The sequence below is a fragment of the Diuraphis noxia genome, unplaced genomic scaffold (assembly GCF_037042655.1).
Source record: "Diuraphis noxia isolate RWA-SAM2 unplaced genomic scaffold, SU_Dnox_SAM2 contig0004, whole genome shotgun sequence".
NCBI classification, from domain to species: domain Eukaryota; kingdom Metazoa; phylum Arthropoda; class Insecta; order Hemiptera; family Aphididae; genus Diuraphis; species Diuraphis noxia.
In genome coordinates, this window is record NW_028301714.1 from 55,493,786 (window position 1) to 55,637,964 (window position 144,179).

The following is a 144,179-nucleotide window of genomic DNA, read 5'->3' on the forward strand; positions in this document are numbered from 1 at the left end:
TATGGGTAAATTGAAGAAAACTGTTGTACTAAAATATAATAATATACCAAAAACATTTGCCAAAAATGTTCATCTCCATTTTTTCCTTTAATAATGAGTTTATTTTAATTTCGATTTCTTAAATATACTTAAAGGTCATATTACTATCAAATACTTAGATTAGTTTTGTATCATTTAAAGAGTTTCCCGTGGGTTGTGGGCTTGTGGCGATGGCTTTTTTTCTGTTGCGGTTGTGAATATTGTATATATTTTAGTAATTAGTTTTAATTTTTCAAATTTTTTTATAATTTATGACAATTATTCAATTATAATAAATATTAAATCTAAAAATATTACATATTATAATTTGTACTGTTACGAAACCATTCTGAAGGCCTTATTTCCTTTATTAATACCTATATTTTAAGAACTGTGAAAATATTAAATAATAGTTAATATTAATAATAATTTTGATTTGGATACATCAACATTTTCAAAAAATTCAATTGTTTAATCATTTACTAATCATTCTCCTCGTTTGAAAAAAAAGTTTGTATCGTCATAAGACATTTTTCAGTAGAAAAAATAAATAATTCAAAATTCAAAATAAAGTTCTTAAGTATTTATACTTGAAAATTCCAATGATTGGAAAATATACAAATTAATAATTGAATATAAAAAATGGGGATGAGCACTGACTATTATAAAATGTTGTTTATAATATTGATAATGCATTAACTGAAATCGCAATAATAACAAACAACTCGTCATAAATCTCGTTTTAAATAATAGGTAATTCATTGTAATATTTTTTGTAATATTATTATATTCGTTGCGAGAAATGGTTTGGTAATCATAACGTTTAGTCTATACGTACATTTATCATATAATACACAAGAGGTGACGAGAATACAACAATTATGTCTTACAAAGACTTATTACTATTTTTGGTAAACTATAGTAGGTATAGTGAAGAACTGAAGACTTAAGATTTTTATAACTATTTACGATAGTATTTGTAAGAAAAAGCTGAAATTTAATTTATTATAATCAAAATGTATTTGTTTTAAAACATGAGTTTCAAATACAAAAAGTAATATAACAATAACTAGGTTATTAGTTAGTTTTAACAACTTTAGCTGAAAAACGCTTCCCGAACTGTATAATCAATAACTGCAGATATCTGACGACTGTATTGGTATAAGATTACTAGATTAATATTATAATATTTTCTCCCTCTATCTCCTCTCACTATATAAATAATTTAGTTTTAAAATTACACTCCGAGAAGCAAGCACGAACCTATAGAAATTGAAGATAAACACAAACTAAGGTTTCAGAACCTTTTTTAAACTTAGGTCATACATTTATAAATTAATTATTTCATATTAATTTAAAACAAAAAAATTGGGAAAGTGGATGTCACTCCGCTGTACAGTAGGTGTACAAGTGGGTTACTGTAATGGATGGAATTAAATTTGAATCCAATGATATTATATCATTGTATACGAAAAACGATTCTGAACGGAAACGGGTTATCTGTGTAGGTTATTAATACTTACTAAAATATTTGACTTTCCGGTGAACATTTTTCTTGAATTAAATTTTCAAATCTTAGATTTAAAAATCCAGCGCGCAAGATTTGATCACAGACGGACGTGAAAGCGAACTTAAGAAAAGTGTTAAAAAGGTATAATTTGAACATTGCCACAATTTTTAAGTATTAAGTCAAAATTTGAACTTTAAATGCTTATAAAAAAAAAAATCGTGACTATTTATTTTTAATATTTTTCAACTACTATTGAAACAATATGTTGGAAGCATTATATTAAAGTTTGAAGCTTTTTAACCCAACCGCTTAAATTTTATTGACATTAATAGAAAAAAAAATTAAAATAGTTGAAAAATTAAAATGTCTTATTAAAGGTTATAACACAAAGTTGGAATTGTTATACACACATTTGTCATCTCGTACATTTGTAAGAGTGATGGAGACAACACACACGTGACTGTGGTTAAGGCGTCGTCTTAAAAAATATCAAATTTTGTGTGGTAAAACAATCATGCCGAATGTGCTTGTATAATATTAAAATAATATGTACCATGAGGGTATAATGTGGCTGACAAGGCTAGACACGTAATATTATTATTATTATACAGTGGATAGAAGTTAAACATTATTTAGTTCAAAGTCATTTGTATTTCATAACTTTCATCCAAGCTACAGCCGATACCAAAGTGCTATTATTTATTTATAATGATAACAATTTAATAATCCATTAAAGTTTCATAATTTCATTTATTCCATTGAGGTCTGTGGTATTTAGATGTATATTTTTCTATATTGGCTATATTATTAAAGGTTTCAACCGAACAATACTTCTATATTATTTTGAAAGTCTATTCTTATCATAATTTTACGAATTACGGCACGATGATGAAATTTTAATAAATAAAATAATAATGAATTGTGCATACAGTGAAACGACATATTAAATGTATATGTGGTATAAGTATACATAATATAATATACAGAGTGATTCACCGAACATTATTACCCCCATTTTTTGGTTAAATAATGAATTTTTTTTAATTCAGATTTTTGGAATTTTTAAACATCTTCAAACATAACCATATTTTAAAATTATTGATATTTTTAGTTTTTTGAACTACTTATAAAAATACCACAACTATCCAAACTTTTATTCGTCAAATAAGAACCTCCTTTTTTTAGTGCAAATTATTTGATGGGCAATTTTATTTTAAAGTATGTAAGTACTTAATTCAAAATTTGTACGGATAGTTTTTCAGTAATAAAAATATTTATACCAAAACGGTTTTACGAAAATATGAAATAAAATATCATGGACCATTTTTACAGAGATTATAAGTATCAATTATTAAAATTACTGTTGCCCCATAATAATTAACATGTTATTTTAGTACCAACACAAAAAAGTAACTAATTTAAATTTAGATTTTAATGCGTTAACATTTTCAGAAAAATGATCGGCTGAATAATTTACAGTAAAAATTGTGGTTTTTAAAAGTTTGTGTTTCCACAGGACACTTTTAACCAGTATAAGAAATCTTAAGAATTTGAAACCTTTTTTTAAAGAAATATAACCACGTATTAAGTGTACCACCTAAATTCCTACATCATAACATGCATGCCTTTAAATTTTTTAATTTTTTATTATTGATAATGGAAAATTATTATACTTATTACTAATATATTTTCCTTCGCACTTTATAAATTATAACGATTAAAATCTGATATCCTAGATTTACCGGCTTAAAAATTTTGTTTTCGCTATTTAATTTATCATATAATAGTAGATCTTCCTTATAACAATAATAGCCATTATTCGCAATATTTTAACAATTTAATTACACTCATAATCACTTTTAAAATTAAGTCATTAAAATAATTTCAAGTGCATATTTATTATTTATTTGTATACTTATTTGTCGAGATTTAATTTTGTCCAACACGATACAGATACTTGGCGAGCACCGAGTACAGTAATCCCGATTATAATGTGACTGACAAAGTGACAACTGAGTGGATACCACGATTGAAAATATTTGTTATGCTTTAAAGTTTAAGAGTGGGACCCACCCAATACGCTCTATACACCCAAAACTGTACTTACAAGCTGTAAGTCCATCGTTCAAAATTTTGTGCGCAAATGAGTTGTCGTAAGTTTAAAAAATATATTGATATAGGCGCCAAACCAGTCTCCACCTTTTTAAGTAAATTTAAAATAACAATATTATCAGACTTTGAGTATCTGCATTCTTGAAGAAAAAAAATGAGTTGAGCAAATGTAGTGAATCACTGTGTATACTAGGCTTTTAAACTCGTTCAACTCGTTTAAACTATCTTCCTAATGACTAAATTGTTATATTATGTGTAGACGATATCATTTAGTTAGGTGTCTTACACGCGTGAACAATAATGCCATATTAACTATTATAAAGGTAGTATATTATTAATATACTATTAGTACATTCGTTAATCGTACATTCGTGTACATTTGACCTGAGTTGTTTCGAATCTATAGGTCCTACATAATAGCTGCACTGTAGCAGTGAAAATTGAAAATTTAAATCGAATTAAACGACTATTTTCCCAGCAGGCTTGTGAGTATATTTACGCACATAACACGTCTGCAATGTCGGAAACAACGACATTTTAAGCATAATATAAGTATGTTTGTGTGTAAATGTGTACACATCGAGTCGATAATGTACTCGCGAGTGGCCGACGAAAAGAAAATTAATTAAATCAATTCCGCACGCGCGCACGTCGGCTGCAAGTGCATGCGATAGCACCACACCCGCGTCTTCCGCAAACGACCTTGCGCACAGTCATCGTGGTGAAACACTTTGTATCATATCGATTGTTGTCGTTGGACAGTGTAATATAATTATTATTAACTTATTATTTTTGTTTCTGTATTATGATTATCGTCACCGTATCAATTGAACTAATGCTTTTCTCGTCGACGGCGATAATACCCGACCGCCAACGATTTCTAGGTGCCAGTTATAGCTGACCGAAGCTGTTATTTCAAGTATATGTTATAAAATATACAAAAAAAAAAAAAACATTGGCCCACTAATTGGTTGTAAATACTTCCTTGTATTTGATTAAGTTAAAAGTATTATTTTTCTTAGAATTATGACTATTTTAATATTTTAATGCGTATACAAATTACGTACCTATAAAATATGTTGACCTTGGCCACGGCGGAGAGGTTTTGGAGAAATATAAATTCGTGAATTCAACTTGTCCAATCTTTTGGCGTTCTGTTTTTCAGTTTTACGTAACTAATTCCGATTAATTATATTTAATAATACATCAAGCTACGGTAGTATGGTGTCCACGAAACCGATCATATAATATGATGTCTGACGCTCGTGTATCATGCATATTATTATGATGATATATTGTTTTTGCTTCGGTCACATTGTAACAGGTATAGTTGTATATTATAATATTATAGTGATAATGATGATGATAATAATAATACGTCTCCTCAGGACAAATGCGTTTGGGTTCCAAAACCTACAACGGCTACAACAACAACAATAATAATAATAAACGTAACGATGACTGAGATGTATATTATAATATTTGTATATTACTGTATTATGCATAATAATATACTCGTATTATAGTTGTATATATATACCATGAGGCATGAGTAAAAAAATAGAGCGATCGACGAAATCTGAGACGTTTTTCACATGTTATAATATAACATTATTACGTCAAACAACAGTCACGCGTTTCAGCACCATATAGTCGGATACAATTTATAATAATAATAATATGTAATATATGTGTAGGTAGGTATTATAAGTAAAGTTATATAGTGTTACCTGTATGCCACGCGTCCGATGACAATAATAATAGTAAAACATAACGCATTATAAACTCAATTTGTGTTACTATAGTATTCAGATCTAAACTTGAATATAGTTCAGTTATTTGGTATTCATAGTCCATACTTAATTATTCACAAGCTCAATTCATAGAGAATATTCGAAATCGTTCTCTTCGTTTCATGTAACGTTATTCGGCGTGTATCTTCTTATCAATCATTACCGGATACATACATATTTTAATATTCAGAGATTATCAAATAGAAAGAAAATAATTTATCTAACATATTTATTTAAACATCTAAAATCTAAATGATTTGTTATATGTCCAGAACTGTTAGGTTTTTAAATCAATTCTTTATAAACAGATTCCTATTAACATTACAATGTGCAATTGCTAATGATGTTCCAATTGATTTTTTTAAATTTACTTCTTTTGAATCTTTATAAAAATTTGGTGTTTATTATTTTTAATTTTCATTATTTTAAATATTTCATTTACTTATTTCCTATAACTAACATTTTATTTTAAAAATACCTAATAAAAGTTATAACTACTACCCAATATACCGCAGTAGTCAGTTGTATTAAACACCAAAAATTGTTCACCACCATTACGTATTACAATTGTATAATTTTCTGAGGCACAAGACGAAAAATTAAATTTTTCATTGTCAATTCTAACAAAAAAGTAAATTAATTTTGTTATAAGTTAACATTATTACGTATAATTTTGTCATTGTGCAGAAAAAAATTATGTGAAAACTAGAGACAAATATATATGATAGAGTGATGATATAACAAAAACCTAAAATCTTTAATAATATATAAATATAGCGTTTACATTGCATAAATGTACACAAAAATATTTTTATTCCCCTCGCTCGTGAGAAAGTTCTGTATCTGTATTTGGTGTAAACCATCACACGGATGTCGGTCCACGGATAATATATAGAAATAATTTGTTTCACACCTCAAAGTAGCAGGTACGTAGTGATTTCGAAATTTTCTGCGAAGACAACTTACTATATACACAGTCATAATAGTTATAATTTTATAAACAGCCATTGTATTCTAAATTGTAATATAAACATGTGGGTTAAGTGCCCCGATGCGAAATTACGAACTAGGTACCAACTTTTATTATTATACAGGTAATCTATATGCCTGCGGTGTATGGCCGTTCTTATATAATATTATAATACTATTTTATAATATTATATTATGCGAAGTGTATTTCATTATACGCAATCGTCACGCGAGCATATAGGTTATTATATTATTATAATATTATCGTGTGTGTATGTGTTTATGTATATACATACATTGCATTTGGGGTGAATTGGGTGATATTGTATTCACCTGTTATACGAATTTTCTGTTAGTTTTCAACTATTGTTTTTATACAGTTAGAACTTTAAGTTCAGTATCATTTATGATAAAATGTTAATTGTTACAAAAAAAATGTCCACTACTTGTTCTTTAACGTAAAATAGTTTTTTTCTGATAATCTACTTTTTTGATTTAACTAAAATTTAACTAACTTAATACTTTTTAAAATTATTGATGTATTTAATATTTGTATCAGGTTTTGAATAAATAGTTTTTTTTTGGTTAATGTGCGTTAATATTGTCATGTGATTTTTACTATGCCTGTGAACGGCATTATATTTTTATATTATAAAGTTTATAATATAAACCTGCAACGAGTTTAAACCCAATGTGCTAAGATTTATACAGTATTATAAGTAAGAAATCATGATGTCAAAATTAGTGCGTCCAAATCAAATATTCCGTATAATTAGTATCAATAAAAATTTCAGCCTGGTCTGCAATTAAGGGGTGATTGGGGACAGGTAGTACGCACGATATGAATGATATGATATTATTGTACGTCATTAATATAATATAATATATGTATATGAGGACATTGAGGACAAACAAAATATAATATCATCAAGAGGGATAGAATATTATATTGTTATTGACAGGGAAAAGAAATATGATTATTTTTTCGGGGACCTCTTCTATCACTCCTCAAACTGCAACTTCGTGGATTTCATTTATGCTTATAATTGAAGTAAGTATTATAGTCAACAACATTTACCTATAATTTGGATACAACGCCGAATGACTAAGACCAGTGGATCATCAAAACTCCAAAAGGCACTACATCAACGTCATCAACACACTGAATGTCACCATTCGTAATCCTCGTGTCAACTCTGAGTACTTATTCTTTCATACAAAGCATAATTTTGCCATATCTCAACAACCATAATGTGTTTTGTGTCAACCACTTCCTCGCCTAGCCCCACTTAAGTCATGGAGATGATTGAGATGTGATTGTAAGAGTCAACCCCTCCCCCCCTTTCAATTGATTAAAAAACAAAAGAGTTTGTACTCCACAAGATTTGAAATGATGGTTTCGTATATTTTTTAATTCCAAAAATCTGATTTCAAATAACTGCATTTTCAAGAATAAAAAAGGGGGGCCAGACTGCTTGGTAAATTCGAGTACAATTTGAACGCATTGGAAATGCCACGTAAAAGCATCCCGATGAGAAACCACCGAAAATTTTTCACGTAAAAATACCGAAATTTAAAAAAAACGCAACACATATATATTAAACTCCGAATTGGAATAGGTAATAGTGGCTATGTTGCTGCTTGATTGACCGTCGCAGCGGATTGCATGACTCGCGGGAATTTGGTGATAGTGTGCGTACGACGCGTTCACCGGTTGACCAGTGATCGGATATGGCGGCGGTTGGTTACTTTTGGGTGGGTAAGGGTGCGGGTAGGTAGGAACCGGGTATTTTATAATATACTCTGTTAATGATTATTTGTGCATTGTGGCGGCAACGGCGACGGCGTGTCAGAGAACGAACGAACCCCGAAAAACTTCCTTCTAAATATATTAATACCTATAAGTATTTAATTTTTTTTTTTTTTTTGTAAGGGGAACTCGCGGCAACATAGGTCATTGGGTATGGGGTGGTACGGTAGGGGTTATTTTTGTATATTTGTTTGTAAGTTTTTAAGTGGGTAGGGTTGTAACACGTGTTTGTGTATGTGCGGCAAGGATATGTTGCTAAAAATCCCGGGTAGTCACCCATCCGGGAGCTAGCAACTGTGGCCAGTAAGTACCTACGCTCAGTGCGTTTCTGCAGATTGAGCGTACGACCGCGTCTCACCAAGCCACCGTATTAGTATTATTATGTACCTATTAATAATCCACATATTTAAAGTACAATACACGCATCTATATCGCTGTTCATAATTAAGATATAATTATTATTGTTCATAAATCATAATTAATAATTTTTATTGTGAAACGTTTTTACGTCGTCATGGACGATTCATGACGCGATACACTGGTGCCGTTGAACTTAGTGCAGCAGATCCTGTACCTAGTTTTCAAAGAGGCTCAAAACTGATAAATTTTTAAATTTTTATTTAGATCAGTTGATATTAACCTGCACCTAATAAGATAACTATAATTCAAATTTAACTTTATACAACTACACACATAATATTAATGTCATAATAATTGTTTCAAATTACGAATTTTTGTCGGTTAAAAATTAACCAATTTATAATAGCCTGCATGGTAGGAACGACATTTATCTTATATGGGTATACATGCCATTCGATTGCGAGAAATCAAAACTTTTTTAAAGACAACCAAAAGCATTTATTGTTCCAATAATCGATGCCGATTTTAAAACATCCATCATACAATTTGGACATAATATTTGGATTATTATGGTGCTACATAGTGATGGTAGCAGTCAGCTTAATTTTTTAGACACACGTCGTTTACTTTGAAATGTACCCTTCACAAAACTAATGATTACACGTCCGTATTGAAACACCCTAATTTAGGTAGGTACATTCAGTAACAGAAGAATCTAGGCTAACTTATTATTTCTATATTATCTAAACTCATTATAGTGGTAAGGTGAATTCTCCGGACCCATTATCAAAGGTCAATTTTAAGGTTCCTAGTACTAATTTGCGTAAGTTCACTTTATTCCATGTTTCAGTGTGAGCTACTAATTACCTATATTTTGTACAACAATCCCAGTCTAGCGTTTGACGAAATATGCCAATGAGGACAATCATAAATAAACTCATATTTATAATCATATATTTTTTTTAAACTGTTAATTTGAATATTATTTTGTTTATCTTTAAATATTATGTTGATCCGTTTTTATAATGTATAAAAGAGGCTAATTGTCCCACGAGTCACAATAAATTATAAAATATTATACCGTTTTTACTACACGTAGGTACTTTGCCATCGTAAAAAGGACGATATTTTTATGATACGATGACCAAATCCGGTCCGCGTTCACTTATAACAGTTCGTAAATCACTCGACCATGGGTACAACCACAAAATAAATAGAAGACTCATTATGTTTTAGTTATTCTTATGATCATGGATTGTAAAATTAACGAGTTCGTCCTCGTTCCACGCCATTTAATTTTCATATTTTATAATTATATATTATTTTGTACTGAACCACATGCGTTTTTATTAAAATAAATCAAAACTATAATAATTGCACAAATCATAAGTGGTGATATGGTGATTGTTATCCTGGATGCTTATATCACACATAAGCCCTCCCTAAGCTACGCTTAAATGCGCTTTACACATTTTTAATTAAATTTACAAGACAGCTGAGATTGTCTTATAATCAAATAACCTAGAATGCCCATGCGGTTCCAAAATTATTAAAAAAAATTTAAACAACACACGGATATAATATGGCCAACATGGATTCATATGATAATAACAGTGACTTAAGTATACTAGAAATAAACCTTTAAATGGTTGTGTAGCGGTGTGTTTCGTTTTCGTTTCTATAATAATTATACAAGTCCTATAGGTATAATGTTAGTTTCCGATGCTTACACGCGGCTCTCTTCGCAAACTCTCGAGACGCACAATTCGACTACGTCTGCGATATAATATTTATGTAATAGAATAAAAATTAACTACTAAACTATGCTATAAAATATAACTTTAAATATGCATTTTATAAACATTTAATTTATAATCTTCTTAGGGGTAGTTAATAAATGATAATTTTTTTTTTTTATTTAACTTTAAATCTTAAACTAATTTCTGTTTTTGTGACTCATCTAAAATACACATTTTTTTTTTTTGTCTTACAGATTGTATTTATCTTGCTGTCATTTGCAATTCTTTCAATATTTGTTGAAAATAATGTGAGGCCAATTATTTCATAACTTTGCAGGTATTTTATTAAATTAAATTGAATCCTTCTTTTAAAGAATCTTAAATTTTTTATGTAATAAAATGTATTTGTTGAGCGCACGTCAATATTTCTAAAAGTACATATTATGTTTAAAAGTGTAAAACATAATTTCTAATTAGCTGGTCTCCAAATTAGTTGGATTCCCATAATGTGAGTCAAAAGACCTCATTTGGAGTATGAGAATCATGATCGTTATAGTTTCTTTTCACGTTACTTCGGTGATAATACATGCCAAAATCCGAAACAATACGGGTATCCCTTTTTAGTAGGACTTTGATTATATCATAGCTTACTCGTAAAATACACTTAGCTACAAATATAATACTTTTATTCTGCTGCGCAATCCGAAAAAGCTCAAATACGTCCTTACTTTATTATTATATGTTAATTAAATTGTATAAACCTTGGCATAATAGCTACCTACAGAGCATCGGATTCGCCAACCACCACCTAAATCACTAAACAAATTAACAGAGCTGATGCAGTGCACTCGAATGGAGAACGTTTGCGCGTTATCCGCAGATAACCTTCCTGCATCCGTATAGCTTCTGACAAAATCTTAAAAATTGTGAAAACCTGTAGAAATATGTTAGTTTCCAGTATTTTATATTGCGAACAATTTGCAGCAGTCACCTCATACTCCCGCCCATTCACGCAACCACTCGCAGACGACCTCCACCAGATAGGTCGTTGCTTCAAACCTGAAGCAGGTAAGTAACAAACAATTTATTTACATTTCTATAATATGTAATTATCTTGTTGAAAGTGCGAGTGCGGAGACACAGACTTCAGTGACCGACGACGGTGACCGGTTTTTTTCTATTTTTCTGGTTGACGTTAAATTATGCAGGTGCCGGAAACGGATTCCCGTTTAATAATTTATTTCGATCGGTCACCTCCAATAACATACCGATATCGATTAATAATGTTATGTAACTATATTATTTCATACATTCACCTTTTTGAGCATTTATAATTTTGCACTCGAACTACGATAACGAATTATACCTATAAAACTGCATAAGCTCAACTACAGTGTTGTTTTTGGGTTACTATTGATAAATCGTTGTTGCAGCAGTTACAAGACTCTACAAGTACCCGTATAACATCATACACGATGCAAAACATTTAAATTATATGTATGAACTATTTAAATTACTACAACCTTAACAGCAGGATATTATATAACAGCCGCAGTAGATTGGTGTTCAAATAAAACGTAACATCCGACAAAAATATTTTAGAAAATTAAATGAAAAAAAGTGTGGTCGGTGGATGTTCGTGGTTCAACAATAGTTGCGCCCAAGTGGCACAATTATTAAGGGAGGGAATTGGGGACTAATACTGCCAATTTTTGCTCTTCGCGCGATTTCTAAGTGATTTCAAAAATAGCTTAATAGCATTCTTTATTTATTTTTGCTATACTAATAAATCATAATAACCCTATTGCTCTAAATAATTATGATATTTTGATTAATGCATTTTTATTATTTTTATTTTAATTTTAAATTCTCTGAAAATATTTTGGAAAAATCATTAGTATTAGTTAAAAGTATGAAATCTGATTTATAATTATATATGAATGTAGGTACACTGTACGGGGAAATTATTTTTTCGAAGAATCCTAATTATTTTGTAAAAGTATTAACTTTATTTAAAACTACAGTCATTTATTTTATAATTTGTTCACCTTTATAGTATATTATGAGAACTATTAATCATAAATTCTGTATGTTGTGCATTTGGAAGTCGGTGACAACGTGCCATGGGAGTGAAACTGAAAATATTTTAATTTGATTTCCTACGCAAATTGATCATTTCATACCTCATAAAACAATCATAATTGATAATGAAAAAAAAAACAAACAAACAACTTTTTGATTTTCATTCAAATACATAGTAATATAATATCATGCAATAATATTGTAGATACCTACTGGGTAGGGGTACAACTATATGGGTCGCACTCAGTGCTTGAATGAGGGAGTGCGCAGGAGGATGGAGCTCCCCTACTATTTTTCTTTTTTTTGCGTACCCCTACCATTTTTTTTTTACTTAGACGTGGGATGGTACAAACTAATGTCTGAAATAATTTTTATTAAAATATGGATTTTTAATTAATATTGATATCTGTTTTGTATATTGAATAAACGTGTAGATTATTATAATTTTTTTGCTATCTTAACATGCAAGGTGTAAATATTGCTATGAAAAAAAATTATATTTGGAATTCAAATATGTGTAGCTGAAAAGTGGTAGTTATTTAAAATGTACGCAAGGAGGGAGCGTGGGGGGAGGGCGAAGTTCCCCATGGCTATGTGTTGATTAATTGTGCGCTTGGAACGCAGTTTTTAAATCGTTGGATTGAGCTCTACTACTTATTTTTTCCCAATTCGAGCACTATTCGCATTTAAATATGCAATTATTTTACAAACATTATTAATTTTGCAAAGGTATATAATAATCATGCGTGCATACTTTGGAAGTTGGAATTCCTGAATCGTAAAAAACTTTATTTCACGTTAATATTTACGATCGATGCATTGCATGTAACTCGATTACGGAAGTTTTATCGTTTTCGTCATACTTTTGCAGAAAATTTTAAGTTTCAACATACTAAAGAAATTATATTATATTTTTAAACATAAGAAAAAGACATAATTGCGGAATACGGATGCATTTTAATGTCACATAACATTTACAACTATTATACTATTATATGTTTTAAAAATAAACTTAATTTAATTCAATATAAGGCAATAAAATCATAATATACATTACGCATTGTTAATAACAAAATTATGATAACTTATTATTTTATTCGAGCCAGCGAGATCTTCAGCAAAGAAACAATTAACTACTGAAACTGTCCCCCCCCCCCCCCCGTATGAGAATTCGAAGGGTGACCTAAGGGAATAATAAACTCAAGGAAATCCAACTCAATATCGAATACACTTATACACCGGCCTAAATTCCAATCGTTTATTCGTACAGGTGAAGTCATTATCGACATACTGCGAAAAGGGCGCACCAAGATGTATCACGGCCATCTTATGAGAAGAGAGGAACCATTTCTGTGCCAGATATGTCATATGTGGTGACCCTATGACAGTAAAACACCTTGACGACTAGGTACTACCGTGACTAAAACAATCCCAAGAATTTCGGACAATCATTGTTATATATAAAGCTTTGGAAAAGACAATCTTGAGAAAATTCTTCCTTTTTAAAAACAATTAATCTGCAGGTACAACTCAATTTGACACAATACTGAGTAATATTATATTATTTATATAAGAAAATATGAAAAAATGTTATGTGCACACAACAAACAGAACAAATCACAAAAAAAAAAAATTATAAAAATTACCATGAATATTAAGAACGGAAATTCGAGAAAAAATTATAATTTATGCAAATAATTACAAAAACAAAATTCACAAGATATACGGTAAAGCGAATAAGAAAGATCAGCAATGACTTTCGTGGAGAATCACCTAAACTTGGCTCACGCTTGAGTAAATATATTTTAGTGACTCGAAAAATACAAAATGTAGCCATGCATTACGTATATTCAATATTTAGTATTATTATAATGTAATCTCAATTTCAGAATTCAGTACCTACGCAATAATTTGAAAATGTCTGCAATTGAGTCGTAATAATCGAGCGCTCTTAATAATTATTCGTAAACTTAAAAAATAATAATTCGTATGTGTAGCAGCTATGAATTTCACTTATAATTGGTAAATTATTTATCAGCTTTCGTATCATCTCAGTACATCGATCCAGTTAGTCAGAATAGTTGAAAATTAATTTGAAGCATCTAAATTTGTATTATATACTTTATATGATCAACTTTAATAATCAACTGAATATTTCATAAAACCCGTATGCGTGATAATTTTACTCCTATAAAAAACAATATTTTTGTTTCACTGCAAAACAAACTTAATGAGAACAGAATATGTTTAATTACAAATTATTATTCTATATAGGTAGGTCCGCGGCAGCCAGTTGCATACCAATTTTAGATTAACTGGATTGAAACCGCCATAATATGTTCTATAAAGGGTTAAATAAATAAAAAATGATGTGGATATTTTTTTAAACACCGCTGGGATATTACTGAATTGATTTTTTTTTATTGTGTACATACAGATTTTTTTAGATTCTGGACGGAGAAAAAAATAGGTAGGTATATTGATTATATATATATATTATATGTATTATTGAATTTTCAGTGATTTCAGAGTTTGTTTTAGATAAATTTTCAAACAGAAAAAAATCATCCTTTTATAAGCTTCGAGGGAGATTTCTATTAATAAATCAGATGTAGTTGGTACTCTTATAAGGCCAAATTTAAAATTTTTCTGTGAGTACTTAGTACTTTTTACTTTTACAATCACGGGAAAAGCAAAAAATAAACAAATACGAATATTCTTTGAAATCTTAATATTCTTATTAAAATAATAATTGTTTTGGTTGTCTTAAACCGTTGGAAATAAAATACAGTATAAAGTACCAATAAAATATTTATTCCAACTATTTCAATTATTTTATTCAAAACTCAATAGACTGTACTAATTTTCCGTTTACCCTACTGGACATAATAATACATGATACATATTATTATTATGCACCTTTATCACGGTGGAATTTCGGGTCGAAGAAAAAAACGGCAGTTTGTCACGATTTTTTGTCAGTGGCTCCGCGGTCGTCGTCATTCCAAAGCGGATCTCGCGAATTATTGTTATATTTTATCGTTTTAATCGCCCATGACAAACGCACGTTTTTATCGACGCAAAGAATCGCAATGCACTAACGCATGCGCAGTACGCAATACGAATGTGCTATACCGTATTTAATTTTTTTTTAAACAGTTTGCGAAGACCTACGACGGCAGTAGCGCGTGATCGATATAACAATAATTTGTCCCAAAGAAAACATTATTTCTGTGGTGTGGTCGCGCGTTCCAAATGTAAAATATCCTGTGTCTGCAGATTCTCACTCTGGATCTAAGGCCTGCAGGAGTATCTAATAATTATACTATATTTTATTGAAATATATGACCGTAAATGTGAATTCACCATGTGAATATAACAATAACATGTACCGGCCCATTAATATATATATATATATATATATACCTAATATATGTGTTATCATTTACACACACACATTTTTTAAGCCACGACGGTATATAGCCCGAAGACAATAATAATATTATATAAATACTTGCATTCGTGCTCTGTTGACATATTATTACAAACGATTTTTGTTTCACTTCGTCCACAGCACAATATAATAAAATATAGTTTACTTTGCGTTAGCTATATATAACTCGGTGCAGAACGATGCGCGTGGGCGAGACTGTTCCTTATTAGAATACATGTGCAGTAAATATTATATATAATCGAGAGTTAATTAAACGCATATATTATATTATGCTAGCTATTTGAAGAGTTGTAATTTCAATAAAAAAAAACTAAGGGTGCTTAAGCTATGAATTTTCTCATTTTTGTTTTTTTTTTTTTTTGTAAGGAAAAGTTTTTGATACATAATCACGAATATTATTTGAGGGCACTAATTTTAAAATTGGGGCTGTTAATATCCTCAGCCCCACTCTATTCGCGCCTATGGTTATTTCCCTTGACTTCGTTCGTAGGTATATCAGTATTATTTGTTGTGACGAGAAATGATTACGAGTAAAGAAGATATAGTTTTAGCTAAGCGCGTGTCGGTGTCATTTCTATTTACTTGTGTCGACCATCTCATTATCCATTAATGCTGGCAAGTTTCAAGTAAATATGATCATACAAAAATATTATTAAATTTAGGTTTATAATAATAGCATCATATTGACATATTATATGCTACGGGGGTCATCGCCATATTTTGAATCTTTAAATTCCCACGACTTAAACCTAAAATATTTGTGGAAGATGAAAAAAACCAAAATGATGTTAAAAGATAACAGGGGCGGCCAAAGGGTCGATCGGGGACAATAATTTCAAAGTCGATCATTTTAGAATTTATCTTTAGGAACACGCGCACGAATTTGAGAGACGATTTAAAGATATTCAAAAATTAGAGCCGATTATTACATTTATGTCTTTTCCTTTCTACGAAACAAACAACATTAAAAATATTTCTACACAAATAAGCAATTTGTTTGATATGGATTCTACAAAATTTGAATCTGAAATCATAAAAATTAAATCAAATATATTCCTCAAAGCTCGAGGTTCTGAAAAAAATTTTTGGAATTTACTGAATGAAGAAAAATATCCGGGTTTGAGGAATGTAGCTTTGCAGTTATATACTTATTTTGGATCTACATATTTATGCGAAATAGGTAGCATTTTCTCACATGAAAATGATATAAACAGAATTCCGATCTACGTTATCTGATGACCATTTGTGGAGCAGTGTCTTCGATTAGCAGTTAGCATATTCGCCAGATTACGACCAATTGGTCAACGACATGCAATGTCACACTTCAACAATGCCCAGATCAACAAAATAATATGTTAAACTTGTCTTATTAAATTTTAGAAATTATTATTTATTATTAAATTATTTTTAGTAATTAGTAATTAGTTTATAATACTTATTGTATGTTTATATATTCACTTTATGCAAGTATGTTTCTTAATAATTATAGTTATTCAATAATAAAAAAAAAATTTTATAAAAGTCGATCCTCAGAGGTGATGTATATTTTTAGTAGATTGTGACCAAAAAAAGTTTGGTCGCCCCTGATATACAATGACGAGAGTGACGAGACATAATAACATATATTAGGTAAGTATCTTCTACCAAGTAACAGATATTTACATTATAACATCTGACTCGAGTTATAATTGTTAGTTGTAATCGTAACTATACTAAGAAGACGCTACACAGTATTTGTTGTCTCCATCTTATAAGTGCGTAACATACCTATCAAATTTATGATCAATAAATTAAGTTTATATTCGTTGTTTTGAAAATTAGAATGAATCAACCTATTATGAAACAAGATGATAAGAAATGATAAGAACATTTACCTGAGCATTATACGATGACTCAGCTTCTAATTTAATAACAATTAGATTTCTTTTTAGATTCTGAGCGGAGCGAGGAATGTGTTGATTTTACCATGATGTGTTTTTTATTTTGTCTGTCATCACGTTTTGGGGCAGTAAAAAAGCTTCGATTTTCAACTTCAGCACCTTGTTCGATCATAATGTGAATCTAGTTGGTACTTGGGGGGTCCAAAGTAAAAAGTTCTCAATAATTTTCTAAATAATTGGGATAAACAAACTAAAAATTAAAGGAAAAACGGGAAATTTTATGCACAATCAATTTTCGACAATATCGATTTTGGTTTTTGATGTAACTTTAAAACAAATGGACATAGATACATGAAATTTTCACCGAGTGATAATATAAGTATATTCTATCCACCATGAAAGTTTCAAAAATGTTGACTAAAGTTCAACTATTCATAAACATATGCAATTCTGGATAGTTATTAGTTTTTTTTTTAAATTAATATTAATACAAATTTATTTGTTGGGTAGAAAATCTTGAAAATTTAATACAAGGCTCCTTACACATTGTCACAGAATCACAGTAGCAGTTGAAAAATAAAATAAATTCACAGTCATAATTTTTTCATAAGCATTCAAAGTTTGAATTTTGACAAAATACGTAAAAATCACAAAAATTCGCAAATTATTTTAAGCTAGAAATTCATAAAAAATTTTCTTTTTAAATCTAAAATTTGAAAATCTTTAATAATCTATAATATATCCCGGAGTCCTAGACTGTCACCGCTCAGAATCATTTTTCGAATACAGTGATATAATATCATTGGATTCAAATTTAATTCCATCCATTGCAGTAACCCACATGTAACCTACTGTACAGCAGTGCGACATCCACGATTTACCCACTTTTTTTTTATTACAATTACAGCACACATGTTTTTGCAAATTTTTTTTAACTCAAAATTTGATAATCATTCAGTTTCTGTTTATCAATTCAACTTTCATTATCAATCGTTTGTCTTGATTTGAATTTAAGTGTGCTTCTTGATTTTTAATACATTTTATATATTTAGATAATTAGATTTCTTGTTCAAATATTAAAAATTTATTTCGCTCAAATATGATTCTCAAACAATTTATAGTTCGTTCCGAAGTAGATGAAAAATTCTACCCACATCGTTAGTGGAAAATCATAGCCATAGGATCTCAACATTATTACTCAAAAGTATGCGTTCAATTAAATATATATATATATATCCGAGTACTACAAGTCTATAAGGGACCTACAGTAAGAGTCTACCAGGTTAAGACTTAACTTAATGTCCGAATGGAATGCAATATCATACAACAGGTAATATTATTATTTATTACAATACGATGATAATCTTTCGGACACAATATATTATATGATTTGACCGCGTTTCGATTCAACTCTATCCTCTCTCGACGATCGATCGTAAAATTAAAAAACTAACGTCCACCTTGAAATCTAGAGCTATATGTATTGTATAGTGCGTATGCTATATGTACCTATAATTAATAATAGTAAATAATACGTATACATAAACATATATATTTATAATAGTGTACAATAAAATATTGTATATGTACCTACACAGTATACACACATTAATTATTACTACACGTTGTCCACGACAATTTAACATTATAACATTATAATATTTATATTATACGATTGTGTGAGCGTGTGCATGTGTGTGACCTTTGACGTATATAATAACAATCGACAACTAATACAACGATATAATTAATAATAGTAATAATGATTTTTATTTGATACCAACGTGATATTGTATTGTTATTTGTTACAATACAACGACAACTTACACTGCAACAGCTCTTAAAATTAAAATTAAAATATAATTGATATTTACCGACATGTGTATTTGGTAATTTATGACGATAACATTAAGTGTTTTATCTCGCTTTCTCTCTCTACTAGGCTCAGAAACATGCGACATGAAACCTATACACGCTACACGTACATTGTTTTATTTTTTTCTTCTATTATTAATACCGGATGATCCATTTAACATAAAGCACTCATAAACTACCAACGTTTTTGGAAATAATTTTTTACATAATTTTAAGTAGTCAAACAACAATTTTTAAAGTAATTTTTATCGTTAACTATTTTTTTGATATAGGCACTTTTTTAATGATAACACGCATTTTTAATTCTCCTTACTTAAAAGCGTACTATTTAATGTATTTAACAGATCAAATTTTGAATGAGTAATTAATGAGCTATACGGAGACTTTAAAATTTAAATGTATGAAGTGGAGTGGTTAACATGGGTATAGGCACTTTGCAAAATATTAAGTAATCAATCTAACATTCAAATAATTATAACTATTATAATTTACTGAATACCTAGTCATCTGAAGTTTTACTTTAATAGATCGAAATACTCCAAATAATATTCTGTTTCAGAATACGACATCATTATAAATGTATGTTGTCATTCAAAAGAATAAGAATCTTAAAAAATATATTTTTTTTTCAATTTTTCATGATTTAAAATTATGTAAGAAAAAATATTTTCAAAAACGTCGGTCTTATCTAAAATATAAATATTCCTAATATAGTGTACCTATACTTTATAACATCGAAGTCAAAATCGATGTAGGTAAATACTTATATTAGGTACGTAATTTCCACGCAATATCGGCTACACTTCTATAATATCTTATACATTTAATTAATTGCCAAATTAGGTAGAGCCTATTGCCATATTATATACTTGGATTATAGGTAGGTACATATTTATATCTTATAATACTGCAACGATATATCTGTTTGTATATTGTTATTAATACAAAGTATATCAAAGTATATTATATACTGTTAAGTGTGTGTATACCCAGTGATTAAACTGTAGGGGATTGTAGGGAGGACGGAGTACCCCTATTTTTTAAAAATATTTTAGCGTACTCCTTTTAATTATATCAAAATCAATAAGAAATTTAATCATTCGGGCACTTGAGAAAATTTGTTTTATACTCTTGCATTTTTCCTCTTATTTTTTCCCCCCAATTTAAGCACTGGAGCACGGCGATATTTTTACCCCAGGGGCCAGGGAGAGCAGTCAGAAGATGCCGCTGAGTTTGATCGATGTGGTTTATACGAAGGGAAATTACATCTATACCTATATTCAATGTTTGCCTTTTGTATAAATGATTGCACAGCTGATTTCATAATTGATTGTATGTACCCATGTAGTATTATCCTGTATACGCCTTATTGTAAAATTTTATGTAGTAATCACCCAATAAAACAGAAGTAGAGAATGATTCCGAAAATTTGCGGAATCCTAAAGATATTAATAATTATTTAATATTTATAAATACCTATCTACCTATGTATATGACGATTCCGCGTGGTTTTTTTATGCATCATTGGCATTCCGCTTGTTTGCTCTCGTTATGTAACACGAATGCCCATATATTTTTAATTTATATTTAGTATAAATTTATATTATAATCAATCATAATTCAAAAGTTAAAAGAACTATAAAATTCAAGAATACACCTGTTTCGAGTATATTTGTTATATTATGATATTAAATTAAATTAAAATGATAATTCGAAAAAAAGATAAATATTTTTCATTCAAATTAATGCGTAGGTATCTATAATAGTAATGGAAATTTTTATATTTTTCACAACCATTGTTATGAAATAATAGTAAGTGTGATACCTAATATAAATTAAATATAAATGGGGTTTTGTTTTTTTATTAATGGCACTATATAGATTATAAAATAAAATAAATGAACATTATTGACAATTGATAATGATATAGTAACATACGATAAAAACACGATGTGTCTGATTCTCAAATTAAAGAATATAAAATGTCGTAGAATCTGTGATAATTTCAAAATATATATCTATGATTATAAAAAAGTATAAATTGTAGTAAGTGCCTACTAATTCAGAATATCAAACATGACAAGTCAAACAATTCGTTAAATGCAAACTGAAATAAATTTTGCGAAAAGGCAGAAGCGTCTATTGCATAAAACGACATATTATAGTGGTCATACCCACCAGCTACGTTTCAATAATATTGTATTATGTAATTTATTAATAAAATATGTATTTTGAAATGGCAACGTTGTATCTAAGACCACGCGAATTCGTATGTGTAAAAATTAAATCTAAGGAATCGTGATGCAGCCAAAACAACGATACAAGCACATGAAGTTTGCCTCGCGATTAATGACATGATACAAGTGACCCTAATCGCCCCTCCCCATCCATTCACGGCGCTAATAAGTGCACCTAACGCTAGGTCATTTTACTAATGACTTCGACAAAGCAGCATAATGTCGTTGTCCGGTTTTTGCTCGGTAAATTTAAAAAGATATGGTCGCTGTGACGCTGTTCGTTGAAAATAAAAAAACGTAAGGTTTTTGTAAAAAAAACATGTAAGCGTATAATGACGATAATCATAATAATTACAATGGATTTAAATGTTTAAATAATAACGTTATACCAAACACTGCACGCACCGAATTATAGAAATAATTATTAGATACATACTTATAGCCTATGTTTTCTACCAATACAAAATATCACCTTGTAGACGCGCTTGTATATTATTATATTGTTATTATGTTACTACAGCGTTGAACAAATTAAATCCGTGAGCACGGTAACGCGCCGCGGCTGAAGGTGAATCGAATTTTTAACGCTCTTTAACACGTCGTCTGTTGCAACAATATAATAGTAAAACGTGTCGTTATTTATAACTACTTTGATCGATCCAATTTATATAGGTATAGTGGCCACCAATAATCGAAGACACGCGTCTAAGACACCGTAGCTAGACGGTATAATCGATTTCAGACATTTATTGACGAATTGAACTCATCGTGGGTACGGCTTACACTGTATGATATAAAAAATCTATAGGACAACGCAACTGCAGCTGATACAATATTGTTAACCGCAACGACGAATTTGCATATACTATATAATTATCTTGTTCGATATTTTTTAAATCATATAGAAAATATGTACCATTTAAATGTTGAGGTTTATTTATCACTCGTACCTAAGCTTTCGCACGACTGATAATAACCATAGTTTCTCTCACGTCATTGATGTTAACCTAAAATCAGTGGTGTATGTTTAGTGAAGATAGAAATGCCGTATTCGACATCCATTATATTATATATATAATATCAATTATCGTCATAATATAATTTACGAAGGTTAGTGAATACGTTACCTAATGAAAATAATTAACTCAAGTTTCAATCTCGAAGTTAACAAAAATAATTAATTTAACTCGTTTAAGTGTTTTTGTTCACATTTACCCTATTTTTTAAAGGAACGTAATCGAAAATATATTATAATTAACACCAACAAGTTCAAAAACAATTCATTTAATTTTAAATTGATGGTTTATTTTTAAATTAAACTTAAATCAATAGTAAATAAATAAATTAGAGATTCGATCAAGCTTGTGTTTTATAACGAAACAGATCTGTCTGAATTATGAGAACTATACCTTAGTAATCGTATAAAACTAGTGAAAACTCAATCGAATTTGTCATAATATTAAATTTTCTTAAAAATGACGAAACTTTTCACTTTTTAAGAATTCAACTCCCACCAAACCACTGAAATTATATTTTTAAAATTTTAAAATGTCCTAAATTTTGTAAAGATGAAATAATTTAAAAAAATATAAGCAAGTATTGTTTGAATGTGAAATTCAAGACGGTTAAATCACATTTCTAGAAGTATTTTATGGCCTACACCTTTGATCCTAACATCCCTACCTACACATCTATCATATTATGTATTATTTGATTAGAAAGATTTAATATTCACAATATAAGATTCGAATTGTAAGCGTATAATAATATGTCCTTCTCGTAGTTGTTATATGTACCTACATCATTGTTGTTCGACGAAAACGAATATCAAGATACGATAAACGTGTCGTCGGCAGCACCTGTTCCACGCGACAGCCGAGTCGTCAATGCCGTTCGTTTGTAGTTTGTATACATAATATTATAATACCTATCGCCGTATCGTCGCCGGTCTGCCACTCCCCCTCCACAAACGCCGGAAGTTCACTCGTTATTCAACATTGACGTGTCGTAATTCGACGATGAATATAATATGTACACAATACACATTGATACTCGCCATCAGCTTTATACAAAATGTGATCACCTCTACTGAGCGACGACAATATTTTTACGGATTGATATTATTTCTCCGGTATCATCACACACCATACATATTAGGTATTTATAGGTGTTACCTAAAATATATTTATATTACAATATCGCATAATAATTGTCTACACGAAATAGTATTAAATGAACGTAATAAGACATTTTTTCAAAATTCTATATTTTGCAAAATAACAATTTTTTTTGATTTACAATTTTTTTTTTTAGTTTCATTTAAAATAAATACACTTATATATCAAAAAGTTGAAAAGATATTCAAACATAAAATCTTTCTTTGTATTTATTAATAACCATACAAAAAGAAAAAACAAAAATTAAAAAAGAAAATATTTATATATACATATAAAAGTATTAGTATATATATAATATGACTAAAATTGTAAAAAAAAACACGCTGATTCAGAAAAGTACGATGGCCTCACGTTCTTACAATCTACATACATATATATCGTTGACACTATATATAAGGTTACACTTAGAGAGTTCTACATTTATATTTTTTCGTTGCCGCATGTGTTACATTGTACACAACAATATATATGGGAAACAAAGAAAAAATTTTTATTAAACATAATTATTAAACATAATCTATACGAAAGGTAACACAATTCCAAAATAACTCTACTTAATTAGTGCATTTATTTTCGTTTGTACTGTTCCTTCGTTATATCCTATTCGTTTTGAAAATATTTATACAGTATAATATTATGTAGTTCATTGATTCGTACTCATTATACTTCGAGTGAAAACAAAAGACAGAATTCCACCGGGATGGGTATATATAATTCGAACGTTAAGAATATAATTTATATCATTACGAAGTGTATGAGTTAATAATAAAAAAAAAATGTTATTCGATGCATTTACATACACAATATACTATTATACCCATCCCCCGAAATTTACCTACTGATATAATAATATATAAGTACTTCAAGCATTGCACACGTTTTCACACCAATTCGCGAATAATACTGGGTTCCAATAAAGAAAAAAACCATTTATTATAAATTCGTATAAAAAAAATTTAAAAAATGCGCTACATTAAAATTTAAAATCTAAATGGGTTTTGAATCTAATGAATCAAATATTATAATATACAATATTGTACGCAATATGCATATAATAATAAATACAATACATATTATTGTTTTAGTTTAGTTATGTTTGTTTATACGTATTTGATTTGTAGTTACATGTACACCTCAGACTAACAGCGTCAAAGTCTAATTTTTACTGCTGCATTTACACATTTTTTGTTTTTTTTTTGTTTTTTACTTTTTTTTGTTTAAATATTTTTTAGTTAATTATATGGACATTTTTTTTCTTCAAATAATTCATTTTTATATAATTATATATTGTGTTTTTTTATTATTATTATTATTATTATTATTTTTGAGTGTGCTTTTTATTATTGGTGATTGTGTCATATTATATCCGCCAGCTGTTCTCCTCCATTCGGTTAGGAACGTTTAATCGTATTGGACCATCACTATTTGGTTTTGGCGTCTTCAGTCGTTTTGAAACCGTTGACGATGCCGTTTGAATAGTACACTACGTTGTCGTGTTCGTTGGAGGAACACTTGCTGTAACTCGCTCCTTCCACCGGCTGTAAAACAACAACAATTATACATGAATAAAAAGCCATACAGGTACATACACAACTGCAGCTAGTTAATACTTAAATGTATACATACTTATTAACGCCACATCAAGGCTGGGCGTTAACGAGCTTGACGATTATAATAACTTATCATTAATAAATAAACCTGCAAGTCAGTATGGTACTAAGTAGGTAATCATTATTTTTTGTCCCTTAAATTTAACTGTCCTACAACCAATACGTACGAGCTAATTATGTAGTTACTATAATTACATTATTTGTCACGTGCTATAGCGTAGTTTTTTTCCGACACGATCAAGTACCTTTAGTTGGTATACTTTTCTTACAGAATTATTTAAAATACTTACAGATTTTATTTCAGAACAGATATATTTTCTATATATTTATTGAGGGAGAGAGAGAGTAATACATTTTTTAAGACTAATGATGAGAATGCTTATATTTTCAGATATGTGAAATTGTTAACATTTTATACATAAGGGAAACGCTGCAGATTAGAGTAATCCACGAAAGTGTACTCCATTAATCACCAACATGTCTAAACATTAAATGTTTGAAGTAAAAAAAATTTTTGTTCAATATTTGATACATTTTATTCACCAAAAATGTTGATAAGTATGAAGTATAAAAATAAAGATATACATTGATTATAATTGCAGCGATTCTCGGAAGTAGATTTTAATGAATTTAAATTTCATAATATTCTTATTTTCTGGGGAAATTTTTAGTAGAAACTAAATTTTTCTTTTGAGAATTTGTTGTCAACGGGTTTTATTATTATATGCATAACCATAAAGGAATTTAAATTTGTTTCGTTTCAAAAACATTTTCAATATTACATATATATATATATATAATAGAAAGCTTCTTTAGCTATCACGCCCCAGTTTCGTGTGAATACACCACAAAAGCCACAGAAAAGTGAAATTACGAACATCCCCTCGCACACCAATCTATATTATACATTCGTATTTATTGAGAAAACTGCAGTTACACGCGCATATACAATGCCTAAATATTATGATTTATAATATATATATATATATATATATATTTATTAATAATACATATAATAAATAATAGCAAGTGAGTTGTTTTTATGTCCCCAATCGTAAAATCTATAAATCTTAGAGTTCAGGCTTTTAAGAAGTCTAAAGTATATAAGCGGACGACTACACATACACCGAAATCCTTTAAGAGTTTAGGTGCGGTGGTAGGTATATATTATAATATACTATGTATAGTAGGTATGCATGTGGATTAAGTGAGGACGACCACTGAGAAAATATATTTATATATGTAATTTATATTCAAAAACAAAAGTCAATGTTGGCATAACGCATGTTTACGCAATATACTGAATAAGTTATAATGCTCGACAAGTCTATATAAAATATACTGCACTGGCTTTTCGAATATTCGGTTAGACTCACATTTGAATATGTTCTATAAACTACACATATAAAGTTTAAAGTTAAGATATATATATATCTTATAGGTATTAGAAAACAATACACCGCTAAATTGTCTGCATTAATAAAAAGACACTTAGGAAGGTTAATTATTTTTGTTTTGCTCTCGCCAATTTTAGCTTATGCGTATATTTTAAAATGATAGAGAAATAGGGAAATCATTAAGGAATTGTAAAAAAAATATTGTGATTTTTAATTTTATATTTTTATTTTCATTATACCTAATAACCCAAATATTTATTTTATTGAATTCCCTTCAAAAAATATAAATATGGTTGTTTGTAATTAAAATTACAATAGAACTGAGGTTTAAGTTTAAGCCGGTGTTCGTTAATTGCACTGATTTTTCTAGACTACCTGAGATCTATACATCTTTTGTATTATATTTTGTGTTTTGGCTTTATTATGGTCCTTGCTAAAGAAAAGGGAAAACAATGATATGAAAACGCCATAAGTTTGTATGGGAAAATGAAAATAAATAATATTAAATGTTATTGATTTCAACTAATAATTAAACCTACCTATACATTTCCATCACGAATATTGTATGACTAAAATATCCAGTTTTCCCTTTCTTCTGGGCAATTATAATCAAATATGTAATTGCATAAAGGTATACAATAACAATCGATATAAGGATAAGGCTGAAATACAGTATATACTTAACATAAGAACTCAGGCGAGTCAATTAAGTATAATTTTTCCGTGACATTTAGTGAAACGTACATGGCACGAGTGCGCGACAGGCAGTCCTTGGGGATAAATAAAAAGTGACTGAGAGATCGATACAAAAATTTTCAACGTCATAAAAACGACATACATTAAGGTCAATAGAACACAGAAACAGTTGAAATTACAAGGGCTCTTTGTAATTCGTCACAATCCGTTCGCATCCAATTTACAAAGCCTATAGTACTATTACATATAATTATTACTAGTTTTAGTAATTAAAAAACATACCATACAAGCTCCGTCGTTTGCAGGTCTCCGTTTACCATCACTGGTGTATTTGGATTTGTAGAAGTCTGAAAATAGGAACAAGAACATGACGCCGTGCAAGCCTATCCAAACCATGAAACTCTTCGGGTAGTTGCATTCACGGAACAACAGTTGGAACTGGTGGACGAAAATGCACACGAACTGTAGCTGTAAATATATATTAACAGGAAAAACAAACTTCGATTATCAACCACCGTAATAAATAATAATTTTTTTAATTTGTATTAGATGTATAACCCAAAAGCCATACCATCTGGAATGAGGTGAGGTACTTCTTCCACCAAATGTATTTTTGGTATTTAGGTCCCATAGCCGACACCATGTAGTAGAAGTACATAACGATGTGCACGAACGTGTTGAGCAACGCAAAGAAAGTACTGTGGCCACCTTTATGATAAAAAAAAAAAAAAAAAATTATTAGTAAAATAACTGTTCACATATATTATAATATATACACAGATAAGATCTAGGGATTTTGAGGGGTCTTTCTCAAAATGTTATTCCGCTTAATCTAACCTACGGAGTGACCTATTTAAAAAGTCAAAAATAATTGTTTAAGAATTTTTTTTAAATATACTTTGAATTATTTATGACGTTAGATTATTGCAAAAATATTATTTTTACAATTTTTAATACCATAACCAGAAGCGGAATATTTTTCAAAAAAATGATGATGTTTATGAATATCCACTATTTAATAAATAAATGTTTATATTTTCAAACCATTTCAAGTTTAGGTGATCGAAGGAATATAGTACACCCAGAATGAGTGACCCACTTGATGTTTTAAGTTTATTTTGAATACTTTGGTCGAATTATAAAATCATAATACTAACTCCGAAAATTAATATATCCGTTTAAACGGACTACTTTTTAGTATGGGTAAACAGTATACAGGCGAGAACGAAAAAAATTGTTTGGTAATATTTTAGCTATGATTAGGAAGAGTAATTTTACTTAGTTAAAATTACCAATAAATATATATTTATACGATTGATTGTTTGTACCTAATGATTTATTTGAAAATATTAGGAATTTAATAGTTAACACTTTAAAAGTTTGAAATTGTATTAATTAATAAAAACAAGTACCGATAAAAATTAATTGAATCATAAAAGTAACCGGGATTTTTTTTTTATATTATTTTAAAATTACATAGTATTATATATTTTAATAAAATAAAGTATAATGGACATATTATATGATTTAATGATTATATTATAAAGTTAATTAATATCTACAGATGTCATAAATAATTAAGGGTTAATTACAATGTATATATCATAGCGGAAAATGTTTAAAATACAGAGTATAATATCAGTGTAATGTATATTATGGTACTATCTACAGATATCATCAATACAGGATGGGACAGGGTTAACGCGATTCATAAATTGATCAGATACTTTTTGCTATATATTATTTTTAAATTTTATTCGTACATTTATTATTTTTTTTGGCTATTCAGTGCATGTATATTGAATACACTTACAATATAGACTATTGAAAATTAATTAAAATAAGGGAAATTTAACATACATAACTTAATTTTACTGTCTATATATAATATAATACAATTACAAAAAAACAAAAGCTAGGTTGTCTCTTTTGACCCTAAATTAAGGTTGGTAAAACATAACCATGTAATATTATATGGGGGGACGAGGTGGCCGAGTGGTCTTCGGCTGTGGCTCAGCCGGACTGGGTTCGATCCTAGACCATCGAGCGGCATTTTTCTCCGGGAAAGTCACGGTGTCCGGAGAACAAGTGCCACCATCCCCCACTCCGGGGCATGGCAGAAACCTACAGGTGCCCCAAAAGAAATTCTGCCAAAACTCTCACCCACGTGTAAAACCAACCTACAGTTCCATAAGAACCTACAGTACTACCTCCTTCCCAATGGCCTTAGTTGCCGCGGGATAATTAAAAAAAAAAATATATATTTTATATATATAAACTAATTTATAAAATATAGATATTAAATTATAGTAATAACTAAAATAAAAATAAAAATGGTAAGTGCCATTGGCAATATCAATAAAATATATGTTAACAAACCGGGGGCAAATTTCATTCCCATCCAGACGCTCATCGGCATGCATCCGTGGTGAATGACATGCAACGTCGACACTTGTTGGTTCTTCTTCCTAAGTATAAAAAACAACTGGAAAAAAAAACAAAGCGAAAACTATACGGTTTTTGTAAATTATATTATACGAAGTCAAATAATATATACCTAATTATTATTATTGTGTAGTAGTCACTGACCTCCACGAATATTACCTAATATATATTATGCACACAATAGCTGCGATACCCCAATTCAATACAATATATGTATATAGGCCAAAAACGTACCCCTCACTCAACCACCATCCTCTCAAAATGTATATAATAGAGAAGGCAATAGCAATGAGTTGTACGAAAATAACACGAAAGCTTGTGTGACATTGGTCGATCGATTTTGCTTTTCTTCCCCGCTACACACCCGCCACCGAAATATATATATATATATAATGGTATACACATATACACGACGTCTGTGAATTATTTCTATGCGGCCGGTTATTTTCAGGCACCCTGAATCAACTATATTATAAATATATATATACCTACATAGTTTTAAAGTATATCGTGAAATATTTTGTAATACCCTGACCATCCACGATAATCGTGAACACAATTCAATTTCTATAACCCACCCGCCACTAAATCCACACACGAGTACAACACATAATTATAATATAATAACAAAAAAAATAATTAATATTAAATTGTCATCATAAGAAAAACTTACCGTATCGAAAAATTCGGTGAATTTAGAAATATAGTACCACCAGCAAGTTTGGGCCATCTAGAAATATAAATATACACGAACATAATTATTATGTTGTTTTATCATATATAAATAATGACAGTATCGTCAGTAGTACCTATATAATTTAAAAGAGATACACTACAATGAAAAGTTAACAAAATGTATAATAACAGATCAAAAATACAAAATCGTTTATATATTATGACTAATATGCCCAAATTATAATGGATCCAAAATCCAAAGAGATGGTATCAATAATATTAATATGATAATATGGATATTAAAAAAATACTCACTCGTAAGGCCATCGGACTATTAGAATAGTCAACCGGCTGACATTTTAGACTGTACGATCCTCCCCAGCCGCTCATCATATACTGCGAAAAAAAAAATTATTTTTGAATTAGGAGCCCATTTTTTTACAGTCGCTACTTGTCGGTAGGTTTAACATATAAATGTATATGTATAATAATTAATAAGATATTTTATGCATTCTGTTTGGTATTCTTAGCATTTAAAAACGGTTATGATAGGTTTTCACATAAAAAAAATAATATAATGAAATTGACAAAAACGATAATATAATAAATTAAAAAAATAGTAATTTAATCAAGGCTGAATGGGGACCATAACTAATCATGACCCGATGAACTTTTATGTGCCGGGCATACACCACATAGGTACCTATAAGTACTTAAATTATTTATATTACAGTAAGTCTTGGTAATCCGAATTTCAAGAAGGATAAAAATTAATTCAACTGATTTCTTTTCCAATTATATAACTCCATTAAAAAAAAAATTTATTCAATTTACCTATTATTATTAATTTATTAACTACATACATAATCAAAATAAAAAGATAACATTTAAAAACAGATTAGTATAATAATATATTATAGCAGCCAACTCTTAATATTAGCTATAACTACATTTTTTTTTCTGGAAATATAACTTCATAAAATCTTTTCGTATCGAAATCTAAATATTACGTAACTACGTACAATTAAAATTATTAAAACTATTAGATTATTGTCAATTATTAATCATTTATAAAAAATTTAATAAAATACCACTTTAATGGACAAAGAATGTATTTGGGTCAGATACAGGCATTTACAGATTGATTACAAATATATACGGAGTAATCTAAAACAATATTGAAGAATCGGCCAATTGAATTTCAGCCTAATCACGATATATTTACGTTTGCCAAACTGTGCTTAAAAATACAGCGAAATGATACACATTTCGATTCTAATGTTTATACATATAACATTCCTAATGAAAGTAGTACATCGCATAATCTCAAATACCGCTTATAGCTATTATAACTTATAACAACTCCAATAAATAAATTAGTAAAAACGCTAAATAAATATAGATATATTATGTAGCTGCTCGTTACACACACACACACACACACACACAAAAAAAAAATACTGTTTAAAGAAGTTAAACTACTCACAGAAAGTACGCAAGTACACTACACCATATCGAATAATCCGAAATAAGTGTTAGAAGTGATTGAATGATTAACTTAAAATTTAATTCAATTAAAATAACCACAAAACTGTATATTCAAAACACTCTTCAAAATAAATAGATTTAAAGTGTTAAAAAGAAAAAAATATTTTAATATTAATAATAAATACTAATCTTATATATATATTTATAATACGCGTTTACTAACTTTATATGAGATTGAAACATATAACGCACGTTTATACCTATTAATTGTATTAACTATATGGTTATATATACGAGTATAGTATAGTTCATATAATATTGTTATAATAATAATGAGTATTTTATTGAAACACAATCTCTATTACATTTTAAACAATATATTTTAGAATCTACAACAGCTATTGGAGTGTATTTTAAAGAACTATAGGTTTAGATTTTTGCATATTTAAGATTAATATTAAATTTTTATATTTTTTTTAAGCACATAAACAAATTAGTTAACTACAGTAAGGAACATAGCTAGTCATTGAAAAGTTTATGAAATATTTATTCCTATAATATTAGGCGCATAATATTATACGCGTAAATAGAAACTAATGAATTTCAATGTTAGATTATGACTTAGTTATATTTTGATAATACCTTCAAAATAATATTATAAATTTAAAATACGAATCTAACTGTATTAAAATCTTATTGTAATACGACGATACATGTATTATTACTATTTATTAATGCAGTTGATATATTTCAGTATTCAACCTTGCATAAAACTAGATTCTTATATACTAGTAGTAAAATAAGGAGTTATACTATAGGTATTTAATATGCATTATCAATTCTAATTTGTATGAAGGTACTACAAAGCTATACAGGCTATACAGATGAATGTTATTGAGGTAAATATAATATATATATTAACTTCAGTTGTTTGAAGTTAAAGAAAACCAGCTATATAGTAATATATATTTCCAATATTATATAAATTAACATTAAGATAATTATATCATAAACTGAAACTTAATAATTTATTAAAATTAAGTTATTTTAAAAACTTTTAAATCTTTACAAATAATTTCAAATAGTTAAAAAATTTATGAATAACGTTTATATAATAATTTTATTATAATTTGTATACATTTTGTTCACATATAAGTTTAATAGAAATATTAATTAGATATTGAGTATCAAGGCCGAAGAAAATAATTGCATTCTCAAAAAAAGATAACATAAACTAAGTAATAAATAATTATATAAATTAATTTGTATTGCTTATACAAATGTATCTAAATGATAATGCAAAATAAAATGACAACCATCAACGGTTGGTACATATATTTTCCTGTTTTTAAAAATATTTTAATAGTTTGAATTAAATTTTTATAAGCGTTCATACTTTATTTAATTTATTTTTACCATTAAACGCGATAAATCTATTTTTTGTTTATATTTTTTCCATCAACTTTCAACACACGAAGACTAGAGATTATCATTTTTTTTAATTGATATTTTAATATCAATAGCTATATCTATACACATATTCTGAAAAGCTTAAATCAATAAAAATTATAATTTATAATATTCCTTCAAAGAAAAAAAATGGAAGTTTAATTGATTTATAGTAGCACATTAAACGGATTAGATATATCGACTCAAGTATTATTACTTGATATCCATTTTTTTTTTTAACAGATACAATAATAGACGTTAAACAGCGGTTAGAAACTAAAATACCAACAAAGACATAAATAAAACATAAACTCCAACAGTCAGTAATACCAAACCCAAATATACTCAAATGTACTCTTATGTAAAAATTACATAAAAAACCTACTGTAAACACGGACACACTGCAGCATTAATGGTCATCACCTAATCATTCAGTACCCATACAATACACCAAACGTTTTCGTATGACCTAATTTATAATTTAACCGAATGGCATCCAAGACATATGATGTCTAATGAATAAAATTATCTCTTCAACACAATTTTTTTTTAAATCATACAAATTAGTATTTTTGATATTAATTTATATATGGTTATAATTATAATCATAATTAATTGCCATTAACAAAACAATATTAATTATCAAAAAGAACGAATCATGATATCAAATTAAAAATAATAATTTTACTATAGATACAATTTACATACCTATTGTATATTATATAGATAAATGGAACTATTGCTTATATGCATATAATTTATTACAGTAGATACCTAATAACAAATTTTACATAGGAACTATCATAGTTTTTGAAATTTGAATAAAACCGAAAACCAAGCTAATTTAGCCAAGTATCACAGCGTTAGCTATACCCCGTTATTCCAGAGATTTGAGTCGTGCAAATTTCTAGAGAAAAAAGGTCATGGTCGTTTGTTTATAACAATATACCAATACAATAATTATAATATTATAGCAACCGTAACACGTAACCGCCTTACTCTACAAAAATGTTATAAGCTATATAACATATAACGAGTAACGACATTATAGTTGCAAAAATATATTCCATAGACGACAATAATAATAAAATTATTTATAAACGCATATTACAAAAAAAAAAAAAAACGTATACAGAGTTAAGTGTAATAAGCAAAATATACAATGTATAAAACTAAAAAATATTTTAATTTAAATATCATAAATGTTTACATAAAAACAAGAAGTCGTCATTCAAAAAGACGGATAAAAATAATATTGTTGATTGTTTTCTAATTCTATTGCATCATGAAGACAAGATTCAAAACGAGGAAATTAAACGCGGAAACGATAATGACACAAACACACGTTTGAATTACAATTTATGTACCACTAAATTCCTATCACATAATCCATCTACAATAATATTCAGTTATTAGCAAAAAGTGCACGTGGCAAGCAATATGTACTTACTTCATAGAATATCCAAGCGCTGAACATTGTTTGTATTGCATTGTAAATTATGAGAACTTTTCTAAGTTGAAAAGGTTTTCGGTTTTCCATCAGTCTTGGCCCAAGCGTCTTGGCAAAGTAACCATAGAATAGACAAATAAACAACGTCGGAAATGGACTGGACAACATCGGCCAGCCATTGACTCTGGGATCTGGAAAAAAAAAGTAGGTCAGCATTTCTGATGTGGAAGTTTGTCCATCGTCCTTTCGGGCCTCGGACAGGATAGTGTAATTTTACAGTATTATTCGATTTGAATGCGAAAATTGCATTCGATAAAAATCGATTCTGAGCGGACGAGGGAATCTTTTTTATTTAATTTTATTCATTTCTATGGTGATAAACAAAGCGTTATAAGAATAACAGCTTAAGAACGATTTATATAAATAGGTAATTTATATAATTATAATTAGGAAATATCATAAAAACGAAAAAAAAAGAAAAAGCTCAAAAGTCGCTCAAATGTTTTGAAAATTTTACAATGTCTAGGCAAGTAAATATATAAGTAAACAACCCAAATTTCAAGTTTTTACGAATGTTTTTAACTGAATTACAACAAGAAACTCCCAAAATTAAAATATCTATAAATAGCTTAAAAATAGCTTAAATTTTCCGAACTTTAAATCGTAAGAAACAAAATCCAAAATACAAAAAAAAAAGATCTCATGTCATTTTTCATTTGAACCAATATTCGGGTAGAAAACGTCGTCCGTAATTATTTAATAAATTATTTAATATTATAAAATCGTGAAATCGTACGTTTTTCTCCTTTAATTGCCTTTATTTTGAGTACCGTTCGAAAATCGAAAAATGACTTCTTTAAAGTACCAGCTCAAGAACATTACCTTTCAAAAAAGATACTACATTTGATACTTTTGAGCAAGTTTAGTGGGATAAAAAGTGTTTAAGTACAGAATAAAAAATAAAAATAAACATCTTTGTATAAAACATATGTAGAAAATACATTCTCGTTCCGCTCAGAGTTTAAAACGTAAAATTAAAAGTCATGTACTATAATACGTGAATAATGATACATGATCTTTTTTTAAATTTATAATAGAAAATGTTCGTAAATAGTTAACATACTAAACCATACATTTTTTATTAAATCAAATATTATACGTATAACATAACAAAAACAGTTTAGTGCAAAAAAAAACCGAGAACGCAACAGACATAATTAATACACAAAATTTCCACCACATAAAAATATCGTTTTTTTTTTTTTTTTTTGATTTCGGAACTACGGATAAAAAATATTTAAGTTTGAAAAACACAAAAATAATAGATTTTGAAACAGTAAGAACTTTATTCGTATAAGTGATATTAAAAAAATAAAAACGATTTTTCACAGATAATGTTCTCAGCTAACCTAATATTATATAATATCAATTTAGAATTCTATAACTATCATAACAGCCTGAGTGGTTTTTTAACTCGCGCAAAAAAGTTTTTGTTATGTTGGACGGAGACAATACAATACATAAACGTCCTCCTCTTAAAGAAAATTAACGATACCTTTATTTAACTATTTACTGAATAAAAATAAAAATTGACTAATCAATAATAAGTAATTTTTAAAAACTTATTAACAACATAATATAAGTACCTATACGATCACACTAGTAACAGTAGTAACATACCTATATTATTATACCAAGTGAATATAAAGATATTAATTTAAAGTACGATATAATGTTATTTTATATTTATGTAAATATTAATATAGTTGTCATACGTAAAGGTACATTTCAAATAATCGGCCATTATTACACCACAAAAAACATGATTATATAGTGTTAAAAATTACAAACATCTAATAACTAATAGTTTTAAATACTTATTATAATGGAAAACATTTAAATGATATAAATATTGAATGACTAAAATTAAATATACAGTTGTTGATACATATTATGGTATGGCATACAAATATACCTACAATAACTAACAGGTCGGTGGTCTCGGATACATTCAACTTTTGATTACAAAATGTTTGTAAGATGATCATGTTTATATGTATACAAACTGAATAAAAGTAATACGGCGAAAGTTAAATAACAAAAACCAAAAATATTCAAGCGGTAATATTACATCTTAATTTTGCATGTATAATAATCAAACACATAAATAAACATTTATTTTCCTTTAATTAGTAAATAAATACTGCAGTGTATAGATTAAAGTTATTTATTCTAATAGTTCATCATCTTAAATTTAGGACTTGCAGCAAAAGTTGATCTTGTAATATATTATACAAGAAATACTTAACAATATATATGTTATGGCATCACATATTTTACTAAATTGATTATTTGTTTAGATTGTAAATTATAATTTATAATCAAATGTGTGTTATCATACAATGATATTTTCATATTATTATAATTATTAAGCTATGCTCAAAATAATTTGAAGTACAATTATCGTATTCATTGTGAACATATCGATTTTACTTATTTTTCATAATATGTTAAAGTATTGTTAAAAATAATTTCCTTATTTATTTATTTTTGTCAATATATCTATAAAACAAATTGCCTTATTAAATTTGTTATCTTTAAACGATTGAGCGGACATCAGTAAAACAGTGAGTGATTTTTAAATACTTTAAATATAACTGGAGCTAATTAAGATGTCTTTATTAAAACGATATATAACTAATTATTTCAGTCACTACCTATAATATTATAAAGGATACAACACAGAAATAGTAATTTTTATCAAAATTACATGAGTAAAAATACGATAAACTAGATTTTAAACACTGTGATTAGGTCATATAACGTAGCTTTATCAAAGAGCGAAATGAGGCAAAGCTTCGGGCCCCAAAATAATTTTTGACGAGAAACATACTATTTCAATATATTTTTTAAAATGTTTTAACAAATATTTTGTATTATATAAATGTAATAATATCTTTATGTAACTTGTATAAAAAGGTTTAAATTTTTAATTAATAGTTACACGGGATATTTTGTCATGGAATATTTTTTGAGGGGATATTTTGATTTAGTGATATTTTGACATGTCACCATATTATATAGGTATTAATAGTTATTAAAACAATATTACTATAGGTAACGGTATAGGTACGGTGTGTATAATAATTTCATGCGGGAAAAATAGCTTAATATTTATTTACAATTAATTTCGTATCCGTAGGTACTTATACTCTATATGGGTGATACGTCAAAATATCTCGGTCAAAATATCCTGCGTAACTATTAATTAAAAATTTAAACCTTTTTATACAATAGTTACATAAAAATATTAATACTAAAAATTAATTAAAACATTTTTAACAATAAATTGAAATGGTATGTTTCTCGTCATAAATTATTGAAACACTATAATAATTAATAACATTATCAAAATAACGAATAATACTATATTAGATTAAGTGCGATTATTTTATTACTCCTAATCGCAACAGTTATTATATTATATTTGGTCGGGGATATTTTGTTGTGAAACCATATAGTATAATAAAAATATGATGTTTTTAGCAAATTCTAGTTCAACATACCATGTCATCAAAATAAATTACTAATAAATAATAATAATAATATAAATTCTCTAGAAAATATACGTTGACAGACAGTCTCCACTCAGGATAGTTATTCGTATATGCAATTTATCATTGAATTAGATACTATATTTTTTATTTTTTGATATTGTTGTCAATTATGTTTTAAATTATGTAAGAAATGTACTGTTCAAAAATTGTCCAATATTTATATAATTGAACTTTTTTTTATACTTACTTAAATATTTTTAAATAATCTCGTGATAAAAAGAAAAAATATAATAACTATGAAACTATTTAATAAAATCACAAATTTATAATTTGTGAATAATATTTTCCTTTTGTTATGTTGATATTATAAGTGAATATAAATAAGTTTTTTTAAATAATTCATAATAAGGCAGGTTTTAAAAAAATAAATGTTTGACTTATTTTTATCTTTGTATATATACACTAATAGATGAATAATTAAACTTGTATTTTAGGTATACTTCACACGCAATGCGTCAGCTTAAGTTATAATTATTAAAAACATAACAATTTTAGTTATTTTAATAACTAAGAGTTGAAAATTTGGGCTAGTAATAAAATTATAAATAAACATCCATTATAATTATATTTCAGCATAAAAATAATAATAATACTTATTCCAAAATATATAAATTTAAATGTTTTTTTTTTTTTTTAGTATGAATAATTTTTATTTATTTTGTTAGAAAATATTGACATTTCTTTTAACCATTTTTAACTATACAATTATTGAGGTATATATTTTTCCAAAAACAAAAATGTCTTGAATTATATAAGTCAGTCTGGTTTTATACAGGTGGATTGCTATGTGTTTTTGTTTTATCATATATTTCTAATATCTATATAAGAACAGATGACCAAATCAAAAAAAAATACATTGTTTACTCTGAATCTAAAATACTAAACAAAACAAAAAATTACCAGAAATTAAATTTCCAGCAGCATCCAAAAAATATTTAATAAATTTACGAGTAAAAAATAATCTATAAAACGTGAAATAAAAATTATTATTTTCAAAAAACATAATTCAACATTTTAATAAGGTTTGATATAATTACGACAGTTGTATCATTAAATCCGGAATAAATGCATGTTTAACAAATATGAGAGCAACGCATAAATGTATTCTGACCTATGTATTTTCCGGCCTTTAAACTAAATATGAATTAATGTATTATAATTGTTTTGAAAATAATTTGTACTCATTATTAATTAAGCCTCGGGCTGAAGTATGTAATATATACAGAGTTTTAGTCGAGGTTATAGTTGTTATTTAAAAAAATTTATATATTTTCCATTGTTACAGTTTCATATCACATCGGCTAAACTGACAATGTACTTTTTTTCTTTTAACTACTAACTAACTAATATAATTTAATAATATACATATAATGATGATAACTAAACAATTTTAGAAAATTAAATCTTAAAAAAAAAACTAACCAAACTAAATTTAAAAACAGGTAGGTATACAAATAAACGTAGGCATAATTATTATAAGTCTTTAAAAATTAAATCATAATATCAATTTAATTTGGAACATGATACATGTCAAAGTCAAATAATCCACCCTTGCCAAATGCTTATAGCTTATCTACTAAAGGAATTTATTTAAAATCACCGGAAAAGAATAATAAAAGAAAATATTGTCCAATAGGCTATATAATATAATATTTATGACTAAAAAAGGAATACAAATAATGAACTTTATTTGGAATGATACATTTAAAAATTATACCACAATATACTCAACAATATATTAATGTATTAAATCAGGTGCGTTCGAGAACTTGAAAATGGGCATAGAAAAAAGGAACAGAAGCAAAAAACCAATAAAAGATTTGAAATTTAGAATATAAAGATGTTTTTAAGATTCAGGAAGGAATTTTATAGTGTGTACAATAAAAACCAGAATACCGATAACAACTGGAACTGTCACGAATGGTATATAACTGGTAGATACCGAGCACTTTCTAAGATATAGCATGTAAGTGTACAAAACCAACAGAATACCTAATATAAGAGTAGATATACAATGATTTGCTATAATATGACATTTATTCTAGGGTTGCAAGATAAACACGTTCCACATTAACAATTTAACGAAATACTTATAATAATCAATCCTACAGGGTCCATTGTTCATTTCATTGTTTAAATATTACAATGTAGAGATGATATAATTTTAATAATATTAAAATAACATGTTATAAGAAACGATTAATAATGACTTAAATAAATACATTCGATCATTTTAGCTCACACTTTACATTATATGCATTTTAAAGATTTTCACGTGATCGGAAACCATAATAATGACTTCCCAATATATTTATATAGTCCTTTATATTTTGAAAACTTAAAGGTAAACACCTAACAGCGGAAAAGGAATTTATTAGAATAAATAAAACATACGTTCGTTAAAAAAATATTACTTAATGACCTACATCTACATTACCTTTCTCCGAGCAAATTTTTGTCCCCGCCGATTACATAGTAGTACTGGCACTTCCCATGGGTACTTTTATACCTATCCACCTGTTATGCCGGTATAACATAATTCCTTTAGAAATAAGATTTTTTTGACGTAATACCGAAATCGAAAGTTGATACTGTTAAACTAAAAAAATATTTAATATAATAAAAGTACTAACCACTTTTGTTGTCCATTATGTCGTGGTAACTGTCGATAAAGTTTAAGACTAGTTGTGCCATTTTTTTTTTTTTTTTTGTTTGTTATTGTTGTATTCTCTTTTAGATCTGTTCGGTGACTGTAGTAGTTGTCCCTGTAAGTAGGTACTGAAATAAAACGAAAAAAGACATATTAATTTATGTGTATAACGAAAAACATTTACATGGCAGGAGAAGAAAAAACAAAAAACAAAGCAACAAGCTTATTTAGGTAAGTCAATTGGCGCGACCGAACTAACTCACGTAATAAACAAAAAAAAGCAGGTATTCAACGCGATATGATAACATGATGTCTGAACCAGGAAAACCGAGTACAGGGTACAATATTATACTATAAACAGGAAGGACAAGTATGATATTGTAATAAACACTATAACAATTTTTTTTTATCCATTTATAAATAAACACGTGAATAATAATAATAATTTAAGTTCTACGAAGGTTTGTTACTCTAGTAGGTACTAGGTATTATAATATTATTATATATAGGTATAGTGCTGACTTCCTATATTATAAGCAAACTTATATTTATGTATGTATACGTATAACGTAAATTCTTAATAGCATATTATATATTTTATTATAACGAATAATAATAATATTATAAGCTAAAAACGTTATCATCACGGTCAACATCAACTATGGAGCATAAAACGCGCTCAGACGATGTAGGAATCGTAAAGAAATATAAGTTCTTCGGGTTACGTAAAAAAGCCATATTAATTATTATTATAATATAATATTGTATTGTATTGTTTATTTGTTTATACTTCGTCGTGACTCGTTATGACTTAATAACAGGAAGGTCGATTGATTTTCACCTGGATTCTAAGTTTCATACGAAGGGTTCGATGCAAAAGCGAACCAAAGTTTTACTCGCTCCAATGATAATTTTATATCACAATTATTTGAGAACAATCATTTTATCCTACCGTTGTACCAACGAGTTTTAAGATTGAAATAAAAAATAAGCTAACTTGTAAGTTTTTTTCATAAGTTTACGTATCTAATTAACTAGCAACATAATACTTAGAAAGCAGGTATAATAATTTTTAATTTTAAAAAGAGCGTTACTACAACTGCTGTTGCGGCTGCACGTGCTATCCGCTGCCGACCATGAAGGTGACGTCACGGCGACGAGTCAAACACCCGTCCGTCAACCGTAGACGATGCATTTCGCGCGCGCATGTTTTTTTCATATTATCATTGATTATAGAATAGACAGATAGCCCATGCAATGTTAATATTTGGTGACCATGCGTAGGATGCAACCACTATGGAGCGCTAGTGTAGTTGGGATGCAAGGAGGTGGTACCCCCATCATAGATGTTTGCCATGGATATGCGGGGAAGGGAAGAGGTGGCTTATCGCGAAGTGCCGATCTAAAAATAGAGTAATAATAAGAAACTGAAGATATACTGAAATGATTGGAAATAATAATTTTATTATATTATCATTTATTACTATCTTGTTCATTGTGGAACAACCGCTTTCCGAATTTTCTTGTTTTTTGAGTTTTTAGTTGCATTTGCATTTACAATTAAAAATTCTTAAACATGTCTGGAAATAAATGCCAATATTTAAATTGTGGAAAATCAAAGAAAATGTTTCCAAATTTAAAAATGTATCGTTTTCCAAAAGATGATAGAAAAGAAGTATGGATAATACATTCAGGTGAGTAATTAATTTTAAATTTTAATTTTTCTGTACCATTGCGAATATTTATAATTTTTTTTACACATATTTTTTTATATCTACACAGGAAACACAAGTTTGTTTTCTGTTGATCCAGATAAACTCCACAATAGGTACATTTGTCAAGAACATTTCCCACCCGAAAGCTTTGTACAAAATTTTACTCAAAATCGTTTGATAGATACTGCTATTCCCTATAATTATCAATCTAAAACACAGCCATCTACATCATCAGGCATTAACCAGAATGATGAATCTCAGCAGGAGTATAATATAATGTCAACCCCAACTAAAACATATACACACTCAAAACCAGACATGGTAGAGTTAGTTTTTCCGAGCCCCCCTTCAACTTTTTCTACACCTCAAAAAATTAAAATAACAAATATAATTGACATGCCTAGCCCAAATTTAAAAAGGAAATCTGATTTGATAGAAATAGATACACCTAGAAAAATCAATTTAAAACAAAAATTAAAACTAAAAAACAAATTAATTCATAATAAAATAACTCAAATTTCAAAATTAAAAAAAAGAGTCAAAACTTTTAAAACACATAATAATGCTAAGAATTTAATAAATATGCATAACTTTCCATCAATTAATTCTAAGGCAATGGTAACGATGCAATTAAAAGATAGGAGTCGTCCGTGGACATTAAATGAAAAAAATTTAGCTTTAAACTTATATTATAAATCACCAACAGCATATAAATTTTTACGTTCACAAAAAGTTAATTTACCTGGGCCATCAACTATTCGTCGTTGGATTGGTCAATCAAAATTCTTACCAGGTTTTAGTAAATTATTTTTCAGTCATATACAAAAAAAATTTGAGTCATCTGATTATAAAGAAAAAGCTTGCACTGTTTGTTTTGATGAAATGTATATAAAAGAATTTATAGAATATTCCAAAGAATTTGATTTTATTGAAGGTTTTGAAGATTTAGGTCATTATGGGAGGACCAATAAAAGTGCTAACTGTGTTTTAGTATTTATGGCTCGAGGTATTTACTCTACATGGAAATTTCCAATTGCATATTTTCTTGTTCATTCTGGAGTTAACAAAACAATTTTAAAAAATTTAATAATTGATGTTTTACAAAAGTTATTTGAGGTTGGGTTGTGTCCCAAAATTATAGTTTGCGATCAAGGCACAAACAACCAAAGCACTTTAAAATCATTAAATATTTCAGAAGATAATCCATTTTTTTTTATCAACAACAATAAAATTTTTTCTTTGTTTGATGTTCCTCATTTACTTAAAAGTATTAGAAATAATTTAATTAATGCCTGTTATATAAAAGATAATAAAATAATCTCATTTGATGATATAAAAAAAACATATGAGTTGGACAAACAAAATCATAAAAGTAAGTCTCTCATCAAAATAACAGATGCACATATTTACCCTAATTCTTTTCAAAAAATGCGTGTTAAATTAGCAGTACAATTATTAAGCAATTCCATGGCCGCAGCAATCCGAACTTGTATACAAACAGGACAACTTCAAAGTAACACTTCATCGAATACTGCAGATTTTATTGAGTTTATTAATAACTTATTTGATTGTTTAAATAGTAAATCTTTATATAGTCATAATCCATACCTCTGTGCATTAACTGATCTAGGTACTGTAAAAAAATTTTTAATAGAAGCTTCACAATACTTCACAAATTTACAAAAATTAAAAAAAGGAAAATTATCTCAACCTCCCTGTTTTAAAGGGCTTACACAGACCATTAAAGGTGTATTGCAATTTTTTGAAGCAGAGAAATCTAATGATATTGTATTTTTAATGACTAATCGTTTAAATCAGGATGTTTTAGAAAACCTCTTTAGTATTTTTCGACAAAATGGTGGTTATAACAAAAACCCAACAGCTAAAACAATCAGAACTTCCATAAGAAGTAATTGTATTTTTTCTTTATGTACATCAAAAGCGACAAATTGTGAGGAAACCCAAGAAGATGATAATCCAATTATAATTGACCCAGTTAGTTCACTAAATAAAATAAATTTTAACAGTTCAAAATTATCATCTGATTCCGACACAGAATGTAATTCTAATTTATCTCTCTGTTTTTTTTCATCTGACGAGGACTCAAATAATACTGATAGTAATATTGATGTCACTTTAGAAGACTGTTCTGTAACATATTTCGCAGGATATTTGGGCTATAAATGTATGAAAAAATTTAATTGTAACCAATGTCAACTTGAACTATTTGTTGATAAAAACTTAAATGATAAAAAGCAGTTGCATCTTCTTAATAAAAATTATACTTCAATTGATAATGAAAGTGGACTTAAAGCACCATCAAATAGTTTAAATAATGTAGTAAATAAAATTTTAAATATTTTTGAAAGCAATTATAAAAACTATTTGCATAAAAAGAAAATAAAATTTCAACTAATTGAGCGCTTAAAAAATAATAATACAATTAAAAAATGGCTTGATGAATCATTGACAAACTGCATAGATCATAAAATGTACATAATTGAACAAATTTTAATTTGTAAAATATTTAATAAAACAAAATTATTTTCAACTACCACAAAATTAGCAAAACTTTCTAAATTAAAAATATTAAACCATATTTAAATAAATTAAATACATTTTTCTTGTTCTGACCTTGTACCTATTTGCATAAAACAATATAGAAGCAGTCTTAACTGTCCTTTTTAGGACAATTCACATCAACTACATTAAATAGTTCTTTTCAGGACTAAGGATCAATTACATTAAATAGTTCTTTTCAGGACTTTGCTTTGATTTTTAAATAGTTCTTTTCAGGACTATTTGCATCAATTACATTAAACTGTCTTTTTTAGGACAATTCACATCAACTACATTAAACAGTTCTTTTCAGGATTAAGCATTGATTTTTATTATATTAAACAGTTCTTTTCAGGACTTAGCATTAAATTTTTAAATAGTCTTTTTTAAGACTATTTGTTTCATTTTTATTAAACGGTTCTTTTCAGAACCAACAAACATCACAATTTACTTTTATTCTAATAATTATGCTTCAATATAAATGTATAAATGTATTTTACCCTTATTTTGTGTTTTTTTAATAATAAAGACAATTTTTTTATTCTTTAAACCTAGTATTTTATTTCTAATCCAGTTTAGCAATCTTGGTATATCTTCACTTAGAATCGTTTTTCATCATATTATATAGACTTATAGTTGGTTTCTAAACTTAACACATTCAGTATGTACTTATAATAACAAAACACAACTATTATTTTATTTATAAATTATATTAATAATTTAATTATGTATATTATTTGTTGTTATTGAGTTTTTATTCATTTTAAAATTTGAACACAAAAATACAAAACAATGTATTTTATAAAGTATGAAAATACAATAAAATTAAAAATTACAATATGGTTAAAGATTTGCTTTATTTTTAAAAATGGTAAATCTAGTATAGTATGTAATGTTCAATTAAATATTTCCGCCCAAAGCAGATTTTACTGAATCGTAACATTCCAAACATCCAAACAAAATTGATCTTTCGTAATGAAATTAATTAATTGTTGCTTTCTGTAGTAGAATTCGGCATAAAAATTAACAATTTTGTGAATATACTATTTAGCGATTGTGGCAATCATAGCGCAATGCTCAGAAAATAATAAATATAGGTTTATCCATGATAAAGTCATTAATAGGCTTATCGCTTTTTCTGTCACTACCTCAAACCGGTCTAGGAATAATATTATATTATTCGCCGTCAGTAGTAATAATATAAAATTAATTCATACAACGCTACCTACCGGCAGCTATCATAATTAAAATTGTAGTCGCCGAAAATCCCTATAGCATGGTCTATCTGTCTATTCTATAATCAATGATATTATACAGGTATAATATAGCAGTCTTTAAAATCAAATGTAGTATAATAATTGTGATTCGACCCACGTATACCGCCATCACCATTACCACCACAATCAACGAGAGAACATATTATACATAATTCAACTAGCAAACGTTGCCGATTCATCAGCCAGAGATGTGTACACGAATGTCACAAGCGGGAAACGGAGGACGAAATATACTCACAGGTAGAGTATTAAAGCTAAACAATTTTAAAAAACCTAATTATTTCTAAAACAACTATGTTCGCAAGAACAAGAGTAAAACCTCTCGGGATAAAGCACACGGCAGCAATCCCGACAATCTGTAGAGGACAACCGAAACACCAATCTTAATATATACACTATAGTCTATAGTATAAACAAAAAAAATTGACTACCTTATTTCATAAAATATTTTTTTTGATCACCACGGAATATTATTCGGAAACACTAGTATGGTATCCCGGCGACTGTGTAAAGTAACTGATATCGCACCAGAAATATACGTATTAAAGTGTAGATTTCGATTTTCGAACGTGTTTCATGTCACTTTACGCGACGATGACGAGGGTGGCGACGGGCGCGACGGTAACGTCGAACTATACGCACGAAAGCCACGCGGTTGACTGGACCGATACCGTGGACGATTATTATAAGACCACTATTGCGGCGGCGGCGTCGGCGGTTCCGAAACCGTGTCGTCGTCGTCAGAGGCGGCGCGCGCGTATATGTGTGGGAGAGGGAGTGAGGGAGAGTGTGACGCGGCGGTGGCCGGACGAGATAACTGAAACTACTACTGGCCTTTTTTAGATGGCGAGTGGTGTACGTCGGCCCGGGAGAGAGTGAGAGAGAAAGATAATGAGAGTGAGAGGGGACATACACCGTGTAAAAATCCTTCCCGGCACCAGCTTATGGATGTTTTATAATGTATGAAGTCACATTATTACTATTACCACCTTCATCATTTTTTGTTCTTCCCCCCACAAAGGGACGATCTTACTGCTTTTCAACGATTTGCTCGTATAATATTATATAGAAGACGATCAGGGAGGACGGAGAGCAAAAGAGAAACCACACCACCCCACCTATTGACGAACGACAGTAATAAATATAAACGCTGCTGCTGATGCAGAATTAAAACAAATATATATATATATATATAGTAGATACATATAACTGCACTATAATAATTATAAAAATACGACTTTTAAAATAAACACCACCAACTGTATAATACATTTTTTATATAGGTACCTGTATAATATATTTATATATTTATATATTATATACATAAATATATAATGGAATACTTTGCGAAGAACAATTTTTCAGACCTTTTTTATGGAAGGTAAAGTTATTCTGTTATTAAAGATTAAACACATGCTTTTCATTAGTGCCATTTACATCATTAATACAAAAGTTATTATTTATTATATAACAATAATGACAAGTTTAAAAAAAAAACTACATATTTCCATACACCGCAATTTCATTACTATGATAAGAAGATTTAAATTTAAATTCTTCATTTGATATTAAGTACAGTTATTAACAATCAAATTTTAGTTTTTATTTCAAAAAATAAAATAATTTAATAATATTAGTACCTGCCACAAATAAAAATAATGATTTCATGGATATTTTATCAAAAATATTAGTCTGAGATAAACATGACTAAATTGTGAATATATATGCTTTGACGAAAAATCATAGCATACCAGTATTACAATATATTTGTTAAATATTATCCATAGTAATTTACCTATCTCAGTTTTTTCTATATTTTTTAAAACTATTATCTTCGATAAGTGCACTTTTATAATAATAGTATTAATGGTAATCGTAAATTATTAAGTAAATATATAATTATTAATAATTCATATCCATATTAGGTTGGCCCTAAACTTCGGGAGACCAAATACACGCAGTTCAAACTCAGACTATATGATAAAATAAATGTACTAATATTTTTTAAATCAATGATTTGTTATTTTGTGAATTGAACAAATTTAGGAATTTTTTTAGTTTTAATCTTATGATATTTTAATGACTTACTATTACTAAAAAATTAATTTGCAATATTGATACATTTTTTAAATCTATAAGATAAAACAAGGAGAGGGAGTGGTACTCCAGAGAAATATAGCATTTATATTTGAGAAGATGCAGTAGGAAAAAAAAATTAACTCCTATTTCTATAAAAATATCTTAAATTTTTAACTATTTTGTGTAAACCCTCCTCAGAATCGTTTTTGAACTGTGATTATATTTGTTAGACGTTAAAAGTTAAAATAATACACTGCTTAAGTTATTTTTATTTAAATACTAATTATAACTCAAAAGATATTAAAATTATGATAATATATAGGTACCATGCGTGAATAAACATGCGGACAAATACATTGTTAAATTGCAATTTTAATTATAATTTTATACATGCATATTTCCGACATAAATTACCGTGTAATTGTTTGATACAAAATAATTAATAATTATTCAGTTATTTAAAAATTAACGGTAATTTATTAAGCTTAACAATATTTGTCAAAGAAATTAAAAGATAATAGATGCTTATAAGTTTATTTAAATATAATATTATACGCTTTCATACTTTCAATAGATCATAAATTAGCGAAAAACTTGGTGTAAATAAACACATCAACAATAACGATAAGAGCACTATATTTTAAATCTATAACAGAAGCGGCCACGCGTCTCGAATGACCCTCCCAATATAACTATTATTATTACTGTTTATCTTACATAGTTATAATTTAGATGATCAGTTGTGATTATCCGACATACCCGATCAAAGTACGAAACTTATTGTACCGCCCGACTACAAGAGTGATTGATAAATTACACAAGCCAAGCCAAATCTATTATCTAATTTATCAAACTCATCAGATCTGATGATGAGTGTATCACCCTAAATTATCTAAGGTATATAAGATCGCCCACACTAACCTAAACTAACCTATTGGTAGATTGTATTTCTCACAAACAAAAATACCATACATTTTAAATATGAAACAGAAGCAAGCTGAATAAATAAAATAAATACTTATCCTAACTTAATCGCCTTACCTACTTTAATATCTAAAGGTCAACTTGTTAAAGATAAGGCAAATTACTTTGATATAATATATAACTGGGTATACAATCAAAATAAAAAATAAAGACGTCAATAAACTCATTTACAAAAAGAATGGGAAAGGTGAATGGTTAGAAATATTAAAAAATTTTTATCCTATCCTGAAATTTATCAACTCAGAATAGGTAATACACATTTTATTCAAGGGCACTTAATAAATAGAGAAGATAAAATATGTCCAATTTGAGATATTCTGGAAACAAAAATCTAATGCCTACATCAGACGAAGCAATCAAACAATAAACAACACAATTTATATTGGAATATTTATTTGAAAACAATTTTAGCTCAAGCCAACGACCCAGCGACTGCAGATGTTTAATCTCAAAAAAAAAATATGACTAACATGGCATTTTCTAAGCATTGTAAACATATTTAATGTTTAATGTTTTATATTTTATTAAACAAAAACTTTGATGCTATACAACTTTTAACATAATGAAATTAGGTATAAGTAACTGGAATAGAAGGAATTTATAATTTAATAGAAGTATTTTAAGTACTTATTATGTAATTCATAATATAGTTATTTTATTTAATATTTTTGTTTACATACGTATTCATTTCAAATAAGAAAATATTGAAATGTAACAAATATAAGACATATTTTCGTTGATATATCCATAGAGGTATGCGTATGGCACTAAGCCATACCTGCATATTACAATTTTGTTTAAAACCAAAATAAGTATATAGCAGTACATTAAATTATCCAATTCAATTTTAAGTAATTAAAAATGTGATTTATTATACAAAAATAATCGTTAGTTATTTTAATTATTAAATCAACTTTAATGACTTATATAGAAGTAACAGCAGCAGTTAAATAACTATTACAATTTTAATAATTACTTAAAAACTTTATTTTTTTTTATTTTATCCTAAACATCATATAAATTTAACTAATAATCAAAAACTAATGTATTATTTTCTATAAAAATTAAAGTTATACAGTATAATAAAGTCTGAGCTATATCATACATTTAAGGCCATTAATAATAAATATCCACTGATTTCTCTTCCCTTATTATTAAAAATGGTAGAAAAGTTGTTAAATCTAAATAAGTATAATTTACCATTCATCCGTCTCATCAAATAAACACGTATGTTCATACTTGACTTCGGTGGGTATCTAATGTCTATTATATGAACTGGGATATTAACACAGAAAAGCTCCTTAAAAAATGGGCGGGTATATGTTTTACTAAATCATTAGACGGTAAATATTTGTCTTTGTATTTTCCGGTCTCCAGCTGTTTTTTGTTAATTTTTCTATTTTGACCTTCAAAGTGGCAAACAGTATGAAATTGGATACCAGAAAATAGAAACCACTCTTAATTTTAGAAATTTAAACATTTTTTTCTGCTTCAAAACGAGACATATAATTTGGAAAAACATCATTGAAAAACAAATAAAATTATTTTTACTGGCCTGGTAAAGGAGGAATATAATATAGATAATTAGATTTATATTATATAGATAGCGCAAACACGTGAACTATTTTGTACCTACAACTCAAATTATAATACTATTTGGACGCGTTTGTGAACGTTATTTTCGGAAAAGCCAAGCCTTAAAATAATGATTAGCGCAAGCATTAATAAATATTACCACATTTATTTTAAATTTATGAGGACCTATAAAACTAGATAACTTTCAACTGTATTTTAAAGTTTTAAACAAAATTTTAAATTATAATAGGTACCCAATACCGATAATCATTTTTGAAAATGTGGAAATTTGAACATAAAAAAATCTATATTCATAAATAAAATGTATACATGTATTAATTTTAATTATATTAAATAAGCCGGATTTTAAAAATAAAACAAATCTTTTAACTATAGTTACTCCATAATGGCTCGTGTATTCTAATATAATATAAATCGAATCATATGTAGTGATTAGACTAATTTCATACCAGTCTAATAATTGGGCACATGATAATTTCTTAAAAAGTGTTTTTTTTTTTTTTACCATTATTCAATATCATTAATAATTAAATCATACAAAGTTAGAAAATCTAGGACATTAACCGAGGCCTCTAAAACAAACTAAGCCAGATGTTCCTATGCATAGCCCCCTGTTACAGGATAGACCATGTAGAATATTTTAAATCAATTTAAATATCTTATATCGTATATCTTATATTATTATTTTTATTATTTCACACTACAACAAGCATACCAGCGCCTCTCAATGCTATTTCCTATCCTAAACAAAAAATCAGTTATACAAAAAAAATGCTCAATATTAATTTACAAGCAATTATTACGCTCACTAATTACCTATGCTTGTCCTGTCTGGGGAAACTGCTCAGTGACACACTTAAGAAAAATACAAATTTTCCAAAACAAAGTATTAAGAATAATAACAAACGCACCATGGTTCATACGCAACGAAAATCTACATAAAGACCTCCGAATCATAAAAATTCAAGATCAAATAAAAGCTCTAGCAGAAAATTTCCATAGTTCATTCCAAAAATCAACTGGCTCAATACACTTCAACTTACACATACGTCCACCACCTCAAAGACGACTAAAACGCGGTCGCCCGCACGATCTTATTCGATAATGCTATTAAATAACTAGTCACTACTGTAATTATCGCTCTTAATTGTAATTGTAAATACTTATATCATGTTAAAATTAGTCAAAAAAAAATTATGTTATTTATCCATAGATGTAGATAGCCTTATAGGCTAGGAATGTCTTATTATAAAATAAAAATAAATAAATATTTCACACATTGTTTTTTTTAGTAAAATAAATACAACGCAGCAAGACAAATATTGTATAAAATAAATTTAAAAACACAAACAGTGTGATAAAATTGATCCACATAGTAAAATGTCCAAACGGCATCAATTACAAATAATTAAATAACAGACCTACATGATAGAGAAACCCTAAGAAACCATATAATTCTACAGTATCACAATATACATAATTTATAAGCAAAAAACATTGTGTGTCTTACATTTTATCCTCTGTGATAAATTTTGAATTTGTGAAAGTAAAACTGCAGGTAATTGACAAATTGTACATATATATGTATATTCTATATTATAGTTATATTAATTCGACGATTTATTGTTTTTTTGATTTGTGATTGCTAACATCTCTCTCTAAATATAGACAGCACAAGCTAGGATTATGTTATTGGAAAAATAAAAAGCTAGTAAGTAAGTAGATGTCGCTCTGCTGTAAACTAAGTTACAAGTATGTTACTGTAATGAGGTTAAATTTGAATTCAGTGATATAATATCATTGTATATCAAAAACGATTCTGAGTGGAGACGGGTTATCAGTCAAGAATATGGTAGGTATACTATATTAATTTATTATATAAAAAAAAAACTGTGTTTAAATAGTTTTTAGATTTATTTGCAGTACTTACGTGGAACCTTGTTTTAAAATTTCAACCCTTAGCTATAAAATTTAAATATTTTATACATTTTTAACAACTGAAGAATTTGTACATTTTCATTTAAAAACATTTTGTCAACATTTGAACTTAAAATGGTTATAAAAGAAAACGTGCGTGTGTATTTTTAATGATTTCCAAATGCTATTATAAAAAATTATGAGGAGCCTTGTATTAGATTTTAAAGTTTTTTAACCTAACGGATAAAATTTTAATGACATTTATAAAATGAAAAACTAAAAAAACAGAAAATTTAAAATGTCAATAAATAAATTTAAAATGTTTGAAATATTTTGAAAATTGTATCTAATATAGGAATTAATAAAATAAACATATCGTGTAAATTTCAAGTTTCTACAGTGATTCATTATTGAATAACATTTATATAAGAATATCGGTACACGAGAAATTGAGTAAATATCCAATGTTGTAATTCAAATACACATACAAATGTATTTTGACTTTCAGGTAGACATTTTTTACTTGATAAAAGAAGACAAATTCATGAAAAATCGTGTATTAAAATTTCAAACCTTAGATTTTAAAAGAACATTTTTTACGAATTTCCAACTGTAAATGAATTGCAAATTTTCGTGATTTTTATGTATTTTGTCAAAATTCGAACTTTCAATGCTTATTGAAAAAAATTGGGACTATATATTTTTAATATTTTTTAACTACCATTGTGACAGTATATTAGGAGCCTTGTATTAAATGTTGATTTTTTTATCTAACGAATAAAATAAAATGTATTGTCATTTATAAAGAAAAAAAACTAAAAAGATTGTAAATTTCAAATATCTATAAATAACTCAACAAATGTTAAAAATTGAATCATATATAGAAAATGCCACTATAAACATTCAGTGAACATTTCATGTGTCTATGATAATTTGTTTTAAGGTTATACCAATATGTAAAATCAATTTTCTCGAAAATTGATTTTGCGGAAAAATAACCGTTTTTCCTTAATGTTATTTTGGTTTTCCCCAATGCACCAACTAGATTCATTTTCCAACCGGAAAAGCTACTGAAGTTTAAAATCGAAGCATTATTTCGATAACTTATCGTATACACAGTACACACACACGTGCGCGAGCGCGCGCGCGCTCGTGAAAAAAATACATCACTGTATAATCAATTCATTTATCGCTCAGCTCAGAATCTAAAAATAAAAGTTTTGTGAGTGTCTTCAATTTGTAATGATATTTTAATTCCTAGGGATGTATATTATACCTATATATTTATATAATTGTTGAGGTACCAACGGTTACGATTCAACAGTTGCAGGTTCATAAATTCATAAATTATTAACTATATATTATTTTTAAATCTTAACTTCAGTTAAAAATAAAATATAAATCAATTAAATTTTAAATTGTGAAATTACACCACCTACATTGTAAAACACGAAATAAAATATCGGTTTACCTATATTACATTTTTCTAATACAAACATAAATGTGTATTACTTAAATTTCTCTTAAAAAACAAATAATAATATACATATGACTCAATGATTGTACCTCATAGCTAATTTAATAATTTAATATTTAGTTGAACTATTATAGGTACCTATGTATATAATGTATTTTATGTATTTATGTATTTTGTATTAGTCTATTAATGTAATATAACAATTAGTACACTATAGCCTATAGGTACTACATTTATTGATTAGGTACGTGTTATAGTTGGAATATTAAGCACTGCAGTAACTATAATATATAATATGTATATAAATATATAATTTAAAATTATAAATACAAATTAAACGTAAAATTACAAATGTAAAATAATTTACAAATGTTGTGGTTGCCTATAATATAAATAATTTAAATAATAACAAGCAACTAGTTTCAAAATATACATTTTACCGGCAGTAACATACTATAAAGAAAACTAGTTACTAAATTATTATATAATAAATGTATTAAAACAGGAAATACTGGTAAGTGAAAACTACATTATCATGCCAAAAAATTAAAGAAATAAAAAAATCCTCGCATGATATTTTTGTTGCACATACGTTCAGTTATATTCATCCCTAAGAATTAGTTGTGCATTATTGTAAATTACAATATTATGTTAATATAATGTGCACTATTAATAGTATGTAATAATCTAATATATTTTCGCATCAGTAAAACGATATTGATTTACTATACAATACACGATAATTCGAATTAGCTTGTTATGAATACAGTTTATCTCATTTATTCAATTTAAACTAGCAAATTATGTAGATTCACTTGAATGTTCAAGCATTAATTGGGGAGGTTAAGTGCTCACTTAGGAATTAGGATTCAAATGTATAGTGTATACCAGTATACCTGTGTTTAGTTTTTTAGGAATAATATTAGAATTATATTGGATTGGATTGACTTTCAAGCAAACTATATAAAACGATGTAGCTTTAAACTTGACATTTTTTAAATATTAAATAAAAAAGAATCTTCAAGCAGTAGGTGTTACAATGAAAAAATTTATTAATTTATAACTACTAACAAATTTGCAAATATTCGTGATTTTAATGAATTTTATCAAAATGTTAACTTCAAACCGGCTATAAATATGAGAGGAGTTTTAAATCAGCTACTAGCATTTGAATTAAACACGAAAATTGTATATCAGCACAAATCAAAAAATTTTCTATAAAAATAGCTCAAAAGTTTGTATAAATATTTGTAAAAAACTTAAAGTGTTCACTGTAGTTATTCTATTCTGAACTAGCAAAAAAAAAATCATAAGCTAGTCTTACTTGCGTAAATAGTTTCCCATTTTTTTTTTCTCAAATTATCAACTTGAACTAGATACATCAAATTTGCCGAAACCACCCTCAATATTAAAAATTATTTTACATCCCATCATTTTTTTCATCGAACTTCCTACACAACAGCAAATTAGCTTAAGATATTTTGACGTTTTTATACTTAAATTGAATATTGTATCTAGTTATAATTTGATTAATTTTTCTCTTCGAAAAAATAAACAATCATCGTATAGTAATAGAAAATGACAAAGAATCTCGAAATTTTATGAGAACATTTTTAAAATTTAAAAAAAAACTGATAATGGCCATAATAAGAGAATTATAGGTGAAATTATAGGATATTTTTACCCTTCTTGTTAGGTTAGGTTATCAAGTTATATAGGTTATAACGCTTATCTAATTCCTTGTAAGTATATACCTATATAAGTTTTTGATTTTTGTATTTTTATACTTTTTGTTTAAATATTTAAATTTTATTTATTACTAACTAATAATAATAAAATTACTAGCTGCCTACTGATTTAATTATATTTTATTGGGAGGGGGTGTAAAACTCGCTATTTTTCAAACCTACCTTATAGATTTTTAATTTTATCACAATCCCTTCCCCAAGAATTTACTCCAGATTACACCTTTGTTGACCATAGTTTTTAAGAACTAATGTTTTGTAAAAGATAATTTGTTATTTAAAGTGTATTAAAAAATATACGTTACTATAACACTATTAATTATTATTTTACGCCAAGGTTATGGACAATAAAGTGCTCAAAAGTCAATATCAAGTTTTAAATAGTATATTACTTTTTCAAAATTAAAATTGAAACATAATATATAGTGGTAATAAATATAATATGAAGCCCCAGACGGAAAATAATCCATGAGCTAATAATTTATCAGCCGTCATACGTCAACTATCGATTATAGGTATACATTTATAGACGTATAATCAATGTTATTTGTATTCCACTTAAATATTAAAATATTAAATATTCCAGTTAAATCTCATTAGAAGTTTTTTTTTTATTTTACCGTTATATTAAGTTAAGAATAAAATGGTTTATTTGATTTATATAGAAGGAATAGTAGGAAAGCAAAACCAATAAAAAAATACCACATAGGCAATATCTCATGAAGTAAATCATACGGACTTCGACTATTCCTCATTTATTCTTATTAGTTATTACTATAAGTGAATTCTCGACTAAAATATTTACTAGAAATTTTCTTGACGCTACAGTGATATTATCCAAACAAAATCAGATAGGTACCTATCAGCTTACTTTAATGATATTACTATTCACTGTGCCACTTTGGTAATTTAACTAGGTACTAAATTCTTACATATTTTGAACACCAATAGCAAAAAATTATGAAATAAAAGAAACAATACATCAACTGGCAAGTTATTTAATATTTTAAGGGTAATTTGTATGATTAAAAACATACCTACCTACTATGAAATATTTAATATGGCATGACATTAAATTTTAATATTTTATGAAAGTTCTCATATTATACAAACCTAAATACCTAATGAAAACAGGCCTTAATTTAACAAAATATTAATAATTTTATGATTAAATATGATATATTTTGCTAGTATAATAAGTAATAACCTTGACAATTAGAATTATTTAGCCGAGCCCGGCCGAGGCCAGGAATAACAAGTTTTGGATAAACTCGTATATAAAAGTATATAAAAACCCCATACAGTAAGTACAAAAAATGTATAACAAATTAAGGTCCAAAACGAATGTTATTTGAACCTTTATGGAAAAATTTGTATTAACCAAATGCTAACTAAATCAATGCAGCTCAATATAATATTATATCAACCAAACAGGTTTATAAGTTTTTTATATAATGTCTAAGGTCTAACTGAAATACTATCTAATTTCCATATAGTTAAAACATCACCATATGTTTAAGAAAATAAGAAAAACTGCTTGTTTTAACTTATTAAACAAAAACTATTAAATATATATTTTTGAATAATAATATATTAATTTTTTCCATAATCATTAATTTATTACTTATAATATTTTTTTAAATTTTTAGATTTTTATATATTCTATATTTTAGATAATTTACCTACATACTTTTTTAACCTCAATACTTTCGAAGTTTTAACATAATTGTTGTAATAAAATCACTATTTTACAGGATAAGCTTAAATATGAAAATACTAATATTATACACGTTACAAATGTAGGCTTCTAGTTAAACATATTTTAAATTCACGTCGTATCAATAACTATTCTAAAGAAGTGCCCACTAAAAATGTTTTATAAATTTAACATTCATAAAACTATAGGCATACCTATGCGTATTATAATATTTATTAAAAAAGTAGTAGGTATGACAAAATTATGTTATACTTAAAACACAATTCAAAATTATTTTAATTTTATATTTGATGGTTGTTTAATATTTTTTAAAATATGAATAGTTATTGCAAATGTCAAGAATATTCAAACAAAACAACATAACTTTAATTTTAAAATGTTCTATATAGGTATCTCAACGGGGGTATCAATAATGTACTATCTTGTTTTAAATACTAAATCACTTTGTATATCTTTTTAAATATTAATGTAATATGTAAATATACTAATATATAATGTACTGTTACATCCAATGGCCATAGACGCCGCGGATAGTTGTTTAATAAAAAAAAAAAAAAAAAAATAATGTACTAGATAATGTATAATAAACCTACATATTTTTTAGTAGAACAATTGAATTGTTTTACATTAAATTGACCTAGTTTATTTGGTCCTGATTATGTTTAAATGGTACGTAAAGCGGCTTGGTAGGTAAATAAAACATTAATAAATAATTAATATTTTGTAAGTATATTTAAAATACATTTTACTATGGTAGGTTAAGTGTCTATAATTTATTTCGAATCAGCTTTTTAAATGGCACTAAATAGTACCTTCGGGCTACAAAATTATCACATTAACTAATATTATAATTAAATACCGGGAATACCTGAAGAATTTTAACAATACTTTTTATATAGGTGTAGTAGGTAGATACACAATAATATTCGTGCCGGTTATACACTGGTTAAACATCGGTCAATTGACTACCTACGGACTACGACGAATTATTAGTATACCGACTTAACTGTGTTAAGACGAAATACCTACTATAACTATATTAAGAGTTTCTCAATAATTCTAAAAAAAAATAAAAATAGAACATCCTGAACAAAATCAGTATTAAATTATATTCTTCTACTAACAAGTTCAAATTAATTTATGTACATTTTAATATTCAGAACTTTATTGATAACCCCAAAGACTAAAAATATCGATCTAGTAATCTAGGTTCAAAGAATTCGTAAAAATTAAAAAAATGTATTGTTGATTTTAGCAACTATTAAAATATATTAGGCTTTGTGAAGCGCGATCGTACGCTTCATCTTCGGAAACCCACTGAGCAGTTGCTAGCTCCCGGATGGGTGAGCACCCGGGATTTTTAGTAACATATCCTTGCCACACATACATAAATACGTATTAGTGTATTATAACCTATCAACTTAAAAACCTACAAACAAATATACAAAAATAACCCTTACCGTACCACCCCAAACCCAATAGCCTGTTTCCACGGGTTCCCCAAATAAATAAAAATAATAATAATAATAATAATGATTATAACATAATAATTTCTAAAATTTGAGTAAAATGACCACTTATGAAATAAAATTTAAAAGTAAATTTATACTATATAATATGACATCTTAAGGCTTTATTAATTTTAATTTTAAAACGAGTTATGAGTATTTTAAGATGTATAAACAATTAATTTTAAAATGCTCAAGTATAGAAGTATAGATAATAGACATTGAATAAGAAATACCACTATCATTAATATATATTCCAGAGATTCCTGGTAGCATATCAGATCAGGTTAGGCATAATTGGTAGCCCCGATTGCCAACCCTCCCCCCAACCACCAAATACGACACTGCAACTATCATTTTAATCTAGACATACAATTAATGTAATATTTATTTTGTTATAGTCATATAACTTTTAACCTACAAAATATACATTAGATTTATCATTAAAATCGCAAGCCTTTCACCAATATTTTGAAAAAGGTCATCAAAATATCGAGATTTTAGATCATTTTTTAATTTTCTTAAAAACATTTATAGAAACATAAAATTTTTCTTCAAACAATTTAGATGAAACTAGGGATACCTATTTAAAATAAAGAAATACTTTTTAACAAAATAAATGTTAAAACATTATGTTTTAAATCCAATAGGTAATCCTAATCTGGCTAATCTTCCTATTTGTATTGATTATTTCTTTCAGTTTTATAATGACACAAAAATAGTAAGCAATATTAAGATGTTTTAGGAATTTGTATAACAGTGAGTTAGGTATTTAAATTATATCTTAACAGTGTTATATTTATGTATTAGATATTAGATACTACCAATAAAATGTATATCTTATAGGCTACCCCATAAGCGATTCACATAAGCATGTCCTATTGTTTATGTATTATTTAGTAGTATCCTGTAGTTAGGATGTTGATGACTTTTGCATTTTTTTTCCTTTTATTTTGTACAATGCTATCCTAGCTAAAAATTTGTTTCATGCTCCCTTGATGCAGAATATTTTCTAATTTTATTTTCCATTTTTTTTTTGCATTTTTAGCTATAAATGCATTTTTTTTGTTTTTTAAGTCATTTTTTCATCTTTTAGGGCATTTATTGTACTTTTTATACAATGTGGGGCATTTTTCACAAATTATAGATTTTAGGGCAAATGTTACACCCAAGTTTGGAAACAAATTTAATTTATTTAAAATCTAACTTTGAATTTGGACTATTAGTAAAAAATAATTTTAATATTATTATTGTAGGGTTTTTGTTATGATTACATTCATCGCGTTCCGACAAGATTTACTCTTTGAGTGTTATATATGATGAAACGAGTGCTCTTTTAGAGCAAATTTATTTATACCCATATCTCTAATGAAAATTAATATTTATAAATAAGTTTTTTCACTTAATTAATTAGTATTTCAGATAATTTTTAAGGTCATTTTTTGAAGTTTTTAGGGCTTTTTTGCATTTTTTTAGGACATTTTTGTGTGTTTTTTAGATCATCAACATCCTAACTCTAATTATCTATAATTATATCAACATTGATATTTTTTTAAATATAAATTACTTAATTCTTAATAGAATTTGAAAATTTTAGTACTAAACTCTAACATTTGAAATCAAGTTTAAAGCTCATGTTATAAAGGTACAGATTTATTTATTCTGTATGCATTACATTACAATTGGTTCATTACTTTAATAAATGTTTTTAAATTATTATCTTTAGTAATTTATTATTATTATAAGTAACTTTAAATTTGTATATAATTGATTTTATAATAACATACAAATACTTTTCAAACTATGTTTCAATAATAATTGCTTGTTCAGGAGTTAAGATTTAAAATTGCGTTCAAATTTATAGTAAAAAAATACATTAGAACACCATCAAGATTTTCTGAGGTGAATGAAGTTGGATGAAATCATACGCTCAAACCAATCAAAAATCTACTAGTAGATAACCGTGGCTTAAACTGTATGTACCTATAACCCGTACAGCTTTTTTCTAGGATTTTTTAAACTGAAGACTAAAGTAACAACAGTCAAGTCTCAACAACACATATTTCAAAGAATATAAAAATTAATTCGACATGTATTTTTCAAGTTAGATATTATTTAATGTATTTTTATTAACTACAATTACAATTAAAAGATAACATTTTTAAACACATTTTCTATACAATATGTATTTATTAATTTATTAATTAATAGCCATTTAATTTTATCTGTGACAGTCAAATTTGATCCTGAAAGAATTGTAACTCTTTCTTTACCATTTTTTCTTCTTGAAAAATTCTCTGTCTTTAAATCAAATGTTTGATTCGAATGATATGAATTTGAGTTATCTATGCTAAACTAATTTTACGTTTAATTTACCCCAACAACTATTGCATTGAGTATACAGGAATTTTCTTGGGACAAAATAAAATCGAGTAGTCGAGACTCAACTGTATTCATAAATAATAAGTAAATGATAACTTCTCACAAATAAGATTTGACATTAAATTTGTTTTAAAAACAGTAATTAATAATCATTATTTAATCACATATTTTATTAAGCCAAAGATCTAACTTTAAATTTTCTCTTAAAATTGAAACCATAAAAGAATATAAAATATATGAATGAAATCTTTGACGATCTAAAGATAATAATAAAGATAGGTATGAGATGGAGAATAGGTTGATTAAATTCTCAAAGGTTATTGAGTTTAAATAAAAAGGTAGGTATCTAAATATTTCATTCAAAAATGTTTTTTAATTTTATATTTTGACCAATTGAAAAAACTTACCTACTGTTAATAAGAAAGAATGTATCACTAAACAAAATATAATAATTACCAACATAAAAAAATTAATTGGCTAAATTTAATAAAATTCAATAACAATTTAATTAATAAATCAAATAACAACTACCACCAAACTCAATATATTATGAAGGTCAACAGAAAATCATTGTCAGAACAATGTTTGCTGAAATTTAAAACTAAAAGGGGATCAATTAGATATAATTATCTTTCTAATTTTGTATGCAATAATAATATAGGTAGTAAGTACATGTATTAGAGTGGGTCAAGTTTGTTATGAATGGCAACTGGAAAGCATGTAAATATTTGATTCCAATATAATAGGTACATGTAGGTAGGTACATATATTATTTTATCACAAAATAAATTAGCATTATTCAAATCACTCCTAATCAGTTTCATATAAAAATATTTGTAATTTTAATTTCCATTTAAAATACAACACTGATTGGTTCATTTGTATAAAATAAACTAAAATTAAAAAAAAAAAAAATAGAACCTTTAATATACATATCATCTTTTTGATTATTTTATATAGGTAGGTATTGATGTAATACCTATTCAGTTTTTAAATTTCAAACTACCTAAAGATTTGATTTTAATGAATAATTAATTTATATAATCATAGAATTACCCCCGGAATTACCTTATATAATTTGAATAGGTATAAGTGCACAATCAAACATTGTATTGGGATTGTAACATGGATATTATACCCACTCAAAAATAATTTTGTTAAATATCCCGTTAAATACCTATTAATCTAAATAAATCAAATACCACACATTATCAGTAAATATTGGGATAAATATTAAATTATAAAAATATATTGTAATACCTAGTAAATTGTGATAGAAAGTGCTAAAATCAAAGGAATTTTTTTTCATTTGTACCTACCCTATTAGAAATATTTATTATTTTTGATATGAGATTTAAGTGCACAATGCACAGCTGCTATATAAATATATACATTATGTTAGAGAATGGTAATATATATAACCTGACAATTATTAGGTTATAACCTTTCTTAGGTATTACTACTCAAGCTGCAGTAGTATTATTCGAACAATAACAAAAACAGCTTATTTCAAGGCTTATTTTAATAAAATAACATGTATAATACAGTAATAAAGAAGTGGTAGCTTCATTCGACTATCAATTTTGCACACTACTATATTCGAGACTATATTATTATATAACTGAGCGATGAACTGTATTTAATACTTTATTCCATTTTGATGCACTAATGATTCATCAATGGACCCTAGTACCAGGCGATGTGTGTATAGAAATACCGGGAGAAATACTAAGATAATAGTAATAGAGAATACTTCAAAGTTCAAGTAGTTTGACATTCAACATTCTTTGATCATATTGTAGATCCCAAACTGGGAATTAAATCCTGTGGATAGTAAGTAATAGAATATCAGATTAATGTTGAAACCCAGGAGATCTGTATTAAAGGAATAAGGGCAATACCCCAATACCAAGTTAGGCTTAAAATATTCAAGTATACAATTGCATTTGTGTACAATTTTATTTTCTTACCTAATGCAGATCGTTTAATGATGAACGGATGACGTTATGAAGTGGCGTCTACAAAACGTACAATCCGGTTACCGGACAGCGTTTGATGGTGGTCATGTTAATAATTAAAGGTGCACAGAAAAGACCTTTTGATCTGTCGACTAGCGGTGCGGCTGCTGGACGGGTGAAAATTCAAATTAATTAGCCGTAAGAAATACAATAAATACGACGACAGAGAAAAACAATTTTTTACACACGTGAGTACCGGTCGTTACAATACGGCAAAGACGTTCGCGATAAACGATAGGTAATAGAAATCAATGCGCGTTGGCTGTGGGAGAACAATTCAACAAATCATTTTTTTCTTATTATTTACATTAATACCTAAAAAAAAAAATCATTCCACTAGTATCTTGCAATTTATATTATTAATATATTATGCACACGCTCGAACGCAAGAGAAATTTCGCCGGCCACAAACCGGACGCGACGAAATCAGCAGCTCCGGAGACGACTTTTATGGGCTTTTCCCACTTTCCGTTTCCTGTTCGAACTCTAGCCGTCGCGGGTCCCGTCTCGGTTTTACTCCCACGCACTGCCCCGTTCGATCACACATGCACACACAACAATGTCAATGTGACAAAAATGCGAAACGCACGCGAAATCGCACACACACGCGACCGCATATACACGCGTGTAAATACACTCGTCCCTAGTCCGCGTACACACACAAGCGCGTACAGTCCGTGCTTGCCGTCTTATCATGAACCGCATCCAGTGCGCCCTGGTTATCACGTCGTCGTCTCATGGAACAGACGCGATACCATCGACGACGACGACGCCCGACGAACCTGGCGTTTTTTCTCTAAATCGTGTTCTTTGCTTAAGAAATTACATAATAATAATAATAATAATAATAATAATAACATTATTATAATATTCATTATTCATAATATTATTATGTTAATGGTAAAAACCGACACCGACGACGCCAATTGATAACAACATTGCCGCTATGGCGCCTATGGGATACGGATGAGATCGTGTGATGGCGCCATGTCGGAGAAGAGTGAGTGGGCCGAGTGGGGATTTGTGCCTTGCCGTATACTATTTCCCCTCAAATCAATTCTAACGAAAAATTCATCGTTGTTGTCATTTTATTGCAAGTGTTAATAGAAATAAATATTTGAACGACTTTTTGTTTTTAAATTAGATATTTAGATATACCTATATCCAATTTGCAGTGCACTATACACAAAATTATTGTTTTCATATTCGGTCCGACCGCCGGTTGTTAAATCCAAAAAATAAGAGCGTTTTATTGTATTAAAATTAAATATTGGCTAATATTTAATACAAATGTAATTTAATTATCTTATGTTTCCTACACATTTTTGATTTTTGCTCTTATAGTCTTATAAAAATATTGCATTTGATTATTGTTTACTGTAATTTAAGTCAGTACCTATGTTTTTTGTATTATTGATAATTATTAATTAGCCATTTCGCAATATTTATAATTTAAATATGCATTCCTTTTATATTGATATACATACAAGGGTGACCGGGGAGGGGGGACAAAGTCAATAGACTAATAACAGTACCTAATAACACAGCACATAATATTTTTATTTTTATTTTTTCAATAGACCTTAAATATTATAACAACATCATTACGGATGACGGTTAAACATATTTTAGTGATGTTGTCGGTCTTGACAGCAAAATGCAATAATCTATACCTACATCTTTCCGGCAGGGCTGTCCCTGGGTTAGTGTGAGCTGGGCTCTCACCCGCGGCCCCGCGCCTTCACCACAATTGGATCGGGCCCACTATTATTATAGATACAAAAAAAAGTCAACTTGATTAATAAAAAAAATGTTTACAAAACATTTATATTTTATACATTAAATAGTTGTAATTTTTACTACTAGTACCTACCGATATTAGCTTTACCTAACGTCAAATGATTTTATTGAATTTTAAACGATTTAATGATCAAAGACGTTAGCCTTGGAGCGTTTTTATTACAAAAACGTGACTATAGGAAACACCCATGCCATGGGTGAATAGTCAGATTCCTTTAATTTTTTTATTTATTTAAAATATGAGAACATTTTATTAGTTGGATGATTTTCAAAATCTTGATTATAGAAACTAAATTATGCATTTGAATGCATGTCACATGTGCAATCACAAATTAATGAGGTGTTAGAGTTTTTCCTGCGAAGTCATTTTTGTTGATATAAATGGTGCCCCAACTGGGGGGGGGGGGGGGGGGTCAGGAAGACTCGTGGTACAAAGGCTCGGACGTACATGCAAATAATTACTTCAATATATATTAGGAAGATGTTTCAAAATTAATTAATGTTAATTAGCTGTTGTTGGTCCGGATTTAGTTCTGTACCAGAGCCAAAAATATGATGAGGGAGTCTGGATTTAATACACTGTATCAAACTCCCTAAATAGTAGATTAGTAGAAAATTATCTTAATTAAGGTAACAACTAAAATATAAAATACAATTTTCAAATTGTTATAATTTTCAAAGAGTCACCAACTAAGCTATAATAGGTATTAGGTATCTCGTATAAATTAATATATTAGTGTATATATAACTGATGAGAAATATTTATAATACAATTTGATAGGACACCAAGATCTACTTTAGTAATGTTGGTACACACTGAAAGACTAAATTTATGAAAATATGTAGACCACCTTCTACACGAATGTTTTCATTAGGTACATTCATAGCTGATTCATAACCTCAGAAGCAATAACCTCAATTAGGAGGGAGGTGGTGGATAGGTGAGTGGTTTATTCTCACTAAAAATTAATTTAGCCTCTTCCCAAAGATGATTATAATTTAAGTTATAACAAATAAAATTGTATTTATTGTAACATAATAGTTTTTAAAATATTATTTATAAGTTATAATGTCATTATTTTTGAAATTGATAGGAATTTGTTTTTGTCATATTCACTAAAATGCATCCATTACGACTGCTTTTAACTAAACATATTGTATTATCTGTTAATTTTAAATCGGTATCAACAAATTTTTGCAAGGTATAAATCTTACACAAACTCTATAATTATTATAATATAGGCATATTGGTTATTACTTATATTAGGTAATTTGAATTTTTAACAGTAGGTACCTGTATAAAAACAAATTGAGAATTTGCTGGTGGTTTTGTTATGATAATTGATAATAAACCTACGTGCTTAAATTTACTATACATATAATTTGAGTGTTTTAAACTTAAACGTAAATATTAAAAATAACACAGATGTTCGCTTATTACGCCTTAAACAAAATGATTTATTCATATTTTTTTATTATTATTATTAAGACTTCATTGCTTCAAATACTAAGCTTACCTATTAGCCGACAATTGTTACATACCTACGTATTGTTACATTTCCTGATTTAACTTTTGTAATTTTTTTAATATTAACCTTTTTGTAGCCCTATATAATATTCAATGTGAGGTCATTAATCTTGATGAAGTCGATTATTCTTTTTTCTTGTCCGGGGCTGAATGCTTCTTTGGGTGAGATGATGTTTATATTTGACCGAGTTCGGGCGTTCTGATGAGTGGAGCGTTCTAAGAATATTATGCTTGACGGTGAGTTTACTAAGACACGTTTGCATCTGGATTCGGTCTCCTTACACATTAGGCGGAAATGTGTGAGTCTAGTGTATCCTTTATTCATAAAATATAGCAATCATAACTACATTAAAAAATCTATAATTGTTGTTTGTTGAACTATATTACAAACACAAAAATCAGTTTAAAATTAATATTTAATAACTATCATTAAAGTAGGTCTACCTACGATTACCTATTAAACAAATGTTTTAAATTGATTAAAAGTAAAATGAATCACAAATTCAAATTTTTTAATTTTAATTTTTAAAACATTATGCGTTGCAAAAAAGGTCTTACTTTTTGAAATTATTCTTTATAAGCCAGTAACATTTTGTTTTGTATAAATTAATATGTTATTGGTATTTATAAGTTAAGTTATCAGTACTTTAGACCACCGCCCGCCTTGCAATAAAATTTATGTATATGGATACGAGATATCATAAATATTATACAAAACTATATTATATATTATCAAGAAAACAAGTGAAACTCATTATATAACAGTTAATCTATAATCACTATCTTAAAAATGTAAGTCAGTCTTATAGGGCATACATTTATTGTTTTCTTTCCGGAAACTATACCTAACTATTAACGTATACATTCATTATATAAAATTATTTTATTATAGATTAAAGACAAGAGAAAATAGACAATTCAACTGGAAAATGTTAGCCAATATTTAGTAATAAATAAATTAAAAATAAATAATTTGGGTAAGTAGGTACCTAATAATCAAAAAGTTACATGCTAGTATGCTACCTATAACCTATTCAATGATAAAATAAGTGTCAAAAGTATAAGTAATTTATATGTTTTTAAAGAATAAATAACTGATGAGTAATTGTCTATTTACAACGATAGAGTATTATAAGTTTAAATATTTTAACATTTTATTGAAGATTTAATAATGGTTTACCTTAACTATAATGGTAGGTACCTATTTACTTTTATATTATTGCTGTGCGTATGTATATCATATAGTTATTTTCTCGCTTATAAGTTCTAGGAACACGCTGTTATTTATTGTTATTTCGTTTAAAGTACCACGAATTTGAACTGTTTTCAGTGTTCCGCAAAAAAAATATTGTTATCGCACTCTGCTCTAATTTATTAGAATATTTTAGTTATATTTTATTAGTTAAACAATTTTTAATGCGTAAAGAAAGTTAAGAAAATATAGTAGTCTATTATAGAGGCCATATTATACCAATTTGATCCTTTATGAATATGTTATACACGCGTTTGTGAATTATTTTATGGATAAAGTTAACAATGTAGTAAGTCTATATTGTGTGACGCCTAAACGCCTTATTCTAAATCTAAATAGAACAAAAGTTGTATGATGGTATTTAATTTTATTAATTATGGTCATAGTTTAAAAAAAATTTAATTGAAAGATTTTGTTCATAAAAAAAATACATGAAATATATTAAGCACTTATAAATTATAATACTTATAGATATTAGAAAAACTACAACGCATACGCAATTATTATTGTGCTTTGATGCAGCGATACAAAAAAAAAAAAACAAGTTTGGGATTTGCATAAATATTCATACAGAAAATAATCAAGTCTAGACCTAATTTATTGTTCTTCCTGTATTTGTAGAAAGACCTTGTTCTGAAACCAAAATAAACAAGGTAATCCAACTATTATATAATGAGTAAAACATTAATTTATACGCATATCGGACGAATTTTTATTGTTATAAATTGTATGCATTGACAAATTAAGATATTATTTACAATATTTACTAATATACTTTGGCTATAATAATATTTTATTATAATTTGCAAGTAGAATAAAATAATAGTTTTATATTAAATAATATACTATTAATTAACCTACATTATATTTTTATGTAATTTCTTTATAATTATTTCAGCGTTTGTATAATGAATATACCTACCTATTATACAGTAAATATCTAAATATAGCCTCAAATGTTATCCAAGGAAGTATTGTAATACCTGCTAGTTGACGGAAACCTGCTAATTGACCAACAAATATCAAATAGGTAAGATATTATGTTCATGTAACTTTTTTGTAATTAACTTGTAACTTTAAGTAACCTACCTGCAGTTATCTTATTTTACATAGTTTTTGCTTTCTTAGATTCTGAGCGGAGTGATGAATATAATTGATTTTACAGTGATGTGTGTTTTATATTTTTTTTTTTTTATATTTCATTGCCTTTTGAGGCAGTAAAAATAATGCTATAATTTTCTTGTACAGTACCATATTTTCTAGTAGAAAAGCAATCTAGTTGGTACTTAAGGCAGTCAAAAGTAAAAAATTCTCAATAGTTTTCAACAGTGGCAGGAAGGACAAACAAAACTAAGAAAAAACGTGAAGTTTTACTCAAAACTGGTTTTCAACAAAATCAATGTTGGTTTTTGGTTTAACTCTAAAACATAACCTAACCTAGATACATGAAATTTTTACTGAATATGTACATCATATTTCTATACGCCATAAAATTTTCAAAATATTTTTACTTTTTTTGAGCTATGTGTGGACATTTTCAGTTTACAAATAAATGTTAATCAAATTTTATTCATTGGGTTATAAAGCTTGAAAATTTAATATAAAACTTCTAGTATATTGTTAAAATAGCAGTATAATACATATTTACAATTTTTTTATAAACTTTTTAAGTTAAAATTTTGACGAAATGTATTAAATTTAAAATTTACAAATTATTTAGTTAAAATATCTTAGACTGATAAACCGTCTCCGCTCATAATCATTTATCGTATAATACAATGGTATTCGATAATTGAATTCAAATTCAATATCATTCATTAGATACAGTGACCCAATTATAACCTATTGTAAAGCATAACGACTTCCACTTAACCGCTTTTTATTCTTTTCTTTGTTGAAACATTCAATATTTATATATCCACGATGTATAATATAATCTCCATTTTTACACTATAATAACTATAACTTTACCCCTTTGGTGTGTTTAAACTATAAATAAATAAACATCAACAACTTGACTTACATATTTGTATATTGACTTAACTTAACGAATGAAAAAAAAAATAGTTAGCTTACCTAACCTATTGACAATTTGAATACCTTACATAATATTATGAAGCGTACATTATAGTTTTGATGTTTTTCTAGCTCACTTTGCTCTATAGCCCAATATAACGATATAAATTGTCTTGAACTTAAAATGATCCATATCAATGAGTCTTTACGATTAAACAATTATTTTACAGGTAAATCTACATTTTGTAAGGTTTAAACTGTTTAAAGTATACTATATATATATATATATGTTACGCCGAATTTATGAAATTGCCGATTTCATGAAATCTGCATCGCTGTTGCCGACAACGTGAAATCGGCAACTTTAAATGCATAATACTGCCGGTTGCGTGAAATCGGCAAGACCATTCTTAAAATAATGATAACACGTAATTCAATATAAATGAATGTGTTATATTTATGATTGTACATAAACACTGGAAATATAATAAAATCATATTGTAATAATAAATTATGTGTAAAAAGTTGTAAAAATAAATAAAAAAAAGTCGAAAGTTATGAAATTATATTAATATGTTTAGTTATATATTCATATTATATTTATACTTTTATCAAAGCAATACAAACTAAGATAAAATGTTTGTACTTACCTATATGATGGCATCGTATTATCGTCATAGGGAATAAAGATAATGGCTTGGTAATGCCAATAATGAACACGCCTGAAATTTTGATTATTTATATAGGTATCACTATTTCATATTTGGAATGTGTTACCGAATTCATGAAATCGGCAATTTCATAAATTCGGCGTAACATATACAATAACTTTTTAAGTATGATGTATATTTCATTTATTTTTATTACATATTTTAGTTAATAATAATTGCGTGTACCTACCTTAAGTCACTATAACAGTCTCATAATATTAAAATGTTATGGAGACGAAAAATTTATTCACCATGAAATTTGGCGTGGTGTATAGCTCGAAAACAAATCGACGTCGGCATATATACACACATATCAATATATATATATATATATATAACACATATCCTAGCTGTGTTATTATTGGTGTATACATTTATTTTTTTATGTATTATTATAGTTTTATCACATAACTACACAGCAGTTATTATGTAATAATATTATTTCTATTCTGATAATTAATATTTTAAACAAATCGAAAGTAAATACCAAACATTTCCATTGTATATTATTCTTACTGTTTTATGGCGAACATAATATAATAATTAATAGAGTATAGCCAGTATAGGCTATAGAAGTATAACTTATATCAATACCACTGCTACGATATGTATACTGTTATTATATTATAAGTCATTATATTTTGGAGAAATACCACAAGTGACAGTCTCACAAGCTCGATGTTATGAACACTATTCGGTAATTTCCTTGACATCAAAACTTTTAAATTTGACTGTTGGCTATTTTTAGTCAAAATAAACCAAAAACCTATAGTGTTTCCGAAAACTATACCTAGGTACTTGGATATAACAATTGCAAGTATATGAAAGGACCTACAGTCAGAATACACAAGTGTGATACTGTGGGTGGTCTGGTTGACGAGGGACAGGGATCTTTTGCACGCAGCTACATCTATTACTAGTCTATTCCAAATTTCCAAATCGTTAACGAATCTCCAAATAAAATCTAAATAAAAACCATTTAATTTATAACACGAATAATACATTAATGATTTATATAATACACTATATGTGAAAAAAGCTTGAAACAAATAAAATTTATGGTTCTTAAAATAATCAAGTCTTAAGAATTTTTCACATTCAAACCGCACCGAAGTCAGGTTCAACCAACCTATACTATAACTGACACGCTTTAACTTGCGGCAAATTACTTTAATGGTTGAATTCCTGCACTTCAGGGTTTAGGCATATGTGAAGCCGATGGTGACTCTTATAATTTCAGTGATCTGTGATTTAACTATTATATAAATAAGCCATAAGTGTACTGTAAGTACCTACTCATTACTCAATCACAGGAAGCAAACTTAATACTATTAATTATTATAATGTGGTAACGTATATCATAAGAAACACACACAATAAAAATAAAAAAACTCTTTAAATAGAATATTACATTTCAAAATCTGTAAAACCCGTTATCTCAAGACTAAACAGTTTAAAAATTAGTAATTAGGTTTTACAAACTGTTATAACCCGTCTGTTTTAGATCAACCAGATCCGAACCTAAATCAACTACATTTTATATATTATTATCGGCTTTATGTGTATAGGTACTTATATATTATAATTTATTAGAATAGTAGAATAGTAGATACTATATGAAAGCGCACAATATATAACACGATTTAAATTGATGAAATTCAACCATCATTTAATATGATAACAAATTAAAATGTGATAATTATTTAGATTATATTATAGCAGAATGATAATATTATTATATCCAGCGATTGCGACATTAGGTGTCTGAGACTATATTATTATTATCATCATTACAAAATACAAATAAAACTATACATAATATTATGTTTATCCACAGACCTCGAGGAACGACGAAATTGTAGGTAATAGACAGTATAGGTACCAGTTCTATACCTATAATATACATAATATGTGTAATAATAATATAGGTGTGTCTAATATATTGAGTAGGCTTATAAATTGGATGGCGCTAGGTCATATTTATATTAAAGCTTATAATTTTTGTCTCGTGGTAGAATTACAAAAAGGTTTGATATACATAATATAAAATAGAGTTACGTCATAATAAACCAATATTATACCTCTACTATGCTATTATAATGTATATACATTCAAAATTGTTTGGATAATTTATTAATATATCGATATAATTTTGCTTTTGAGTTTGTAATTCCTCCTTCGCAAATTGCAGCCGTAAACTGCACTTATTGCATGCCTGATACAATGCGATATAATTATTTCCCTGCTAAATAAATATAGGGTAAACACATTCCTATAATTATTGATTGATACCCAATATTAAATATTATATACCTAATAAATAAAAATACCAAATAAATGAAAGTTTTACTTGAAATAAGGTAAACAAAAATATAAACATAATATATACCAAAGTAATGACTGATTATGTTTAATAATACTAAAGTTCTACTAGAAAGTCCAGACTTTGAACAAAACATAGGTTCTATAATTATAAAAGTACTTAACTCATTCGGTGTATATTTCACTCCATTTAGCATTCTTCCATACCTAACTATAATAATATTAAATACTATAAAACAATATTATGTAGTACGTACTAAATGATAATAGATTAATTTTCAATTAGTGTTAAAACTGCATTGCTGCTTACAGTCTTCAAATGAAATAATTGTAAATAACAATAAACATATGCTAGTATTTCAATATATATTATGACGTAGATAGTAAGTACCTATTATACAGTATACCTATAATGGAAAAAACAAAAAGTTGATTTAACCATATTTATTTAGTTAAGTTACCTATTTTTAAGTTTTTAGAAGCATATACTTATATGATATAAAATATTTTATTAAAATCACTTAATAATATTGTAGTTTTAGTTGTACAATTAAGTGTGACAAAATAAACAGCATACTTATTTACGTTTTTTCTGCAATAAGTTATAGTTTATACACGAATTAAAGTGATGGAAATAAAAATTAAATATAGTAATTAAAATTATAATGATGTGTGAATGTCAAGACTTAAATAATCTTAGAATAATTATTTTCAGTGTCACAGTTAAAAAAATGAAAATTGCGCACATTATGCAGTTTTTTTTTGTTAAATTACTGTAATTTGATTAATTTTGGACTTAGAAAAATGGTTTACGAACCAAATTTCTTTAAAAAATCAGACGAAAAAAATAGTACTTCAAATATGTAGTTACATTTTATGAAAAATCGTAGAGTGCATGCGCAAATCTAATTAAGATTAAAAAAAAAAAAATCAAAGTGTATTAAAAATTTGTATTTTTATGTGATTTGTGTCTACTAAATCACAGAATTCAAATTTTAAAGCATTGTGCATAATAAGTATTCTCTATTAGTGTTTACTCACTGTATGTAGATAAGTAGGTATATTTTATGATATAATTGCTATTTTTTTCCCGAAAACATTTTAATTAAATATGTCGTTATGTGAATAAAATATAATAATATAAATTAAAAGTTTCAATTAGCCAATTTTTACATTGCATAAAAATGGCTACAATTGTTTTTATTTGTTTAAATATTTGATTCAAAAACCAAAATACCAAATTTTAACTTTTGAATATCGTTGAAAAAAAAATTGTACCACAAAATATGTTTGAGATTTGTTGTATCCTACAATATATTAATTACTTATGAGTGATATTTTATTACATTTCAAGCTTAAGGTATAAAAATTAAATTTTTTCTGAATTTTTAACTATAAAATAATTTGAAAATGTCCGTGATTTTGGCGATTTTGTCAAAATTTGAATTTCAAATGCTTATGAATAAATTTATTAATATTTTTTAACTTTTATCTATTATAATAACAAATGAGAAATCTAGTATTATAGTTTCAAAAATAAATATAGTTTAAATATCTCAAAAAGAATCATAATATTTTAAAACCACGTCATTGAAAAACCAACAAATTTATCGCTTAGACTAGAATCTAAAATTAAAGTTGTTCTGAGTATTATTTTTTCGTAAATCTTATGCTACTATGTAGAAACATAATTATTTTAATTGCGTATTTTATGATTTCATAATACTATCATCATAAAAAGGGGAACATTATTTTGTTTTCTTGTTCAAAATTTAAAATTCAAAAATATTTTAACCATCATATCTTGATGTCCCATTTTTTTGTTTCAAATAAATTGAAATCAAACTCAATAGGTCATTCTGTACCTAAGTGGTTTGTGATTACAACTGCATATTTGTGTATATTATGTACTAAATTCTTGGGCATAATATTATTATGTGTTGTAGACAATGTTTATTATATATTATATACATTAATACATTTCCTTGTAAATATCATTCAATTTGGAAATCCCATACTGAGTATTAGATAATACTATTATAAATTTCTATTAGTATAGAATACTCGTCACTAACGAAACCAAATATCGAACAATATGATATGAAGACAATGATAAATATATGACAACCATCCCATTATAAATTCATTAATAGTTTAATAATAATTATACTCACCTATTGTCTATTAGACTATTTATTTTTGAAATAATATTTATTATTTATTTATTTACGTTCATAATGAGGACGTCACACCAGCATGCGTGTTGACTCCGTCTTACAAAAGCATAGTCAAATTGCGTCAAGCATAATCAATTTTATGGTATCACTTATCATAGTGAATTACCTACCTAATTAAGTTTCTAAAGGTAATACAAATAACTAATAACATTATAAATATTATAGTATAGATTATACTGGTTTTAAATATTTTGATTTTTTAATTAAAAATTAAAATATCTTACGAAAAAAACTACATAAGTAGGTACCTACAAATTTATAAATACCAATTAATAATTATCTTAACTTTGTATGATTGATTAAATGATATTAAAGGAAACGTATTGGTTCTGCAGGCAAATGTAAAATATTAATTTTTGTTGTTTAAGACGAAGATTAGTTACAACTCATTTAATTGTTTGGAATTTAGATTATAAAATAATTATCATAACATCCCTTACATATGAGATATGATCTGAAATTAGGTCATTATAATGTCAATATATATACGTAGTCCCAGGCCTAATTATTGTCCTATACTAAAGGTCTTCAATTATTATTTTTATTGATCGATTAACCAAGTTTTGTTAAGAATTTTTTTCCAATTTACCGAGTCAAAAATTTGTAATATAAATTACAGAATATGTACTGTTATAGATTATTTAATTAAAATCAAGTACAAATACCTATATATATATATAAGTATAAAAGTCATTATATACCTAGTTAACAAAAATACATTTGAGTATATTCTCTTTGAAAAAAATAACTGTATTTCAAACAATTGCATTTTTATTTTTTATCGTTTATTAGATAAAACCCTATAAAATGCATACATATGTATTAGAGATTAAATGCCAATATTGTACCTATTTATCTTTTTTAAGAACCTAAAAACCTAGTTGTAGTTGTATTTCTACAACAGTACAATTATTATTATACCTATAATCTATATATTACTGTTATATCCACATTTAAAAGACTAGCCAAAACTATTATTTATTTTTAAATTTGAAACAAACTCAATTGGGACTGTTAAAGAAGTATTGCATTGCATTACTTTGAAGTTATTACAATCGGAAATAATTTTAAAAAAATATATGATCGTTGAACATGAGTCATAGCTGCATCAGATACATTTCGTTGCTTTGACCGGAAATTTGTTAGCTACCAATTTATTTATTTTTTAATTTTGCTTATTCCTGTAATCTCGTTATACAAGTGGTCCTTACTCCTCGAGAATTTCGAGATATCGATGAAAAAAACTGGTTTATAATGTTTATATCTTGGTAAAATATGTAGAAGACCTTGCATTTTTAAAGCAGTTTGATAATTAACTTTAGGTATAGCTTATACTTTACGTAAGTGATCTGCAAGTGTAATAGGAAATAAAATATGATAAAGGCGAATCATAACCCAATCGTGGTCACAACGTATTGGCACCTATATAATATTATAAATCATCTCATTCGCATTTGTATTCGTCGTGCCGACAGCGATGCATTGCCATCACGACTTAAACGGCATTACGGCGATCGTCACAAATCTAAATCTCGTTCGTATAACCATTTTAACGCAAAAGGTGGAGCAAAACAGTGCTAAAAAGAAGATCTGTCAATGAAAAATAAATGCGTTTAATAGAGATACCAGGTAAATGCTACACATCATTATATAGGTCATTGTATTGTCAAACAAAATGTGATGGTCTTAAATTTCAGTCCTTTAATGCGTTTGATTTGATTCGTTATTCATAATGAAATGTAAGTAGCTGTAGATTATTACTGCGCGGATCGGTTCAAGGACACCACGGAATAATTATAAATGTAAATTATTATTATGTAAAATACACGTCTTATTAAAAGTGAGATTTTGCGACGCTATAATTTACAATGGATGTAACGCTGTGCAGTACGCAATAATATACTTTAATTATATAAACTTAAAATAATTTAAATTGGTGCTAAAATATGATACAAATCATAATAATATTGTATTTCAATAAATATAGGTATCTACTAATAATGGAAATTAAAGTTTTTAACTATGTAAAATTAATGTAGATATTATGATATTACACAAAGGGGATATTGTACATTAGTTGGTACCTAATTAGTAAATACGATATCATAAATTATTTTGCAAGAAAAATATCTATCTCTTGTGCAATTTTACGTAGCCGAGGGTTTGAGCAAAAAAATATAATTGTAAAAGGTAATATGTATTTTTATAAGTGGTACACTGGTATCTACTTACTCTAAATATTTTAAGGCGGTTTGTTCTTATTTAAATTCACCCATGTTGATAGTGAATGTCAAAATTGTGTTATTTTAATAATAAAATTATGTAAGAATTTGGACAAAAAGTGTTGAGTGTGTATAATAATATGTTAGGTGTAACGAATGTTACAGTATAATAATTTATTAAACACAACAAGATTATTCAAGTTTATATTAATACATTATATTTAATTTATGTTAAAATAATATGCATTATATGATTTCATACCTATATACACGTATATGCTATATGTGTAAAATGGGTGTGTAGGATTTTTTTAATAAATTATCGTGAAACGTACAAAGATTTCCATATTTTTGAAAAAATGTATTGGCTGAAATTCTGAAGAGGTTGTTACGTACATATCATATAAAACAAACAATTAATTTAAAATTATTAACTTGAACTTTTAAACCATGTAAAATATAATTATCAAAAAAATATGACACAAAGAATTTAACAAACAAGAGAATAAAATACATATAATATTACGAAAAATTCTTTGAAAAAAAATAATCCAATAGCTGTTGTGACATATATATCATAGCCATACGTATAAAAGTCAAATACATATTGTATAATGTTTAAGTAAATCTATTATTATTATTCAATTGAGCCACAATGGATTCTCTTCAATACATTCTCAGTCATAATAATGATTTGTCAATTTTGTTTAATTTTAATTACGTCAATATTTTCGACACTTACCTTATTGAATATAATTTAACCAAAATTATCCAAAAGTATTTATACAAGCAACAACCATGCATCTGATCAAATATTAAATTGGTAAATATAGATTTTTCTATGTACCTAGGTGGTAACGTTTTTGAAGTTATGAAAAAAATGTAAGTTAACTACATAGATAATATTTTGTGAATGTTACCATAATTTTTTAGGTGTAGGAATAATTTGCTGCACGCTGCACAACATCAAAGTTAATATTTCTTCTTTTTAAATTTTTAATAAGCACCATACATTATGTAAAATATCTTTGTTTCATATTTGGAATTTGATTATATAAGATAATTGTAATTTTTTTTAATTATATTAAATTACACGAATTAAGCGATAAATAAAAAATAAAAAATATCCTCAAAATGATTAAATGTTTTATTTGATTGAACAAAGTGAAAGAGAATGATTTCTATTTCGTATAAAAATTCGATTTCACTAAACGGATGCAATATAAATATTAATAATTTTTCATTACTTGTTCTTGAAAATTTTTTGGATATGATATTATTACAAAGTAAATGTATCTAATAACTATGTAACACTAATTATTGTGCAAAAGACCTTGAAATCAGTATAATCATTTTAGGTATACTAACGATTTGTGGAATTTTTCTTTCTTTTAATTAGGACAACAGTTCATCGACATACATGTATATAATATTATATAAAAATTATTAGTACCTAGTTCAAATTATCTAAACGTTACTGTGGCGTAGTCATAGCTATATGCCTGTTTTTATTTTCTGTATTTACCTGCATACGATAGATAATATTTATTTTATTATTTAAATAGTTTTTTTTAAACATACACACGCACACACACACACACGCACACGCACACAATTGAATATTGCGTCAAAAAAGGAGAATTTCTGTTTGCTGTATGACGCGGGTATATAATAATATATAATATTATAATATTATATAGTACTAATAAACTAGTATCATATACCAATCGACGTAATAACTTTTTTCCTCTTATATTAGGTACGCATATAATAATTGATTTTAATAGTAAAAACCTGTTGCGTAGGTACGTAAATATATGCGAATAATAAATGCATTGGTCGTGGAACTTGATTTTTCTAAAACTTTACAGTGAATGGCCATTATTACTTATATTTTATCGTTAATAATTAGTATGATTAGTGTTTCAATCGTATATTTTAATAAAAATCTTTATACCCGAGTATAATAGAATATTATGAATCGTCATATTATTTTAATAATAGTTATAAATTATAAATTATAATGTTATATACTTATATGGGACCTGACTAGGGCTTGTTCACGTCACATAATATTATATTTTAAACGACGTCTGATTGAGCGATCAAACATATCGATTGAATTTCTCAAATAATAATTTGAGATCATATCAACAACACGTATATTATAGACGTTACTCTATCATCGCCTCCGTTGAAACGACAATCTACCATCGACTGGTTTGTAATAAAATGGGTGTGTGCTCATAATATTTATTTAAATACATTTTTCGTAATTAATGGCAGAAAAGGGCCATGCTCGTTTCCACCAATAGTGTATCTTTGCCTTTTCCGCCAATATCCGTTTTCACCAAATAAAATAATTTACCACGTTTTACCACCAAAATCACTTTTCATTCACTTTAGCCATCACAGAATAAAAATTTTTTTAAATTACGTTTTATTTTAACACACACGTAGTTTTAATGCACTATTTAAAGAGTGCAATGTTTTCACCATTGTTTATAAAATATTGTCCCGTTAGATATTATCATGGTTAATCGACATAAAAAATAAGTAAGATAACGATTTAACATACAATTAATGAATTAAATACGATAAACGTACAATATACATTGATTATATTGAGTGTATACTTGTGTATATATATATATATACATATATATATGTATACATTTTTACATCAATCCGAAAAACTCATAAAAAGTATAGGTATTCTAAGATTGAAAAAAAATATCAACCAATTATATATCAATATGAGTAGGTACAGTATATACATAGCTAAATACACTAATATATCATTTTTTTTGAATTCATCATTAGTATTTTAAACAAACTTATTACTGTGTTAAAGGTTTTAATATAAGCGTAGTATACAAATTATTTTGGTAAATCGACCGTGGTTAAATTAGATGAATCTCACTTGGTGAAAAAGAGAAAGATGCACCTTTGGTGGAAAAAGGAAAGGTCTAGTTTTGGTGGAAACGTGTTACGCCCGTAGAAAACAATATTGGTATACTCTGTCCAACAAGAATATGCGCTTTGGGCCGACCAAACTCTATTTTTCTACGCATCGCTGCGTGACACCCTGCCATAGGGGAGAACATGTTTAGTAGGAGCACATTTAAGAGTATACTCGTATAGTCGTATAAGATGATATCACTTTTAAATATTTCTAGTGCCAATTTCGACGGCAGTTTGATAGAACCGTGGGGCCACGATAGGTAGCGCCATAATTTACTGTGAGACTAGTTTTTAATTATTTTGCTTGTAAAATACGAGGGAAAAATATTTTCTTTGTTATAAAATAATATAAGATTGAGAAATTAAAACTTGTAGTACTTGACTTATTATTGTTTATATAAATTGTCAACCGAGCACGTATGTAGATTGTTTCACTGATGTTGTGCTATTATTTTGGTTTTCATGTTCAAGAATCACCAACACTGCTATACTTATAAATCAAGAACTATATTATAGTCTATAGAATGCATGCATGTTTAAAAACATCACATAATTGTATCCTGTCTTTAGGGTTAAAGATATTTCATTTTTTAAGTACTTATTCAGTTATAAATTAATCTTTTTAAGATTTAGTCAATAAATTTTGTTAGAATGATTTATACATAAATATTTTTTCGATACATATATAGTAAGAAAATAAAATATCTGATATAGTGGATGAACGTGCCTGGGCTAGAATAATTAAAGTATGCCCGATTCTCTCAGATCTGCTTTTGGTTACTCGCTTGCTCCCAACATTTTTTTTCCGGGAGGCGGACTCTTTTATTTTTCAACTGCCATTGTGAAAATATGTAAGGAGCCTTGTATTAAATTTTCAAGCTTTTCTACCCAACAAATAAATTTTTATCGATATTAATTTAAAAAAAACTAATAATGATCGAAAATTGCAAATACCTATGAATAGTACAACTTAAGTCAAACATTTTTGAAAATGTCATGGTGGATAGAATATACTTATATAAACATTCGTGAAAATTTCATGTATCTATGGTCATTTGTTTTAAAGTTACATCAAAAATCATAATCGACTTCGTCGAAAACTGATTGTGCGTAAAATTTCCCGTTTTTCCCTTAATTTTTAGTTTGTTTATCCCAATAATTTAAAAAATTTTTGAGAATTTGTTTCTATGGACCAAGGGTCCACTACCCCAAAGTACTAACTAGATTCACTTTCTGATCGAAAGAGGTACTGAAGTCAAAAATCGAAGCACTTTTACTGCCCCAAAATGTGATGACAGACACAAAAAAATAAAAACATATTATATCATATTTCATGGTAAAATCAATACATTCATCGCTCCGCTCAGAATCTAAAATCAAATCATAATTAGTAGGTATAATACTTTATAATACTACCTATTATACAATTAAAAATACAATTTTTGAAGCTAAACATTGTTTTTATTATCAGGTACATCATTATTTAATAATAAAAAGATTATAATTTTTTATTGCGTATCTAGATTTTGCTGAAAATTATAGGTACCTATGTAATAGCTTTTGGTTTGTTGTATAAACTGTTTTTTTAAACTTTAACGTTATTCATAAACGTTGAAGTGAAGGTAAGCTTTCTTTACCAATATCATGAATCATGATCTAGTTTTTGGATTGCTTAGTAAATAATTTTATTATTGGTATTTTATGAATGAATTCGAAAATTAATTTTAGATTTTTAAAGGATGGAGCAGTGTACCTATGTATTGATTTTACAATGTGTGTTGTTTGTGTCACATCTTTTTGGGGCAGTGAAAGTGCTTTGATTTTCAACTTCAGCATATTATCTGGTAGGAAAATGAATCAAGTTGGAACTCTGATGAGTCAATAGTAAACCGATGCCAATAGTTTTCAAAAGCGTAGAGAAAAACAAAAATAAAAACATATTTTCGATAAATTTTATTTTGATTATTGGTGTAACTCTAAAAAAATATAACCATTAACACATTAACATTTTTATTGAACATTTAAAGTATTGATTTCTATACTCCAACAATATTCAAAATATTTTGACAATTTAATTGTTTCTAAGTTGTGTATAGAAATTAGAAAATTTTTATTTTTATTCGTTTTTTTAACAACTAGTTATAATTATTATATTAAATTATATTAATAACTTATTGAAAAATAAATATACTAATAATTGAAAATTGTATTATTTATTTTTAAATTTATGTTCAACCCTTTTTAACATAATAAAGAAATGTAATATAATATGAATACATGATTGGTATATAAAGATAATTATTATATAAGCTTGGTTTATACCTATAAAATACATTTTACAACATAAAAAATAATATATTCCACCTATTTTATATTCATTTTATGAACATTAAATTAACAATGTTATATTTAAATACATTCTTAAATATATAGTAGTGCATTTACGGCATTTACACATTACACTTTCAAGAAAATAGGCCTCCGTCTGAACGGTGGCGTACTCTATTGAGAGATTTCCGAACTCATGGGTTGCCGTACGTTTTGGCATCTGTTTTGTTACATTGTGAGATAGTGCATGAAGTGGTATCACCTTATTTTCTCTCTATATATATTGTGGATAATAGGATGTCGTAAGGGGGGTGCACATCATATAGAATTGTCGAGTTTTTTCGCTGGAAAAAGTCTAGGAAATATTATGTTGTGTAGCTGCTGTAGTATATCTACACTCGAAAAACCGATTAATGTAACATATTTATATCGTTTACTACTTTAGTACCATGTCGTTTATCGTGAGAAATGTGTCGTCAGGAATCAAAAATGTTCTTGTTTCTATACAATAATATTAGTAATGATCATCTCGCTAATGTTTTATTGAAATTTCCGTCAATTCGCCTTTAATAACCGTGAATTTTAACACTTTTATATCTAAGGTTATAAATAAGATAATTGTTTTATACCTATGATTCAAAAGTTACTCGCCTTGAACTTTTCCATAAATAAACCGAAAGTAGTAATGAGCTGGAGCTGATGCTGCTTTATATTACCCATTGATTGTCGTTCTTTGCGTAATAAATAATAATTATTTAAAAAAAATAAAAATATTTGATAAATTTAGATTACACAATATCAGTTTTCGTAGATTATAACAAACGTACATTATTGTATATGAATCATTAATTATTATACTGTTTCATATATAATAGATTCGTTGTTTTATATTATTATAAGAGGCGCGTACCTACACTGAAAAGTAGGTGTAACTTATAGATGCTTACATAAAATTGATGTAAACTGTATAAAAGTTGTATTTTTCGATAAAATATACAGATCTATTAAATAATTACCACATATATTATTCATCTTGTAAAATTAAATAGGTAAAAATTATCATGTATGGGTTTAGCCGTGTATTAACCACCTAAATTATAATATTTAAACAAAAACAAAATTTTCCAGTAGAGATAAACCGTGGACGTTCTTAAATAAAACATACTTTTTATATAACTTTAAGATACTTTTATTATTTATGATTGTTTTATGGAGTTAATCTGTTTTCTAAGAATCAAGAACTTGGTTTTTGAAAAGATGCGTAAATCATGCAGTCTAAAAGTTATATTATTTTAGACACAGTGAAAAACCTTGAAATTTCACAAGGCATTTCACTGTTTGCAGTACATCGGTGTTATAATATATTGAAATCTCCCTCAAAATTCAATTTAAGACTTATAAACTATTTCGACTGTTACAGTATAAAAATATAAGCAAATTATTCAAAAAATACCTACTTATCTATTATATTATGAAAATTATGAGTATGTATCTTATAATAAAAATGCATAATACTTCACAACATTACAATTACAGAAGAAATAAAATATCGTATAATAATATATATATATATATATATATAACACATAAATACACATATTGGTGGGAGATGCGTCGTAGCTCGTAGGTGTTCTTTTAATAATAAATTCCAATGTGTGATGTGTTCTTTCCACGTGAATATGATGCTTATACTATATTATTATACGTAAAAAGTTAGCAATAAATGTGTGATTCATGCAATGACGGGTACTTTATTAAACGTCAAAAATTCAAAAATAAAGTATACCATATTAATATAACCGTTTCGATGATAAATAATGATGATAATATATAACATCATAACGTAGCAATTGAGCATTAAATAAAGTGACATTATCTTCAAGCAGTCAAATAATCGATTAGGTACAACAGTACAAGTATAGGTACTTATTGCAGTAAATTTTTGTGTAATATTATGTTCGTACATGTATGTACAATAAGCGGAAGTGAGACGCTTGACTAAAATAGGAAGCAAAACAATATTTATCACCAACATGATAGAGCCAAAGTCACACTACAAAAAATTATATAACTGATATTTTATTATATACATGATAGTTTGATTGATTAGCTAAAACTATAATAGTTTTGGATTATATTTATATTATGAGTAATAAAGTTATTAAATCAAAATGATTGTAGGTATGTTTACATAATATTGAGTTTTGAAACAACAATAGTTTTATTTATTAAGTTTATTGTATTATTTGTTTATGGGTTAACAAAAATTGTGAAAACCCCATGAATACCTAAGTGTTCTTTACACATAAGTCGTATTAAATACTATACAACTTACTTGTAGGTATACTATACATATATTACAACTTTTGATATTATTATAGTTTATATATTACTAATATTCAACATGTTTAACGCAAGGCCTGATTCGAGTTATAACGTTTTTACTATATTAAATTATTTTTATATGCCTAATTATAATTTATCTATGTATAATATATATATATATATAAGAACATGTCTTGACTGATTTATCATCACCTAGCTAGAACCGCTGAGCTATGAAATTTGATCTGTATTTTCGCTTTATGATTTAGAGACTCACAAAAACGAATTTCCTAAAATATAACCATCGTTGTAACATTATTAGTGATGCACAACGATATATTTTCCGTTCTTGATATCGGTTCATTCATATCGATATCATATCGCGATATCGAAAAACAAACGATATCGATATCGACAAACGATATATCGATATAATTTATTTTTATATATAATAGGTTTTTTTTTGAAATTAATATTTCTTACATTAAAAAAGTGTAAATAAAAAGTATAAAAAAGTTTTCATATTATATTATTAATTATTATAAACAAAAATTTAAATCGAATTAAAATTACAGGTACATTATTAATTTTTCATCTACTGTGGGCAGTGTTAGGAAAAGATAACAAAAAAATCATCTGGATAAAGATAAAGATAACAACACTAAATTTTATCTAAGATACAGATAAAAGATAAACAAATTTAATTCATCTAACAAAAAGATAAAAGATAAAAATATTTTATCCAGATAAATAACAGATAATTATAGAAATTAAAATTAAAACAACTAATTTAAAAAAACATATATAATGTCATGTAAGTACATGCCTATATAATATGTTTATTTTCGACTTAACTTATTATATCATGATGTGTATCACCAAACATTAACTTCAACACATATAATTATATAAGGAACCAATAACATCCAAGAGACTCTAGGGAGGTAACAAAGTATAAATAAAAATTTGGGAAGTCACCCTCCTGAAGAAGTTGTCGAGTGGACCAAAAACAAAATTCACGTAGTTAATAATATTTTTGGTACAGATCTATCTAATTTTCACTAAAAAATTTATCTTTTAAATTTATCTAGATAAGTCAAATATTTATCTAAAATAAATACTTAGATAACTTATATTTATTTATCTAGATAAGATAAAAGATAAAATAATTATTATCTGGATAATTTATCTAGATAAATTTATCTAGATAAGTCCTAACACTGACTGTGGGTACCTCGGAGTGTTGTATAATCGCTTCCTGAAAATATGCATACATTTAAAATTATTGTCTATTTGAAAGCCAAAATGTTTCCATATGTCACTACGACCTCCAGGTAATGGTACTATCTTAATAGAACTCATAATTTTTATTTAATTATTTAACTTATTAATTATAACTATTGACAAATAAATTATTATTAATTTAACTTATTACTTATTTAACTCAACGTAGACGACGGAAACGACGGAACGAGGCTAATTGTAAAAATCCAACAGTCACAGCTATATACGTCTATTGTAAGAGCTTTATCGTATTGCTTATCGTTGGTGTTTAATCGTTCTTAGACATTGATTTACTGTTAAAACTTATATAAATAGAAAATAGAAATTTCAAATTGCGACGAATTGATATCAATTTTCGATATCGATAAAATGTTGGATATTTACCTGTGATGTCGTATTTCAATATCGAATATTATTTTTGTCATATCGATATCGGTAAAATGGGTCTGATATCGATATCGATATCGAAATACGACATCATTGTGCATCACTAAACATTATTACGTTATGGTGATGTAATAACTCACAAATATTTAAATTGATAATGTTTCAAAGTTAGTGCATTTATTATAATAACGGTGGTAATTCTTGAAAACTGTATTAGTACATTTTTTTCAGAGTGTTCGACTTGAACATGCTCACCAACATTTTATTTCCATAATAACGATATTATTTTGATTTTTGAAGTTTTGAAATATATTTAAGTAGAGATACCATATTAGCAGAAGAAAATAGATTATTGGCTTTCGAAGCATGGTGTTGGAGAAGGATGCAGGGAATAAGCTGGAGAGAATATATGACAAATGAAGAGGTATTCGCAAGAGCTAAAGAACGAAGATGTTTCATGAAAATTTTTAAGAAAAGAAGAACCAAACTAATAGGACATATACTAAGACATAACAGCCTATTGAAAAGAATTATGGAAGGAATGATAGAAGGTAAGAATGTAGTTGGTAGACCCCCTCTGGACTATTTACAACAAATAATGAGGGATGTGAACGTCCCAGACTACTGACATATGAAGAGGAAAGCGGAAAATCGGGAAGAATGGATAGTTGCAACAAACCAGCCTTACGGCTGCTATCTAAAACAAACAAAAAAAAAAAAAAAACCATATTATAACGAAATACCTGGGGTAACTTACATCACATACATTTCGTTTTGGGTCAATTAGATCTAAAAATTCACCAAGTATGATCAGCCATTTTTTTCTTCGATAAAAAGTATTTTTAAAAATCTGGTTTTTGAAATGTTTTTATATACTGTAATATAACGTTAAAAGCCATATTTTCAAATGCTTGACATTTTTTATACCTCTTAAGGAAGGTGAAATCAGCATTTTAGATTCTGAACGGAGTGATGAATGTATTGATTTTACAATGATGTGTGTGTTTTTTTTTTGAGTGTGTCTGTGTACAGCATAACTAGTCGAAATAATGCTTCAATTTCAAACTTTGGGGGTGGTTTCCGATGGGAAATTGAATATCCTTGGTGCATTATACAGGTCAAAAGTAAACATTTTCCAACAGATTTCAAAAAATTCGAGAAAAACAAAAAAAAAGTGACAGAAAAACGGGAATTTTTACGCAAAACTAGTTTTCGACCAAACCGATTTTTTATATGGTTGTAATTCAAAAACTAATCACTGTAAATACTTGAAATTTTCACCAAATGTTTATATTAATGTTATCTATACACAAATTAATTTTCAAAAATTTTTTACTTTTTTTTTGAGTTATTTATATACCACTGAAATTTTCGATTTCTGTGAGAATTTTTTTTGAAGTGTCGGTAAACACTTTTGGATGACCAAAAAGTTCAAATTTTTACGAAATCGGTTGAAAATGCGAAAATTTGCAAGTAATTTTGAAGTTGAAAAGTCATAAAAATGTTGTGTTTATAACTAAGGATTTAAAATACAAAACTAAGTTTCCCTTCAAGTAGCTATAGAGGAAACTCGAAGCATCATTATAGGAAAAATTTTAAGTGCGTTTTAATTTGAAATTTTTACGAAATAGCGAAACGATAACGATTTATCCTCAAACGATTTTAAATATTTGTTATTATTCAAAAAGTATAAGTCGTAGATATTTGACAACTTTACCAGTTATTAAGATTGGCATTTTCTTTACATGATTTAATTTTCAAAATATTTTCAAAATATTTTGACTTTTTTTGAGATATTTATAGACAACTGAAATTTTCAATTTTTCTGAAAATGTTTTTTTAAAGTGTTGATAAATTTTTTTTGGCCATATCAAAATACTTAAAAATGTAATACAAAGTTTATCATAAGTTATCCTTATAGTGACTAAAAAATTATAAGAATACATAGGCACAATTTTTTTTTATAAGCATTTGAAGTTCAAATATTGACAAAAATTCGTCAAAATCAAAAATTTCCAAATTATTTTGTAGTTCAAAATTCATAAAGTTGTTTGTATTTATATCTAAGGTTAAAAAATTCAACACTAAGTTTTCCATAAGTTTTGATTCAAATAGCTATAGAGAAAATTTGTAGCGTCATTATAGGAAAAATGTTTTGAGCGTTCGAGTTTTAAATTTTTATGAATTTGCGTAACGATAACGATTTATCCTCAAACCAGGTATATGTTTATCTATGATATGAATATAAGGTATTATGAATTATGATAACTACATGCAATGTTTTTGGAAAAATTGATTAACCATGCCTTATGCAAAATGCGTCCTAATTGAAAAATAAAATATTTGTTTCAAAATAGAATATATGACAATATTTAAATATAATATATCCTGACAAATCATCTCCGTTCAGTATCATTTCTCGTATACAATGATACCTATCATGGCATTCAAATCTAACCTGCTCTTGTCAAAGGTCCACCCACCCCCTAATGTATAGCAGAGCGACATCCACTTACCCGCTTTTTTTGTTATGTTTATTGACAAGCAAATTATTTTTTTTTTTTTAAACATTTTTAATTCAATTTTCGAATGACAAAGAGTATCTAGTTTTAAATTTATTTAAAACTGTTTATTCAGAATAGTGCTATAATAGGCCTTTCATAATATTAAAATGGGGCTATGATGGTTTTGAAATAATTATATAGTAATGTAGTAGTAAATAATTTACTATAATTTTATAGTAATAATTACAAATAATAATATTAATCGATCAAAATTGATTGTATAATTTGTAAGCCGAGTTTAATTGTACAAAATTAAATATTAAATATATTTTATATTTTTGAAAAACCTTTTTTTATTACATTACCTTGAGAAAATCCATTTCAATAAGTCAGAAATTAGTAGTTCGAGTTTCTTAAAATGTTTTATATGGCCTGCTCGTGTGTTTTTTATCAAGGGATAATATTTAGGAGATATGCAATTTCTTTGCCATTGACCATTGCATTTGTGTTAGTCGTCTATGATGATTAGTGCTAGTGTGATTGTAAATTCAAAAACTGGCTATCCTCGTTACGCTGCATGCACCCACGCGTAACGTCGCCGCAACCCAAATCGAAAAGTGTGAATTTTTGCTAAAAACACGCTTTACAAGAAAAACGCTCACTCGTCGTCAAGTAGTCTTATTTTTTTTTTTTTTAGAAAAAGGAAAATTTTCCACAGGGTGTATTGAACTTTAATTTTTAATTTCATTGCTTAAAAAACAATCATAGGTAGTAAAAATAACAAAAGCTTGTAAAAATTGGCCAAATTTAAAATCTTATTAAATAGTTTTTGAAATACAGTTTTGAATATTCAAGTCCAATGGCCACGGTAGAAGTGTTTCGCTATTTAACGAATAAAAAAAATACTGAAATCAGATCACTCAACGAGGTGTGAAGATTTTTCTTCAACAAACAAAAAAATAGGTATGTGCACTGTGCAGCAGACCCATTAACAAAACCATATATTCAATAATTTTCAGAAAAAAATGATTATTAATTAAAATATTAATATGCTTTTATCTCAAAAACTTAACGACAAGATAAACTGAATCATCTCTGAATCTTCATAAGATTTTTTAGAAACGAGAGTTCTATTTATAAATAATATACAATTTAATTATTTAAATAACAGTATTTCAGTTTTTTTCATATTTTTAAAAATGTTGGTATAACCACAGAACACTTCTTAAATAGTACAAAAATATAAATATTTTAAAATATAGTTCTCGAGTATACACATAGATATTTTATACTTAAAAGTTCAAAAATTTATAATTAAAAAAATTGATTAGGTACTAAAGAAAAAACATGGAAAGGATCATATCTTACAAATCAATCATAATTCTCTCGCAAGTATAAATTGTTGTATACATGTCTACAATAACTTTCCAATCATTCAGAGAAATTCATTGACAAAAAAACAAAATACATGAAGTAAGTTGTACCATATTCTAATAATTTTTTTTTTTAAATTATTAATTAATTTCATTGAAATGTACCAATATTGCCTATACGTTGTGCCGTACGATACTAAAACAGTACTTGACTCTTGCTAGATAATAAAATATTATGGTGATGTTTGCAGCTATTCGTTTGATAATTCATTCTTTTCACGGAAGCACAGAGTTGAATTAAGGATATTAGACCCATAAGTTCATTAAGACTAAAGGTTTTTCGTCCCTTTTAAAATTTAATTAAATATTACTATGCCATGTTTTACATAAGCATTTATGTGTATGCAATACAATTTACAACTTAATTTATAAATAATTTATATTTACCTAATAAACAACATAAAAAATTTATTTTGAATGTCTAAAAAATGAAATATGAATCACCTTCATCATTTTACAGTCTCTGTTAATTTAATTTGGTTAATTGGTTTATATTTTATTATAATTGACATAGGTACTTGTCTTTTTGATATGAAACAGTCTATATACGAAAATAATTAAATCATTCACACGATTAAAATGCAACTGAATAAAAACTACACGATAATGAAAAAAAATAATCCTCTCGATTTATAGAATCAAAAATAGAGGTATTATTTTTAAAAATTCAAAAGTATTGATAATTCACAGTTTCTTAAAAATTGAATAACTTTAATATATTTATATTATTCAGTTAACATTTTGTAAGATATTGTCACGCATATAATATAGATGACCTAATAACAATAACCAGGTATACTATAGTAATCACTAATCAGTAATAGCTTACATTTTATAATTTTATAGGAATGTTATTTTCTAAATTATGATAAAATAAAAATGAACAAACCTAAAATATAACACTATTTCAGTTTTATCGATTTTAGTTTACCTAGTTCAGTTAAGTTCAGTTAGTGGGCAAATAATTTGACCGAGATGGACCATAGATGGATTAGATATAGCACTTGATATATTTTCAAGAGTAATTCAAACTATTTTCTAACCCTTTTTGATATTTCTAAAAATAATTTTTAAAACTTTTATCAAAACCGATTGAGTAGTTTTTTAGACTAACACTACAAACATAAAGATATTGTCTTTGATCTTTGGTTGTAAATTTGAATAACAAACAATAAATCCAATTTTGGGTTTATTTAAAAAAAAATACCATAGCAATATATGGCGGAGTGCTACTATAATTTAATTTCTGTAACTAAGACAATCCTTTATACACAAACAAAAAAAACTATTCGATTTTCTAAAGAATTAGGTATGTGAGTTCTTATCTATTGATATTATAATATTGGCTTGTCATCCATTTATTCAGCTCCATATTTGTTTGGAGAAGTATTGCCACTAAAAAATGTACCCATGTGAGATTCATTAATTTTGCACTAATATTTTCAATGTTTGAAAAGCAAAATCCAACTTGAAGGTGATTTTAAATATATTATTAAATATGTGTTCGACTCGAGTGTTCCTAGCAACTGGTTGACACCCCGGACTCACGTCAATCAGCGGATATGGCGTATATCCCATATATGTTTACCTACAAAAAAACCAACTTTAGTTTTTAATTTATAGGTTCTTATGTTACTTGCACAACAAAGAATATTATCTGAACAAAATGTATATTAAAATAATAACTCACTCAAGGGGATGGCCAAACCACCTGAATGTTAAATAAATATTTAGAGATCAATATAAAACAAAACAATATATTAAATAAGCAAATGACAGAAAATGTCATGAATTGCCAACAAAGATCAACTGTCCTATTTATATTACACATCTACACTTGTCGAGCTTACTGGGCGATGATGGATGATGACGGCAACCTGCACGGTGAGTTGATGAAGACAAATCTGATGAATGATGGCGAACTACTCTATGAAATACTCGTTAGAGTGTCACAACCACGACTAGGTTTCTCTATTTTGAACCGAGGTGGACACGTGAAACCTTGAAATCAGAACAAACATAAGATTCCAACGTTGACTGACCGAACTGGCCAGATTAGTTATGTGGAGTTGCACACAACGAAACGATTTCGTGAAAGTGTAGCACTATTAAATTACAGAAAAAATGGACACTGAACACGTGAGCTACAAGCAGACAATTTCTTGAACACGAACGAGCAAAAAGCCACGCGGCAGGTTAAGTCAGATCGAAGGTGGTCAGGAAAATCAATTTCTTACAAAAACAACTCTGTATTCACCGCCGTTTGTAATAACGGACGGCAGCTTAGCTGTAGCAGCAGAGATAGGCAGAGGAGCATCCGCTATCAGTCTGATCAAGATACTATTGACGGTGAAGTAGTGACAACGAGCTTTGAACAGTATGTTTGTAGGAAAAAGAGATTTTGAAATAGCACCTCATCCCAAACCCTATCAAACATTAATAAAAAAATACGCAGAAACAATATATTTTCTTTTTTAGACATACAAAAATGTTGGGAAAAAAGGGTAAGAAACTTGAAAGTTGACATGTGAAGATTTTTGGGCTTTCTACTTTTAGGAATACCTATGACCTGATTTTTTTTGAAAATTACTACGTTTGTAGGAACTATAGGAAGTATGCCAGTCTTAGAGCAGAATTAAATACAACTTACTGCGAGCTATGTAATAATTGCTCTTTTTGGTTACCTCTGCAGTGAGATTAGATCGTAACTAGGGAATATTTTAAGTCTGCATGTCTGCAAAATTAACATAATTATAAAACATATAAAATGTTTAGTGATTATTTATTTATTATATGAAAAATTATTTTAGGAAATCAAATTTTAGATCAACTGCTATGTTATCATTGTACCTAATGACCAATACTTAATATTGTAACGTAAGGTAAATTAATTACAAACAAAAATCAATGATATTTTGTTTGTCCATTGCATACATAAAGAAATGTATTGTTTTCTATGCAAAATTTGTAGCAACAATAAACACAAATATGTTTTACTAGTTAAAAGTTAACTCAATTTTACTATACGTATACGTATTACTGTATTAACTAATGAAGTTATACGTTTATAAATCGTAACTAGATAAATAATAATGCTCGTTTTTACCTATGTGCGTTATTTTACACTTTTTCACCTATATATTATAATATAATAACAAATTTTCGCTTATGCTATCAACGCAAAAAAAAAAATCAAGCAATAAATTAAAAATATTACATCATTTTTATTTATATTTCAATCATACAATTAATATTTAATTAAACAAGGCAAGAAATACAGGGCACTAGAAATGACTGAATATTACATAAGATTAACATATTATTATTTAAATTACATAAAAATAAAACTTACTAAATATTATAATAGTTGTCTGTTCGACTATACTTTAACATTATAAACAAGTGGAAAGTTGCAAAGTGTACAGTCAAACAATTCGCTCAGATAATGGAGCTACGATTTTGCATACAACCGTTTTGTAACTATTTTTTAATTTTTTTTTTTTCATATGACTCGTACCTATCATAATTAGCATAGGTGCACAGTATAGTTTATAGGCATTATATTAATTAAAATACAATAAAATAACAAAAAAGTTGAGAAAATAGGTTACAGATTTATATATACCAATACCATATAACATAATTATACACAATAACGAAGACCTGAAGAGTTTAACCAAACTGTACATTTAAATTTCTGTCATTACATACCACGATATTGTTTATTATTTGTTTAACCTCCTTGCCTCGCAGCAATATATTATACATTTCACGCACGATAGTCGTACCTTCACGACGTAATCATTATAATAATTCATAAATACGTTATATCTATACAATTTAATATACGATGTGTAATCTATAGTAAAAATTAATGAAATTAAATTGATTTTGACTAACGGTCGCACTGTCGCGATGGATTGGACAAGTATATTAACAATCATTATCGTCATCGCGTCCTGTCAAAATACGACGACAGACGACCGCATGTGCTCATATAATAGTAATAATAATAACAATAATTATTATACTAAATATAATAATAATAATAAGAATAATAATAATAATAATAATAATAATGTACAACTGCAACTCTATGGGCTCTAATGCCTATGTGATAATACATTATAAACGAGAAATTGTCACATCGCAGATGAACACAATGGGAATTTAATTCATTTTTTTTTTTTTTTTTTTTTTTTTTGAGCTATTATTGAAGTTGCGTGAAACAAAATATTCATAAATAATAATAATAGTAACGTCTTGAAACATCTCGAAACGTCTTGAAATGTTAGAAAAATGTGCACAAATAAAAGTGATACTATTATCGTAACTGTATTCAGGGAATCAGAAAATGAGTCAGTCAAAAACCTAGGTGGTTGTTGGAAATAAAAACGGATGATGTCGAGGTCGGTGCGCAATTGAATGATTTTCGGGTTTGGTCGGTTACACAATATTGTACCTACACTGTAATTTATCTATATTATATTATTCGGGTATTAAATTATTATTTTGCGCGTCTTTGGTTCGGTTTTAGTTGATATGTGCGGCGTGACCTATCCGCGAATGGCGACATGGGTGGTTTTGCAGTGGTTTTAGTGTATGGGAGTAGGTCCGTGGGATGGGAAAGTTGTGAACATATTTTATCACGTGTTTGCCGACTTGGACACAAACGCCCTGTTGCGAAATGAATCGTCAGACAAGAAGGCGCTACCAGCTGTTCCGTTGACAGGTGGTCGTGAGTAAATCTCGTCGCAAGCATCAATGTCCGTGACGGCGGGCAGGAAACACGGCGTCGACGTCAGATTGGCCCAGAACGATTTGTTCGACGCGGGTTTCGGCAATTCTACGGGCCGGTTGTTTGCCCGGTTGTCGTCGTCCTTCTTCTTTTGAGCCACCTTCTCCTTATCCTCCTGCGCAAGACGTTCGAAATAAATTTTGAATTTCTCAATAATACAATGATTATATTTATTGCAAACTACGTTTTGGATATTAACACTCAGAGCTGAGTGGACTTAGTGTTGCAGAGCGCGCATACTGTATCCAATCAAACGATATATTGACTAGTAGAAACAATTTATAAATACTTTTAGTGAGTTGATTAACTTTTAGAGGTTTTCCGAAATTAAAAATATTATGTCTAGTCGAAATTTAAAAAACTTTAAAAGCCTTCGTTTGAGCCACAACATAACGTTGAACGGTTGTATAAATATAGGATCCATATATCCAATATAGGATCAAGTTGGATCACATATGATAGCATAGCACTCCAAATGATTCCCTTGATCCTTTTTCCAAGATCCTATAAAGGTTAAGTTAGTCAAAATGTTCCTTTTTGCTCGAAATTATTGTGTTTAAAAAAAACATATTAGAATAACTCTGAGTGTACTTAAGGGTATCATTTTTTATCGTTAGAATTTTCCCATAGTTATCTCGACTTACCCTTTTCTTGTACGATTGTTGATAGAAGTTATAGAACAGAATGTAGAACATGACAGCGTGCAGCAATATGATCCAAGCGAATGCCTTCGGGTAATCGCATTCAATGAACAGCAACTGGGATGCGTGGACGAACACCATAACGAATTGGATCTGAAACACGGATATAACAACGTTGAAAATATTATTGCCCTGAGTTTTGTACTCCATATACAGCCTCCAGCCATATGCTACAGGTTGTGAGTTGTGAGGCACGCATAAAAATATTATAATATTATTATTGTACCATTTGGAGCACAGTCAAGTATTTCTTCCACCAGAGGTACTTTTGCATTTGTGGTCCAATGGCAGCCAACATGTAATACGTGTACATGATGATGTGCACGAACGTGTTAAGCAGTCCGAAAAATGTGCTGTGACCACCTATGAATGAAATAGTTTAAAATAATGTGATTTAAATTGAATTACGACGAGGTCCATCTGGTAGCGATACTCACCAGGCGTGAACTTGACGCCGAACCACACGCTTAACGGCATGATTCCGTGGTGAATGACGTGCAGGGTAGATACTTGATCGTATTTCTTACGCATAACGAAAAAGAACTACACACAAAAACATACCATTAACATTTATTAATACGGTTTTATCATTTGAATATCGTTGGTTTATTTACTTACGGTATCGAAGAATTCCGTGAATTTAGAAAAGTAATACCACCAGCAGCCTCGAGCTATCTACAAATAAAAATTGGAACGTTTAAGACGGCATTTTGGATAGGCAATTTCGTAACACTTAAGTGCATAATGGTCGCATAATCTACATCGCGACGAAAATTAAATATAATTACAAATTAATATTGAAATATATTATAACGTGTCTTTTAAACAACGCAGATTTTGAATTAGCCGTAATCTTTATCTCAATATGGGAAAATAACATTTTTATTTCATTTTTTTTTTTAAACTCATCTCAATTTGATGAACAATTATATTTTTTTTCAAGTAATATTTTTATTTTTTATTATTCATTTTTATGTACAGAGTGTTCCTTGAACTTAACTGGTTTTAAAAAATTAATGACGGCATGCATCATGCAATGCGACATGATGGAAAATGGATTGAATTCAATATCAACACTCGATCCTCAATAATGAAGCGATCTGTGACTACAGTTAAAAAAAAATAAAATATAAAAACACTGATTATCTTTATCTATATCTGAAATAATATCCATAGAACATATTATACTGTTGAAAAAACATGTTTGGTAGATGTAGTTTTGGCAACTGAAAGAATTAGCTTTAATACTAGATAATAGAAGTAATGATAACAGCAATCGTATATTCAATATTGTACGTCAGATGGATTCGTCACTAATGCACATGTGAACTATGATTCGGTGCTTCGATGCATCTTAGTAAGATGTGATCTATTTTTAACACGTTAAACTACTACTATGTTCTGTTTATTAGTACTTCTAAACTTTTAAGTCCGTGATGATAACTGACAACGAAAAAGAGAAAAACGATGTTTCTAACATAATGGCAAGACCGAAATAGTGAATGGTTTAAAACTAGACATAATAATAATGATTATAGACAGCGAATCCCTCATACCCTATCGTAGTTAGCACAGGGTCAACATTGTTAAAAAGATTTAATTAATACTAGTGCATGTGATGAGACAAAGTTGTATGATGTAATAATATGTTTCTATCAATGCTCTCACCAAACATAAGGGAAAAAAATAAACTCTACGCTCAATTCGTATGTATTAGGTATGTAATATGCTGATGTTTAAAACATAGGCGTTTTTTTTCCGATCACTGTTTATTAAATTAATATTATGTTATATCGATGGTCTTACTCTCATAGCGGCCGGGGATGTCGAGTAATCAACAGGTTCGCATCGAAGACTGTAACCGTTGCCCCATGCACCGTCCCATGCTTCGAAGAAGATCCACGAGGAGAATATGACTTGCAGTAAATTATAAACGATTAATGTTTTTCGCAGTTGGAATGGTTTACGGTCTCTCATCAACCACGGTCCCAAATACTTGACGATGAATGCATATGACAGGCACATGGCCATGGTAGGTAAAGGACTGCTCATAAGGAACCAGTCTTTAACCCTTTTGTCTAAACATAAAAAAAAATGCACAGTAAGTTCTCTAGATATTAAAGATATTAAATTTATTTTTCTTGGCAACATTTAAAAAAAACGAAATTAATCAGCATTTCCTAATCAGTAATCCAAATAAACTGTAACTATATAATCACGATGAATTTAATAACTATTTATTAAGGATATAGTAATTCGTATCAACCGAGTATGATTAAAACCAAATTATGACCAATTTGGTCTAGTCAAAAGTTTCGAATCAATGTTTAAATGTTATTTTGTAGAAGACATAAATTTACCTACTGTAATCATGTACAGAAATACGTACGTAGATATTATTATGATTAAGATAGTTATTCATTTAATAATATTAAAATATTCAACAATTTTCTTTTTAATGAAATGCTTTTTAAAATCGTTTTAATTATAACACATAAAATTAAAATTACTTACCACTGTAATCGTTCATTAGGGTGTTGTACCCTTCGATTACAGTGTTCAACATCTTGGCGATTGTATCAATATCCTACGTATGTGTATTCAACCTATATAAAACAAAAAACAAAACAAATTTAGTAAACTGATTTTAATTATTCACTATTTATTGTGATTAACAAGGTTTGATTTGCATGATATAATATAAATTATAAATTATTATTTATATTAGGTATTCAATTAGTAATTTCGATATTTTCACATGGCCATATTATTTAGTGATTTTCTGATACCATAAAACAGTCTTTTAATACCAAATACATAAAGTTACACATATAAAATATCCATAATATATTTTACAATAACAATTAAGTATATTGTATTTATTATGAATACTTATAACATAATCATTTTGGGAAACAATAAATTAATTTTTGACATTTCATCACGCTCTAAATGCAAATAGCAAAATGTAGTATGTACAGTATGTAAAGACTAGTTAATGTACAATGCATTCATAATAGTACATATGATATTATTTTATATTCATTAACACTGTTAAAAAACTACTCAAGGTTAAAATAAGCAACCGTTTTCTGTTATATATTGTACATTATACGTCAAATGTGAAACACGATTCCGATGATAAGCTAATGACAGTTGATAATAAAATAATATATTTCAATAAATATTATTAACGTGTTGATTAAGAATAGATAAAAAAATGTTTACTCATATTATTTTATTGTGTTATAATATTATTAGTAGGTGTCTGATTACAAAACTAGTATAATCTAAACTATTTCTATGAGCGTATTTTCTGGACAATACAATATCGACATTTCGGTAGGCATTTATCTCCATTCAAAGAATAATAATAATAATAGTAAAAAAAATCACAATCGCATTGTAGAATTTCGTTATGAAATATCGGATTCGGGCAGAAATCGACGAAAGTATTGCACTTCGGTGTGCCAGACGAATACAAACAATACCCAGGTAGGAGGTACGATCACCGGATGACAAACTGGCTATATTATAGTGTGATATAATAATAAATATATTATAATTAATATGTGGCACACACGACCGCCACACCATCGATAAAAAAATGATCATTCGTTATTGTTATTATTATTATTATGCGCGTACTCTCTCCTGCACGCCGAGGCGGTCTTATGTGTGTGGATTTTCAACACGGTCGTCGTCGTTACGAAAGTACGGATTCGCGGGTTTTTTCCACTCTCCGTCCCCACCAAATTACTCATTTAGCCCACCAAACGCCCCTCGAATTCGTATAACAATATTATAATAACGAGTATATTATTATTCCGCACGATCGATTGTCGACGCAATCGTACCATACTAATATTATCATATTATTATTATTATAAAATAAATAAGTCATGATTTAAGTATTATATATACATATGGTATATTTCTGACACTAAAAAATCATCTTTGTGATGAAATTTTATACTATTATTATTATTATTATAATGATTTTGACGGTCCGCAAAATATTTTATTTCGGGTTGGCCTTGGATGGAATAACGAATGTGTGCAAAATGAACGTTATTATATTAGTTTATTATGATGAAGAACTGTATGTACTGTGTGGTGGTAGAGAAGAATGAAAAAAAAGTCACCAGGCGATTCGTGTTTATCGTATACAGTTGATGATTGCACAATCGTCCAAGGTAGGTACTTGTAAGCAAAGTAGACAAGCAAGAAAGTATACCTATTTTAAGCCGTACTGTATATTAATAGAATGCAAAATAAAAATATTATAATGCATAAATAGTTGCAGGTAATGTGCTGCACCGGATTAGGTTTAATAAAAATTCGTGCGGTACGCTTCGCCGCGCTGTCATGAATATTCCGTTCGTAATAAGATATAAATTATTGCGCCTCTAAACAGGTGGTAATTTGCTACGCATTATATCATTATTCTATTCAAAAAAGAAGATAAGTGCGCGTTGTGTTTCTCAAAAGTTTTAGAAAAATATAAAACGACTTTTCGCGATTCCTCCAGTTATCATGTTGATACTATTTATTTTAACGGAACGATGAATTTATTGATGTTATAATGATGGAAGTTTTTTAATCTCGAGTCTTATGATACCTTTACTATAGAAAAAAAATATTCAAATCATCATCTTCGATGAGAGATGTTTATTGTAGCAAATTGTATTTTGGTGGATTAGATAAGTAAAAATATTTCAGTACTTTTTAAAAGTAATTTAGGGTAAAAACCAAACACTTGTTAAAATGTTTATATTATTATTAAAATAATTAGTTGGTAACCATGTTGACCATTTTTGCTCAGAATCAAATTTTATCGTAAACAATAATTTATCAATAAATTAAAATGTCGTTGAAAACCACTGATTTCAAATGAAAAGCTATTTTTTGAAAACAGAGACAATAATAATATAATCAGTCCTGTTTCCTCACATTACGTCTCTCGGTAAATTTACACCACTTACCAATACTACTTAATTATTAACTATTATAAATGCTAAGTTTGGTTATTGTAAGTATAAAAAATTTTACACACTCAAAACATTCATGAAACAATATTGTACATAGCAAATATTATCGTAATATAGACACCTATAATGATAAGAAGTTCTTCGCGTTAAAAATATAATAATATCATTATATAAGTTATACATTGAATTTCGTATCGTGGTGATAAGTTTATAGCTGATTGTAATTCTATACATGTTGGTGGTTTTTTTGTCCGTAATCTGTTTCCTAGATCGTAAGCACAACAGCAGCACGAACGTTTGATTTAAGAATTTTGTTATATACTCACATATTATCATGTGCGTATGCTATTGTGGAAATTGGACTATTGAATGTGTATATGTAGGTAGGCACATAGTCGTGCGCACAGGGTGAGCCATGACCTACCCTGCGAGCCGTACTCTACTTGTTACAACATATTGCGATCGGATACATTTTTATCATGAAACTTGAATAATCAAATTACAAATTACAATTTTCAATGATAACAATTAATTACATACATTGAAAAATTTAAAAACTAAATTGATAAAATATTTTAAAGTATCTTAATCATAATTAGTTTGGACCATCCTACCAAAAAGGTTTGCGCACGCCTATGGGTTGGTGCCTAAGTACATCACCACTTCGAAAAAAAAATCAGCCATTAATATTGTTTACACTTAAATACCTATGAGTTATCCAAATTATACGAACTTGTATTAAAATCTTAATATCTATGTATATAGTCCACATTTTATTACCATGACAACCAGCCTGTTCCGTATTTCTGCTATTAATTCAATGAATTGAATTCTACATCAGAATAATAGATGCCTATATATCCCGTATTAATACCGGAAGCGTGTACGGATCTTAACGAAAAACTTTTCACGTGACGTTTTTTTCCTTTTTACAAAAGTGATAATAATCAAAATCCGTCTCACAAAAATATTACATGTGACAGATATAGGATAACGGGAAATGGACCAAAAACCCACACCTACCCATTCGAGCGTAACGTCAAATACTGCTGCAGCGTAAACGAAAAAGCCTAAACGTAAGAGGTTCTTCGATCGCGATGAGAAAAAAAAAATGTTAAATTATTAAATGTTATTCACGCGTTATACAATGAATTTTATGGTGTGGTGAAAATTAAATCTTATATTTTTTCTATATAGTTTATTAAGACTTCAACAACACAAATTTTTAGTTTACTTTAATCAAATATTAAACAATAAATCTTATTATAATACCCGTTGGTGGTTGTTTTTCGTTTGCAGTCCGGTCCGAGATTGAAATCACTACTACAGAACTATAGCACAACGCGTTCGTTTTTAAACGTTATATACTCGCACATAATTATTTTTTACATACCAACTCTTATAGTAAATCATTAAATTATACAGATATTCAGATGTAGTATAGTAAATACATCACAATCAAGTAAAAAATTTAAGCAAAATAGGATATATTAACTTAGAGTAAAAATCAATGTTAACGTTTCGTGAGATATAAAAATAATATATTTCTGGCTGCGGTATAAGCACACATTACTCGTTTAAATTCAGTGTGGTATAATCTGTCACGCTTACTACGACGGTTTTGTATACCTACCTGTACAATAACATGCAAATGAAACCGCGTAGTAGGTAAACGCTAAAGCTGGGCTCACAATTCGGTCGAGTGCCATTTATCGTATTCTGATTGGTTGTCGTAATCGTGGTACCATATTCACTAAACATGATCTACAGGGAAATTTCCGGAGTAGCTTTTGTGAACCCACATATACAAATACATATGTGTGTGTGTGTTGATTTTCAGTAGTTTTGGATATCTGGAGACATTCTGTCGATAGTACAACAATTAACTACCTACAGGTAATAAAATAGTATCACGGTAAATACCTCCCTATTACCATGAATCCGGACGTTGTCGCACATAACACCGAGGTAGGTTCAATCAAGATCCACGAGTGAAAAACGATTGACCACGTACACGGTAAACGGTTCGAAAACTGTACCTACATAACATAACACTATAGTCGGTGTGAAGTCTCAAGTCACGGTATGTCTGAGTATCTACACTCGGCTATGAGATGTTTTGATAAAATAATATGTGTCCGCGTAGAAAACGACGGTAAATACACGTATGTGACTGCGGAGAAGAAGAGTGCGTACGAAAACAAAATAATAATTATATTGTGCCGCGTAACCATTTGTATACGAGTATACTACAATAATAACAATATATGTACGCTACTGTGTACAGGATGATAATGTTGTTGAGTGTCGCTCGGATCTCGATGCTCCTAAAACCCACAACACAAATACCGACTTGACAAACACTATTTTATAATAATAATAACCCCATCCCTTCACGGTTCTAACCACGGAGAATGTTTACGTTACGGGGTTAGACGGTTAGAGTTAAGGAATATTAAGCGGTGTCTTGCAATAATTATAATATTTTAAGCACCCCGTATACATGCATAATATATAATAATATATTCGGTATACTAGCTATACTATGGTGTATACTGTACAGTGTACGATCACATACTTAAACAGTGATAAATAGAAGAAGAATCAAACGTAGTAAACAACGTGTAATATTATTGTGCAGTAGGTACAATCGACTCTCTATGATTCCAAGTTTGAAGGACCTATGAAAAAATTCGAATCACCGAGAGACCAGAGTTTAAAAATATATATATATATTAAATAGGGTTAGGGACTTCTAGCTCTAAAAAACATAAACAAGCAATAATATTATCACGCATAATAAAACAACCAAACCTACACCAAAAAGACACTACTCAGATACATACAACTAAAAAAAAAGAATGTAGGTTTGTATTTTATAAACAAATAAATATTTTTAAATAAAAAATGTATGGACAATTAATTTTTTTCAGAATGAAAATAAGCACTAAAATGCTAGATAATGCGTATTCAAGCAAAGCCTTATAGAATTGTGTGCAATTTATAAGAATTATGTGTAGGTAATTCGGTTCAATAATCTTATAAAATAGTAGGTACATTAATCGCGACCTCTAAGTAGTGCAGAGACAACTTGTACTATCTATAATATGCTTGGAAAAAAATAAAAACCGGACAAATTCAAGTTTCGTCGCTGCAGATTCCGATCGATATCAGGTACTATACTGTAAAATACCTTTGTTTTTCCTTATTATTGCTCGTTCATACTATTCACAAATAGGTATAATAATAACAAACAACTGTGACGCTTATATTACTGTGTTTGTCCACACGTTACACAGACTTCCAGTTAGACTTCTTGACGGACGGCCTTGTACCACAATACAATAATTATTAATATCTAGTTTGCCCTGGTACAAGCCGATACTAGATCCAGCACGTGACTGCTTGCAGAAAATTACTACAGTATTATCACGTGTATCGTGTTGTCTTTTTAGCGGAAGACTATCGCGATGGTCGCAATTATACATTGGTGAATTTAACTCGATAAAAGGTGGCAAGCTGTTCTCTCACACCCATCGTGGGTGTTAGCCTCTGCAGTGCGTGAACCCACTGCATGATGTACAGTTATCAATGGTATGACCGTAATGGGTGATAGGGTGTCTTTAGCGCCGCAAAAATCAGAGTTATTAGTTCTCAGTTTCGCCGCTTCATTCAATCGCCACTTAACGCTAGTGATTCGCATTTGTGTTTAACACGTTTCAGTCTGGTTTATATTATATAGCTATACAATTAAGCTATAAGTATAATCTTTCAACTAATCGCAAATAACGAGATTAATGGCGAAAGATGCTTGAACAGAATATTCATCATATATCTATATAGTAATAATGATCTCAGCACTGCGTACCTAGTTACCTACATATATTATGCGATTCAATTATTTGAAAAATGCAGGTTTTCGTCATCTAAAAAGCGATCAAAATGTATCTACCATTTCAATACAGTATTATTAAAAACTAAATAGTATGTCGTATAAATTATAACTTTTGTTTTTTTTTTATTAAACCACCATGTGAGAGATAACTGTTTGCATATTACTTACATCCAGACATATAAATTACAACTAATAATGCATATTAGAATAAAATATATTATATAATAGTAGCTACCTATTATGGTACGGGACCTATATCAAATATGTATGTTAGTGTGTTAGTATGTCATTTCACATGATATTTATGAATTGTATAAAATGTTTATGATATTTTAATTAATACCAAGTGATCCGTTTAACGTAAGAAACTTATTATTTTAAAAACTTCTAAGTTAAAAAATATTTTTTTATCATTAAAAAAAATTATCACACCATGCATTTTTAATCTTTTATTTCAAAGTAAAATATATATTGAATACTTAAAATCGAGTTTTTAACGATTGAGTACCTAATTTAAAAGTTGTAAGTAATTAAAGTTTAGTAGAGTGGTTAGTATGAAGGAGGAAGAAACCCGGTATCCCTCATATTGATTCATTATATTCAACGTATCCTTATCTAAACCTTAAGTACTTATAACTGATAAACTATTTTAATTTTATGCATCAAAATAATGTTCTCTCTAGAATATGAAATTAAAAATGTATTTAATCATTCAAAAGAGTCAAAAACTAAAAACAGTAAGAAATATGATTATTTCCAAAAATTTTGTTTTGTGACGACTAAAAATGAATATCTAAAGACATTCAACAATAACGGCAGTGTTTTTGAAATTATAAGTATCTCACGTTAAATGGTATAATATTAGGGACAAAAACTAAAAAATATTTTTTTAGATACTACAGTGTCTACAGTGTCTTAACATCTCTATAAATGCAATATACATTGCACATTTAATTTTTAGGTGGTAAAATTTAAAAACTGATGCCATAAGACTTTCCTATTATACTAGAAGTATCTAAAAGCATGGCTTGTGAACATTATCTATTATTTTGTCTAACACTTCTCAGAAACGACCTATATAGGTATATTATAATAATAGCACTTTAAATGCATTTATGAAAACTAATTACGCTTTATTTTTTTTAGTGAAATAACAATTAAATTAGTTTTGTTATTATTTTCATAACTACTTTAAAATCTACGTCTTACGTAGAAAAAAACACAATTTTAATTACTTTTAGATCAAGGGCGTACACGTGATGATATTATTAGTATAGCAAACATATTAGCTACTTAATCTATCCTCGAAAAAAAAAGTTTATTAGGTCCTTGCACCTTGACTGCTACCAAAGTCAATCGTAATATCGCTATTGATATTTAGTATAAGAAGATACATACTATTTATACATATTTTAACATGTTACATTTTTCAGCAATTTGTTGTTGATGTATAATTTCCATTCGTGTTTATAATAGTGTATATCGGTTTAGTTTTAGTCCGCATTCAATAATCCACGTGACCATATAGAATGCAAATTTTCGGATATTATAAACTGCCATTTCAATGAAATCACACCAACTATGTATATATATATATATAATTTGTGTTTTTTGTTTTAATCACATATTATTATTAATAAGTATTTTAATATGGTTCACCTAAGTAAATCAATCACTGCGTGTAAAAATTCTTAAATTCAACCTATCCAGTATCTTGGCAGTTTAACATAAATACATTCTTAAGATCAAACCACCAATGTTTTAAATCTAAACAAACTGTTATCAATAAAATATAAATTTTACTTTGGAATTTTTAATTGATTAATTTTTAATAAAATAAGAATTTATTTTAAAAGATTCATTGTATTATTAAGTTTAATTGTAAAATAAAAACTCTTGATAATATTTTATAGTTTATTTTTCCATTGTGAATAATAAAATTGTATTTTTTGCTATATTTTTTTATTATTATTATTATTTTTTATATGCACACGTGGAAAAATGACAAGACATATTATTAGTATCAAATTTGGTATGGTTTCCAAACGTGCATTGTTTGTTTCGAGATTGTTGGTCACAGTAGGAGATGAAGAAGAATCCAAATAATTGGGTCAAGTGATCCATTAGCTACTATGCATGTTATGTTTATTTTGATTTTCACATTCATTGGAGATACAATCAACTTGAATTAATTATGAATTAATTTGTTTACTACACTGTTTATTAAAACAGCTTGCAATATATCATATATATCGAATAATCATATATTTTAGACTCTTAAATACCAATAATATCAAATTTAAAAAAGTAGGCACGTGTAATTTGTTTACCTAAAATATTATTGGCCATTCTTTTACTTAAGTTGTTTTGGCTGTCATATTAATTCAATGTTTTTTCACGATAACTGCAAAAGAAATTATCCGTTATAACAACAGGGACAATTTACTTCTGAACACCGGAAAACTGTTATATCAATAATTATTTTACCTTAATATTTGAAAACATTTACGGCACGTTACCCGCAATGACCTCTATTCGACTCTAATACTTCACATGTAGATTTATATATAATATATTAATACACCCATCAAACGATCAATTATTGTATATTTTATCCTGCATTTTTTTTTTGGAAATATCGTAAGTGTTGTAGTTTTCAGATAATAACATTATATTATTATAAATCTTATAATATCATATCATATTTAAACATCAATAAAGTTTAGTTTTTTCGAGTTCAAGCATAATCTCAAGCTTTTATCAGGCTTTTGAATAATCAACAAATTACTCGAGTATTCTTTAGGATGCTCTTTACCCTCTCAACTATCTTACCCTTTTCTGGCTTAGTCAACTCACTTTTAGTTTTTTCTAAAATAGTCAATTTTATAGGATTTAGATGGTTTTAACATTCTTATAATTCTATTATATTGTCATGAATTTTAATTTTATATTTTCCAGGGAATTTTGTCTAAATCCTAATTTGCTTACTATAGTTTTAATATCATAAAACGATTTTGTTTAAAATCCCACACGAACTACAGCAGTATCTAATTATTGTTTATAGTTAACTCGTATCCGAAATTCTTTATTACAGAACAATTAGTTATTATAGTTTTAATCTCGAATTGTTGACACATTCATGATTCGTATCATAATCTAACCTTCATTTTATAGATAACAATAATACATTTCTAAACATTCAATATGAAAATATATTAAATAGTTATTAATTTACACTTGCATTGTTCCAAATTAGATGTTGGTGCTACTTGTGTGCAAAACTTAAATATTTCAAAGCGACATGAAGAACACTATACGGTTTACAAAAAAAAAAAAGTTACTCGACTTATTCAGATGGTAACAACACGTTATAATACGGCAGTGCAGTATTTTCACAACAACGTATTTTTGTTGGTTAGGTTAAGCATATATATAATTATGTTGTCTTGCTCGCGTGACCAATTCGTGTACTAACTTGTGTTAACGTATACCTAAACAGTCATAAAATTCCAAAGTTTTGAACAGGTTTGATGTTTTTCTAAGTTAACAGAAACACATTCGGTATATTTATGTAAAGGTACTGTGCGCATTTACAAATCAGATTATAAAAGCAATGGTCGTAGGACAGAGGGAAATATTATTATAATTTTGTATTACCTATAGTTAAACAAACATAATGTAAACGTGACTTTGCAGATCGAACGTATTAAGCGAATACAACATATTATATGCAGACAGAATTTAACAAAACTCAATTGTGCAATTGGTTCGTTATTTGCTTATTATAAATAAGTATATTTGTTCAGTACAAACATAAAAAGTGTAAGTAGTTTAAATCTAACAACAACGAAAAAAATGTGAAAGTCCACTATTTTTTTTTTAAGGTTATTATTCAAATTTTCTTATATTATTTTGATATGATGTAATAGCTATTAACAAATTTTACCAATATGATATGCAGATTATTGTGAAAACTATTAAACAAATTAGCTAAAACTAACAAAAAAATAATTAAGGTGTTCATTAACAAGATTATTTCAGTCCGTAATAATAACATATTAAGTATTCTTAATCCCTTTTCACCCTTCATCAAAAATCTTTCATCATTAACAATTTTACAATAAAACTGTTTATTTTAGTTTTTTATTTATTGCAACATCTCATTTAAGGTGTTTGTTTGAGAAAAAAATTATTTATGGTTCATTATTGATTCATCAATTCATCATCATACTTATTCTAAAAGAACTAAAATATATAAATACCTACTAAACAAATAATATTTTAAATATTAGCTGAGTATTATGTAAACACGAGACTAAGTCGTAGATTTTGAAATATTAGCTATAAGATCATTTCAAATTTTCGATGGATTATGTTAGTAAAGATTAGTTAAATTTCAGAGGAATATGTCATATATGTATCCACTATCCACTACCTGTCTACCTACCAATCAATTACTTCAGCCGAATGAATATCAGATATTTTTTTTAATTTCTATATTTATAATTTTATAGTTAAAATTACATTTTCACAAAATCAAAATATAATAGATAAAGTTTATAATACACTGCGATTAAATAAATAATAACACGTTTAAATCAAAAAATATCATAATATGAGTTATGAGCATAATAACAGGACAAATCTCACGTAAATCTACACATATAGGTACCCTTCTCGCTCATCTCACGTAATCGATTGAGAACAATTATTAATAGATAACATTTTTGAATATGATATTTTAATTATCACGAAACTCTCGATGTAATTTATTTCTCATCGGTATGAAAAAATTATGTATTTGAATAAAAGACATTTATTTTTTACTTTTTAAAAAAGTATCATTAAATATATTATTATAGTTTACGACCGTTATAATATTACATTATTACTGCTCTAATGTGCATCTAAAAACTCATCTTGAGTACCTATCTCAGTGGTACAAGATAGTATTTTGAAGGTTTGTAAAAACCGTTAAAGAAATAAATTTTAATTTAAAAAGAAAACTTCAACTAACTACTGGGAATAAAAAAATAATAAACAACTGTTAAAACTTAAATGATACCTAAAGATAATAATATACCTAAATAAACAGATAATATTATGTGACCGAACTACAATAAAATAAATTATCATTATTACACATTGCTGCATATTCGTACTTAAAAAAAACGATCGGTAACAGAAAATCAGTTTTTAAAGTATTCGTATTTATAATCGCTCGATGAAATGTTTCAAGCTTCTGCTGCGTAGAACCATGGTTACCCCGCCATACACACACAGATATACCTACTATAATATTGATACCAGGCAATCGGAACAAATCTCTGATGAGTATCACCTATGGGGTTGACTACCACTATTAAGTGATTCATATTATGAATGTATTATTAACTGATATCGTATTAACTTATCGTGCAAAACGTGAGTATAGATTTTTTTTTTCTCTGATAAAATAAAATAAATTTTCAAAAATTTAAGTGTGAAGATTACTTATTTTGAATTTATATTTATTTTTAATGCGCGGAAAAATAATGTGGCAGTTTTGTTTTTGTAGAGGGTGTGGCTGATTCCTGTTCTGGCCGAGGACGGAAAAAGTCCAAACCAGCTGTACTATCTAACGCATTCCACAAGGGCGCCGCGTATAATGCCCTTTTCCGGTATCCGCGTACGTAGTCATCAGCAACGCTCATCAAAAAGTATTAATGTAGTATTATTCTGCAACTATGATAGTCACCGCGTTACCTGTTATACATCGTAAACAAAACTGAATAAAAACATCTTTAAGCTCATAATATTATTAATATTAATACACGTCGACCCGAAGTTGTGACCTTAGTTCTCATTGACAATATATAATATGCAATGCCATCGTAGGTATATAATAGTTGACTGTACGATACGAAATCCGTAGGTAGTACTGTTGTAGGTATATACTATGCTGTGGGGAAAAGACGATTGCCTTGTGTCTCGCGCAGGGCATTTCAGTTTATAAAACTAGAATCTCGTATATAATACAGGCACATAATATTATATTATTGACCATCAATCCTAGACGGTTTTGGCAGCGACCCGTCTAACTTGTTCTCGTACAGGATTATTAGGTCGATCCCATATACAACGTGTAAGAGAATGACTCGACAAATGAAACAACTTTGTTTTATTTAATTTACAGATAATTGAGCTACAAGTAAAGTTTATTATTTAACACTATAAATAAATATTTTTTATTTGGAAAAATTTAATATTGCCAATTTGTAAATCTAATTTTTAGAAAAATGTTTGTGGTAAAACTTTTATTTTAGCTAAGTAGTTACTATGTTTAACATTTTTTTTTTAAATATCAACATTTTTTTGGAATAAAATATTTATTCGAAACTTATAACTTTTTCAAAATATTCTTTTCAGACATAAACAAATCTTAAATAATTTATCATTTATTTGTTTCATACGTTTAATAATAACAATCTATTCTTCTCTTCTGACCTCATAGATACTGCAACAATTGTGGATTCATAATATCAATTCGGAGATTTTCCGGACGAATTTTGCTAGAGAAGTATAATTTCCAATAATCTATCAGCCCTGCAAGCACGACATCGTCTGATTTTGAAATCTTTTCACATGTTTTTGGGTGTCCACATTTTACCAGTGAGCCGTACCACACAATTTAAAAAAATATGTTAATTTAAATATACTTAATAGTAGGTACAGCACATCAATCAAAAAATATAAATTTGTTTTGCATCGTACGACAGAAAGTGGCCAAAAAACATGGCATTGCATAAACAATAACTTATTAAATGACAATATTTCGTTTGTTTTTGAGCATATAATACTGTATGTATCATAATACTACACAACTGATATTTTTATTTTTTATAAAAATAATATTAATGTTTTATAGAAATTATTTTTCTTTCAACTTTCTTTTGAATGAATGCTCGTAAAAATCTATATCTAGAGTATGTTTTGATAGGAAATCACCTAAACTGTTGTAGAAGTTAACCAATTCTTAAATTGAGCGAAGACAATTGAGCGCAGCGAAAATTGGGCGCTGTGACAAATGAGCGCTATATAATATTATGCTGAACTGAGTAAAAGTTCATACAAGTTCACTGTATTAAGCGCAAAACTACTGTATACGAAATGTCGAAATTAGAAATGAATTCGTTCGCAGTGTCTGCAAATATCTATATAACGAAGATCCCCAAAGTTTTCAATAAAATTATGAAACTGTTATACTTTGATTAAAAATGACATACCAAGAACCAACAATGCCATTGAAGGATCAATTTTAAATGCAGTTCATCCATCAATTTGGAAATTTATCGACGCTCTAAAAAGAGAGGAAAAGTTTAATCACGAGAGAATTCATCAGTTTATTGCAGGTAATGATCCAAAACCAAAAAAAAAAATAAAAATACCAAGATTCAGCATTAAGAATAAAAAATATTTGTGAACAATTAAGTTTAAGGTCAACTAAACAATTTTTAAAAGGCATTACTCAAAATATTTAATGTTTTAATTTATATACTTGTAATATTTATTATTAACTATACAAGTTTTTTATTTTTCTCAATTGTCTCTGCGCTTAATCTTCGAAGCGCTCAATAGTCTTCGCTCAATTGTCACGAATCCTTGTATAATATGTACGAATTTTAAGTTAATTTATGTAGATTTATTTACACTCCATTCGCTGAATAACATTTCATCAACAAGTACAGTAACTTAGTCCATTATTTTAATACAACAATTTTAAAGGATTTAAGCATGCATATACTTATACAGTATTCTTACTTTGGATTTTATTTTTTTAATTTTTTTGTTAAGTAGCTTTTGTCCTTTTTCAGGGTTCAAACTATCTCAAAACAAAATTTTATTAAAATCGGTTCAGTGGCTTAACCATTAAAACATAACATAACGTTCGCATTTATAACATTAATGTCAGTGTGAGTGAGGGTTAATCTCATACAATTATAAAAATATTTGTTATCCATCAGGACATTTGATTAAAACGATGAAAACCGGTTTATTTGTTTACGAATCGGAATGTTTGTGAACGGGAAACATAGGCGAATAATTATTTTACTCTAATGATCGTAACGTGTTCGATACGTATGTACGTAGACGCCCACTTCAAAATAATATTAATATATTATTATAGGAAATCAGATACATCGTTCGCGACCTCTTCAGATTGCTAATTATTAAGTAGAGCAGATACAATATTTTACTATTTAAGTATCCATCTCGTATTTAAGGCGGCCAAAAAATCCTGTAGCACCGCAATGTCATCATTCCGGTATTTGTCTGTTTCAACAAACGACTCGATATTTATTCGCAGGTGTACTGATGATAACGAAACGAATAAAATAATATAATATCATAATTTACGAACAAAATTATCATAACTGCCTAACAGTAATACAGTATATTATTGCAGTGGTTAATTAAAAATTGTCTACGTTTTATAAAAACAGCGCCGAAATCGCGTGTACCAGACCTGCGCAAATAATAATATATACACATTTTACAAAAGACTAAAAAATTGGATCAAGGTTAATGTTTTTCAAATCAAAATATTATTATATATATATATTTTTTTTTTATTGTAATTAAATCCATTTCAATTCATAAAACTCATAACAAACATTTTGGCGCGAATCATGGAGTTGGATATATGACATATTTTTATGTAGAACCATGAAGTAACCTTGATCTGATTTCCAGTATATTGTTGTAACATTGTGGTGTTTAATCGTAGATAGATACACAATATAATATTATAGGTGAGTAAACTGTTGTTATAATAATAATTTTATTTGTCTCTATTTGTTGGTTTCTGTTCGAATTTTTTAACATCAATCTCCATCGCAAATTTTTGTTTTCGATTTATCGTGCGTGCAATAACCAACAACCATAGATATACATTTATCATAAATATTTTATGGTCCAAGAGCACGAAAATATTATTATTATTTTTGTTGTAGTTGTTATTATTATTATTATTACATAGAAAACATATTATATAAAGCTTGCTCCGAACAGAATAACATTACATACGACGCTTTGAACTATAGACGTCGTACATATAAATACACTGCCAAAGCTATTATAATATACCTGCATATGGATATCTCAACGTAACCTAACCAAAAATGTTGGTCAACTGCAATGTTTTGAAATCTATATGGAGGTATACCTAGTACATTCGAATCATTCGTTCAAGTACATGCCAATAAGCCGCCAATGCAAGACTTACATACGAAAACAGTTATGATATATAGACAGAATAACTATATGTATTTCATATGAAATCTTCGTCAACTTTAGTGAACTACTTAGAAAAAAGAAAAACGATGTTTTTAAAAATACGATAAACTTTTTAAAAAAAATGACTTAAATAAATACGAGTGAACAAAAATCTATATTTTGCATAATCTATACATTTACGTCATAATTTATTTTGTGTTATCATGATTGATGCGAATCAAAATAAAACGATACATATGTATTATATAGTTTATAAAATATGTTTTATATATATCGTTATTATAAAATATATAATACACCACTTGACGAATATTTCGTTTGTTAGACTGTTGTAGAGCCGCCAGCGGTATTGAATATAATTCTATTGGTAAAAAAAATATCTATATAGTTCATACAAATAATTTGATGAAGCAATTTAATTAATCGTTTTTATTTTTAGCGGTGTAGTTTATGGTAGTTTTACTAAATTTTATGGGTTTATACGTTCTCATGATATAAAGAGTGTCCCGTGAGGATTTACCAATTGCAATATCTCCCGAAATAATGGTGATATCGAAATTCTGGTCTTGTAATAAGACTCACAGGGATAAGAACTACAATTATATCATATTTTAATTGATTTTAATGTTTTGGTAAAAAAAATAAAAAATGTATTTTTTTATTTAATTATTTTCAAAAAAATTAAAGGTAGTCCATTTTTCAGAGTTTATTTTTATTGACGTTTCAAAATTTTATTTTCATTAATTTCATGATTTTTAATATTTTTTTTAGTTTCGAGAAACATTGTGAATTATTTAACACCGTAATGTTATCAAACATGTGACCCGCCGCGCCGCGCCATAAGGCCGGCCGAATACCTTCCATGTTCCTAATAGTTATAAATTATAATACGTCAATATTTTCAGGAAAATAAACCCTAAAAAATTATTTTGGAAATAATTAAATAAAAAAATGTATTTTTTACATTTTTTACAAAAACATTAAAATAAATTAAAAACTGAAATAATTGTACAACAGGGTGCAACAAAAAGACCTGACTAAAAAAAAATTATCCCAATTCATCGTATGACAACATTTTTTAATATTATAAAATAAATAAATATTTTAAGAAATATACTCATGTCAGCAAATTCTCAAAAATCATATTTTTTAAAAAGTTATTGCATTCCAAATTAATTTAACCAAAAACATATTGAATTTAAAAAAAAATCAAAAATTAACTTTTTGACTTAGATAAAAATTTTTACCATCAAAATTGTTTTTATAATCAGATTCACAAATAGGCTATTTTGAATTTTTCAACATTTTTTTTATTAAATTAATTTTTTTTTCAGTAATAAAAAAGTAGATCAGCATTTCGGTGGTGAATGTTTGTCTTTCGGTCCTCAGACAGAATAGTATAATTTTATTGTATTAGATTTGAATGCAATGATTGCGTTCGATAAAAAACGATTCTGAAGGGACGAGGGAATCTTTTTTATTTAATTTTATTCGTTTCTATGGTGATAAACAAAGCGTTTTAAGAAAAGCTTAAAAACAATTTATATAAATAGGTAATCTATAGGTATAATTATAATTATAATTTATAACTATACTAGGAAATATCATAAAAATGAAAAAAAAAATAAAAAGATCAAAAGTCGGTCAAATTGTTTTGGAAATTTTACCATGTCTAGGTAAGGCTAATATAAGTAAACGGCCCAAATTTAAAGTTTTCACGAATGTTTTTAACTGAATTACAACAAAAAAACTCCCAAAATTGGAATGTCTATAAATAGCTAAAATTTTCCGAACTTTATACTGTAAGGAACAAAATCCAGAATACAAAAATAAGATCTCTTGTCATTTTTAATTTGAATCAATATTTCTGGTAGAAAACGTCGTTTGTAACTATTAAATATTATAAAATCGTGAAATCGTAAATTTTTTCTCTTTTAACAGTTATATCCGCTTTTATTTCAAATACCGTTTCGAAAATCGAAAAATGACCTCTCTAAAGCACCAGCCCAAGAACATTACCTTTCAGAAAAAATGCTATATTTGATACTTTTAAGCAAGTTTAGAGGGAGATAAAGTATTTACAGAATAAAAAAGAAAAAGAAATAAACATCATTGTAAAACCAATACATTCCTCGCTCCGCTCAGAATCTAAAATAAAACATAAAAAAATGTATTATACATGTAGTGCTAGGTTCACTTAATGAACAAAATATAAAAAAAATAAAAAATATTGATGTGAAAAATAGTTAGTCCAAAAGTCAGTTCTATCTGTTACACCTTGTAAATCATATTAAAAAAATGTAAAATTTTAGCTTCGTTTTTATTTCTTTGATATTCTATGAAACAATGATGTTATGCATTGAAAGCAATGTTTTGTGACATTCAGAAATGAAAAAAAAAATTGCATTTAAATCTGCGCCCTAAATTTGCGCCCTTCTGCGACCGATGACAAAACACAATGTTCATTAAACGGGTTATCGTAAAGATATCGTTTTCTCGATCGCGAAGACCTAGCCACGGGGTATCAACACTTTCGACACGTATTTATGCTTAATACTTTTACATTAAATTGTCTGTTTGTATACAGTGTTTCTCGTTCATGTCGAAAAAAATTCTAAAATTTGTTTTTGTCGAGTAAAACTTTGACCCAGTTGCAGGCCGCTGCGCGTCCGGCTTGCACTGCGACTGCAAATAATATCTCTAGAGGTGACCGAAAGTCACGCGTTCACTCTGTAAGTACATAAATATTAGAAGATAGCCGGGCGAACAGTATGTGCCTATTTCATTAATAAGTCAATATGCATATTTTAAAAATCACTATTCATTAGACATTTGTACAGCGTTACATATTATTGTATTATATACAGCAATAATGCGTAATATATTTCGTGTACTGCAGTCAATATATATATATATATATAAATATATAACATAATAATATGTGACATGTGTATTATTACGTGTACGTAATCGATTGACTTGACAGAAATATTCAATAATCCAGAAACCAAACGGCATAAAATGTAATATACAGAGTGATTCGCAGCGCTTGATTGTCTCGGGTTTTTTCCTAAAGTATTGCCTTTTTTTATTCAAATTCTGAATTTAAAATTTTTAAATGTATACTTAAACATCATATTATATACAAATTCTTGAGGTTTTTTTTAAAAATTTTGTTGTGTTATATATTTAAAGGAGTATCCTGTCGTGGTACAAACTTCAACTGTTGAGTGTTGACATAGATATGTTTTTGGATTGTTTGGCTAAAACATTTCTTTTTTCGTAATTGTGATAGATTTCACGTTGTAACGTTAATAGGTTATAACTTAGCATTCTCATATTGATACATGATTGCATGATATATTAACGTTGCCAATTTGCCATATCAAAAGAAGAATTTACTTGGAAATTATGGGTACAACTTTTTTTTTCTTAAAGGAATTTCTTAAGGTTATTTCTTATTACTCTTAAATTACGTGGTCCCTTCGAAGGCAGTTGTAGTCACTGTCGTTATCGTAGTAGAAAACGAGCACTTATGACTCCTACACGTTACTTATAACTTAATTGGTGTAATTTACACGCCGGTTATACGAGTATACATTCGTTTGTTTAGTGTAGTCTGTAAAATATATTGTTAGCATAATAATATTATTTATATATAAATTATATTATAAAATGTGAATGTTGCATATGCGGTTGTTGACTTTCCAGTGTGATTAAAATTTGTGTATAAGTATAAATGTATTTGTGTTACAAAAACAACAAAAATAGATGCAACATCGAGGCCAACGTTGTATTTTTCCCATGTCGAATCTTCTTAAATCCTGCACGAGCTGCTCAGTATCGCGTTATCTAAATAGGGTATGCATACTTAAAAAATTATATTAATTTTACGCGAACCACGTGGCTAATTTAAGATACAACATTTACTGTTTTCAAACGAGTGGTAGTTGTTTTGCGCTCAAACAAGTTGTCTGTTTGGTATTTGCACACAAACCAGAACAGCCCGGAGCAACAACATCACAGATCCCGATGTTTATGTGCGTATAACATTACAATATGATTGAATGTTAAGCATTCATACCTGAATTTACGCGCAGGCAGTCAATAGGAATTGACCCAGAGCACCGAAATTGTCTGCAGCCTTAAGGGCCAACACGCTGATTTTGAATCTATTGTAAATCTTGCAGTGTATTCTATTGTATTAAATTAACGTTTTTGGATATGCTTTAAAAAATGTATAACTATGACTTGACGTTTAACAGTTTTATAATATACAAAAACAATAAATATGAGAAAGATAAATACTTATTTGGACAATTTGAGTTAATTAATAAGGTACATTGAACCTCTCTACAACGGAATCGCATGGGACTAAACATTTTTCCGTAATAAAGAGTTTTCCGTCATAGAGAGGTAGAAATATTATTTTCACTGGAATTATTGGCATTTTCCGTTGTAAGGAAGATTCCGTTTAATAGAAGGTCCGTTGTATAGAGGTCTTACTATACTTGATAAAAAAATCTAAATATTGTGGTATTCATAAATTTAAGAAAAAAAATATGTATTGTTCAAAATCATATCATAGTAAGTGTGTACAATTTGTACAGGTGGAAATTCTTTTTCATACTGAAAAAGAGCTATGAACTATACGAGATATAGAATGATAGAGAACCGTTTATATGCAATAGCTTTATTTAAAATGATGAATAGCATAACAGGAAATCACTAGATTTAGAGAAAATTATAAATGCTTTTGCTACGCATAATACATTTCTGTGTATTTTTAAGCCTATTATTATATGCTCAAAGTTTTCGTATTGCGCGATGTAATTATCATGGTTATAAAATCAGGTTCACCGTCGAAATACGATTGTTGTTCTTATTACTTAGGTACCTGTATATATACAATCGTCGGACGTCTGAGAATATCATCATTATCATTATGAAACAGCGCGACTTAGTATAGGTACTAGATATCCTGTATAGTGTTGTTTACGCGATTCTCCGTGACGACAAAATTATCATAATAAAAAAGCCGTTTCGCAGTCGTCGACCCATGTGGGTGTCGTTAAAGCACCTCAATCACATATATTTATATAGAATGATAATATTATTGTATCGAACATTGAACTGTTCGTTAAGTCGATCCGTTTTATTTACAGTTACCGTAAACCACGCCGCAATACCTACTATACAGTGACGTCACGAACATGTCATTTTCGGTGGGTCGATAATTTTATTAGGCCAGTGTAAAAAATACTGTTTTATTTAACTATTATTATTGAACAAGTATAATTTAATGCGAAACAGTGAACTATACCGCGGCGGCCGTTTTCTTCTCGTGATAACCGTGTAATATTATTATCGTTATATATACATACGGAGTGATCCACTTCACGGTTTACAATCGTTTTCCGAGTCAATTATTAAGGGTTCTTGAAGAGGAAAACAATTCGAAATAAAAGTTTCAACATTGAATTCATTAGTAGGTACCCAATTCAAACTATGTGTTGCGGAAGTTTTGCTTTAGAGTGAGCTATATTATAGTGAGCATATTTTTCTACAAATACAAAGCCCTGTACCTAGCTACTTGAAAAAAATGTATTAAAACTATGTAGGAAAACGTTTTTTTCTTATCAAAAATTTAACTACCAAACACTCGGGTTACACGCGTCGCTCTGTATATTATTATGACGACAACGGGACGGGTGATGGGGGGGGGGGGACGTACTAGGACGAACGCCTATTGCTAGATTCGGGTGTCGCGTCGAAGAACTGCCAAACAGCGACGACAACGATGCAACGATGTTGAAACGATAATGGTCATACTAATAGTATAATACGGTAACAATAATAGTGATGAATAAAACGCACAAGCAGCGTTTCAATTCGCACCCCGTATACGCGCGGCGTGGAATCGAGTGGCGCAAGTCTTTGGTGTACGATGGTCGTATAGTATTATAGGTACTTGGCGTGGACTCCACGTACCGGGTCAAGGTGGACGTTATGCAGCGCAACAATATCGCGTTCATATAATATTATAATCATACGCCTGAAACGTGGAGGCGACCTCGTGCGCATACGATACAAGCCGCGAGAGGCGCTATACAGTACTTATACAACACACTGTATAAAACACGATCGATGGTGGAGAAGTAAGCCATGTAAACCCAGTGTCGCAACTGGACGCGAAATTAGGGGGAGGGGGAAAATAATTTATTCACCAAAATCGAAACCATAACCTAATTGTTTGTTTTTGCGCGAGTCTTGAAAATCATTTTATGGTTGAAAACAAATCGTATGTAAGTATCTGATAACGTTAAATAATATTAAGTAGGTAAATGAAGATTCACTAAAAAAACCACTATTATACTTGTTTTGAAAAAAAAACAATATTATAAATTATAATATTATAATATCATGAAAATAATATCATTGAGATTTTTTTTCAAGTTTTTTTTTTTTTTTTGTAACCCGGATAATGTAACGAGAAAAACGTAAAATAAAATATGCAAAGTATTATTTTTTTTAAGTAATTTGAGGAATACAATATTTTTAACTTATAAATGTTTGTTAAATGCATTTATTATTTAATTTAAAACCTATAAAGGTTTTATTCTATTGCATTTCTGGAAGGAAGGTAAACAAAATATCGCTGCTGCCCCCTCACGAAAACATCAAGTGGCAAGTATCCCTTTGCCCTATCACAATAACACCACGTATATAATACTAATAATCATAATTCATAAACAACGCTCTCACCTACGACGAATCTGACGGTCGCCAATAATAAACGTTGTAAAAATCGAAAAACTGCACAGTTGCTCAGAAATAGCGATGCATATAATATTTATATAAATTTAGGATGAGGATATAAATGCGTATTGCAAAGTTCGTTGCATAAATTAAAAAACACAAAAGGAAAAACTTGTATGCTATATGTCTTGGAATTTTTGTAAAATTTTTAATTTTTAAGGTTAGGTACATTTAATTTAAACAAAAAATTACCAAAAACTTCATCACTAAAGGGAAAACGAATCAAATAAGTGTTATTCTTTTGCTTCATCATATTATTTTTATTACATATGTTTTTTTTTACCAATGTACCTGAGAAAAGCGGCGATGACTGCACAACGAACTGTCAAATGAAGTCTTCGACACGTGCAGGTTGATGTATATAGATTGGTGTTGGTTTTATTTACGACTTGCATAAATCACGATAACGTCAAATTACATAAATTTAAATAATGCAAATTGAATTTTGTTTAACGTTAAGTTTTGTAACATGTTAGAGCATTAAGACGTATTTTTTAAAAATATTTTCTTTGTTTCTTATAAAGCGTTAAAATCCACGTCCTAAATATAATATTATCACAAATTTGAAAAAAATAAACACGACCGGAGAAAGTGCAATGGATCGGTCAAAAAATGTTCAAATTAAATTAAAGTATCAAATAATGGCGGTGAAAATTACGGGAGAAAATAAATCGCTTATAACTAAGTAAAGAAATAATTAAACCAGACAATTGAGTATAATATTATACAATATGCAACAATGTCGATACTAAAATGATATACAATTACGAACACGGTTATCAAAACCTTTCGTGACATACTGACACATTGTATATAAGTCATATATTATAATATCGACGTGCTATAATATTAATATTGTGGATAGTCGGAACACAGTTACCCTAATAAATATAATAATATTAATTACGCTACACACACATACACAAAGTGTTTTAATTTTGAAATGTCATCAGATGTGTGCATACTCTTAGAATCATAACTATTAATATGCGTATGGCATAATATAATTATTATTTAGCGCACACAAAGGTGAGAGCAATGACCACAAAAAAATTTATAAAATAAAACACTGGAAACGGAATACATTTACCTACTGATAGCAGCGTCGAATTTTATTCGAAAAAATACATATTTTATTTAAGATTTTTTTGTCGACGTCTCATAACCAGGAGCGTAGCCTATAATTTTTTTCGAGTATGTATACATACATAATGTGTTACTTGTATATTTATATATAGAAATCGATTTAAATAATATCTATTAAATTATAATTTTTATTCGAAAAAAATAGAAAACTACAATTAGTACTGATTTAAAATTGCGTAGATAAGTAATGGCACTAAAAGCGTTTCACTATTAATTGAAAAATTTCGTTTTTTTTTTATCCCTATATCAGTGACAAATACAACCGCTATAAGAACGAACGAACGGTTATACAAGACTGTAATCGAATCATCGAAACTAGAAAATATCAGGATATGACTTCAAATAATTTACCTGTTGAATATAATAATGTTTTGTTATTTTTGGTGGTTAAATTAATAGATAATAGTGGTAAATTGATGTAGACATAATATTATGCAGTTTACATAAAGCAGTGTTTAGCGCGATAAAACTTTAACCTTATCCATGTAGTCATGATACATGGCTCACCAATTCACCATATTTTAATTTCATAGACAATAGCAATGTACTATATAAGATTTATTTTTATTTTTAAGATTGGTCAACAAATTTTATTTTTTATTTATTTTTCTAACATTTTTAAAGTATACACACGGGTTTTGTACTTTTACAGCGTCTTTATTAAGCTACACTAGCAGTTATATTAAATATACGACGTTCCCAAGTAAGTCGTTTGACTAAACAATTAACAAACATATAATTAAACATCGACCGTATTGGATGCAATAGATATTATCGAGTTATTGAAGTCTACTGTTAGAAAAATAGCTTACTGATGTTAGATGACTAATGACTATTGAGAGTATTTATTTTGGCTCTTTAATTATAAAACATCAACTGTTCAATTGTTTAAAGTTATCTTGAAGAATATTATAAAATTATATTTTTTTTGTGTTACAGCAATATTAGTAGTAATATTATAATATTATAATAATCACGTTTCGGAGTCAAAATGTCTCGTAATCTGTCCGATATAAAACAGTTAGATATTAAGTTAACTTTGGATAGCTGGTAATATATTGTTATATTGTTACCCAACATGACTTTTAAAAAGAATCATCTCAATAGCATTTAGGACGTTTCCATGACATATTTGGGTCAATTTAACTATTAACATTGAATTGGAATTATTCCTAAATTTATTAACATAAATATTCATTAGTCAAAAGCGTGAAAAAAATACCTTATATATATATATATATATATAAATATTGTCGAATGCAACTTACATAGTTAAACAGTACAACGCTACATTGAAGATATAGGTCATCAGTAATATAAAGCCCGGATATTCACAAATTTGCATAGATCGTCTTCTTTAGCATGTATAAGTTTATTGGAACTGAATGATATAGTTTATTAGAATATATTTAGATATCAAATTTAAATACAAAAGTTGACAATGATATATAATTTGCATTATCAATAAATTTCGCAACAGACTTTTGCTATAATCATTTGACTTTGAAAGTTTGAACTAGACATTGGATTTATTAATATACCTATACTGGCTACTATACGTACCTGATTTGTTTGATAAGCTTTAATGCTTTATATATAAGTGTCATGTGTGCTAGCACTAAATTATATTAATAATATTATATTGAACTTGACTACACAGAATTTTAAAAATGCAATATGTAATTTTTGTCTGAAACGTATTAGTTATAACTCATTAAGTTTAAAATAAATTTACCATAATACTTTTAATCACATATTTTCAGCTAAAATATTGAGATTTTTCAATACCATTTACAATATTTATCATAGAGAAATGTTAAACAGCATATTATATTATACTTATTTAATTTATTTAGGTTAAAAAATTTTTTTTATGAAAGTACACGTCCTAATCATTTGTTCAAACGTGAATATGAACCATTTTTTAAATATAATTTAAACACAAACCTGTTTTATACAGCCCTTATATAGTAATATAATTGTTTTATAGTTTTATACAATCTATTATTAATGGAGAATATGATAGGCATTGTATCATATCATAAATTCATAATATGTGTAATGTGTTCAATTTGTCGTATAAACTATAATTACCTATATAATATTCATGGCTAATTGAACGGAACGATTATATGGTTTTAACGTTTTTAGCAGTATAATGCATGAATATAGGCAAATCCATGTCTGTTTAAGGCGTTAAGGTTATAAAATATTGTTATTACTTATTTATTAATATTTTTCTATTCTTGCATTATGATTTCAAAATCGGTTAGTAGTTGACAGTTTTATAATTTCGAGTATATGTGAGGACTATACTGGTTTTGATATGACGTACGATGAGATACGATGAGATGGTGTGATAGTTGTATTTGTATATCTATTAGAAATCATCGGTTGACGAAAAAGCTCAAAAAAGTTTAACGCGACCAAATTCACAGGTCGAAAATTCAAGAGGCAGTTGTACCCGACTGTCCCGACTCCTGCTGATCACATTAATCGTATTCAATCTCTAATATTTTGGAACAGAATTATTATTGTTTAGTAATGTAATTAATATTATTGTCACTTATTCATAATATATTCTCATTGGGTAAAATTCAAAAGTATATTAGAAATGCATCATTATTAGATTATTCTTGTGTAATACTGTTATTATTAGGCGTATTACTGCATAATATAATAATATATTATGGTGTTCGTCTGTGGTAAAACCGAGGATAGATGAGAATCGTATACGACGTTTCAATATCTTTATAATATTTATGCAATTGAGGTTATTACCTATGTTTAGAATAAAGTAGAATTTATTGCTGAAGTGCATAGACTCGTATAACACTCGTATACTACCTGTATAAAAATATAGTATTTTTAAAAAAATCTTCCAGTCTAAAGCTCGTTTTTAAATTACACACTCATCAAGTTTGAGGAATAAAAACTAAAACAGTCAATAATAAATTATTTATTAATAATTTTATCACGCGGCTCAAACCGGTAATTAATTAGTGGACCATGGTCAACCAATTCAAAATGTAATTTTATAATATCTCTGGACTGGCAATAAAGGTAGTTAGGTATGCCATACAACGTTATGAAATCGTCTGTTTTGGCGTTATAAAAAACACCTGGATTTCCGTCGATATATTTTTACCCACCACGCTGTCTCTATATTTGTACCTAGCTCTAAACATCGAATATCTACTTATAAAATGTCTATATTCACACCAACCTTGTTAAATATAGACTTTGTAGTGCGGTTTCCAAGGTTTGTTTATGAAATATAATCTATTAGGATATCACGCGTGTTTTTTAGTGCTATAAGCCAATATAAGTATTATATGGTACTATATGATACAACATAATAGTAATAATTTTTTTTTTGGACAGATGTGTGTTATCGACGGATACAAAATAATATGTTAAGTCGTGTGAAGTCGTTTTACGATTTTAACGTAATAATAATATGTAGATTATTTTTTTTTCGAATTTGAACGCCTGATGAACGTTTATGACCACGCCAGAATCATATGACTGCAATTAAAGGTATTTTTTACCTGACGATATTGCGATATTCCGGTATTCAAAAATGCTGTAATATACCTAATATAACGTTTTGATGTTGCGCGAAAAACTGATCATAATAATATTATAGGTTCTCGTTTCGACAATTACAAAATCCCACGTGAAATCCTCCACAGTATCAAAGATCTCCGAAGGTCGCGAACAACAATAATTGTTACGTGGGATTCGGCTGATGCGCGCATTCACTTTCTACAATATCAACAACACTACTACAACAGGTCACTGACCAAGTCAACGTTACAAATTTAAAAAAATTATGCATATAAAAGTGGATGCTCTAAATGTTTATTTCGAATTATTTATAGCACGTATACAAGATGTTTATTGATGTATTATAATCTGCACATGAAATTAGAGAACCTTAATTTTCTATACACGACAGTTTCCGCCGATTCGATATAGAACGGTGCATGGTAAAAAATAAAAAAAATGGAAAATGGAACGCTTATTCAAAGTAAAAAAAAAAAAAATATGACAATAAACCACTCATTATTGTTATTGTATATTTAGATAATGCGATAGAAACCAATTAACCTTTTTTTTTGTTACGTTACACGTCATGATTAAATAATTACGATCGATAGATTGTTTGCCACTTTAGGTTTAAAAAGAAAATCCACTATAGGTACCAGCTCTTTATACGACTTGTCAAATTCAAATAGCAAATTTTGACCCTACCGAACCAGAATTAGTCCGACACGCGTTTATGCAATATTTCACCGTAGTGAATCGAAACAATAATTATTGCTATTATTATGTCATAATAATATATTATTATATACTCGACAAGGCGGCTATCATAATATTAATTATTATAATGTGTTGTCATAATATGATGTAAAATTGTTTTTTTCGTCTAAAACTACGCGCACGTGCGCATAATATAGCGATTAACGGTATAATGGTTTATATACTTAGTGCTTATAAATCGTAATAATTAGTTGGCGTTTACTGTATTATAGTCGAGAGCGAAGACTTCATTAAATATGATTTGCCGGAGGTGTCGATATACCAGTACCCAACTGTTGTATAGGACATTATGACGTATGATTTATGGTAATAAACATAAAAGTCTCGAACCGGACGGAGGCGCTAGACGATCGTATAATAATAATAACAAATAATAATAATAATAACCGTGATTATTAGACTCGTCTGTGATCGATTACAACAATAGTAATATTATTACAAATCCGTCACTCACCAGCCACCTTCTCACTCAGCATGCATTAAACATTTGTATGATAATAATCATTACTATTAATTAGAGGTAGGTAAAATGGTCGTATTTACATGATAGATTTTTAATCACCAAAGTGTACATTACCGCGTTAAGTTGCACTTTATTTTAGGCGAAAGTTTTACTCACCAATACGATCTTTGACGGGGATCGTGCTCCGACGGCGTGTGTGTGCGGGTAGGTTCCACGTCGACGTCGACGTCCGACTCTGCAATATTGTTCACCGCAAACCGAACATGAAAGAAAGATTCAACAGGGTGAAAACCGGACACGGATAAAGTGAGTTATACCTAGTGAATAACCGGACACGGATAAAGTGAGTTATACCTAATTGTTATTGACGGCAGTTCGGTCGCGCGTTCGCCTTACGATTACCACGGTCGCAAGCAGCACGCGAGTATTTGGGTAACAGTGGACCTTCCGGTCACCCTACTCTACCCACTCGCGAATTAAAACCGGTGGGGACGGCCGCTTGACGCGAAAACCGAATGCTGTCTCGATGAGTAGATGAGTGTGGTGGTAGGGAAGACAGTAGGGGAACGAGTCGGAGAGGAAAAGCGAATAAACTTGTAAAAATAATAAATAAATAAATCCATTTTTTTAAAAACAAAACAAGCGTTTGATGATGGACTACAGTTCAAAAGCAGATAATAGTTCTTTAATTATTGATAAAAACGAGGAAAAACGCAAATTGTTTTGTAGTCATAAATTAGTGTACAAATGATAATGGATGAGGCTGCATTCAAGTTCCATCCCAAATATTATAAAAATGTAATTTAAAGATATACTAGTTCCGTCATGGGTTTTTTAAATAGATAGGTATACCAATTCCGTCCTGTGTCAAATCGAATAAATAACAATATCATATTAGTTCTAACCAATGGCGCAAATAGGGGGGCTTATCCCCCCCCAAAAAAAAAAAAAACTCAAAGCCCCCTCAAAAAATAATAGTATAATATAATATGTATGTTATTCTTAATAAGTTATTTTTACCGGTTTTATTTTTTACTTTGTTATTAAACATTTTTAGGTTAGGTTAGGTTAGCACTAAACATGAAATTTCTCTTGAAATTCGTTTGCAATGTAAGAAAAAATATAAAAATACTGAATTAATTTATGCTTTATAATTATTTGTTTATTTGGTTATAGCTGTATCAAAGAAAAGATTACGAAAATAGCCATCTCAGCTCAAAGATTTTGTTTGTTTGTCAACAACTAGTGCTGGTGATGATCACACTGCAGATTTTGTAGAAACAAAAATAAGCTATTGGAAAAAGAAAGCTTATTATTGTATATTAGATATAATGATAAATATTTTAAAAACAAGATTTTCCGAAGAAAGCCTTCAAGTAGCTTCATCAGTAGATAATTTACTAAAATTGAATTTTGAAGGTTCTTCATTTTTAATTGATCATTACAAGGTACATGTAAAATACATTATTATTTTTCAAGCATTTAATTAATGTTTAATATTTGCTCAGGATTTATTTGGAATTTCTAATCAGTCATTGATGTCTGAAATGTCTGTTTTAAAAAACATTCTGAGTGAAAACTCTAGTTTAGAGGATATAAAACAGCATTTGACATTATATGATGGTAAAGTATTTCCGAATTTTTATAAGATTTTTCAAGTAGCTGTTACTCTCCCTGGAAGTACAGCGACCTGTGAGAGATAATTTTCTACTATGCGACGTATAAAAACATGGTTGCGTACTTGTATGAATCAAGATAAGTTCAGCAATTTAAGTATTATGAATATAGAAAAAGACATTCCTATCAATAATGAAGACGTATTAAATATTTTTATATATATATATATATATATATATATATAAGATTTACTTATGAAAATGTAAATAATATGAAAACTTGTATTTTTTTTTAATGCATTTATTACAAAAATGACTACCTATACAAATTATTATGAGTAAATTATAAAAAATATTAAAGACGGAACAAGTATAGTATACCTTTTTTTTAACTGGGACGGAGTTGGTATATACCTTTTTTTAACAGGGTTAACATTTTTAACTTTATTAATTGAAAATTTAAACGAGTAGTATTCAGTTATTAAAATATTTATGCTAAGGTTAATAGTACTTAAAGTTAATTTGCAAAAATATAAAATAGATATATTATTCGATACATTGTTTATCATAATATATTTTAACTATTTTTACAAATTACAAATGTTGATAGATTAATATTTATTAGTGTTAACTACGAGTACAATTTTCAAATCATCATTATAACTTTTATACCTATTATTATGAACCTCATAAATAACCTTAATACACAAACTTAAATATTACTTGTTGGAATTTCGATTTTTATGAATCAAAGTAATCAGAAAAAATATCCTTTAAATAATTTAAAGTAGAAAGGGGAGAGGGGAGATCTCGTTTGTAAAACAGAAATTATAGTCGATCTAATCATTTCTGAGATTACCTCGGTACAAATATACAACCTCTTCTGCTTTATGATATTATTATAGTATAGAATATAGATTTCAATATATTATACGATAATATCGTCACCTTGCTGTCAATTTGATTCATATCCACTAATTTGAATATGATGACCTATAAACAACGACTTACCAAAAAAAAGGAGGAAAAAATGCCTGACAAGTATTATGATAATAATATTATAAGTGATGTGTATCAACGAGCAACCTTGAATAATACTCGGATAATTGCTAATAATAATAATTTAATTTCAATTCAATATTATTCTCGTTAAATATTTAGAGCACCGTAACAGACATCCGCGATTGTTAAGATTCATCTTTTATGTGAACATTTATAGATAATTATTTTATTATTGGCCTGATGTAAGTTTTATTAATAACTTATGATATAGGCATATAGCATTTAGTGAATGCTTTAAGGTAAATGTGTAAATCACAATTAATGCGTGTAATTATATGATATTCTATACAACACGATTAACTCCAATAAAAGTGAGTTGAAGTGAACACTAAATCGTTTATTCAGAATTTAATATTAAACAAATAATAAATTTTACTCGTTTTAAATTTAAAGATAATATGCAAAAAAAAACTATTAACTTAGCTCGATTTAAAAAAAATCTTATTTAGTTTTTCAGTTAGTATACGTTGATAATAACATAACTACAGAGTAATTTCTGGTTTATCGATATATAATAGGTATAATTTTATCAAGAACCGAGTTTATATTTAAAACCATGTGCACCTATAGTGATTAAAAAATTTATAAAATCATTAAAACCAAAATGCTTGGTGAGTGGGTCACACTTTGTCTAGAGATTCATTGTAATGATCGTATTAAATTTGAATTCAAATCAATAATCACCGCATACGAAAATAGATGAAAAACGATTCTCAGCGAAGACGGTAATGTTATAGCCTATAATATTACTAAGTAAATTATTCGATATAATTGTGATTGAAGTAGTTTATTTTCACTATTAGGCATTAGTATTGCAGTAGATTAAATTAATTTTTACCAAAAAAGCAGCAGGAAAAACAAACAAAAAATTAAGGAACAACCGAGTTTTACGCGAAATTGGTTTTCTATATTGACAAAATTCATAAAAATCAGGAATATTTGCAAATTATTTTAAGTTAGAAATTCATAAAAAATTTTCTTTTTACATCAAAGTTTTGAAAAATGAATATAAGATTTCCAAGATTTCCTTTAAATTTTCCTACATTCAAAAAAAAAAAGTTCACCCAATATTGTTATTAATAGGTTAGGTTATATATCATAATATAAGCTTTTAAAGTAAGTCGGTGGATATTCAGCCGTATAATGACGTTATAATATAACAATATTAATCCACATACAACGAATGTACCTAGGTAATGTCTTTATTTAAAGTCAGAGATAATATTAAAGTGGATTTCAAAAATCATGTTTGGTAAAAAAGTTGAGCTATATAAAGATATATTATATAATATAATACGTGCATTATTAGCAATTAGTATACATTTGCAAAACCAGATTGATAATTATTAATGTTGTAAACGTCTTATAAACCATTTAAAATGTCTTGATAGAATAATAAATGATAATATAATAACACTAATAAGTAATAATAATAGAAACCGGACAATTTTTGCTTTTGTACAGTGTAATAGAGTTTTGAGTATATTACTAAATAGGCGTTTAAACTCTAGGCTGATTTTGAAAAAAAATGAACCTAAAATATTTTTGGACAAAATTTAAACCAAGCCAATTTATCAGTTGAAAGTTTAAAATTTTTTTTCAACATTTATATGACAAACAATATCGTAATAAATTTAATTTCGCTATTGTCGAAAATACGAATTACATCTATTTAATAAATATATATTCTTTTGTCACCACACACAACACATAATATGTTTTATTAATTATTATACCTAATAATGATGATGGACAGATGGAAAATGGCTAGGGCATCATATTTTTATTATTAATATATTTTACAACGATTCGCAAAACTCATATTATATTAAATTGTTCTCAAAACATTAGTAAAAGACATAATAAACATTAACCTTCTATTTTAGTCATAGTCATATAGTTAAGTACGATCAAAACAAACAAAACCGTTTTGTGTACACAAAATCATAAACACTACATTAAACTGTAAATATAATAATTTATTCAACTACCTATTATAAGTATATTATAATATTAATTACGAGTAACAACGTGAAATAATAATATTATTTTGTTTTCCTACTTTCGCAAGAGAATGGCAGTAATTGCCTTCTGACTAAAATATAATTTAAAGTGACCTTATACCTACCTAATTTATAAGTTAACGTCTGTTAACGGGTGTAAAAAATTTGACAAAATGTGAAAAACAAAATGGTGAAAATTTTTTAAATAAACAGTCTGTAATTTCAGAAATCATCATTTGTCTTTTAGTACCTAATTGAAAATCATTTTGTGGGCTGTTTATTTTGTTCTGATAGTATTAAATATTAATGATAAAAATTAAAACGAAGGTACTCGTTGAATTAATTATCGGTTTATACTCTTACACTGAGTTTTTTTGAAAAGATTTCTTTTTATATAAAAATAATTCAATATCTGATGCACTCATATGATCTAACTATGCTCCTGCAACACATTTTTTCATGAAATACATGTGTATTTACCTCTAACTTAAGTTCAATAACCTCTTGTTCGCTTTTATCATATACAGTGCAGTAGTAATTAATACTAAATAATTATAATATACTCCTGTAGGTACCCAAAATGTATGCTCCACTAACATTTACATATACGTATGATGTGTTGTAATATAATTTTTTAATCCTAACTTAATTACTTTTCTTGAATATTATACAGCCATACTATTACAATATTCGTTGATCGATGTGAAAATATCATTTATTGAAAAAAAAAAGATCAACAATACTAAAATACTAATGTTTTGGTTTAACAGATAAAAATTCACCAATGTGTTATAATATTTGATAGACACAATTTTTCATTATCTTATTATTATTATTATTATGACAGCATTATGAACACGGAGTGCACGGTTGGGATGCCAATATTGAATATTATACCTTTAGGTACTTGTTCACTTTTTCTTACGTTACTTACATTCGACTATGGCTACATTATTGTATAGCTTTAATAAATATATTATACCGGGTGATTCATTTAACATAATATATAAATTTTTTTTATTATTATTTATCATAAGCTAGGTAACTATGGCCATAAGCTTATTTTTTTTACATTATTTTAAATCGTTAAAAACATCATTTTTCTATAAAGCATATTATAATTTTATTGTTTTTTCCTTGATAATTTTTTTTAATGGCAACAAGCATTTTTAATTTCTTTTTCTGAAGTAGAATATTTTTTTGATTTTTATGATTCTTTCGATTTTTATAGATAAAAATACTCAGCATAAAATTTTGTTTTAGGATAAAGAATTAAAAATTCATGTTTTCATTAAAAAGGTAAAACATTTTAAAAATTATGACGATAAAAATATAGTAAAATATACTACATTTTTCAAAAACATTTCTGAAAATTGAAATATCGAATGTCTTACGTTGAATATATCACCCAGTAAATGTCGATAGATACAGAGACGACGTTATTAAACTTAATTATTAATATTATTCGTCGAAGTGTGACACCTACAGCGGTGTATTTAAAAATTGTTATAGGGAGGGGATGACCCATTGAATGTCACACATAAAAGTAACATATAAAAATACTAAACACTATTTAGTGTCTAGGTATATATAGGTAAATTCTTTAATAATATGAAAAAAGACCTAGCGGGGATCTATCCCCCCCCCAAATCCCCTCCCCCGTAAATACGCCGCTGGACATCTATGTCTATATTTTAATGTTTGAACACGCGTCTAAGTAAGAACAACCATTGTTATCGATGTTATAACAATTATTCAGTATTATGGTGCAATTTTTTACATTATAAACTGCGGCGCCAGTGTAATATTTTGCAGACTGTTCCTAGTAAGAGATTATGACGCAATAATGTCGAACCTAATTACTGCAGTCGTGATGATCATCCGAATATTGTGTTTTGCTTCGTTTGAATTTACCACAAAATACCTAAACATCATACATTAGTAGTCTTCTTAAATATACTTAACATTAGTGTAATGAATTGTAAGTATTCAAAATATGTATTTGTATTTAAAGTAAAATACTTATTTTCAAGTACTTGTTTTTTCATATATCATCTACTTAAATTATTTCAGTTTCTGAGCGAAGAGATGAATGTATTGTATTTATAATCATGTGTCTTTATTTTTTTCTGTCTGTCATCAACATTTAGGGTAATAAAAATGATCTAATTTCTTACATCAGCATCTTCTCTGAAAATAAATTTAATAAGTACTTTTGAGATGCGTCGAGAAAAAGAAAAAAAGTGAAAAAATCCACCTTTTTGATTATAAAATTGGATTAATCAAACAAATGTATGCTAGGACGATATAAAAATTTCTTCTTAAAATCGTTTTTCGTATGCAATGATTTATTATTGAATTCAAATATGACACACCCTTACAATAACAAGCTCAACACTTACTGTACAGCAGAGTGGTACCGACAGGCCACAAGTCCACCTTATTTTTATTATATTTTAAATTCAACCACTTGTAATAAAAAAAAAATTGAGAGCTACAACTCATTTCCAATAACAGTAAAAATAGTCCTATTTTTTAAAAGAAATTTAACCTAATTAAAGATGTGTATATAACCTGGGTCAAATAAAACTTTTATACTCATAAAAAGTATTTTCTTTCACAGACTTTGGACTTTCTGTCTTATCATATTCTGGTGTCGTAGACTGGCGGGTTTAAAAATGTTATTTGAGCTTAAATATTTAGTATAGCATTTGAAGCAAGTAAAAGGATATAATTAATCGAATCTATTTACAATCGATACGATCGAATATTAAACTAAGTAAATTTATTGTTTTCATTGTATCGTATTAATAGTAACACCTAAATAAATAATAATACGGGCAATACCTAAATGTTTAAAGACTATAGATTACGAATAATTTACGTCGTCTTATATTGTTCACATCGGTGGCGGTCGGTGTTGAATTATTGTAATATTATTATTTAGGCAAGACATCTTATACTTTCGAAGAAAACATTATTATTTATTATTAACCTAACTTTGTGTTTCCGTCTGAGTTCACAAGTAACTTTCGATTATCTAGATACTCGTAACTCACTATGATTCGGCAGAGATACTCAGAAGTATCTGTGTAATGCAGTGCTTCTTGGATGGCTTTCCACTGAACCGAATTAAATGCATTTTGGATGTCAAGGGTTAAAACGCCTATTTTCTTCTTTGACCCATTTTATTCCACAATGTTCCTTAAAGTGTTTACAGCATCTGTAGTGGAATGGCCTTTTTGGAATCCAAACTGTCTCTTGTCCAGACAGTTATTATTTTTTAGGATTTGCCTTAGTCGGTTGTCTATTATTTTTCCAGCAATTTTCCTGGAGTATTTATGATGCACAGTGGTCTATATAAGAATTGTGTTTGAGGGGGAATTGCCTAGAATTAGTACTTGAATTGAGAGTTAATCATAAAAAAGAAGATATGAACTCTTTTTAAAAAATATTAATGCGTACACCTTCTAATAATATTTTAATCAATAACACATTTAAATATTTAAGTGGATTAGCACATTTTTTTTACACGTATGCAAAAGTGTAATGGGGTACAATCCCCTTATAATTTTTTTTCAAATTCAAACATTGCGTGAAAAGAAGGACTTGAACTAATTTATTTTCATATAAAAAAAAAAGGAACATGTAATAAAACGTGATTTTTTTAGATGATTTTACCTACCTTTATGTAATATTAAAATAAAAAAATTTCTGAGCATGTCCGATCTTCATTTGATTATTTTGTTCATGTGAATTAAATATAATATAATTTATTTTATTTTAATTTAATTTAATTTAATCGATTACGTTTAAAATCGTTGCATAAAATTTGTCAATGTCTTCGGTGATTTTTGTCGTCTTAAAGATTTCTGTAATCTATAAGAATCGATAACCCATTATAACGAAATAATATGTACCTACAATAATCTATGATTTATTCATTATTTGTAAGCCATACCTAATGTTTAACTTTATAGTATATGACTGGTTCGCTGACAAATAATACTGACTACGTCAAATAGCTAATGCTTGATATAAAATTGTTTTTTTGTAAAATAAAGAAAAACAACATGCATATTTAATCTGTTCCGATGCAATTATACAATAATTATGATGATATGCATGTTTGAACTACAATTATTAACATAATATGCGCTTACTATTTTTAACATAGGAATGAGTGGGTATAATTAATTTAATTACGAGATTTCATAATGTTCGAAAACGCGCATATCTACTTTATGGGTGTTCCTATATTAATATATTATATTGATATACATAATTACTTACAAATTTAGTATTTTTTTGAATTTTTCAACAAAAAAAATCCTACAGTGGTGATCAAACTTCCATATCCAATATACATTGTATATTACATTAATATGCAATTGTTCATCGGGCTGCAATAGTTTTAAAAAAAAAAACCTCAGTGATTCACGTATGTCCAGTAATTCCTTCTAATCCTTGATATAAAACTGAAACGATAAAATATATATTTATATATATTTATAGATAAATCAATATACAGCATAAAATGAAATCATTTTTGTGTTCGGGAGTTGACATATTTTTATGTACGGGGTTTGTATATATTTATTATTTAAACTTATTTTATAATTTAAGCTTATTTTGGATAACAAGCGCCATATAGTTTTGCAATTGAAAAACATCTAGTAATATACTGCTATAATAACGAAAACTATGGTTTTAAATAAATATACATAAATGATAAAATATGTGATACAATAATTATTAATTAATAATTATTTTTTGTTAATAAATGTCATCATCATAAACTATTTCAATTTTTATATGTGCATATCTTAACATAGTATAAATATATATGCATTTCATGCTGTATGTTTGCATATATAGAGTATTTTCACTGCATATAATTTGTGATATATTTATAAAAAACAAAATTAAAATAATCTTTAACACGGGCAACGCTAGATGGAACAGATAGTTATATATATTATATGTAACGAAATGACTATAAGCTTTATTTTTATTAATTCATAATTGTCGAAACTAATTGTATACAAAGATTCCTTTAAATAAAAAAATAAAAATAAGAGGATCTATATACAGGGTGTCCCGTGAGGATTTACTTATTGCGATATCTCATAAAATAATTGAGATATCAAAATTCTGGTTTTATAATAAGATTCACAGGGATAAGAACGACAATTATTTCATTTTTTAATTTATTTTAATGTTTTTATAAAAAATTAAAGATAGCCATTATGATGTCATTTTGTAGAGTTTATTTTTCTGAAAATATTAACGTTTCAAAATTTTATTTTCATTTATTTCCAGATTTTTAATATTTTTTCTAGTTTTGAAGAAATAGAATATGATTATAAATTTTAAATTTATAACTATTAGGAACATGGAAAATATTCGGCCAGCCGTATGAGAATGCGCACGGCGCGGCGGGTCACATGTTTGTTAACATTACAGTGTTAAATAATTCACAATTTTTCTCGAAACTAAAAAAATATATTAAAAATCATGAAATTAATGAAAATAAAATTTAGAAAACGTCGATATTTTCAGAAAAATAAACTCTACAAAATGGCTATCTTTAATATTTTTGGAAATAATTAAATAAAAAAATATATTTTTTAACTTTTATACCAAAACATTAAAATAAATTAAAATATGAAATAATTGTATTTCTTATCCCCGTGAGTCTTATTACAAAACCAGAATTTCGATATCACCATTATTTCGGGAGATATCGCAATGGCCATACGAATAATAAGTAACTAATAAAAAAAAAATTTTTCGAGAGAGTCACATTGGGATCATAAAATATTCTAAAAAATAGTAATCTTGTACTCTTTTCTTTTAAATAAAGTTAAGATTTTTTTTTTAATGTTAAAAAATCAAATTAATACATTACAATATCTGAATATTTTAAAGCCGTAATGTTACTCCGATTCGTTAAAAAAAAAAAAAAAAATATTATATTCGAAAAACCATTCGAACATGCTTAAACATGCAGGACAGTGTACCAACTTACCTTATACATTTTAATAGTTTAAGTTTTACCGCATATCTGAAGTAGGTAGTAATACTGTTGTGGTGTTTATAAAACGTTAGGTTAATTACTTGATTGCACATATAGTTGCGGACGAGCGGCCACTCATATTATATTATATTACAATAATATATTATAAAAATCAAAACATCGTGTCTTTATTTGGGTTTATTGGGTATGTTATTATTTATTATACCTAATACATAGTCTGCGGTGCTCGGGTATATATACACACCCATATAGGTAACATACGAGTACAAAACGTATTATTATTATTGAAATATTTGAATTTCGAAAATAACCTGAGCACCGCAGAATTATAGGTTTTATGCTGAGCAAGCAATTTTTGCTTTTCATCAAGAGCTCACGTCAAACAGCTTGAACAATATTATTACATCTAGTACCTACTCTAGTAGTATGATGTCTATGATTAGAACACATTTACATGATTAAGTAACTTTTTTTTTATTTAAAAGAAACTTTGTTTACAATTAGTCTCGACCATTATGAATTATTATATCTTAACAATTACTAATGTAATGTATCTACATAATTTGAAATAAAACTAATAAAAGTATTACATAATTTTAAGGAGAAGATATAGGAAGAGAAGGTGGGAATAGAAAGTAGATGATTGACAACTGTAATTAATAAAAGTAATAAAGGGTTAATTGTGGCTTTAAAGTCCTCGAGAAATTTGGGGATCAAACTTTCAGGCGTAACTATTTGGGGTGAAGTGTTGGCAGTAACATTGACGTATGAACTTTTTTGTTTCTGGTTGGAGCAGGAGGTTGATTTGTTTATAGACGGTATGGTGTGATTGGGCGTCGTATGACGATAAGGTTTGATTAATTGAGATTTTCTGCGGTTTTCACTTACTTTTTTAAACACCGGACATCCTTTATATTATGAGTCTGTGTGTAGTCTCGAGCATAAGGCTCACTTGGCGGGTTCTGGCGGTGATTTGGTACAATCAATCGGGTAATGATTATTTCCACATTTGACACAACGTGGGGACTGGTGTCAAAAATTACTAGTGTGATAATAAGCTTGACAATTATGGCATTGTGGAAGGGAGCTTTTTTTCTTGGGCAGCTCTATTTTGATTCTGGTGTGAAGGAGCAGATCTAATTTGAGAATATCGCTATTGTTGTCAGCAGCTTTTAAATAAATACGAAAAAGAGGCAGCGATACGATGTAGAATCTAGAGACCCGAATAACTTCATAGCCCATATCAATTAAGCTAGCTTGTATGTCTTCCACAGCAGTGGACGGGTGGAGGTGCCTGATAAATATGGCATATGGTTTCATGTCATTAGGCAGATAAGTAATTAAGTAACTCATAAATTAATATTATTTAAATTATATGTCTGCCTTTGTCTTTTGATGATTTATTTTCAATCCATAATACAAAATTGATTATTTTTGTTTGGTATTGTGTTAATGGCCACACTGACTTCCAAAAATACATTTTATGAACCAATCGAACCAACGTTAACATTTTGTTTTATAGCTGAGTATTACTTTGTAAACGGCTACTTTGAGTGTATACTAGGTAGAAATCAAAATTAAAATCGAAAAAATATAAAAGTGAAAAAGTGGGAAAGTAGATAACCATCAGTATATGCTGTACAGTGTGTGTCAAGTATACCTCATAATAAATTGAGTTATACAGTCACTGTGATATGTGCTGTGTGTAAAATTCCAATCCAATGATGAACCTTGTAGGCATATTAAAAACGATTCTGCGTGAAAACGATAATTTGTAAAACCTGTATGTATAATCTAAGTAGATAATTACAGTGACACTGACTTGTATTTCATTTGATGGGACAAAGCTTAAAAATAAGTTACCAACACCAGTACCATAAAATTATGTGTTCGGTGCCACTGAGTAGGTCATTATTAGGGCTCGGACTTTAAAGAAAACGTTTTTTTTTTTATAAATGAGATAGAAATCTAATTTTTATACACAAATTCGTTGCACGTCATCAGTTTATTTCAATAAATCAATTTATTTTTACTTTTTTTGGCTTTTTTCCGTATAAATGCTTTTTTTTAGTTATTCTAGCTGTGAAATTTGGATATTATATATTTTATTAAGCTATAGTTTTTTTTTTTTTTATAAGAAATTTACAATCTGTTCTGAGCTAGAACAATAAGTAAATGTGCACTGAGTAATTTATATATGAATCTTTTGAGGGAATCAGCTACCCATTAGTGACACTTCCTATTTTGAGTTTTTATTCATTTATTTATTATTTTTGGTTTATTAAGTTGAGCTATTTTAAACTTGAGATTGAACGTCGCAACACCATTTTCGCTTAAGTCGTCTTGGGAGTTATGCTATAGTAATAAAAAAAATGTAATTTAATAAATTAGAAAATTCAGAATATACTGTACGGAATAAATGGTTATATTGCATAGTTTCTATATATGTATAAAAACATTCTGTCAGACAATAGAGCCAGTTTCACTAATGAAAATCTTGCCAAATACATGGTAGTGAATTCTATTTTTCAATTTCAATTTATTTTTCAATTACTTTTATTCAGTTTTACAACTAATTCAAATTAATTTTTGATTATGCTTTATTTTAGTTTTTTTTTTTAAATAAATATGCTTCATTTTTGCTTTTATAAAACAATTTTGTGCTTTTTTTGTTATTAATTATGCTTTAAAATCTTAGCTCTAGTAATTATGTTTTATAATATATTTGTATAGATATTTTATCTATATATATATATATATATATATATATATATTTAACTGTTACTTATACTTATACTTATACACTGCAGTTAGTGAACGCAATATCTGTATCTTAATATACTATTGATAAGTATTAAGTAATAAGTTATTATTACTCAGCATCGACTTATTGTATGGAAAACAAATGAAAATGTCAAATGTCTATAAAAATCTCAAAAAGAGTTAAAATGTTTCGAAAAATATGTCCTGTATAGAAAATACTGACATAAATATTTGGTGATTATTTTAAGTATCTACATAGGTATATGGTTAGATTAGTATAGTAAGACCAAAATATACTAAATTATCTACTAGATTCACCTCCCTATAAAATTAATATAATTACAGCATACTATGATAGTATATATTCTCTGTAAGTCTTATGCGTTTTAGACCCCAATCCCCCCCCACTCCACCATTAATAACGATACACTAAACGCATCATCAAATGTCATCGATCACATTGAAGTATTCGTCTTTCACTCATATGTTGCGGTGGCCAGTGCTTGTGTGTACCTATATTATGCAAGCCACAGGTTGTGGTTAATAAGCTTGTAATAAATTGTAAGATACATTGATATTAATAGAACAATTGTAGAAAAAACACCTACTACTTACTATAGGCATATTGGCCTTACTCGAATATCATGTAGGTAAGATACTAAGGTACTTATAAGATAAATATATTTTCGTAACCTCCGTATGCAATAACAAATCGATAAACCAGTTTGAATATTATTATCGATCTTTGCCCGCACTGCTTCTATCGAAAATATATAATATACAACTTTCTAACACAAACTACACAACATTTTAGACGTAAACATTTTCAAAATCATCTAAGTATTATTATTTATGATTGGTTATATTAATTATTATTGATTATCTACAATATTATGTGTATCTAACTATACATTATACATTTATACAATTATGAAAACAAAGTTACAAGAATACGTAGGTATGAATTGATTATTGTAAAACATTTATAATTATTATACACACTGACATTGTAATAAAAAAATTTGTGATTTAGCCTTTGACATGAAAGAACATAATACAAGGACATGATATAACAAGATAAATGGTCACTAATCATGCTATACGATTTAAAAAATATTCAGGTCCGTCACTCCAGCACCCCAAGTTTAAAATGTTTACACCAAAATTTCACAACATTATGTATCCATTTTGTAACGAAATGTAACTATGATAACTTTTTTTGTAACTTACAAAAAAGTTCAGAATTTCGAACTTAAATTCCGGGTGCTGGGGTGACGTCACCCTAGCACCCAGTACCTTTCAAAATAGTCTGATTGATTTGAAATTTTCAGGAGATTAGGTAACCATTTTGTAACCAAATTTCATCTAAAATTCGAGATCCCTGACTTAACTCGAATCCCGTAAAAACCGATTCAAGTCTACCGTGTGCCAGCGAGACGTCACCCCAGCACCTCGGTATGACGGATATGACACATAAGACACTCATCACTTCAGAAAACATTAATGTTTTTGAAAACACTTCTTTAATTCTTTTCATAATTTTAGGTCATAAAAAACAAAATTTTAGGAAAAATATTATAATATATCTTATCATTTTTTATCGCTATTGGATTTAAGTTTTTACTTTTTTTCATGACAACATACGTTTTTATATTCACATTCTTAAGCGGATAAGCAGAGTATATTTGGATTTGTAAAAACGAAATTAGAACATGTACCTAAGTTATTATTCATAATTTCTAAATATTTAAAGTTTTGTTGAGTGGAGTAGTGGGCCATCATTTTTCGGGGTACCCCTGTTCCTCCCCGCTTCACACATTAAAACTTTAAATACTTTTAACTTATGAACTAAAATTTGATTTTAATATTATATCAACGAACTTCAAAAATGAAATAACAAATTAAAAATTCATATTGTCATTAAAAAAGTAAAAATTTAAATATGATAGGTATCTATAACGTTAAAAACAGTAAATAAAAGATATACATTTTTTTTTAATGTTGTTTTTGAACAACTTAAAATTATGTAAATGGTTTTAAACACGTTAATAGTTTACGAAATAATGTGTAGCTTAAGTTAAATGGATCACCCGGGACTCACTCTTGATACTTTTCACTGCCTATAGTAAATCCTGTTTGATATAAAATATCATGAAATGTGTAAATTATACAAATTTGTTTAGTTATGCAAATTTTACATGAAAACCGACTTAATAATATCACACAGCTCCACAGATATAATATTAGGGAGGTGGTTAACTACGATAAAATGCTTGTTTTTATATTAAAATGATCATTTTGTGAACAGCAAAAATTTATAAATGTACATTATACAAAACTGCGATAGAAATATAAATGTTCATTGAACTAACTAAAATAAAATTATTTGTATTATATGGATATACTTACTTTGGAAACTTTGGCAATACAAAAATCATCTTATATCGTATCTAACTGGTAGTCCCGATCTCCCGCCTTCCTACAACAACGTGCGAAGC

The 144,179-nt window shown here is 27.8% G+C and overlaps 3 protein-coding genes and 1 pseudogene across 8 annotated transcripts; 2 read left to right on the forward strand and 2 right to left on the reverse strand.

Moving 5' to 3' along the window:
* Nucleotides 1-24,199: 24,199 nt before the first annotated feature.
* Nucleotides 24,200-65,108, reverse strand: LOC107172165 (very long chain fatty acid elongase AAEL008004). 2 transcript variants are annotated; one of them, XM_089225129.1, is made up of 9 exons: nt 64,420-65,108; nt 41,477-41,621; nt 35,227-35,417; nt 31,155-31,235; nt 30,838-30,894; nt 30,099-30,204; nt 28,291-28,427; nt 28,002-28,187; nt 24,200-25,554 (listed from the first exon to the last, which is right to left on the reverse strand). In XM_089225129.1, the coding sequence occupies exons 2-9, from the start codon at nt 41,535-41,537 to the stop codon at nt 25,438-25,440; spliced, it is 936 nt and encodes a 311-aa protein (XP_089081255.1). In that variant the 5' UTR covers nt 41,538-41,621; nt 64,420-65,108; the 3' UTR covers nt 24,200-25,437. The 2 variants fall into 2 exon arrangements, with proteins under 2 accessions (XP_089081255.1, XP_089081254.1); XM_089225128.1 differs by lacking the exon at nt 64,420-65,108 and adding an exon at nt 47,476-47,723.
* LOC149056207 (uncharacterized) lies at nt 42,724-46,317 on the forward strand. Its single transcript, XM_089225127.1, has 2 exons — nt 42,724-43,187; nt 43,276-46,317. Exons 1-2 carry the CDS (start codon nt 43,070-43,072, stop codon nt 45,810-45,812), a joined length of 2,655 nt encoding a protein of 884 aa, XP_089081253.1. The 5' UTR covers nt 42,724-43,069; the 3' UTR covers nt 45,813-46,317.
* A 29,875-nt stretch (nt 65,109-94,983) lies between the features above and the next one.
* On the reverse strand, nt 94,984-128,606 carry LOC107165252 (very long chain fatty acid elongase 7-like). 5 transcript variants are annotated; one of them, XM_015513407.2, is made up of 8 exons: nt 128,354-128,606; nt 99,793-99,884; nt 99,085-99,356; nt 97,897-97,953; nt 97,716-97,821; nt 97,505-97,641; nt 97,222-97,371; nt 94,984-96,692 (listed from the first exon to the last, which is right to left on the reverse strand). In XM_015513407.2, exons 2-8 carry the CDS (start codon nt 99,842-99,844, stop codon nt 96,426-96,428), a joined length of 1,041 nt encoding a protein of 346 aa, XP_015368893.1. In that variant the 5' UTR covers nt 99,845-99,884; nt 128,354-128,606; the 3' UTR covers nt 94,984-96,425. The 5 variants fall into 5 exon arrangements, with proteins under 5 accessions (XP_015368893.1, XP_089082401.1, XP_089082400.1 ...); XM_089226275.1 differs by lacking the exon at nt 128,354-128,606 and adding an exon at nt 104,204-104,421; XM_089226274.1 differs by lacking the exon at nt 128,354-128,606 and adding an exon at nt 104,193-104,421.
* A 922-nt stretch (nt 128,607-129,528) lies between these two features.
* On the forward strand, nt 129,529-130,059 carry LOC149056208 (uncharacterized; annotated as a pseudogene).
* The last annotated feature ends 14,120 nt before the right edge of the window (nt 130,060-144,179 follow it).

Coding starts and splice junctions, on each gene's coding strand:
- LOC107172165 (XM_089225129.1), bottom strand. CDS start 41,537: ATGGCACAACTAGTCTTAAACTTTATCGACAGTTACCACGACATAATG. Junction 31,236..35,226: donor GCGCTTGGATATTCTATGAA/GTAAGTACATAT, acceptor TTTTTTTCGCAG/TATATGATGAGCGGCTGGGG. Junction 25,555..28,001: donor CAAACGACGGAGCTTGTATG/GTATGTTTTTTA, acceptor GTTGTTTTACAG/CCGGTGGAAGGAGCGAGTTA.
- LOC149056207 (XM_089225127.1), top strand. CDS start 43,070: ATGTCTGGAAATAAATGCCAATATTTAAATTGTGGAAAATCAAAGAAA. Junction 43,188..43,275: donor AGTATGGATAATACATTCAG/GTGAGTAATTAA, acceptor ATATCTACACAG/GAAACACAAGTTTGTTTTCT.
- LOC107165252 (XM_015513407.2), bottom strand. CDS start 99,844: ATGTTGAACACTGTAATCGAAGGGTACAACACCCTAATGAACGATTAC. Junction 97,954..99,084: donor CATCCCCGGCCGCTATGAGA/GTAAGACCATCG, acceptor TTTTATTTGTAG/ATAGCTCGAGGCTGCTGGTG. Junction 96,693..97,221: donor AACAATCGTACAAGAAAAGG/GTAAGTCGAGAT, acceptor CGTCTTGCGCAG/GAGGATAAGGAGAAGGTGGC.